The sequence below is a fragment of the Haliotis rubra genome, unplaced genomic scaffold (assembly GCF_003918875.1).
Source record: "Haliotis rubra isolate DU_JTF1 unplaced genomic scaffold, ASM391887v1 Scf31, whole genome shotgun sequence".
In the NCBI taxonomy this organism is placed as follows: Eukaryota; Metazoa; Mollusca; class Gastropoda; order Lepetellida; family Haliotidae; genus Haliotis; species Haliotis rubra.
In genome coordinates, this window is record NW_025766980.1 from 3497728 (window position 1) to 3625902 (window position 128175).

Below are 128175 nucleotides of genomic sequence, written 5' to 3' on the forward strand. Positions count from 1 at the left end.
TTGATTTTCATACTGTTAGAGAGAGAGTTAGGGTGAGGTCGTTTGACATAACTCTAGATGAGTGGCTTATGTACTGAGGTAATTTATGATTATAGTATATGTCTATCTGTCAGGACCAGCGGAATCAGGCTAAACTGGACAATGAACCTATGTTCTGCAACAATGTCGTGTGATAATGGGTATAGGTATTTCTTGTGCCTCCCGCTGTGATACAGCGGCGTCTGTGTGTGTCTGTGTGTGTGCGTGAAGGTAGATGTGTGGCTGCTTGCACTATTCAGGACTTATGCTCAGAGTCCCCTGAGACACCATTCTGCAGCTTTACGTGGATACCATACTCTGTCACATTATACTGACTTCGAGCAGACTTGTCCTCTTATATCCCTCTAATGCCAAGATCAAAGCAATGTAACAACAAATACCAACTTTTCTCTTTTCTGGTATTACACGGCAGAGGATCGAACAGCCGACCTGTCGCACTCCAGACAAACGTTCTAATCTAATCAGTCATTGAGGCGAATAAACCAGATCATGTAACGCATTTCAATCATTACAATATGGCTATTCCATTTTTGTGAGAAAGGAATTAGACGTTATGACATTCAGGACATTCAATTTGTTGGGCATGCATGTAGGTTAAGATTAAGTTATTTTCCATATTTTTGTTATGAAGATGGCAGCGTGGCAGTGACTTTCATTAGATAGAAAATGAACGTTTCTGTCAATGAAAATGGTTATCAATGAAGAACGATTCCGTCGATAATTCCGGAAAGCACATAGGGTATTGTGTCATTGCCTGCCTTGCTTAGCATGAAGTTCCCGAAATAGAGTATAATAGAACCGTTTAAAGGGGCTCTGAACCAGCGCGATTCATTTTCGTGAAAACAATCTAATTACATACTCTTGCTGCCAGGTGGTCAGTCCCTGCTCCTTCGACCGTGACAAACACGGGAGCGAGCAACTGTCCACCTTGGCATTCTTGTCATTCTGGCTTTGTTTACATGCATGTACATGTTAAACTTCAAAATGTTTTGACTTGTTTTCATAATAATCAAGATGGAGATATTAACGGGTAAGAAAGTTGACTACATTTTCACATTAAATCCAAGACGAAACTGTATTTCGTGTTTGTTTATCAATGTAAGGATACGCCATTAGGCTACCAATTGCGCTTGCGTCGATAGAGGTTGTTGGGTATGATGTCAAAAACTGTGTTGTCTCTTCCAGATGCGTTTATTTACAGGCTGTGACATAGAACTGGAATATTGATGAGTGAACAAACAAAAACAAACAAAACGAAAATGTTATAGAGATGAATAAAGAATGAATTTGTGCTACGAGAGAGCTGAGAAGTGGATGATGGTGGAACGGGCTGTGTTACATGCTCTGGGGTCTCTGACTCGCCTGCGATATAAATGATTTTCAAGCTGAACACATGGTATCAAATTAGAATAATCTGATTCCTATTAAAGAATGTTAAACCATTTTTTCAACTGAGCACGCGTCTTCTTGATCACGTGTAGTAGCAAAGAAAAGGTGTCTAAGTGTTATGTTATAACGATAAAAACTGCACATTTAGTCATTCTTCAGATGAGTGTTTCCTCAGAACAAATTCACAGACAAAACCCATGACTGTTGCAGGAGACGGAGGCAACACATGCTAAAAGAGGGTTGATGTAACATCTCAATTAACAATGTCTATAGCGAGTGTGACCACCATTGGCGTTGATACAGGCGAGGCACCGGACAACAACAGATGACTGAAAACCTGATAGAGGATGTTCTTCCAAATGCTTTGACCAAATGAGCTTGCGTTGCCGTCAGGTGTTTATTCTCAACCTCAAACTAATATATAATTATAATTATTTATGTCTGTAGCGCCTGTTTCCAGTCCTTGAAATTCTGCTCAAATGCGCTTTTGTGGAACAACAGCTCTGTCAAAGGGTATTTACTTGTATGCCAATCTGAAACAATCCGTATTCAAGCTAGACTTAAATTCAGATAGTTTCTGAATGCTTGTGATGTTGTCTGGAATTTCAAAGTAGAGGATCAGCTTTTGAGAAGATTCTGTAACCATAGGAGTTGGAGCGGGATTTTGGTACAGACAAGAGAATATATTTAATGATGGTTGCTGGATCATAAAGATCGAGCTGGAATATTATCGTTAATAAGATCATAGATCTACCATGGTGCCAGTGCATGCTTTGTCTTAAACATCAATGGATGATCGGTCCGTCACAAGTTATCAGTGTTGGACCTTGTCAATAAAGGCAAATTAGAGATCATGAACACTGATATGTCTTTCTTTTGCCTAATTCCTTTTTGCAGCATATCGCGGCATAGTGCTACCATCATTTACGATTACACATTCGTGTTTTTATAAACATCTGACAGCTAAACAATTATTTTGTGCTGTTACTTTTGTGCAAATTAATAAAAAACAACACCTGAAATGCAAACACCTAAATTGTGCACTGTGCATGAACATGCAAACTGTGCTTGACGAGACAAATGTGTAATTTTATTGAAAGAAATATATTCAGAAAATATCTTTTTTTACTGGACTTCGTACGTATGAATTTCGCAAGAAATTATGACAAAAGAACACTAAAAACCAAGTCAGTGTTAACGTTATTGTGTATTTGGCATGGAATCAGTAGGCAAAACAAGAGGTATCTGGGAAATATCCAACAAATAATAACAACGACTTCAAATGCAATAGAAATCGATTGGAATCGATTTGCAGGATTCTCTCTATGCATCGATTGGAATCTTTTGTTATATTTCAAACGCCCCAAGAGAAATAACAATATGGAATGAAAATCAATTTCAAAGAATGCAAATAGAGTTGCTATCAACAGCCACTTATTTGACAAGATACGACATACTCATCAAATGAATCCAAACTGAATCCATTAAGTGCCATTAAAACGAAATGTTAGTATTGAACTTGAAGGAAATTCAATGAATTACATTTGGCTATCTGGTCGGTTCAAATCCGGGCCTTCCTCAACAACGACATGGGGGCGGTAGGGTAGCCTGGTGGTTAAAGCCTCTGCTCGTCACACCGAAAGACCTGGTTCGATTCCTTACATTGGTGTTTTAAGTGTATGTGGGAACAGGTTGTGTGGTGTATCTTGCCATGATATTGGTTGAATGCAGTTACAAACATCGCGAAACCCAACAAACTCACTAATAAATGGACATTATGCCGTATTTCAAACCTGCTATTAGCGCGAATGACACAGCTGCGATCGATTGCCTCAACTTTTGCCAAATATAACCCTATGTACTTACGTCGGCGTTGCTCTCATAATATCAGCCACTGGTATTTTCAGAAGATTCAGATTATGTAAAATCCACAGACTCCTATGAGCCTGACAAAAGCAAACAACAAACGCGCCTCGTAAATGGTATTGTCTGGGCAGCGTAAAACAATATTCACTCGCAAACTCCTCTTCACCCCTTGCAGCACGATGTCCTCCTCTGAATCTCAGCCCCGTGCCCTTCAGCTCAATACAGACATCTGTCGTGAACGGCTCCGAGACAGCGAACGTGGTGTGCAACGACGGTTACAAGTTGACGAACGACCCTGGGCCAGTACTGTGTGATGATGAGGGTTTCTGGCCACCAATTACAGGCAACTGTGGAAAGACTCACTGGACTAATCAGGTAAACTTATATATGTCTAACTGTTTCTGTTTGGTTAGACGCATCAGTGAATTACTCAGAGAGTACCCTGCGTCGCTGCACGTAACGAAAATGTACCTACGTAACTCCATCCTTCTTGAATACATGGTCGTGTTGCGTTGTAGTCGATAAGTGTGGCAGTGTGTGCCGCTGTGTCAGGATTAAATCAATCCCCTGGTACAAAGCTTCTCGGACAGGAAATACTAAATTGTGGATCATAAACTTAAACATGTCTCGGCCAGTAAGAAAACTGCTTGTTGACATTACAATGCCACAAACAGCATTATGTACGGCGTAGTTTTCACAATATCTGTTAAAGTATTTTCCAAGTACCTACACTTTGTTTTAGCTATTCACGTTGAGAAGGTCAGAGGACCTATTCAATGGCAAGGCATCTTGCACTTTACATTGCAAGTTCGACCTAATTATTTAAAACAAATGCTGCCCTCAGCCAGATTGAGCGCTGTTAAGGTGTGTATGAAGGATTCACATTGTCCCATCATTCACGGTATATCAAATCAATAGCTAGGCATTATCCTTTTACATAGCCTGCTCTTCAAAGACACGAATTCTGCCCCTAGCTTATCATACTCATGTGTTATTAAACGGCGAGGCAAACGTAAATATACAATGGAAATTGAATTTGACCATTGATTGTTTGTTGTTGACCGCCGCACTCAGCAATATTCCAGCTACATGGCGGCGGTCTGTAAATAATCGAGTCTGGGCCAGACAATCCAGTGATCAACAATATGAACATCGATCTACGTAATTGGGATACGATGACATGTGTTAACCAAGTCAGCAAGCCTGACCACCCGATCCCGTTAGTCGCCTCTTACAACAAGCATGGGTTATGGAAGACCAATTCTAACCCGGATCTTCACGGGACGAATTTGACCACAAAATTACGAAAGGTTATCCAGATGTTGATATCTGACCTCTATCGAAATGTTTCCCCTACCTTATGCCGACTACGATTCCAACATTTCATGCAAAACAATCAAATTTCATTTGGCTTAAATTATTTAGGCATCATTTCCATAATAGTAAGAAAGCTCTGCTATAATCCATGGTATGTTTCCTTCTATATCAAAGCACGTATTTATGAATCATTATCATATGACACCAGGTGTTCGCGAAGAGGACAGCGGATTCTGTCCCACTGGTGGCAGAGTCACAAACACAGGCAAAGGCAGGTCATTCGTGAACCTGTAGATAAACGCCCTTTACACACTGCGGGTGTCAGTATTCGTTGTTTAATTAAACTTTCAGGTTCCACCGTTCACGGTCTCTATTCCCGGCAACATGTACGTTGGGGCCAGCATCTACTTCACCGCCCGTTTGACTGGATCCATGTAAGTATAACCATCCTCTAAAGCAATTAAAACTTAAGTTAATTCGTAACAGATCCAGGCATTGGCAAGGAACACACCTATGTGTTGTAACTGTTGTATCAGGAACACCACACACTACACTGACCTCTCCTGAAGTGCATTGATATACATTTGAGACCGTGAGCAATAATTCAGTATTACACCTGATTAAAAATCCATTTCAAAATACACTCTTCAAAAAGAAACGCATAGGCGTTTTCAGCAGTTCATTTCGATATGTTTTGACAGCAATCGCCATTAAGACAATTCCTACGTTTGAATCTCGTTAATCACGTCGTGGTTGTTGTGTATTGCGCGCAAACACATCCCAAAATGTGTTTGCAAACGTTTGTCATAACAAATGAAAACGATAGGTGAAAAGTGCATGCATAAAAACGTTTTCCACGTAAAGCACGTGCAATGTGTCGGAAACATGGGTAGAGACATCGATTATAAACGGCCAAACCAAATTCATCATTTCATTACGAAATTTAATGAACGAAGATAAAAAATGCCAGGACTGAATACTACTGACCGAAATATCGCTATTTGACGTTTGGAAGCAGTTTCATTCCCAGACACTTCAACGTCCACCACAGCACCATATCTCGATTATGGCATCGATATACCCGCTTCAATTCGACCCAAGATCGCCCCAGAAGTGGATGACCAAGAGTGACCACTCCTGAACCGATTCATCCTGGTGTTTCACCTACGTCACCGATTTGCTACAGCAAGTGACACTGCAGGACAGGTGCCTGGTCTTCGAAGAATTTCCGACCAAACCATCAGAAATCGTCTGAGAGAAGTGGGAATTTGAACAAAAGTTGGACCTGTCATGGCACGACTACACCGACAACGACGCATCCATGGACCCCGTGGAACTGGCGCCGCCTTTGGTTCTGCGATGAATCACGTTTCCTCGTACAACGACGGGATGGGTGACCACGTGTCTATCGAGGTCGACACGAACGTTTCATGCCGAACTGCGTTCGACAGGTGGACAGATTTGGTGGAAGGAGCGTCATGGTATAAGGAGTCATGTCCTACACCGGTAGATCAGAGCTCGTCCCACTTTTCTACCTCCAGAGGGAGCTGTTTCAACACGGCAACGCTCGACTCCACACAACTCTTGTAACAGAAGCTTGTCGCGCCAATACAAACGTCAATGTCCTTCTCTGGCCTTCCAAATAGTCTGATCTGAACCCGTTGGAGCATCTATGGGACGAACTGGATCGACGCGTCCGTAAACATCGCCATCGTTCTCAGACACTTGCACAACTTACCAACGCGTTGCAGGATGAATGCGCAGAATTCCCCAAGCAAAAAACCGACGACTCGTACAATCCCTTCCAAGGCGGTGTCGAGCAGTGAAGGCTGCAAGGGGTGGTGTCACCAGGTACTGACCCGAACGCCCCCCTTCTGTCCAAACATGTCAATTGAGTGAACTGAAATAATGCTGACAATGGCAACAGTTCATTTGTTCATCCATGTTTCAAACTTCCTTTATCTATGTACAAACTTAATCGACTTATGTACACTTAAATACGTTTACTATATACATTTCCTAATTTTTAGCCTGTGCGTTTATTTTTGTAAAAGGTTTAATACTGACAAACCCTCACGTGAAACCATCTGAACACATTGGCTTTACCTCTGACGCCAACGAGGGCTTACGTTCACGCAACAAAACACATGTTGAACTCTGTAAAAATCAAATTAAGATATATTTAAAAGAACTAAGAACCACCATGCCCGAGCTCCTGGGTTTCACGTCCAAGATCTGCATCTGTGAAGTCTTACTGACACATAAAGTGAGTGAGTGAGTTTAGTTTTACGCCGCTTTTAGCAATATTCCACAATATCACGGCGGGGTATACCAGAAATGGGCTTCACATATTGTACCCGTGTGGGGAATCGAACCCCGCGTCTTCGGCGTGACGAGCGAACGCTTTAACCACTAGGCTACCCCACCGCCCCTCACACATAAGTGTGGTGTTAAACGCAACCCACTCGTTCCCCCTTATTTATATCAACTGATAGCACACCACGAAAGTATGAATAAAGCATGGTTCTACTGTTATCGATGGAATCCTAAAAATGACATTGTCGCGTTGTTTTAACGCTTTTAGACACGTTTTAGATGGGGCGACAACGCGACATAATTTAACCTTGAAACCGTTTATCTTTGTCGCATTGTTGCCCTTTCATAGAATAAAATACAGAATACAAAATATTTCCCAAAAATTAAATTTTGACACTTTTCGCTTGTTTTGCGACAACGCGACAATGTTCCTTCCAGGATGTCATAGTCGTTTTGAGAAGAATGTGAAGTTTTATGCATGTGTTTCTTTTTGCAGTTACACTTTTAACATGTACTATAGTAATAATGACGTCGCACTTCAAATGAGGGCTCTCGCCAGTGGTACCGTAATGTGGTACAAGAGACAAGGTGGCGTCTGGGATCAGGTTGGAACTGATGCGACTCGTGACCCATTCACCCCAATCAACAACACGGCCAGCTGCCTGGTGGAGACGAGGGTGGACAAAATACAGGTAAAGACGAAGGTGTAGATCTTTAAACGCCTTAAACATTTTCTGTTCTGTTATTCCGAGACGAGGATTCCAATAAGCATACATAATAACATTAATAGCATTGGGAAATGTCGGAAATGAGAGTAATCAGCTTCTGAATCTCTATCACTATGGTGATGATGATACATGAGTTCACAAAAACAGTGAGAGTATCTAACTCCACCGGTACCACCCATCACAAACACATGCAAAGGCATGTCATATGTTCACCGGAAAAACACGTCCAAAACAAAGCAAAAAAAGGGAAACAATGAGACGTCAAATTTTGAAATATCCTCCATATGTCTACCATGAGCGTATTGATAACCTCACTGGCCCCTTGAAAGTTACAAAGAGGTGCACTATCACCGCTAGTTACGTAACTAGTACACAGCTCGTAATACTTGCCAACAAGTATAGAGGTAGGGACTATGTAATATCTTCGTTCTGTTTATGTCTAAATGCAGGTATCTGTGGATGGATCCGAGTACTTCAGCATGCTGTATTTCAGTAACGTGACGGAGATCGATAGCGTGTCATTTCTGACTAGCATCGATATCTTGGAGGTGGACATACGAGTGTGACTGGCTGACGGGCTGTTCGCGCGGACACATCCTTCTTGAAGAAACAACCCTAGGAGAGGAAAGGCGACACTCAAGACTTGACAAACTTTACCCTATTATATATATTTACATCTTGTACAAAGAAAAACATTTTGTTCGACTGCGTCATTTTAATTTATAGCCATATGAAAGTACAGGATTGGCACTTGACCAATGTCTCCACAAAGATCTCGTGTTTACTGTGTTTTGCGGCAAATAATTCACTACTTCTCACGTCTTTAGTTCTTTTCAACATTTACTCGTGCCACGATTCTCGATAAAGGACACAACGTTATTCAGTTTCTGTCGTTCTCGTGTATTTTGCCCCCAGCATTGTATCTAGTTAATAATATATTTACAACTGAACACATTTATCGCCTTAAAATAAAGAAATTTATCGAAAGAAAATTTAGTTTTAACCTTGAACACTTGGAGTGAGTGAGTGAGTTAAAATTTAAAGTCACATCAGCGGTATTTCAGCCATTTCGTGACTAAGAAAGTTGTAAATTTATAAATGAATAAAAACAAATTTAGATAATATATACTCATGCCAATAATGGTTGTCACCCCCTTCAATTTTTTAATTGGAGAGGGGGTATGGGGTGGGTGTGAGGTGTGTGTGGGGTTGGGGTGGGGAGGGGGTGACAACCATTATTGGCATGAGTATACTTACCTGTTTGCAAAGAACAGTAAAATAACTAGAATATCACAGTTATAAATGTAAAACTAGTATGAAAATCTAAATCATTAAGATGATTCTTCTTGCAATCAAACTTTGCGTTTAACAACATTCAATAAATGAAGTGGATAAAAAAAAAAAACGCCTTGAGTTATAAAGAAAGGCATAGTGTCATTATTATCGAATATCTATTATACTATCGCTTTATATTTAAAGATAGTGATAAAATGTACTTGTCACCAAGTTGAACATTAAACGTGAAGCCTACATCAACCACCACAACAAAACAAACTACATCATATTCTAAATGGCGTGCTACATCGCATATTGCGTCACATCTTCCATCAAGTCATGAATCACGTCCTTCTACACAACCTTCATCACGTCTGACATCACTTCCTGCATCTGATCCTTCATCACGTCCTGCATCACTGCCTTCATCCCGTCCTGCTACACGTCCTTCTTCTGGCCCTCCATCACGTATTGCTACACGTCCTTCAATCACCTGATCCTCCACCACGTATTGCTACACGTCCTTCATCACGTCCTCTATCACGTCTGACATCACTTCCTTCATCATGTTCTGTTACATGCCCTGCATCCCGTCCTGAATCACGTCTTTCATCTGGTCCTGCATCCCGTCCTGCTGTACGTCTTGAATCACGTCCTGCTACACATTCTCCATCACGTCTGACATCACTTCCTTCATCTGGTCCTTCATTACGTCTTTTAACATGTCCAGCACCATGTCCTTCGTCTGGCCCTGCATCACTTCGTTCATCACCTGGTACTGCTTTACGCCCTGCTACAGGTCCTAAATTACATCCTGCACCACGTCCTCCATCACTTCCAGCACCTCGTCCAGCTTCACGCCCACCATCACGTCAGGCATCACTTCCATCATCAGGTCCAACATCTCGTCCAGCATCACGTCCTCCATCACTTCCAGCATCACGTCCAACATCTCGTCCAGCATCACGTCTGACATCACTTCCATCATCACTTCCATCATCACGTCCTCCATCACGACAGGCATCACGTCCAGCATCACGTCCTGCATCACCTCCTTCATCACATCCCGCATCACGTCCTGCTACATACCTTGCGTCACGTCCTGCGTCACTTCCTGCATCAATTCTTGGCGCTGCACCGTTGCGACACGCATCAGATTACCTACGTATAGACCTATTCGGATTGATAATTGCAGCATCGAAGTTGTCCCAGAATACAAACATCCCAGCACCATCATTGATGAAAAGCTCAGTTTTACTGCGAACACCGACAGAATCTACACACAAACAAAACCAACAACAAAGACTTATTTCTACGGAAACTCAACTATTTTAATGGCAATTCTTTCACACTTGTTTTATATTACAAAACTTTTATTCAAGGCATTCTTTGTTTAGCATACAAAGCTGGTTTGGGTCCCTTTCACTACAAAAGAAAAACAAATTGTCCAAAATAATCAATCAAGCCAGCAAATTATCAGGAGTCTCTTTGGAAAATCTAACTCTTTTATGCACGCGGCATTTTGAAATACTAGCTTCCAAACTTGCTTCCGACTCAGAGCATTTTCTTCATAACGAATATAAACTTCTACCTTCCGGACGCCGCTTCCAAACTAGACTTTTCAGAACTAACAGGGCGTCAAAATCATTTATTCCAACCAGCATCGCTATTTTAAACCAGTAAATTTACATTAAACTTTTATCGGTTTTATTCTCATACGTCAACCTCACATTTTACGCCCCATTGACTTATTATCTTCTGTATTTCAAATTAGTACTTTCTGCATCGAGCATTTACCTCAATGTTATTTTATTCACTCTTCTTTTTATAAACTGTTTGAGTGCTAATGTTTGAATTATACATCCCTTCCCATAATATTCTTTTACCCAACTGTACATTTTTATACCAGTTATCATTGCTCTGATGCAGTTGAATGTGTTACTTGTTATGTGTGTCACGTCACAGTCCCCTTGTGTAAATTCTGTGTTGTTTTGGTGATTCTTATATTGTTACCTCTACTATTTATTGCTCTATGTATCACAGCAGCTGATGTACAACAAATTCCCTTTCGAGTGAGTAAAGTGTTATTATCAATCCTACAAAACGTTCAGACTCGCTCTCACATCATTTTTCGAAAATGATATTAAATTTTGTCTGAGATTGTTACAGAATCAGTTGTTAGAAATTTCAAATTCAAGAATATACGGTCTTTGTCTTTGGAAGAGTTTGTCCATTGTTTGGCCAAACGCTTCAAACAATTTTATCACCACATCACGATTCGTGAGAACTTGATCATAAACTCTCTCTGGAGGTTCACTCACGGACAACAGCTTTAATACACTGAAGACAACCTAAGATTGACATTAACATATTACATAAAGACGTATCAAAGAGTTATCAAAAGTAATCCAAGATAATGGTACTTCAGCCTAATCCACGTGCCCTATCTGAAAAATGAGGGGCGGCGAGGTAGCCTAGTGGTTAAGGCGTTCGCTCGTCACGCTAAAGACCCGGGTTCGATTCTCCACATGGGTACAATATGTGAAACCCATTTCTGGTGTCCCCCGCCATGATATTGCTGGAATATTGCTAAAAGCAGTGTAAAACCATACTCACTCACTCACTCACTGAAAAGCGACATCTACAATCTATGTAGATCATAGTTGACCATACGGAAAAGCCAACAGTGGAAACAACTACATGATAACCAGCGGCATAACTAAGGGAGATTGAGTGAATATTGCTTTAACGCCGCATCATCAAGTTTGGAGCTGTTCGCAACGTGTACATTTTTATACCAAGACACACAACAGACGTGACGTTGAAATTCACTATAATCCCACAAAGACATCTTATTCAAAAGTAAAACCCGACTGTTCAGATAGAAACGTTTAATTCGTTGAAGCGTTTTATAATACTATATTCGCTTTATAAAATCAAGATATGTGTTTAAAGGAAGAAAAACAAAATGGCCTTGGACCAACGTTGGCATACGTCACTGTATTTTTCTGTTGTTTTGTTGTTGTTGTATGTTTAGGGTTTTTTTGTTGGTTGTGTTTAACGCCGCAATCAGCAATATTCCAACTATATATGGCGGTACATACGTGGCTGAAATTGTGAGAAGGGTACTAACATGACTTACAAGGTGCCCGCGAGACAGCGGTGTGAAATGACGGGGACAGCACTCTGATCAAAGCCGTCAGAATGATCTGCCGTTGACAATCATAAAAGGGCGCGGTCGGACATTTCGCACGTTTATTCGCTTGACCCAGTCGCAATGTTCCTTCAAAACGAATGTTTGGAATCGTCTGTTGTATTAACTAATTATACTGGCTACATAAAGAAACACAGAAAATATAAATATAGGCACACAGCGTCTTTATACATAAATACAGGTGTGAACATAGCAAGTATTGGAGACATTCACGTGCCAGGCGACGTGACGTCATTGATGTGGCCTATGGACTTGCACTGTGTTACTGCACGTGTAGCCCGTGCAGCTGCACACAACATGTGAAACTCAGAAAGCTGTCGAAAACTTGATCTTTGGTCATTCAAACGTTCACAGATTCACATGCACACCATGCCAAGATTAACATCTGCTCAACGTCATGAAGCCATTGGAATAGTTCGAGCAGGAATGAGCCAACAACAGGTGGCAGCACATTTCCAATGCCATCGTAACACGATATCTGCATCGACCATGCGTTATCGAAACAGCAATGACGTCGCCGACCACCCACGTTCTAGGCGTCCCCGACGTAACGACGCCAAGACAGGACAGATGGATTCTGGTGACTCATCTCAGACACAGGTTCCAGACGGCAGTGACCACGTCCAAGGCCATTCCCCAGGCCTTCAATGCTCATTTGGTAGCCTCCATGCGTCGTCGATGCACTGCTGTGCTTCACGCACATGATGGTCATACCCGTTATTGACTTTGTGACTTCGTCTTGTGACCCCATACTCGAGTTTGAACTTCTGACGTCACCCTTACGGATATTGTTCATGTTCATTGACATTTTGTTGTGGTCCGATACTTCATCTTATAAAGTGTCTACATCATTTCGTCTTTTCTGTGTTGTATTCCAATTCTGAAGGAATTTTCTGTGTGAACAGTTTCTTTATGTGGCTAGTATAGTTTGGGAGTACGTGGTTCACGTATTCCTAGTTGAGATAATGAACAGAGCACGTTCAAACGTTTGCCTTCTTGTTGTTTATTGGCGATATTTATTGTCCGACCCGTTAATGAAGGTCACGCAAACAGCAGAATGTCGTATAGGGATTTGTTATGCGATATATGAATGTGTGTGTGTGTGTGTGTGAGAGAGAGAGAGAGAGAGAGAGAGAGAGAGAGAGAGAGAGAGAGAGAGAGAGAGAGAGAGAGAGAGAGAGAGAGAGAGAGAGAGAGAGAGATAATCAGGGTCTGATACAAGGACGCATACCATGTTTTGTGCTTCTTGTTACTGTTTATGAACCACAAAATGAATAAACTTAAGTTGGTTGCATTGTCATTGGGTGTTATCTCAAGAATGAGGCCAGTGATACCTATCGTCAATGAGTGACGGACGACAGGGCGAACATGGGAAGGATTAGCTTTGAGTTTTGGTAGGTGTCAAAAATGGACGTACGTAAGTCCGTCCGGGCAAGGTGTTTCCTCAGCGGACCGTAAAATATTTCTTCACCAAAGCTGGCACAGATATAAATTTGGTAATGACCTGGTTCCTTTTGATAGTTTGGGCTCTTTGAAATATAAATATTTCGAGTTTCCATGGCAACTATGACTTGGGCTGGAAACTGGAGCAGATCTTAAAAGCCATACAATATTTCATCACTTCTGAGTATATATGGTACATTATATACTTTCCAGGGTGTTTCAAGTCTTTATTAAACCTGGCCTCCGGGTACCACTAATATATTGATGAGTTCGGCATTCAACAAACAAACAACTTCCCATCGTGTACGCGAACTGTTGTATTGTGAATTGTCAAAACAGCTATGATGCTTGCATTTGTCAGAAGTAGGTGCGACACCTTTGAACAAATAACGACCACCTCCGTAGTGTAGAGGTTAGAGTGTCCGCCCGGAGAGCGGAAGGTCGTGGGTTCGATCCTCGGCCGCGTCATACCAAAAGACGTTAAAATATGGTACTTGTTGGTCCCTGCCTGGCGTTCGGCATTTAATGGGTACAACAAGGACTGGTCGGCTCGGAGTCAGTAAAATGTGTCTGAGTGAGGTGTTCGTGCTTAACTGCGGCATGGTATCTCAGTGAGGTAGCATTATAAAACCAGCTTAAGTCTGAGCTAGTACAAGCAGCCACACATACACACGCATGCACGTCGTCATATGGGCGAAACATTCTTATTCCGACGTTAAACCACATTTCATCTCCCTTTTAACAAATATTTAATGGATGTTTTACTTTCCCCACAGCTCCTTTGAGATGTTCTTTCTTTCACAAAAAATACCCCTGAGGTTTTCAAGTTAAAAAATAATCATGACATCATTTAAAGCTTTACTGACTATATTAAACGCAGTAACTGTTTCATACAAAATTTAATAAGAATAAAATTTAAATAATGTAGCTTTCTTTGCATATTTATGGAGACATCGCCTCGATTCTAACGTTGTGTAACGCCTGTAAAATATCAACAAGACATTAAAAAAATAGCTCACATCAAAGCCTTCACCGAGTACTCACCGCCAGCGAAGGTTTTCCGTCTTGAAATGTCGAACGCCTCACTGGTTGACACATAGCTGAGTAGATCTAGATCTTAACAAGGTTCTTTTTATGTAACGAGTAGATTATTTACTATTTGTTTTGATTAGACTACACCTGCTCACGACGGTTATCTCCCATTTGACAGACACCCATTTGACAGACACCCAATTGACAGACACTGAACTAGAAGGTTAATTAGGGTAACACCTACGGGTATAATGGAACGGTCCACTGTCTAGTGAGTATAACAGAGTGGTCCTGAAACAGGTTCGTTACTGAGAAGTTTGATTGTGGGTAAATAAAACTTTGTTGTGATTAGATGATAAATGATTTCTCTTCTCAGAATTGATTTTACTATCAATTACTATCGAATATAAAAATAGGTTTGTCACTGAGAGATTTGATTGTGTTTAATGATAGAAAAGACCCCTCCCAATAATAGCATGTGTACAACAGAAGTTAACCTAGAAAAAGTTTTGTTTGAGAGATATAGATATGTACATATTTGAAGACATTCTGATTTTCAGTAATTGAGACACCTGCATTGCCATGTAAGATTAATACCAATCAGTGTTCTAATTTTAAGAATACTTTCTAAAGATTGTAACAGTTTATGTCTTTGAGTAGTATACAATGGACATTCAAGGAAGTAATGAAAAACATTCTCACATCCATGGCCACATTGACATGATGCGTCATATTTTAAATATTTATTCTAAATAAATCGTAATTAAGTGCACTCGTCATATATCTTAATATTGTGTGCAAAACATATAACTATTTATTCCATATCAATAATATTTAGGTCTTTATTTGATTTATATGATACAACAGTGTCGCAATTTCTAATAGCTAAGCTAATGTTTTCAATATGATGATGCCGACTCCCGTTAGACTAGAAGGTTAAACCGAAATGTTTATGAAAATAAACTGTTTTTATATTGCAGCAATAAAAATTCAAATTACTGTCTTTTCGTCCATCTTTCAAAATAAATAATATAGCTTCAGTTTGTTCCTGTGTTTTTATTTGGACTATTCCATTATAATGTGTAGGTAACCGGTAGTAGATAATCTGTTCACTGAACCGTTAATGTTGTTGTTTTAAGGTGTCTGCGAACTGGCTGTCTGCGTAATGGGAGGACACCCTCACGACCTATCCAAGCTGCGCGAACCTATTCACTGCGCATGCGCTATGAGCGCAGCCCAGCTGTTGAAACCACTTTTTACCCCAAGCTGGGGTGAATTTAGTGAATCGTTTGAACTCCGATTTCGCGCGGTTTTTTTCATCGCGTTATTTTTCAACTTAATAAGTTGAATTTGCATTTTTTGATGATTTGTATCTGTAGGTCCATACCGAAAGTTATCAGAATCTGCAAAGTTGTGTTTTACGTTGCATGTGACCTTTAAGTAACGCTAAAACCATTTTCCGGACCTCAGTACCCTCTTACACGATCAACAGAGCAGTCCAGATGAAACCCGGTGAAACCAGATGGAACCTGAACAGTGTACCGCTCCAATCTGGTCTTCTGAACCTCAGATGCTGTCGATACGAAGCTCGGTGTGACTGACGGTGACTTGGAAGCACAATTAGCCGTATCACTGGGCTTTGAGGTTATATGATGATCTTCCTCACTGGTTGGTACAGTTCTGCATGTACCTGGTGCCAACCCAGGTAATGACTAAACTGTTAATGAGGCGGTTCGGTAAGGAACCTTTTGATGCACCTACAGAATGCGGTTGACGTGTTGACACGGCATTACACGGTGACGAAGTTGCCTGTTGAAAGTCATAGTTGTTGCCCTGCTGTGGATAATGTCTCCAAAGAGATAGTAGTGTGTTTCAATTACCATTAAAATACCTGACAACTTCAGCTAGCTCGATTGTGCACACTGAGGATAACGACCTTATAGTCGTCTCCATAAATCTGCATAGAAAGATGCATTACTTACATTCAAAATGCATTTATTGTTATTACACTTTGTGTGAAACTGTTACTGCAGTTAATATTATTAGTAAATCCTTAAAACGTCTCTTTAAAATGTTTCAGTTTGAGAACATCAGATTCTTTCTTGAAAGCAGGATCTTTTCAAAGCAGGTGCTTAGGGGAAAGTAAAACATCTTTAAATATTTGTGGTCATCCTATCTGTTTTGACAATTGACACAACAGTTCGCGTACATGAAGGGAAGTTGTCTGTTTGTGTAATGCCGTAGTCATCAATATATTAGTGGTACCCGAGGCCTGACTCAATAACAGCCTTGAAACACCGTGGAAATGAAAAGCTAATTACCAACTATAAAAACATGTCCTCACTGTTGTATCTGTTTCCGTTAGAAGGGCGGCATATTCCTTATAATATTCACTTGCTGAAATAATGTAAAAGAAAGACCTTGCTGTAACGGGAAATAATTAATGTATTTGCTGGTGTATGACAGCCGTTATGTTTAATCAATTGTAATCAGTCGATAGATACTCAGGTGGTTGTTATGCAAGCGATACTGGCACATACAACAGACACTAGTCACATGCAATGCTAGGCCTTTATGTGACATGACAACAAGTGCCAATATATTCACATTTTTCATGGATACTGAAATGCTGTACTATTGGTTGTAAAATGTCTACATTGTATACATCATGTTAGAAATATAATGTAGTCTGAAGCACTAAATATAACACCCCTTGGCGGCGTTCAAACTACAGCCTGTTAATGATTCATGGTTCTTCTGTACCATAGCCGTAATCGTAGGTTTCACTGACCTGTGAAAATCTAACACCTGCAACACTACTCATTTTGTCAGATTTGTAACTGTTTGTCATAGTTCCTTTCGTATCACGGCTTTGAGCCTGACGATGTCACAAGTTCATTTACTGAAACAAATTGAAACTTACTAATATTCCGATATTGCGAGTGAGTGAGGAAAAACGATTTAATGCCTAATAGAGAGTGGTTTCCAGACCTCTCATGGCTGCACTTGGACGACAGTAACACACATACAGTGCATATTGTGAGCAGCACTTGGGGCAACATGTTACACAGAGGAGGGCTGTATAGTGAAACCTTACTGACTGAGTTTGGTTTTACGCCGTTTTTAGCAATATTCCAGCAACATCACGGCGGGGGACACCAGAAATGGGCTTCACACATTGTACCCATGTGGGGATTCGAACCCGGGTCTTCGGCGTGACGAGCCAACGCTTTAACCACTAGGCCACCCCACCGCCCAGTGAAACCTTAATTTGGGGCAGTGCGTTACACACTCTACATTCTTCTTACACTGGCTATAATGACACATTACGGTTGGTGAAGATCCGGATTAGAATTGATCTTCAGGGTATCTTCCCATAAGACAGACCTCCCAAAAAACAGACCGCTTAAAACAATACATTTTATGGTTGGTTACACAAGGCTTAATTAAGCTGTACCCTTGATAATAATGGTATGTGCCCAGATAAAAAAGACAACATTAGGTATTAACTATAGTTTTATCAATTCATGTAACGAATTATGATTTTTAAATTAAGACATATTACATCAACATATATTTGCCAGATCACATTTACTTGTGAATATTATCAAAAACAATAATTTATATACATGTACCTATCAAACATATTAGACCAACCACCATATTATTTTACATCACATGTTTGTCAGTGCACAGATAACACTTATTAAAAGTCACTTCAACATCATCATTTTCTCCTTTCACCTTGTTCTTGGCATACAGGTAGCCATCTAGAAGGGTGATCGGAAAAAGTCATGGTAAAAATAACTATATATTATATTACATCTTGTTCTCCAGTTATATACATATTTTTATACTGAATTTTATAATGTAACTGACCTCGAACATGTAAACAAGCTTATTGAGGACCAGCTTGGTATCTTTATGAAATTGTTGATATTACTTTACGCTGATGATACTGTCATATTAGCTGAAACAAGTGATGGATTGCAACAATCGTTGACTGTGTTTGACCAGTATTGTAAAGAATGGAACCATAGTGTGAATTTAGACGTCTGTGATGAACTTCACTTTTTATTATACTGTCCAGCAGTAAATGCCCTCAGACATCAATTTCTTCCCCAATCACTACTAAACTCTAAAGTTGCCAAATTTATCAAAACTGGACTTTGTTCAGTGTATTAATATGTATCAATATGTATGAATATGTATCAATATGCTGTGTGTTCTCTGTGTCACTATGTGTGAGTTTTTAGAATAAAATTTCGGTTCTGTTCAGTTCAGTAAAATGATTAGTAATATGTTTTGAGAAGGTCACAGGAGATAGGAGTGTGGTGTTACTATACTCTGTAGTGACTCTGGGTCAGCTCATTATTCAAAAAGGGGTGGACAGCATGGCTCAGCTAATTAGTGTACTCATTGAGACTGTCCTATGGGTGGTCTGTCTTTTGGGAGGTCTGTCTTTTGGTAACCCATGCTTCGTAAGAGGCGAGTAACAGGGTCGGGTGGTCAACCAATGACTTGGTTGACACATGTCATCGTATGCCAATTGCGTAGATCGATGCACATACTGCTGATCACTGGATTGTGTGGTCCAGACAACAAACAAACCAACCAACCTCCACCACCGACAAAACATGATAGGACGTTTTCACCTGTTTAAAAACCATTGAGATATAAATAACTCATGGGTGATTTGTTGAATGCTCGACAAGTGTTTCAAGACATAATGATTATTCCTTAGTTACAAGTGCCTTTGACTAAATCTATTTTACCATAGTCGGTTTCAATTTTAGAATACTTTCCCCTGCGAATATTGATGCAGATGATGCGTACAAGACCTGTGGTAGTTCCTCAGCATTTAACTTACAAAACCTTACCTATTTCGTCCGCGGGCAAGACACAGACAATGCTGTTATGTAATGAGCTTGCATGCCCAGGTTATTTGTATCTGGGGACACATTATTATAGGCTATAGCAACATGATGACATACTGGCAGGGTTGACATGTTCTGACACCATGGTATGTTTTTGTTCATCGTTTGATGTATGATAGTATACACAATCAATATCAAGAGAAGCTTTTATAGATTAAGTCGAAAGAAACAATATTTTGTTTTCAAAGAAATATTTGTTTGAATATAAAAAAAATCAATAAATTTGTTTCTTAGCAGTAGTGTACTGTTTGACATTGTGAAATATTTCAGTTTTGTACAGTAAGGTGGCCGAGTTTAGCGCGGCCGTGGAGACTCAGATATATAGAAACCCTTGAAGATCCAGGTGAAAATTGGTCTTAGGTAAACTAGGACTGTTGTTTTTGTTTGGTCATTTGTCGTTTAAAGCTGCAATCAGCAATCGAGTCTGGAACAGACAATCCGGTGATAATCATCATGAGCATCGACGTACCTATGGTTGTTTTAAGAGGAAACGACTGGGTGATCAGGGCTAGCTGATACACGCCATGATATGCATGTCATGATACACTAATTGCATCGATCGATGCTAATTATGCCAACTACCGCATTACCTGCTCCATGATGTTTACAGACCGCCGTAATTGACCGACGATTTCTGCACGTGTCGTTAAACAACAAACAAACGAACGAACGAACGAACAAACAAACAAAACCATACAGATACGACTATGACGCGCATGTCAATGGCTTGTCAGTTGAGTAGGGAAGAATAATCAGCTCGTGTCATCAAAATGATCAGGGCGATGTCTAAGGGGCATAACCCATTTGTCGAATTGCGTCGCTCTAAACCGTACTACTCAATGTCAGATGTTATTTATGTAACGGTTGTCACACAATCCGGCAATCTTTCCGTACCATTGGTTTCGACTATCGTCATATAATAAGATCCGTCATAACTATAAGATAAACTGAGACCTGTATTTTTATTGTTTAATCTTTAAGTAGTAGAAACATTCAAAATCTGGATTCGTATCAGTCATATTTAACATCGAGTTCACTCATTTACTGCCCAGGGCCTAGATTTTCGAAGCTCTCTTAGAGCTAAGATAGTTGTAAGTTCATGTTAATGTATGGCACTTACGACTATCTTAGCACTAAGAGAGCTTCGAAAATCTAGGCCCTGGTTTATAATTCCAATCGGTGTTACCACTTTACTTTCTCTGTATTCATGTCAATCACGGTACTTTGCCCCTTCCTATTCATTGTTTATGTTAATGAAATAGCATATAAACTACTCTGTATAACAGACCTTTCGCTTATGGCACCTCATCTACAAAAAAACATCTTGCATAAAAAAACGATGAATGAAAACTCAACATTTTAAGCAGTTGGGCTAAGCAGTACTCGGTCAAATATAATCCTGAAATAACGGAGGCTGTGGTAATTAGCCTTAAAGAACACTGTAAACAAATCCAGCTTCATTTTTATGGTTGTAAGATAGAAGCTGAACATTTTCATGAACATTTGGGTTTAACCTTTTCTTCTAATGGGAATATTATCATACTGGCTATGGTTATCATAATACTGATAATCGAGTCAAGAAAACTTCCAATGTGCTTTGAGAAAATTAAAGTTCCTCTTGAAATATAATATGTACACTGTTTATGAGACCTCATTTTTAATACGTCCAAATTATTCTCATACTTTGGAACGGATAGGGAACAGCTGTCCGAACTACGGAGGAATCAAACTGTGTATATTTTACAAAATATAAAATGATATCGTTCCTTTGTTCTTAAGAGAATTTGTATCGTCCTCAGTAGGTCATAAACACAGTATAACGTAAGGAACTCGATAATCTTTCTCAACTATCTGACAGATTTTGACTGATTAATATTTACCTTCAACAGTTAAACTGTGGAACAATCTAACATTAGATGTCAGAAATTGTGTACCTGTTTTATTATTTACGGCTCAAACAAGATTTATTCAAGACTCTGTGACTCCTTTCGTTTCGTATGGTATTATACATTTACATGTCAACACTAAAAGCCTGAGATATTTGACCAGCAAACTAGACTGCCAGTTATACAGAATACATTTTTATCCAGTAAATAAGCTTTTTAAGTGTGGTTGTCAACTTGGGAATGCTGTGCGCTGTCTATTATGTTCTATTTGTAATCCGCATAGAGATGTTTGCTGGTTCAAAGAATATTGTTATAAAATAATATCATCGGACATAAATGTCATTTTACGTGGCATTGCTGCCTCACCCTCACATCCCCCCACCCACCCACCCCACTATGTATTCATATGTATATGCTTGGATATATTTTTATCAATCCATATTTGTCATTAATACAATATGTTTTAATTACTCACAAAATTCGTCACCAAAGGACGACTTACAATAACATTGGGTTCACAATTTCAGAAGTACGTCATACGTACATTTTCACAGAACTACGGTTCCACATTGAGTGAGTGAGTATGATTTTACGCCGTATTTATCAATATTCCAGCAATATCAATGCGGGGTACACCACAAATGGGCCCACGCTACGTTACGAGCCAAGGATTTAACCACGAGGCTACTCCACGGCCCCTTACATAAGTACAGTTACATCGCTCTCAAGCAGTCATGTAACAGACTGTTGATGTCACGCGTTCATCATGGTGCTCGTGGTGCTCGGGGCTATATCTGCATGTCGACCTCCAGGATCTCAAGGTTGTGCTGCAGGACGAATCTGTAGATGCGAGTCGGGTCATGGATGTATGGGAAGCTAAAGTACTCTGATCCATTCACTGAGAACTGGAACATAGAGAAAGATAACGGAAATCAAAGAACGGAAATAAAATGTGAAACCAATGTCAGTGTGGGCTTTTTCCTAACACCTCGCTTAAAATGTTTAATAATTTGAATTGTGCAATGACCTCAATACGACACGTTTCCTTACATTCAGGAGAACATGATTATCCAGAGCGTCGTATATGCATCCCATTGTGATCAATACCCTTCACTGATTCGACAACAAAACCCAACAATACCCTTCACGCAAGTCCCATTGAAATGATAGGATGCTTGAAATAGTTATCCAATCACGGTACGCGATATAAATTAGAAGAACCATGTGGAGGATGTTATGTGGCAGTGATAGTGATTGTGTAAGATTGTTTCAAATGTAACACATTGAGCATGTGATATTCAGTGAGAACTAGTGGTGTGTGCTATTTTCAGACAGAATTCTGGAATGTACTACAACCATATTGGCCTGTCCAGTTATGCACAGTAAATTGTAGAAACATCTTAAATCCTTTTTGATTGTGAGGAAGGGGGGGACTCGTGCCTACCATCGCATGTTACATCTCACGTTACTAGAAAGACCAGCATTGTGTGTGACAGTTATTATACCCTGGATACTCTGTTGGTTTATCATTGCAGTGAGGTAAATGTCAGCGTCTCTGTTGTTTTACCGCAGTCATTGTTTTTGTATTATGCCTTTGACTTTGAACTGCCACAAAGTTTAGTACTGCCATTGTAATATTGTAAGGCAATTCTTTAAATTTACATCACATTGCTTTGATGATTTTTTGTGTTTTTTTTACTTTTTCGCGGAAATATTCGCGGTTAACGACTGAATTTGTTTCAACTTGGGAATCAACAAGGAGAAGTAACGATGTGGCAAATATTCGACTCACGTTATCATGAACTATCTCAAGGCCAACTGACCGTCTGGTAGCACGAATAGTTTCCTCCTGTTATACAGCGTTTTATCTACAGATAGATTCCGATTCGTAGTAAAATTCTGTATTTTAAAGATTGGAAAAAGGCCTCGTTCTTTCAGTGTAGATATATGTTGAGTATTGATCAGTGTTCGTTAAGCAGACCTGTTTCGATTCATTGGTGAGTTCAAGCTCAAGCGCGTCGGCGTAAGTTTGTTACAGAGACGGAGATCGTGACTCGCGGGTTTTAAGGCTGTGTGTTTCAAGGACAAGTATATCGTACTGGAATTGAGGTATATTGTAACGTATAGACGGATATAAAGAACTATACTTTTGGTCCCGGCACTTACTCTTCATTTAAGCCGAAATGCGTATAATGATCAGCGGTTAGAACAGACTGAAATTAGTGGCCCCTATTAATTAGTTATAACCGTAGTTTATAGTGTGCGATGCCACTACATGACATTCCCACCTGTATCTTGTCCTCCTTTGTCTCGACCAGGCACGTGAATGTCGTGTTAAGAGGCCTGAAAGGGTCTCGAGTGTCGTCACTGTCGGTGCGGATCCATGTATCATTCTGCCTCTGCTTCCACGACACCAAACCCGAGTCCCGAGCATGCACGTGCATAACAATGTCTGAATCGTCAGAGAAGATGTTTAATGTGTACCTGGAAGACATGAAGGAAGATTTCTGTCGTATCCTTTGGAAAACAATCATATACTTACTTCTTGTTCTAACTTCCTTACCGTAGACCAAGGGTTTCTCGATAAAAGATGTTGATAACGTTCATAAAAAAGCGGCACAAAAATTAGTTTATAATCAGGAGAATCCAGTAACAAAAGCGTCTATTGTGTGAATGTGATTTTATATGCATGAGTTCATGAGTCGATATCCCATAGTGGTGATACCGAGTCTTCTCAAATAGGTAAACGTGCCCTGACAAAGTGATGGAACCAGTCACTATAACACTCAAGGGAAAGTCAATTGTTCAGTTGAAAACAACAGGGAACTGGGTTAAGAAAGAATATATTAGAAGCATGTAGTTCCATATGTAAACAAGTGGTGCAGTGTCGAACATTTTCGTGAGGTCACATAGATCTTAACGTATCTCTCACCTCCCAAGATGGATTCAAACTACAACAGTTGTATGCCAATACTAATCAAATTTGAAAAAGGCGAATCTACTCTAAAAAATAATTAAGTGACAAATAATCTAGAATGGAAAGTTACATGTGGTATAGGTGAAATGTAGATGAAAGAACAGAGCCGGGACAAGACATCAATGGCCACAATGGCAACCAATGATCATTTCCATCATTTAGAGCGTAGATGCAGATGATATCGTCACATCCGACTCAGGTGAAACTGCATCTCGGCGTATAACTGTATATAAATATTTGCAACACGTCAGTGTCACTACAACTTCAGATAAGAAAGTTGATTCACAAATATGTATCTGTCATGATAAATGTACCAAACTTCTCTCAGATTATCTGAGATTTCCTACTGTGACACTCTCAAATAGTTTTTGTTTCTGTCCACCGCGCACCGAGATATCTGGACTGACTGACTGAGTATGTTTTTACTCCGCTTTTAGCAATATTCCAGCAACATCACGGCGGGGGACACCAGAAATGGGCTTCACAGATTGTACCCATGTGGGGATTCGAACCCGGGTCTTCGGCGTGACGAGCCAACGCTTTAACCACTAGGCTACCCCACCGCCCCGAGATATCTGGAAGACAGACAGCTATAGTAGTTACATGTACACGTAGCTGGAATATGAATACGTTCTATACGATACGTTACATCCTGCATGTTTTTTTCGCAGGTTACTAGTACGTAGAAATCAACGTTTAACGGGGAGACACAAGTGACCTCAAACGTAACTGCTACGATTGCGTCTCTTGTTTTACTCCCGGTTGGTCGGGACTATGTGTCCCCAACCATGGGTTTAACCCTCTCACTTATGGTGTTTATCATCCCAATCATGGTGACACATACTCACATACCGTTCTAATCCAAACCTGCCCACTCTAATTATATCGTTCCAATCAGGCGCGCTCCCTGTTCAATCCCAGTATGGATCATCATAGACATGGATCATCGACAATGTCTTGTATACATTATATATTATGTACGAATGACGACATACTTAAATAACCCAACTGAAACAAGTTATTGATGTTCGATGCAGTTCGAATAGCCAATTAAATTTTGCATTCTTTGTATTTGAAGATAATCGAAATATTGTTATCAAATATTTACACATTGTTCTTGTATTTCAGACAATGTTGACATGAGTTACAGATCTGTTAAGTTACAGATCCATACAGAATCAATCACTGACAGCAGGATATTTGGCGTGATCGACCATGAAATATCAGGTTCATTCCGAATATATTTCCCATAAGAAACAGCATAATTCACTGCTGGAAATGTCAAAAAGAAGATTCGTTGAGTAAAGGCATATATTGGAATAGGTTTTTTTTATACTTTATACCTATTCCAATACTTTTTCTGCTTTTTATGGTCTTTGTTTCTATATGCTGCCCATTTTCTCATCCTTCAAAACCTCCCTTAACTGTAAATCAAAATGAATGTTGATATCTGTACACAGTTGACTGAACATGTGCATTTGACTGTGGGTACCGAAGTTTTGTTGTTGATAGTAAAACTGTCAGAATTTCCAGGTTTGAAAAATACATATAGATTGACTTCAGAACAGAAAGTACTAAGAAAGTTATTGTCTATCAACATTGAACTCAAACTGACTTGGCCGTCGGTGAATTAGTGTGAGTGGATGGGTTAGGTGCAACGCTGCTGTCACCAGTAATCGATATATATACCGACCCTAAGTGATGGAGGGCACACATGTTTATCACCTTTTGGTAAATCCACGAGCAAGGGTGCTTACAAACCTAGAAACATAATCGGGACGAATCGGGATTCGAACCCCAAATTAAAGTTTCTGGCGCGCTTACAGTACCAACTTCATCAAACCGAATTGCAGTACCATGGTCACCCATGCCCTCTAACCTTCAAAGTAAGTCACTTAAAACTGACCACTGAATGGGCTGTAATTTCCACATTACATTCGACTACCGTAAGGCTGCTCCAGTTGTCATGATTATTGTTTATTTTAAGGATTTGACATTGAGAGAGAATTTGACCTTAACGTTTAATAGCAGTATTCCCAGAACATTCTCAAGTGCAAACGTCTATAGTGAATATTATTTACCAAGGTGAGGAATGTCAACCACCAAATATTGCAACAAGGATATAACAAGGTAACATATGTTACATTTGACCACTTTCTAAAATGGCATTGTGTATTTCATGATATAACAAGGACCTAAACCTACTACTGATATCATAGGGTTTCTTACCAAGGTAACATATGTTACATTTGACCACTTTCTAAAATGGCATTGTGTATTTCATGATATAACAAGGACCTAAACCTTTCAGGTGAATTACAAACAAGTTCGGGTACACCTAATACCTAAACAAAAACTGATTCAATACCACGTTATATCTTATCTGGCACCATCACCTCAAATAAGCATATTTGTAAAGACGTGAGGTGAGGTGAAATGGGGTTTAACGTCGCACTTAAGAATACTTCGTTCATATGACAGCAACGTGCATGCGTGTGTATGTGTGGCTGCTTGTACTAGCCCAGACTTATGCTGGTTAAGCCGCAGCTAAGCATGAATACCCCACACAGACACATTATACAGACTCCGAGCCGGCCGGTCCTTGTTGTATCCATTATATTATATTAATGCCGAGTGCCAGGCAGGGACCAACAAGTTCCATATTAGAACGTCTTTTGGTATGACGCGGCCGGTGATCGAACCATGCAACCTTCCGCTCTCCGGGCGGACGCTCTAACCACTACACCACGGAGACGGTCCTTTGTGAAGAAGTACTTTGTATGTAATATGTAGTTCCCAGTGTGGGAGTATACAAAGAGCAATCATGTAGTGTTCAAAACATCTAAAAGCAACCTGAAGCAGAGAAAGCCATTGAGCATTAAGAGTATATAATGTCTTTCTGCTAGGAAGTACAAAGGCCTTCACTCTGTTCTGAAAACAGGAACTTCCTTTCCGGCTTCAAGGATTCACATTCAGATAGAATCTGTGCTTCCCACTAAAAGGAAAGTTTCGAGTTTGAAAAAGATCACATTTTCCTGACAAAACCACTGCTTCCGTGGGTTGCATTGTGTTCGATATGCATGTTACTGTGCTAATGTTCCTAAATGCGTCATTATGACGGTGTAATAGTTCATCGAGTCGTATCCACAGTACACTTGAACGTGTACACAACATGGAATAACGAACAACACAATGGATAACTATTGTAAACACATTAAGCACTAAAAGATGAAATATACGTTTCTTAGACAAATCAATGTCCAGTTTTTCATATCATTCCAGCTACCATGAATTATTTATCGCCTTCAACGGCATGACCAGACCGTGTAAATATAATAGGTCATGTTAGGCGTATACCACAAACAGAGTACCATCCTTTGGTCAATTATCGCCTTCAACGACATGACCAGACCGTATACATATAACAGGTCATGTTAGGCGTATACCACAAACAGACTACCATCCTTTGGCTATGTACGATGACATTATATAGGGACATTGTTTATTACATACACATTTATCTTCTGACAGCAGTAAAGCCGTGAAATATGGCGAGCTTAGGAAATACGGATTTACTTTTTCCAATGTTCGGCAATACTCGGGTCCTTCCGTCAGCATCTAAATTTTATCATGAATTTTTAAAATCAGCGCAAGCGTAGACGTTATTGACAGTGAATATTGGCCAAACCTTTCGAAGGTCAGTACTAAATAGAACTTGTTTTGAGTTAAAAATTATTCTGTTTTCTTTTTGTCAGAACGTGGCCGTTGATTGATGCAATCTCACTCAGAGGAATGTGATCTCACGTATACATGTGTGATACGTCCCGCGCGCGTTCAGAGTTAGATTAAAACACCCCATATCATAAAAAACTGGGTTCCACTGGAAATATTGCTTGTGTGGGATTATACGATATCTCCTAGGAGATATCGTTTTGACAGTAGATTTTGGAGGTCTATATCATGTGTCTTGTATTACCCTACCAATTTCTAAATGCCTATCAAACATCTGAGTCTAAACACTACCAACACGAAGTAAGAAACGAATTCCCATAGTTCGGCATTTCCAGCGGGTAACAGAGAAAATGTTACTCGCTTGTAAGCGGGGTACATTGCTTGGCTCATCCAATCAGAAAACGACATTTATGTGTGAGGTAAGATAAGTGCATTTGGACCTTATGTATTGAACTGGAAGACGCCTCGTTCAATACAACAAATGCAAAAGTATGAAATAATGTATATCCATTACCTGGCATACCACGAGAGTCCAAGTACCAATGTTTGTTTTTGGTTTTTTTATTGTTGTTTAACGCCGCACTCAGCAATATTCACGCTATACGTGGGCGGTTTGTAAATAATCGAGTATAGATCCGACAATCCAGTGATCAAATGTGTCACCAAAGTCAGCGAGTCTGACCATCAGATCCCGTTAGTCGCCTCCTACGACACGCATGGGTTGCTGAAGATCAATTCTAACCCGGGTCTTCTTGAGTCTCAAGTACCCATGGCCCCTTGTATGGTGATCTACGTCTGGATGCTGGTGGTTTGTTTGTTGTACTCTCAAGTTATGTCACAACTTTCTACTGCTCTAGTGCTAGTTTTAAATTCAAATTTGTAAAAATCTAGCCATTATACTCTCCATCAAGGGCAGAATTTAGAAATGGGATTAATCACAATATTGCCAAAAATAACTGCGCAAAGTTAAGCTTTTATCCCACTCACTGCTAAGTCGCAACATGCGATTTGTCTGTAACATTAAAATTACTCGCTAGATTATACATAGCTGTTTCAATAACATGGGTTGGGGAATGGTAACATTGTGCCGTAGGGTTACATGATGGAAGTCACAGCTTTCATCCTTTGTTTAATCTTTCAGTTATGTTTTTCAATAAGATATTCACTTTCATTTCGCACAGGGAAGCACCACATTATAACATTGGTACAGTTGGCTGTTTGCTCAACACGTGAAACAATAACTCTGGTTGCTATAGCACAAACAATTCACATGATGGCACATAAACTACATATTTTCTCAACAAATTGCCAAGGAATAAATAATGAAAAGAAAAGAATTGATGTTTTTGAAAAATTAAAGAAAAGAAATGGAAATTTTACTGTTTACAAGATACACACTTTACTAAGGATATAGAGCAGAAAGTTAAATTAGAATGGGGATCATCTGAAGTACGCTCATTTACAAGTCAGTCTAGAGGTGTAGCCATCCTATTTCAAGATAATTTTGAATTTGAAATACTACAAGAAATAAGAGATGAAAATAATGGAAACTATATAATACTTAAGGTTAAACTAGAAAAACGAACTGATAAGCATAACAAATATATACGGACCAAATACTGACACGCCAGATTTCTATCATAACATAAAACACATTGTAAAAAACTTGGAAACAGAAACAAATGTAATATGTCGTGATTTCAATCTGGTTCAAGATCAAACCCTAGACACCTTCAACTATCTGCACATAAATAATCCCAAATCAAAGGAAGCAGTACTTGAGATGGTTGATGAACTCAGTTTATATGATCCATGGCGAGCAAACAATGTAAATGTACGCAGGTACACTTGTAGAAAGCCTAAACCCCTAAAACAAGCACGGTTAGATTTTTTCCTCGTAAGTCAAAACATGGAAAAATCAATAACCTGCACTAAAATAGAACCTAGTTATCGATCTGATCACTCCATAATCTCTTTACATATTGAATTCACAAAAATAGAAAGGGGTAGAGGCTTCTGGAAATTTAATAATAGTTTATTACAAGATCCACATTATGTGAAAGAAATCAAAAGCATTATTCAAGAAACTGTTGATCAGTATCACAGTCGATCCACTGAAGGAAAGCGAGTATCAATGATAAACGAACAAATATTCTTTGAAGTTTTATTATGTAATATTCGAGGATATGCAATTAAATATTCATCTCCAAAAAAGAAAGAAATAATTAAAGCAGAAAAGGAAACCGATGAAGCAATTGAAAACCTTGATGTCAAATTAGATGCAGCCATGAACGAAGAATACAAAGATAAATTATTAAAAGAAATAAATGAACTCAAAAAAAAACAATTAGAACTTAACCGATACAAAACAGAAGGCATTATACTAAGATCGAAACCGAAATGGTATGAACAGGGAGAGAAACCGTCGAAATACTTCCTGTCACTTGAAAAACAAAACTTTCAAAATAAATCCGTTGCTAAATTAGAAACTGCATATGGAACTATATTTGAAGCTAAAGATATTATTAAACATACCAAAGATTACTTTCAGAATCTATATATTAGTAAAGAAATAAAAGATGTAGAACTTGAAGAACTTTTTAAAAATTGCACTATACCGAAAATAACAGAAGAAGAATCTCAATGCCTGGAAGGCGAACTACAATATGATGAAGGCCTTCAATCTCTTAAAAATACGAAAAACAATAAAAGTCCTGGACCATCTGGATTTACTGCAGAATTTTACAAATTCTTTTGGCATGATGTTAACAAATATTTGATTAACTCGTTGAATCACGCATTCAAAACAGGTGAACTTTCGGTAAGCCAAAAACAGGGCCTTAGAACATGTATTCCCAAAAAAGATAAACCTAAAGACCAAATTAAAAACTACAGACCTACATCACTCTTTAACATATCGTATAAACTAGCCTCGTCTGTAATTTCAGCGCGAATAAAACGTGTACTCCGGAAAATAATAAGCGACGATCGAAAAGGCTTTGTGAAAGGTAGATACATTGGCGAATGCACGAGACTGGTCAGTGACATTATGGAATATACAGACTATATGAATATACCAGGATTATTGATAATGATAGACTTTGAAAAAGCTTTCGATTCCGTGGAATGGTCTTTTATTGAGAAATGTCTTAACTTCTTTAATTTTGGACCATCAATCAAACACTGGATTAAAACATTTTACAATAACATAAATTCTAGCGTTTCAATAAATGGTTTTGCATCAGACTTCTTCCACATTACTAGAGGCTGTAGACAAGGTGATCCTCTATCGCCATATCTATTTCTCATAGTCGCAGAAATCCTTGCTCACATGTTATGTCAAAATGACAAAATAAAAGGGATAAAAATGTTTGACTTAGAATATTTGCTACCACAGTTTGCAGACGATAGAACTATAATCTTAGACGGGTCTGAACGTTCTTTTCAAACAACATTAGAAGAAAGTAAACATTGATAAAACTAAAGTAGTGTGGATAGGTTCTAAACAATTCTCAAGTACACAGTATTTCAGAGACTATAATCTGGACTGGACGCAAAGACCTTTCAAACTGCTAGGTATCATATTTCAACATAATAAGGCAGAAATGGTGGAAAGAAACTATAAAGATAAACTAAAGAAAATGGATAAATTAATGAAACTTTGGTCACTAAGAGATCTCACACCATTCGGCAGAATAACTATCCTGAAAAGCCTAATATTGCCCACACTCAATCATCTATTTTCCTCACTACCAAACCCCAAAATGAATACAATTCAAATGATCCAGAAAAAGATCTTCGCATTTATTTGGAGAGGCAAACCAGACAAAATAAAGAGATCTCTGATAATCAGAAACTATAAAGAAGGCGGCTTGAAAGTTCCAGATATACCAGAAACTATAAAATCTCAAAAAATATCATGGATAAGAAGGTTATTTACAACAAACTCTAAATTCAACAATATCTTAAATAACAGGGTGAAAAATACAAACCCAATAGAAATGGGCTCAAATTACCTGAAAACACACATCATCCCAAAACTTAAAAACTTTTTCTGGAAAGATGTTCTGGAAGCTTGGGCTGATTTACAAGAACGGTACCCTTACACGAAATCCGACTTTTGCAAACAGTATATTTGGGCAAATAACAATATAAAAATTGGAAACAAATCTATACTATATGAACACTACTTAAAAGCAAATGTAAAATTTATAAATGACATATTAAAAAATGCCGAATCCTTTCTGTCTTTCACTGAGTTTAAAGAGATGTATAGAGTAGAGACAAATTTCTTAGAATATGCGGGAATATTATCTTCAATAAAACAATATTCAAAGCAAGAAGCTATGATATTGACAAAGCAAAGACATTTACCCTTTATTCCCCCGAATGTAAAAATACTCTATGAAAATAAGAAAGGCTGCAATATTTTCTACACAACGCTACTAAACAAGGTTAAATCTATTCCAAGTTTAGGATATCAATGTAAATGGGAAAACGACCTTCATCACAATTTTCCACCTGTCTTATGGAATACCTATCATTTTATACCATTCAGAGCTTCTCATAACACTAAGGAAAGATGGTTTCAATATCGTATTGTCCACAGAATTCTCACTACCAATAAAGACCTATACAACTATAATATATTAGAATCACCACTATGTACGTTTTGCAAGGCTGAAAAAGAAACCATTGTTCATTTGATGTTTGAATGCAGATACGTAAATATTCTGTGGCAAGACCTTTTAAATTGGATTGAAGATAAAACAGACACTACTATAAACCTGGATCCGAAAACAGTCCTTTTGGGCTTTCATGAAAAACGTAACGATGTTCTGAACCTGATATTTATCATAACAAAGTAATATATATACAATGTATTCCAGAAAACTAGCAAATATACGTCCAACCCTTGAAAGTCTCAAAGCCAAATTAAACCACAGTTACAATCTCCATAAATATAATGCATACTCTGTAAAAATAGCAAGTTCACGACTCTCTGGTCATCATGCCACAACTTATTTACATAACCAATTCGATCTCACTTATGCTTGTTTTTCAATTGTGCTATGTATTTGAAATAGTGTTGTGTACGAAGGATAAAACTGTACAAGTGCGAAAAAGAAATTAAAGTGAAAAAAAAAAATGGCCTACTCGCTAGGCCAACGGAGTGCTTCAGTAGGTTATACTGGGCATGTCGAAATATCAAGAGTGAGTGAGTTTGGTTTACTGCCGCTTTTAGTAATATTCCAGCAATGTCACGGCGGGGACACCAATGAGCTTCACACATTGTACCCATGTGGGGAATCGGCGTGACGAGCAAACGCTTTAAACACCAGGCCACCCCACCGCCATCGCAATATCAAGAAAGACAGTTCTATAAAATTTCGCTATATATAAACGACACAAAATGGAAAATCGCTATATGTTGGTATCTAACCTATAAGCCAAGTCTCAAACCAAGTCACAGATGTTTCCATGTGGTTAAATCATCAGTTTGCCAAAATCAATCTCATCTGTGGACCAATATAACGTTAGAGACCCCTCAGATTGATAGTATAATACAAACTGCACATAAATCGAATAACATAATACACGCCCAACGCACAAATGAGTTCACTTGACAACTCTCAAGATGTTTAAGCTTCGTTCGATAGGTGAGAAAACGTAGAGTATTCGGGTCAACGGATCGAATGCTGTCAATCGCACAGTAAGTCATAAATCCAAAGTGACTACACTTAAACAATTTTGACATTTTTAGACTGCGCTTGACTGGAGATAACAATTGATTGGGGAGTATTTGTGACAAGGTCCAACTTACAATGTTCCCGTCATACGAGCCGTGTATCTGATGCTGGCACCAACGTACATGTTCCCAGGAATGTTCTCGCCGAATGCCACGGGCTGGAACCAAGACGGAAGTGAGGGTTACTGGTGCCATACAATGTGTGTCTCAAATTACACCTGTGGGGTCGATATGAATCCCTTATAACACGGCAATATTATGTCCTTTGGTTCATGACAGCAGTGAACCCTGAAATAACACTCCTCATTGATATTACACAAGTACGGGTCAAACAAGACCTCGTGTAGGCTGTGAAGTGGTAGCAGTTGTAATTCCCATGTTAACCAATGGCGTTGGAGAAATATACCGAAGAGCTTGAAAGACAGGTTTAACCGCACACAGTTCATAATGTTCAGCGATTGTAAAGTTCGTTCTGTACAACCCAGAATTATTTTGAGAACCTCTGCAATTATATGTATATTATACATACAAAATAGACATAAAAATAACATTTGTTTCACATTGTAATTTTGATATTGCATGTCTTTTGTATCGGTAAAAGACCTTCACTCAAATAACTTTTGATTTCGACAAGCATAAAAAGTCATAACACATGAAAGTGCTGAAAAAATTATGGTAGCAACGAGCCCACAGTAGAATCCAATTCATTTTAGCCTCCGCTAAAATATTGTTTTACTCCCGCAAGTTCCCGGTGTTAAACCTTTGAGCCATGCAACAAAGTTTAGGGCAGTGTGGAGTATAGTTCTATGACCGGCCAGCACTTGTAATTGAAAGCGAGTCTTTGTTTTCTGATGAATATTAAGTATTACCTATTACAATTCTCAGTCCAACTGCGTCTCTTCGACAATGGAAAAGATAGAAAGAGAGGGGGTGGGACAAACAATTCAATTCTTAAGTAACAACTCATTAGTTGTCAAGTCTACCAGTATGCAAAACGAAAATTGATAAACACGAGAACAAGTATATTTTTCCCTGCTAAAAAAAACAAACTTTTCTACGACAACATCACGACATACGCCACGCCTGGCCCTAATAGTTGTTGAAGAAAAGAGAAATCTGTGTTGGCCGGATTTACTTTGAAAGAACATGAAATCATGTTTTAGGGATATAAAGTCATAAAATGACTTCAAAAGGAACGTGTCATAGAAGTTTTTTCTGACTAACACAACTCACTGTTTTCCTGAGAGACGTGCTAACATACAGTACAGGTGTATTTAGGTGGTGTATTTAGTAAGTCAGTACTTACCGGGTTTTCCCAGTATATTTGATTACATGTGCCAGTAATAGTAGGCCAGAATCCGTCAGCATCACACAGCACTGTCCCAGGGTCGTCCGTCATCTTGTACCCGTCATTGCAGACCACGTTCAAAACTTCAGTGCCGTTCTCGGTTGACGTGGTGAGAGAGCTGGATGGCAAGGTGTTCAGTCTGAACGTCGAACAGGCCCTGGCTAGAACGAAATGAGACATCACAATATAGGATAATCTTCTTCAGAAGGGCACTCATTCAATCTGGTGTTCCAACTTAGATTATCTGCTAACCCTAGTTATTCAGTGTGTATACTTGTCACGATTAACAATTTCCAAAGTAAAACAGAGACCATTTTAGTTTCAGACAGGGCAATCGAGAACCGACTGATAATGGCTCTCCAAGTACATACATTGGACCCTAAAAACAAATGACCAACGGTCATGCCAACAATCGGATCTTGATGTTTAAAGACGAGGGCTGTTTTCCTAATATTTCATACATGTAACGGGTGAGACAGTGATGCCACAATATGGTTGATATGATGCATGCTGGGTTAAACAAATAAACACCTTCATAGACATGGGTTAAGACTCCATGTGGTTTGATAGATCACTGTGTACCAAAACAATAATGCTGGCCATCTTAGTTGAAGGACATTGGCTATCTTGTGTCACTGATACGAGGTCTTTTTGATACGTTTTGAACCCCATAATTCTGTAATTGTGAAACCGTTTGTGGTGGGATGTCGAAGAGCCATATCCAGAAAGAAGCCTTGAGCAGACTGAGCTAACTGTTTCGTTGTGCTGAGTCACAGTGGCCTGTAACCTTTCACAAATGGAAAAACGTAAGGACGAGGCAGTGATCATGTGCATGCAGAAATGGTCAATGATACGATTCTGTCAACGTGTATATGTGCAGGTATGAATTCTGTGGAATAACTCAATGATACACAAATATGAATTAAATGTGTAGATCACGTCAGAACAGATGAGGGAATGAAGCGACCATGAGTTTTTCTATAGCCGGATAGTACAATGGATTTAGAGACTTCTTGTTCTCTGATTACAGAAACAGTCTTACCGCTTATATTTATCCGAAATCCGTTCAAGATTCTTAGCAAACTCTTTGTATAATGTTGCCGAAAACTCAACTTTAATGATTATGAATTTTATATCAGACAGGGAAACGGTGGCTCCGTTGATGGTGGTACTGCGTCCGGAAGGTGTGTCCAAAACCTACACTCCATGATTCGCCTAGATTATGTTCCATAGTATGTCGGCTGTATAATTATCCGTAATCGTAAATTTCTTTGAATTTATAAGTGATGAATAAACAACGTTTTCATCATGTTTCTACTTCGACACAAGATCGACATATCAAAGATGGACACAAATTGTCTGGATGTGTATATATCGCATTGTGGCATTAGATAAGTTGGGAGACGTTGATTCGTGATGGTAACTGTTACAACAAAACACATATACTCACGTCTATAGTACTCAAATCCCACTGACGTAAGTAGAGAAGAATCCGTCGATCGGAACAAACTGGAATGGAGGCGACAGGTGCTGGAGCCCAGATTATAGAAAAATGACTGACATTCTGCGGTTCTATAGCAGTTAACTGCACAATCTGAACGGTTTTCGACGTTCATCCTTGTAGTTAATAAACCAGTGTTGCTTATAGAACCAGTCACTGCTTCATCTCTGAAAAATGTCACATTATCACACGCCAAATTATGTTTCAACATCAGAACGACGACACAGAAACAGACGTCCCAAATCATATCCGTATATAGCAACTTATGAGAAGGAATCTTGAGGTCTTCAACTTCAAGACGCTGTCTATTCTGGCAGCACCGTAGTACGGGTATTTCCCTGGAGACCAGAAGAAGCATTGATTTCAATTCTCACTAACAGAACGTTTAATAGTGGGCTGAAGATAAAATCAATTCTGCCCGAACTGAATAGAGTTTTGACAAATGTACTAAGGAGGCTGCCACGAACCCTAGTCTCAGACTCTTGTAAGATCAAGATCTATAATATATACCATTAAATCAATAAATCAGGCTGTTGTCGATGGTGATCTATCGTACTTTGATTAGGCAGAATCGTTGGGTTCCCACATTACTGGAGGAGACAATATTACAGATAGCATTAGAGCAGGGGATGTTGATTGTGTGGCTAAATGTTAAAACTTTCAGAAAATTTCCATGACATATATATGTTCTCGGTTACATACTTTGAGTTCGGTGTCCTTCTTCGGTTTTGAGGCGTTGGGGTAGCCCAGTGGGTAAAGCTTTTGCTCGTCACGCCGAAGACCTGGGTTCGATTCTCCTCATGTCTACAATTATGTGAAACCCATTTCTGGTGTTCCCGGCTGTGATGTTGCTGGAATATTGCCAAAAGCGGCGTAACACTAAACTCACCCACTCACCATCTTCGGCTTGTTATGGTCATTTATCAAACTATTACATTAACAATCCTGACAGGAACATTCCTGTGTGTTAATTTTGTTGTTTGTTTGTTGTTTAACGCAAAACTCAGTAATATTCAAGCTATATGTAAATAATCGTGTTTGGACCATACAATCCAGTGATCATTAGCATGAGTATCGATCTACGCAATCGGCATACGATGACATGTGTGAACCAAGTCAGGAAGCCTGGCCACCCGATTCCGTTAGTCGCCTTACTAACAGTGGTTACTGAACATTTATTCTAACTCGGTTTGATTAAAGAAATACATCATTGTTGAATATGATAGACATAATATATAGTATGACCAGAAATTATTGAGAATTTTAGGAATATGTTTAATTGGATTTCTGGTATAAACAACCTTGACCAGCTATCCAGTGCTTGGTTTCATTCAAGAGAGACAACTCCGTTAATCCTTTTTCATTAGTTTGTGAAGAGTTATCCCCCTTTGTTTACTTGCTAGCAGACGACCTTTTCAGTGATCCTCAGTATGGATGATTTAGAGAAGAGGAAGTTGATTTTAGAGTATTATAACAAGGGCATCAGATCAGCTAAAGTGATTCAAGTAGAACAGGCATCCCTTTGTCCACTGTTTATCGTGTTTTGAAAAATATTGCAAATGGATATGGCATTAAGCATCAGGGAGGCGCAGGTAAGCCCAGAAAATTGACTGTCGGTGACAGGAGGCGGCTTGGTATTCTGGTTTCTAAAAAACAAACGAAGGAGTTTAGAAAACTTAAGGCTGGATATGATTGAAAGAGGAGCTGTGGCTGTCTGTAAGGAGACAATTAGAACTGAGCTGCATGCAATGGGTTGGCAGAAAAGTCGAGGAATTCCATCACCGATCATGAAACCTGAACAAAAGGAGCGAAGGTTGAACTGGTGCTTACAGCATATAGATTTTAACTGGGACAATGTGATTTTGTCAGATGAAAGTTCTGTGTGGCTGTTTCCTAATACACTGAAATTCTGGACCAAACAAACTGAAAAACCTTTGTATCAGCGCCCAAAGTACAGTCCGAAATTTAACGTGTGGGGTGGCATATCTGTGTTAGGGGCAACGCCCCTCTGTGTATTTGAAGGGAATATGAACAGTGAGCGGTACACAGATATTCTCGAGGGACATTTACTTCCATCCGCTCACGTGTTCTATGGAAATTGTTGGATTTCCAGCAGGACAACGACCTAAAACATCGTTCAAAGCATTCACAGGCCTGGTTTCGGACCCAAAATATTACATTGTTAGATTGGCCAAGCTATAGCCCTGACCTAAATCCAATAGAAAATGTTTGGGGACTTATGAAGGAAAGTGTCAATAAGAAAAATCTGACAAATATTGCTGAAATGAAAGAAGAGGTGGTCCGATATTGATACAGCATTGACCACGACTTTCTAACTTCTTTGATCAGTAGTATGCCCCGCCGCATTGAAGCCTGCATTGCTGCCCATGGTGACTTGACAAAATATCAACTGTTCACCTGTCTTTGAATCTGGAGTTATGTTCTGCTAATATTCACATTTAATTCGTGTGTAATGAGTGAAAAAAATATAAAAATTACAATCTTTAAATTCTCAATAATTTCTGGTTGTACTGTATTATGGAGTTATCACAGATTCATGCACCTTATTCTCCAATTATCCATACTGTTTATATGAGGGAAGAAGAAACTTTATGTTGCCGTTGTGAATTGAGTGTTTTATACCAAGGAGTTTTATGGCACTTATATGCATCTGCAAATATTTCCGTCTTTTACATTAAGCTTATGCACTGAGACAAGGTTGTAAACTAAGCCTCTTATTGTTTTGTTTCTATTTTCTATATTTTTTATTGGTTTATTTTATGTTTCAAGATTTATATGTAAATTATTCAAAGAAATATGCGTCAAAAATACACAGAATGCAATTGTTCCCTATTGTTTTACATATGATTGTTTACTGCTTACTGACATTGTCATTCTAGCATCTAATATTGTAATGTGATTATGAACACAGCTATACATGCAGATAACAAGAATGGCTATTTTTTTACCTATTTGAGCTCTTAACGGAGGGCTGTGGCAATAATCATGTGTGTAATGGAAGAGTGTGATCTACAAAAATGTTTGCCATAAGAGAGAAAGTTACATTTATTGGCTTGTACAAAAAGTCCTAAATGTGAGCAAAAATATCATATATTGTTTACAAATGCTATCCTTACTGTTACTAAGTTTGCATTTTGCATAAAATAACACGTAAGTTTCAAACAAGCAATACCACACAGGTATTAGAGTACATTCAAGTATTTTCACAAAGTCGATAATATTACACAGGGCACAAATGTTGGAAATTGGATATATTGATTATCAGGAAATACACAGCTGTTTCGGGAACTAAAAATTATTAAACGCATCTCTGTTGATCTTTTAACAGAAGTGGAATTCTGTATAAACATGCCTTCCAACCAAAAGTGTACACAGAACATAAAACACAATTTTTTAAAATCGGAGAGTTATTTACTTTTTACTGTAAGTTGGTGACCGTATCGTTCAGCATTTGTTTTTATCAAAACGTCAACACTTAAAGAATAAGCGTCACGAAACATATTCCAGTGCGCATGAAATAGTAATGAAAATGACGGAAATTAGATTACTGAAAATTGATAAGACCAAGCCTTCGCGAAAAGTGTAAACAAGTTCTCATTCACCCGTAGCATCAACGTAAAAAGTAGGTCTCTTTAGCCAAACGCCCGTCCCAGATAAGCTTCGTCCAAATACGATGAATTTGATAAACTATGTTTTGTTTGTTATTTAACGTCGCTATCAGCAAGTTTCCATCTACAGCTTGCGGGCTGTAGATAATCGATTTGTGTATGTCCACTATATAACGAAACAGTAGAACATGAATAATATTTTATCTGAATTTGTCCATAGCATTATTATATACGAAACAATACATGCATCCTGTTTATTGTGTTTCCTCTTTTATCCAGCGAATTGCAGCAATGAAGCTCGCCTATATGCCATGTCACGTGACGCGAGCTGTAGGAACAAGCGCAAGTTGATTGTTATATTAAACACATTTAGCACTGCTGTATATGGGTCGGTTGACCAGAATATAAAGCACTACTTGTTTAGCAAGCGAAGTACAAATATACACTCAAGAATTTGTCATCCATAAAATGTGCCTACTTTCTGTAATTGCATCCGACGAATATATACGTCATTAGGAGGTTTTTTTAGTTGTTTTCAGGGTCACACGCCAGTGGCGTTGACGTTTATATTCGGTATGTCCGTAATCGTATCCAACTGACTCGTCATCCCAGGCAGGCTCGATCCTATTGGGCAGAATTATTTCTGTCAGATGATTACACCAATGCTGGGTTCGTCTTCTTTTCATTGATAGATCAAGATACTGCCAATACTTCATAGATCGTCGTAGAGTGTTGTAGAGCGGTGGAATAGCCTAGTGGGTAAAGCGTTCGCTCGTCACGCCGAATACCCGGGTTCGATTCCCCACATGGGTACAATGTGTGAAGCTCATTTCTGGTATCCCCCGCCATGATGTTGGAATATTGTTAAAAGCGGCATAAAGTCATACTCACTCACTCCAGAGTGTTGCGTAGAGCAGAGGATTAATATCAGGCTTATAACGTGACCGAACAGGACCGGAAGGGGCTCAATCATGATTTTGGGTTGGATCAGTAGAGCTGAGAGAACCGGTTTAAAGTTCCTAAAACTTGGCACGATAACTGGCATTACAGTCATGACATGTTGGACTGACTGACTGAGTTTAGTTTTACGCCGCTTTTAGCAATATTCCAGCAATATCACGGCGGGGGACACCAGAAATGGGCTTAACACATTGTGCCCATGTGGGGAATCGAACCCGGGCCTTCGGCGTGACGAGCCAACGCTTTAACCACTAGGCTACCCCACCGCCCTGACATGTTGGATGTGTACGTGAGACAGTATACTGGTACAATCGGACCTTACGTTATCCTCGTGGACGATTACACACAACCTCATCGTGTAAGGGTCGCTGATGTCTTCTGCAGCAGGAGACCATTGTACGCTTGGAGTGGCAGGCCATGTCACAAACACAACACATATGGAAACAGCTGCAGGGTCATGCTCGCAAGACGCGCTCTCCTGGAAAAAACTCTGCAGGAACTCGGCAATGCTGTTTCTAAGAGTTGAGCAGTGACTCTTCCCTACGTGTATATCGTGCATTCATGTTGTACTTGGGCCTGTGGCCTTTATACTGAATACATTATTCTTCTTCATCAAGATATTTATTGGGGGCTTTAAACGGCGGTGCCACATGCATCACATACCCGTGACCGAAAGTTGGGTGTTGTTTTGTCTTAAATTGACTTTGCTTCATCGGGTCATCTTCATTTTTGGTGAGATACACTTATTTCCACGGATATTTCCACGGTTATTGTCCACAAGTTGTTTGTTGGCATTGTGTGTAAAATGACAAAGACATGTTCATAAAACATGTCTTCACGCAATAGTATCTTTGGATGTGTATACAGATGCACACAATCAGCTTATAATCTTTTAAGTCAGTGACCCTAAGACAGCTGAATAATCAACAAATATGCATTGCTTATCTTTAGGCAGAGTGACGTTACGGCGTTCCGTTTTCTTATGCGGGCGGTGTGGTAGCTCGTCACGCTGAAGACCCGGGTTCGATTCCCAACATGGGTACAATGTGTGAAGCCCATTTCTGATGTCCCTCGCAGTGATATTGCTGGAATATTGCTAAAAGCGGCGTCATGTTAATTGTGTTGCGTCTATCGCTTGTTATGCAGATATTTATCCTAGGCATGGGATTGTGGGCTTTACCAAAGTGGTAAACGTGCCAGACCTGTATTGGATTTTCTCCGTCATAAAGAAGAGACGCCGGGATTACTAGATTCCTGTTCAAAAGAAAGAGTAAAACGATATCGATGTATTTAGTAGTCTTTGTACTTATCGACCGAGTACATTGGTCCCGGTTTTTTAACCTGGATACAGCATGTCAATAACACAGTATGTGCAAAACTTGAGGACAAATCATTCGTTTTTTCAGATTTTCGGAAACAGATTTGTTCAACCAGTTTCTTAATTCCAAACAACTAGTCACTCGACCCTATTACCACCAATAATTCACAAAAAAATAAAAAAAAAAAAAAAATAGAAACAACCAACAACTCCCCAAAACCCCAAATATTCACACTTCAGATTACGATTACATGTTATTTTACCAACGATATTTCATCTTGTGAAGAATTACTTTGTTTGAGAGAGTGGAATTATACAAAGATCAGTTGTAAAATGTTTCCTGTGCTTCTAAACATAAAGTAATGTTTTTTTAATGAATTAGAATTGCAATGGTTAGTTATGAGTGTTCAAACAACTAATCTATGCAATCTTTCACAAACACGTGAAGATCCGGGTTAGAATATTGATCTTCAGTAACCCATGCGTGTCGTAAGAGGCGACTAACGGGATCGGGTGGTCAGGCTCGTGACTTGGTTGCTCATGCTGTTGACCACTGAATTGTCTGGTCCAGACTGTTATTTACAGACCGCCGCCATATAGCTGGAATATTGCTGAGTGCAGCGTAAAATTAAACTCACTCACTCACTCACTCATAGATGTTCAACATACAAACTGCGAGTTCAGGCGCTTGAATATGTCAATATCTGATTCTGTAAATACATACACCATCACCTGTCATCTATAACTTGCTGAGCCGCCCCTTGAGAGTCACGCGGTCCGATCCACGACCATGTCATTCCTGGAGAATTTTAAAGATGGTACTTGTTATTACCCTGCCTTTCCGGCAAAAAGGGGATAACACAAGGAGAGGTTTGTATACTGTGAGTGAAATACTTAACTGAAACTGCACTGTGGTATCTGAGAAGACTTGCATTATAATATCAGTATGGACAAGTACACACACACGCACGCACGTACGTATGCATTATAAGTGCCAGAAATGCCATTTTACATGCGCTTCATTTCCCATCACGCCAACTGTATCAACAATTTGTCTTTATCGCGAGTTGCGATCACAGCGTTCGTATACGTGGGGTATTTGATATCAGGTTGCAGTGTATTGCGTTGTGTAACGGATGAAGGGAACATTCCTCAACTTATTACGTGCGCACAGTTTGGAAAGTGGCGTTGAGATCGGTTATCCATCATCCATGTTGCTTTCATTATGCATGACTATTGATGTTAACGTCAAATATGTACATTAATATTCCATCTATATTCGATAACAGAAATACATTTGCCCAGATCAATGTAAATGGCAAAATAAACAGAAAACCTGCCGAAATAACAACTACGCAGTTGATATTGATAACAGCGTATTCAATATTGATCTGTAAGGCATTAACCGACACAATCGGACACGTGGGTTCACAAATTAGGCCGTAAATACTTTTTTTTTTAAATGTGAAAACCTACATTTTAGTATGCAAGAAAATCATGCTGAGTGGGTACACAATCGTTTTCTGCCAATAAATCAATACCTTGTAGACGAAGATGAAATAAACGCACGCTTTGTGTGTAATATTCCAGTAAGAGGGCAGTAGTCAACAACGTCTTCCTAGCGTCTTTTTCAAGATGGCGGCACTTCCGGTCCCGCGATCCAAGGAGGAGGACGAATTTCTGTCAAAGTTGACATGTTGGCTCGCCCTGTGATTCAGAGTAAATCCTCGGACTTTGCTGATGCCCACACTGCCGTCAGATTGACGATGGCGTAGCTTGTAGCCATAGTTTTGGGGTCCTGCCGAGAAAAAAAGTCTGAATGCTGTTGCCCCCTCCCAGTTCATCAGTCAGCTCCCCCAAAGTATCCCCCAGTGGAGGATTGTAGCTTAGTGGCCGGTGAATGTAGATGATGCTGTCCGTATCAAAATAGAGTACACGCCGATCCAAGGGTTTCAAATAGGAATATAGTTTGAGACGGGCTTGTGCTGTCACCCAGGCTGCAATGACCACATTGTGTGCTGGAGGAGGGTCGTGAAATTCTGGCTGAGGTTCGTAAGTGACACAAATGAGGTCCTCGTTAACGATGTGCACATCCTTCACCTGACAACGTTCATCCAGGAGGAGGGCAAAGTACCTCTGAGGGGAACTGATGTATTCAGTCTTGTCAAACCCGACGCGTTGACCAAACCTGCCCCAGTGGTTGTTCAGGCAAGCTTTAGTTAGGGCACGTAGTCCTGTTTTTTTGCGAATGTGAGCAGGATCCAAGGTGACTCCCTCTTTTCGCCGAATGTTCCTGATGTAGGCGTCTGGGTCTGAACAGCCTTCTGGATATCCACTGGCCTCTTGCTTGATCTTGAAGAAGCTGTCTACATACTTGGCAAACAGCCCTCCCTCTTGAGTGTCAGGGTCGTAGGTGGTGAGCGTGTCAAAGTGCCAAGCCTCAAAGATGCGAAGCACTTGATAACCACACTCACGAACGACATACTGAAGCTCCTTGCTGACATACGTGCCAATCCATGCCCGGTCTTCATCCCCGTGAGGGCAGGAAGCACCCAGCTGTTCTTCAGCACAATAATGACACAGAGGAAATAGCAACTTGCCCTGGACGCAGTAAGGAAGAACAGGATGGTAGAGATCGGTGGGTGGTAATACTCGAACAAGTCAGACACTCGAGGATGATCTTTGATCTCGGGATGCCCCATGGGGTAAGTGCCACACTTGCACATGTACAGCGAACAAACATCCACATATTTGATTTCTTCATCTTCCTTGGCTTCGTAGTACAACTTGGTGGCGTTTGTGCGTCCTCCAAAGAAGGCATCTCTGGGATCCAAAGGTTCAGGCATGTAGGCATGAGGCCGTTGCAGTGTGGTCAGGAGCGGTCTCAGATCAGTGTTGTCTTTCTGTTGCTTCAAAAAATCACATTGGGCGATGTCGGGATGTTGGCGTAACACAGCCAGTCGGTACATTGTATGATGGTATCGTTCCCAAGGTGCTGCACCCATGGTACTGTGGGGTACACATCGCCCTGTCTGGTAACAGCGAGTACATCCGTGCCAGAAACAGCCCGAGTATTCGTACACAGTGCGTGTCTCAGCGTCGTAGCCGTCCACCGTGTAGCAACTACCATCAGCACAGTCGAAGCCTACTTATCCGCCATTCCGGGCATGTTGGATGTGGAGGCCAGGGGCGCTGGGGGCGATAACCTTGAGGCGGTATGACGGTGAAGGTGCAGGGTTCCAAAAACAGTTTTCGGAAGGTGAGCATGCAAGCCATTGGTAGAGTCACTGCTTGATAGAAAGGGTCCACGTTGTTTTGTTGGATGAACATGTTGCAGAATACAGCACAGCCTCGACGCAAAATGTCAACATCACTCTGACAGTAAGTCAACAATTCCTCATCCAGATCAAAGACAGCCCCCTCAGCCACCAGTGCGTTGTACCAGGCCAAGAAGCTTGCGTTCGGCAGGAAACATGCTGTCAGGATCGTAGGTAGAAACGGGAGGATAAGGCAGCCTCGACGCAAAATGTCAACATCACTCTGACAGTAAGTCAACAATTCCTCATCCAGATCAAAGACAGCCCCCTCAGCCACCAGTGCGTTGTACCAGGCCAAGAAGCTTGCGTTCGGCAGGAAACATGCTGTCAGGATCGTAGGTAGAAACGGGAGGATAAGGACCCACATAGCCTTGGAGAGCTTCGGTGTTGAAGAAGTGAGGGAAGTAACCTTTCTTGAGTCCCGTCAATGCAAACGTTTTGGAAACTGCTCCAGAGCCATCGTGAGGAAATTGAGTGAATCTGCCCCACGTTCATCTGCAAGACTCCCTCATAGTATGATCTGGGGTGCTTTCACCAGATGTTGATGGAAGTACTGTTTGAGCAAGTGCCCATCATAGCCACGGTAGTTATGTGCAATGACCAAAACGTCATCATCGTCAATGGTAGGGGAAATGTCATCGTCTTCTTTGTCTTGTTCTTCTTCCTCTTCTTGTTCTACATCATCTGGTTCTTGTGATGGTTTGGGTTGTTTGGAGGCATGGCCTGACGGTTGTTGTGAAATTGTTTGTGTATTTAGTCGTATGGTCATTGCAACTCTTCGGAAGTACTTGTCATTGGTCACATTCACTCGTTCCATGCAATATGGACAATTCAGTCCGAGTTAGATGTTCAGAGTGAGCAGACGTGTGAAGAAAACCTCCCAGCAATGCCATCTTGTGATGACTGTGGACTCCTGCTTCATTACGTGCATGATTTGCAAAACCACAGAAGAAACTGGTGTCCTGAAAAGTCTTCAGTGGGTCCACCTGGATTACCCCAAGTTAAAAGGAAGTGGGAGGATGACGACAACTTTTCTGCTACGAAGAGACCACGTCCTCTGTCAGACTATTGTGGTCAAGTGTTTAGCAATAACCACAACTTACAAAGACATATACATGATAAACAATGTCCTGAAATGGAAAATGATGATGATGATGCTGTATCGTTAAGCAATGGCACACAAAACAACAGGAAAAATAAGATGGCTGATCTTGCAGAGCAAGGTATAAGACAAATGTATTCACGTACACGTGAGCTGAATAAAGACTTTTTGGATGAGAAACGACAGCTGTACATGAAAAGAGGTTTACACGAAGACATGATTCAAGCCAAACTGAAAAAAATAATCTGGAGCACGTTTAAAGAGACGTGTGTCCGATTTATTACTTATCTGTATCACATGCAGTCGGGTCCAAAGTCACAAGGAATACTGAAAGGTGTAGGAGACACAAATAATCTGTATCATAACGTGTTTTCCAAACTGTACCAATATAAATCTTGGGTAGAAGACTTAATTGATGATGATGATGAAGACATGACATCTGATGTAGAGAGTGACAGGACAGGATGATGAGGAAGGGCAATAAGGCAATTAGCACAACATGTAAAGTAGACATTTGGGAGAGCTCCTATCCTAAAGCCTACTCATGTGAAACGGAGCTAATAAACAATGAAATCTGTATATCTCTCATTTCTTAATGTATTGTACCCGTGAAGGCCCGGGTTAGAATGAACCTTCAGTAACCCATGCTTGTCGTAAGAGGCGACTAACGGGATTGGGTGGTTAGGCTCGCTGGCATGGTTGACAAATTTCATCATCATATCCCAATTGGGAAGATCGATGCTCATGCTGTTGATCACTGGATTGTCTGGTCCAGACTCGATTATTTACAGACCATATAGCTGGGATATTACTGAGTGCAAGATAAAACTAAACTCACTCACTCACTTAATGCATTGCTGGTCAGGGCACCAGGTGAAGACAGGACAAAACCTGCATCGCCTGCGCCAGGCGCCTTTGACGAACCTGAGCCCGTAGGTAGGTCGCCACAAGGTGCCCAAGGCACGCTATCTCCTGAGCCTAAGCTAGGAACAAGCTGCCTGGGGGGAGACGCGATCCCCGAGCCTGAACTCAGGCCGCAGCCAACCCCCCAGATGCGTCCGATCCACCCCCGACGATCAGAGATTTCACAAATGACATCTGGTCCTGCAAAAAGATTGGATATGGCATCAAATGTTACGACAGGTGCTAAAGCAACAGTAGTTGCAGGGGTGACAGATACAGGGGTAGATTAAGTTGCTGTATCCACCCTTCGAGATTTAATGGCTTTGGGCGTAAACACGGCGCACGCTGCACAACCCATCTCTTCATGATTACCCTCCGTGAGACAAAGTAAACACACATCGTGAGTGTCTTTAACGGAGATAGACGAAGGCACAAAGCGCAGGTTTTAAACTGCAACAAGCGATAAAAACAGTGCAGTAACCTACCCGTATATACATATTATAAAAAACACGCATGGGCGATAACAACTAATGCTATATAACGAACACATATATGTGACAGATATTGTAAGCTTTAAGTTGATAATAAAAAGTATAACACACTGCAACAAAACTAACAAATACGACTGATAGCGTAAACATAGAAATTGCTAGCAGTGGAAACAAATGCCCTACATGTTATACTTACATACAAATAACACACTATAAGCACACTAAACATTGAAAACCGCAAGGGAAGACAATGAAAAAGTGATCCTAGCGAAGGTACCCGTCCGCCATCTTGACATGGACACAAATGTTCAGAACCAATCTCTAAATCGCCCATGCAGGGAAAAAAGAGAACCATACATACAGTAGCTGTTTCTGAAACACTCATTGTCGCAGGGGAATTTCAACTTCACTTGTCAATGTGGACCCATGTCTAGTTGGTGAAACGAAAGTGAGGCACGAGATTATAGTCTAGAGTTACCTGCTCTTGGCTGTACCTGTCTGTGGAGCCCTGTAGGGTGGTCTCACTACTACAAAATGTAGTTTTTGTTTTGTAAATATTTTATTCAAATATTGTTACAACTGTCGTATGGATTTTAAATGGACGTTTAAATGCTTATAAGTACCCCAAGGAGGAATATATGAAAAAGAATTTGCTTTCAGCCCCATCAGCAGTATTCAGCTATTCGTAGCTGGAAAATCAATTATTTCCTTCAATAGTCAAGCGTTCTGGTTTCAGTTGGTGGCCAGCAGCCTGTGACCGTGTGAGAAGTGACCAAATGGATCGGGATGTCAGGCTCAGTGACATGCACATCACAGGGTATCTCTCCACCAGACTCCATTACATACAGCATATTGCCCTTTGTGTCAATTGAACAAAAGTCTATCTCGACTTTTTTTCAGTTACGTCACCAACGCTTAATGTTGGAGAAAGCCTTACTTGATGACAGGTTTGTTGGAACCAGTGAGAACGAGTATGTTGCCTTCTGGTGATCTGCAGATTCAGGTGACTGTGCCACAGCATTCTCTAAAAAAAAGATCTCATGAAGACAGAAGCATAGTACCACATGACTAACAACATGACTATCTAAACCCTTCAACTGTCAACACAGATAACAGCAGGAATGTAATCTTCTCTCTTTCCTGTCTCCATCTGTCACTTGATTTAGCGTCTAGGCTGTTGATATTCTATACTTACCGTATTTGTTTTATTTTATTAAAAACACACACTCATTCTTTCAGGTTTGTTTTCATCATGTTTCAAGTTTTCCTTTGGGAAAATTTGTTTTTTGGTGGTGGTTTATCTCCACATCTTTTCATTTATTATGATTTTATGAACAGTGTTTTTCATTTTTCACATCTATGTACAGTACAATATTTTTTTCAACGTTGTATGCATATTCTTATTTTTTCTTTGACTGGCTTTGTTTCTTTTCTGCCATCAACGTTTTTTCATTCTCATTCTTTTCTTTCCAGTCTTGTCTCATACTCATTTTCTTCTTTTCAAATGCAAACAACGTTGAAGAAATTTCACAGAAGACATTTGTTTAAGTTTACAATGTAAACATCAATGTAAATGGTAAATTACAAAACAATGCACAATAGACCCAATGTCATACAAAATACTGCTCATATGAACAAAAATCAACAATTCAAATAGTACACACTTGCTTCCTCCACACACACACACTGATAACTCATTTACAGTTACACGGCTGTACACAAAAAGGCCAGTGGTATCAACAAGCAAAGCAACATTTTACTTAAATAAAAACATACAAAGTCATATTACCTAAATATGTCCCACTAAAATCAATTAAAGGAATTAAGACATCTGAGTAACACTTCCTGCATAAAATACTTCAGAAATCTGTAAAAGATACTTTTCGGATATTGTCTATCCATACTGTTTGTGATATTGTCTATCCATACAGTTTGTGAAAAGTACAAATGTGTTTTTGTGTTTTGATTTTTAAGAAGACAGTCATGGAAAAATGTTTGTTAATATCCAAACCATAAATTTTCACTTGTTGCACAGATAGCAGTGTTTGTGTGTATATTAAATGCCCCCTTAATATGAAAACTTTCCCCTCAATGCTAGCAGTTCAACTAAGTTTGACAAAATAAAAAGACTGTAGGGGTTCCTATGTGTCCTCAGTATCCCTCACATTACACAAACAACCCTTTTGAAAGGCACTTGGAAACATTTACAAAACAAAGCCAACAGTTTCTAAGCTACTGCATTCAACCTCAACTTTGGCCCACTAAGGTTTCAACAACCTTGATTTAACACATTCACTCCATTGTTTTTCTGCAGTGGGTGCTAACTTTACCTGCACTTAGTACAAATGACAATGTTTATTTCTGTTGTAATTCTAAACTTACAGAGAGCTGGTAAGAATGGGAATGCCAACTAACATATTTTGAAGGCTACCATCTGGCTACCTTTCATCATCACCTGACAACAAAGCTGTATTGACACTGATGTACGAGCTACAACGTACAGTAGTGAATGAAATATTAAAGAGCAATCTAAATGATGGGTTCTGCTGCATCCAACACATCCCTAGGCATTGCTCAGAGAAGATCCAACACCTTTTGACTGGGCTTACACAAGATCCTGCACATCCCTTCATTGGGCTTACACAAGATCCTGCACATCCCTTCATTGGGCTTACACAAGATCCTGCACATCCCTTCATTGGGCTTACACAAGATCCTGCACATCCCTTCATTGGGCTTACACAAGATCCTGCACATCCCTTCATTGGGCTTACACAAGATCCTGCACATCCCTTCATTGGGCTTACACAAGATCCTGCACATCCCTTCACTGGGCTTACACAAGATCCTGCACATCCCTTCATTGGGCTTACACAAGATCCTGCACATCCCTTCATTGGGCTTACACAAGATCCTGCACATCCCTTCATTGGGCTTACACAAGATCCTGCACATCCCTTCACTGGGCTTACACAAGATCCTGCACATCCCTTCACTGGGCTTACACAAGATTCTGCACATCCCTTCACTGGGCTTACACAAGATCCTGCACATCCCTTCATTGGGCTTACACAAGATCCTGCACATCCCATGTGTGGCTTCAACCTAGTTCATTCACGACCTGACTTACCCTGGCTAATAATCTATCATTTTTAGCCTATCTACTACCATATTGTTGAATGACATGTTAAACTTGAAATGTAAGATGCAGGGACATGACTTGGCTGTAGGTAGTCCTAAAGCGACTGAGACTAAATATGATAACATTTTGCCCATCCATTACTGGTTCCATTCCAAACACTGAAAGGCACCTTACAGTTCAAACCTTCCACACAAGGAGAAAAATGGGACTAAGGTTTACTTTTTCTCCCAAATACAGTCAGATATCTCAAACACATTCAAATAATTTTGACGTTCACACAAATGAATGAAGATGGTGAAAATGAAATTGACTAGTAAGCCTAGTAAGTACTGCTTCATGCAAGAGATACAAATGTAACCACATACATAGGACCTCTCAATAACAGGTTAAATAAATGCAAATGATATTATCATTCCTGTATGTTATTACTGTTCAGACAGTATGTATGCGAAGTTGTACAATGTGTGTACAACTTCCAAATGTGTTGTGTTGAGATGCTTACACATATACAGTCAAGACCTATCACATCAGAGGTTTTCTTGTCCTGTTTGGATAACACGTTTTCTGAATATCACATTACAGAACTGGAGTAGTGTCTCACTGTACAAATGTAGATGTTCGCAGCAGTGGTCGTAATGAAAGCTGGCTTTGTGAACTATGCACACTCGCCTATCAACAAACCTGCACTGTATGACAGAATGTTTATTTGAACATCTGTATGTCTGAATGCATGCGGTGGCAGACTCATCAACATGTAGATATGCCAAGACTTGGACAGATGCATGTATCTTTACATGAATGTAAGTGTGTGAATGGGTGTCAGTGCATGACTACTCATATCCTACTGAACTGTTCACAGCAACATTCACATTGTGACTGCATATACTGAACTGATCAAACACCACATTGTGTCTGCATATACTGAACTGTTCACAGCAACACCACATTGCAATATATACTGAACTGTTCACAGCATATATACTGAACCAGCAACATTCACATCTGCATATACTGAACTGTTCACAGCAACACCACATTGTGTCTGCATATACTGAACTGTTCACAGCTTGTGTCTGCATATACTGAACTGTTCACAGCAACAGTCACATTGTGACTGCATATACTGAACTGATCAACAATATTAATATGAGAACCCAGTGTTCCTGTCCTAAGTTGAGCAGTCCATATGTGTGCATGCATGGTGTAGGTGTCAAAGTGTGTATGCGTGTGGTGTAGGTGTCAAAGTGTGCATGCATGTGTGTGGTGTAGGTGTCAAAGTGTGCATGTGTGTGGTGTAGGTGTCAAAGTGTGCATGTGTGTGGTGTAGGTGTCAAAGTGTGCATGTGTGTGGTGTAGGTGTCAAAGTGTGCATGCATGTGGTGTAGGTGTCAAAGTGTGCATGTGTGTAGGTGTTCATGTGTAGGTGTCAAAGTGTGCATGCGTGTGGTGTAGGTGTCAAAGTGTGCATGTGTGTGGTGTAGGTGTTCATGTATGTATGTAGGTGTTCAAGTGTGCATGCATGTGGTGTATGTGTCCAAGTGTGCATGCATGTAGTCTAGTACAAAACAGGAAGATCAAGAAACTGAGTAATAACAATTCAGCTGCACTTCTTTCCCACTCTTGATTCCTCTCTGACTTTTTCATTTGGCCTTGACCTTGGTTGAAGACTACCTCCTCCATGAACGAGACTCCTCATCCTCCTCCTCTTCATCATCGGCCCCAAGCAGTCCTGCTTCATCCAGGTCTTCCTCAACCTGACTCTGGCAATAGCATACAGTGAATAAGTGTTTCAACAATATCACAATACATCTGCAAAATATGGGAGGCAAGCTTAAAGTGATGCAGTCCGTTGATGCTGCTTGAAACGTCATTAAAACCCATGATGAATCAGAATCAAGGTGAATATGGTTTCGTTCATCATGTTTCGCATTCCCCTAAAGGATACAGCCTAAGACACAGGGACACATACTATTACTGTCCATAACAGACGAGTTAAATAGTTTCTCTACACCTTGGGGACAGGCTGTGTTCCTAACTAACGTGCCAAGAGATTTCACAAGTGTAGTTCTGAAAGAACCGAAGCATTTGACAGTAAACCATCATCTATTTCCAACCATATTCATCAAGTGAGTGAGTGAGTGAGTTTAGTTTTACACCGCTTTTAGCAATATTCCAGCAATATCACAGCAGGGGACACCAGAAATGGCCTTCAGACATTGTGCCCATGTGGGGAATCGAATCCAGGTTTTCAGCATGACGAGCGAGCGCTTTAACCACTAGGCTACACTACAGCCCCATATTCAACAAGATACATTCCAGTGAGTGTTGGAGTCAAATAGAACAGATACTGCAGTCAAGCAAGCAATGCTAAATTTGAATACTCCAATAGCTACATAATCAATAAACAGTTCCTAATATCCTTATTCTACACATAAAACATGCATGTGAATACAATTACCTCATCTTCTTCATCTTCTTCCAAGGTACCAGAAAGACTGTCATCGCTGACTACACTCACAGTCCTCAGCAGCGGAGTGAACCACTGTATATTCAGAGGCTTCTGGTACTTGTTTCCTCGACCAATAGCCTGCAACACATTAACCATCAGACACTGCTTAGGCCTAAAAAAAATGTTGTGGTTCCGATTACCCGACCGACCCTTGAATTCTGGTGCCGACCCTATTTTTTTTTAAGCGGACTGATTAAAATAAGCTTTCTGATACCATTGGTTTTTTCCCAGCGCCGACCGATATCGGTCATTCTGATAGAGAAAATCAATATGATGTTGATGTCTGCAAGCCTGATTGAATAAACAATTACACATTGATACATGTGTTATTGGTTTTAAATTTTTGGGTCACATACAAGATGCCTGAAATGACTGGTGTCTGCATAATCACCCAATGTAGGCTGTCAACATACTTGAAAACATTTGGTGCAATGTTTTATGAGATATCGCCTTCAAAAAGCGGACCTTGAAGATAAGGTCAAGGTCACCCAAATAAACGGGTGTCTGTGTAATACCCCAATGTAAACTGTCACCAAATTTGAAGACATTGGGTACAACAGTCCATGAGATATCGCGTTAACATGAGTTAAAAGTGTGAAAAGTGTCGTGGTGACCTTGAAGATAAGGTCAAGGTCAACCAAAATCAACTGGTGTCTGCGTAATCCCCCAATGTAGGCTGTCACCAAATTTCAAGACATTGGGTATAACAGTTCATGAGATATCACGCTAACAAGAGTTTGAAAAGTGGTCAAGTGTCGTGGTGACCTTGAAAATAAGGTCAAGGTCACCCAAATCGTCTGGTGTCTTTGCGATCCCCTAATGTAGGCTGTCACCAAATTTCAAGACATTGGGTACAACAGTTCATGAGATATCGTGTTAACAAGAATCGGGACGTCCGTACGGACGCCGCTGAATACATAGTCCCCCGTTCCGCGTTGCGGCGGGGGACAAAAAAAAATAATTTAAATTTTTAAAAAAATTCCTACCTACCTACCTACCCTAGATTTTAAAGAGGGGTAATCGGAACCACAACATTTTTTTATATTTGGCCTTATAACAAAACTTCATTACCAGAATATATAAACATATGCTTAGACGGAAACATCTGCTCTCATTGCCATTTATTTTTCGTTGACAGAGCTCAATATCACAATGAAAAACTTCAATATATAAACGAAATAGGGGCTAAATGACTATGTGCTGCAACTTATTGTTTCTGAATATTACATAAAAAATTAATACGCACAAAAAGAAGGATATGCTAAGAACTGAGGGAGCAAGTTCTGTTTAATGCTGCTTTTAACAACACTCCAGTTACATCACGACATATCAGCCTACTGTGGGAGGAAAGTCTGAAGTGATGAAGGCCTCAATATGTGAAGTGGTTGAAATAACTTTAAAATTGCTAGTGTACTCCAGAAGAGTGGCACATGTAAAATCACTTGCCCTGATAATTTTCCCACTATACCGGCCGTTTTCTTGTTGATATTTTAAAATAAACAACATAAATAACATTGGAAAGTCAAGTGGACACCGGTACAGTGTGATATACAAATCTGCTTGCCCGACAGAAAAAAAAACTGGACTCGATCTTCGGGCAATGGGTTATTTCCACCCTGATGTGTACCACATATTTGAAGCCTACAACCATGGGTATGGTGCAGACAAACCGACAAACAAAATTGGGATGGACTGGAATTCGAACCTATGCTTGCCGATTTCAAAGGGAATCCACAGCCAATTGCATCCCTGGATTACTAAAAATATATTTGTTTAAATTTGGCAGTGACTTACTTTCTCTGCATCCTTCCTGGTAGAGAATGTAATTATTGCACTTGGAATGTCGTCATTGTACTCCACCTTCTCAGTCAGGCAGGTCTGCTGCAAACAACCAGGAATCACACATCAGTGCATTACCTACATCAGACTCAAACTCAATCTACATCCCTACCACCAATATACATAAAGTATGTCCTTTTTCACTTTGGGACACATTTTGGTCATTGCATGTTCAGATCAAACAGACTGGTGAGTGATTACCGTCAGACACAGCAGTATTCAAGCCAGATTACAGCAGTTTGTAAGCATCATAAATTCAGTCTAGGGCAGGCAAACTGGAGGTTGAAACATAACCAAAAATTCTCACTACTGTAGCATGATGCACCCAATCCTGCCAGGCCACAGAATGTAACCACTATATCGACATTTATGTCTGATTTAGGCACCCATCCATGACTTTCCTTTCATTTGTTCACAAGTAATACTGACTAATAACACCAAAGTACAATGTATATAGTTAGAGAGTCAGTATAGTTTTCCTCAGCTCCCACTATTGTTACAGCGATGCTAAGGTTGGGGAACTGCACCAATGTGGGGAAATGAAGTTTTCAGCAGGAGAAGTAAACATTTTATCCTCTAGGCTACAAGCTACACCACATCATTTGAGCAGTAAGTAGTCAGTCATGAAATCTAAATCCTACAACACAGGTATCAGTCTTACACTGAAGAACTGTTTGATCTCTTCCTTCTCCTCCAGATCAAATCCCTTGATCTGAAGCGTCCTTGGTCGTTTGTCTAATGACAGACTGCCAGCTGCAGCTCCTCTCCCTCTCCCACGACCCATCCATGACCCTCGACCACGACCAACTCCTCTCGTGGTCATGCCGCGGCCTCGACCCCTCCCCCTTCCCTTGCTGTCCAGGAGTCCCATGGCTGTTGCCTAGGAGACAAATAAAGAGTGAGTGAGTGGATACTGCTGAATGACAGGCAGCAATTTTGAATAAACGCCTGTAACTAACAGTCTCAAGACACTTGTTATTGACACGTTAACATTAAATATGTCGACATTTAATCGGTGAGCTTTCTGTTAAACTATACAAGTAAAGTATCACCATGAATAGAAAATTCTACAGAACTTTAGCATGTTTAGGATGTGATTGCTATTCCAGTGCTTCACAGTATGCATGGGCCGTCACTTACACACCGATCCATTGCTCTTAAAAATGTAAGTAATAATGTAAAGCACCTTTGAACAGCCAAGCTGACTAGCTTGGAGCAACATGACTCTATTTTATTATCATGGTTGTTGTTGCTGACATCTACCTACCTCCCGGGTGAGTTCCATCAACTTTTTCTTCAGCAGCGTCGTGTCCTCCCCATTCCCCGTCTTTGTCATTAGCTCCAGCTCTGTGTCCAGGATCTCCCGTCGAGCCTGTTGTAAAAAATGCTATGTAAGCAGAAACCTCTTAGTATCATTTGAATTGTTGCATAGAAAATCTTTGGCACTTGTTATTTCCATTTCATAACATTCACATGAGAGCTCCTGGGTCAGTTATCTGTTTCTGCTAGACCTTTGTTGTTAATATTTTTATATAAGCACATAAAAACCATCTCCTGTTCTTTGAAAATTTAAGGAGTCCTTGTGTTTACTTCTGTTATTAAAATTTCATCCCTATGAGAAAGGAAATCTGCAGTATGACTATTTTACAGACCACAGTCTATAGCATCCAGTTAGCTTGGTCTCTGATAACATGTTCATTGAATGCATGATATGACTGAGGGAGTGAGTTTAGTTTTCCGCCGCATTTAGCAAAGATTCCAGCAATATCATAGTGGGGGACACCACATATTGTACTCTTTGTGGAATCGAACCCGGGTTTTTGGCGTGACGAGTGTACACTTTAACCACTAGGCCACCCCACCGCTCCTGAGATGACTGATCAGTCTGTAATACCAATTAGTTCACAGTTTTGCTGTAGAGTTACATTGGCAGTATAATCTGAGGTACCTCTTCACCTAACCAGTCATGGAATGGGAACTGCAGTGTGATGCTGCAATCAACAACTATAAGATGAAGAAATGAGTTACCTGCTCGGGACTCTTCACCAGCGACATACCCCCCATCTTTGGCATCAACTCATGCTTCAGCTTGTCTATGCTGCTAGACACAGCTTTAAGAGTCTGAAACATCACCAAACTCAGCATCTTTAACCATCAAAAATACTGAGAAGAACACAAAGTTATCACGCTCTAATATTGATGACACCATGAGCAGAACATTTATACAGAAAATAATTTTAATTAATATGATTTATGACCTGATTATAATTTTGTCTACAGTAATGATTGCACTTCATTTGACTTCAGTCCACCTCAACTAACATCAATTACTGTTGAGGGAAAATACATTGAGAGGCACTCACAGTCATGATAGCACTTTTGTCTTCAGCACTCATTGATTTGTTTTTCTCCATCTTTTCAATCAATTTCTGAAAAACAAAACAAATACATGCTCAATAACTGCATGTGGCATTAGATATGGCAACATGTGGCACCTATGTACAAGTGTTTGCCACTAACATGGCAATGTCCCCTTCTGCAAACAAGGCCAAGGTCACCCTGAAATGACTGGTGTCTGCGTAATCACCAAATGTAGGCTGTCGACATAATCAAAGACATTGGGTGCAATGTTTTATGAGATTTTACGGTTACACAAGTTTGGAAAGTGGTGAAAGTGTCATGGAGACCAAGAAGAAAAGGTCAAGGTCACCCAATTCGACTGGTACAACAGTCCATGAGATATTGCATTAAAAAGAAGTGTGACGTACATATGGACAGACTTTATACAGTCCCCCTTCCGCAATGCAGCGGGGCACAATAAGCAGACAGCTACATTCAGTAGACTAATACAAACAGATTTTACTTCCAATATGGACAATGTTAAAAAATCCTAAATACAATTTGTAATATACAACTGGCCCCCTCCCCTGAATTTTATGTATACAAGTATAATTTTTAAACAGTTTCAAAGATGTTACTGTTGTCAAACTATTAGCAAAGATAAAGCAGAGCTACAGATAACTTTTTTGGGTCATTGAGTTATGTACTCGCTTGTGCTCATCTCAATTGGGTATCCTAATTTTCCTTTCAGTAACCAAATAAATTGTACCCACCTCACTCAAACTCAATTGGGTATTTTGTCATTTTCCATTAATTGTAAAAGTATAATGACGTTTAAATGTTATTTATATTGGATCTGTAATATGAGAAACTACAAGAAACACTGCAAGTTGCCTAGTTCATGTGTTGAAATAGAACCTCTCACTGTACTTCAGTTATTTTATCTATGCACCGAAACGCAAACAAAGATTTGACATTTTTGTGTGTACACATGTAAGATCAAATATATTGAGTACTTACAAAAATTCAAGCGTACTTGTACGCAACAGACTTGGTAAGAATTGAGTTTTCACATAAATGTTTGCGTAATTTAAGCAGATACGCTGCTTATCTGTACCTCTGATAAAGGTTACCTGTATGGAAATCATACACCTAGAAAGATCAAGCCATAATACATGAAAGGAAATTGTCTTAAGTTTCTATGAAGCATTGATTCCTTATATTAATGTCCTACTTTACCTTCTGTTGCTCTATCTGCTTCTTCAGCAATTCCTGCTTCTGCTGGTGAATCTCTAGCCGCTTCTTGGCAGCCTCCTGAGAGAAGAGAAGGAAACTGGAGTTAACATTTAACAGAATTGCTGGTTTATCATGGAGCTTGATATGCATGATGTGTGATGGAAGTGATGCAGCTGTGAGGCATTAACCATTTTGGAGAGAGCACACACATAACGCTGGTACTAGGGGTGAAACAGTATACCATGGTATTAGTAGAACCGCGGTATTTTGCCCTCGGTTCGGTATACCGTAATGCAATTCAAAAATTCGGTATTTTCGGTTTTCGTACCGAAATTTTATTAACCTTTTCAAACCTTTTTAAAATGTCTAGAACTTAAATTGTTTTGTCAAAATCTATGCATTTCTTTGCCAGATGTCAATTTTCTGCATTATGATCATATCTCGTATACCGAACCGAACCGAAACGAACCAAACTGAAGGCCTTGTACCACAATATCTACCGTGGTAAGAGCGTACTGTTTCACCCCTAGCTGGTACACCTAGAACCATAATCAGGGTGAACAATTGTGATCAAGGGTGAACAAGGGCAATCAAACTAAGGTCACATAAATATGGCACAGCCTTGGGCAGAATGTTCATAGAAGTTTCTGAGGCCAGAGCAAGGCATTAGTAATGTGTGACTCAGGAAACTGGGTTTCACTGAAATTAAAAACAATTCTTGCATTAAGACTGTATCTCTTTTTCTCACCTTCTTTAACCCTTCTGCCTTCTTGATGGCCTCGATTTTTGTGACAAAGTCAGCAGTATTGACAGCTGTTGGACTTGAGAGAGAGGCCTTGGTCTGCTTCATAGCTTCTGTGTTGAATACTGTCTTCTTCAGGTTGCCCACGGATGATGTGTACACAATACCCTGTGGGAACAAATTGTGTCTATTACCTCTTGCACAACGCCAGGTCACAGGTTCTAAATGTCTATGACAAAATCTATGAATTGCATCTGATTACAATACCTTGACACAGAGCTGTATCAAATCATGAGTATCAGTAATTTAGATTCAGCCTGCAAAAGATAGGTACAGATTTCTTCTGAACAAAATCAAGGAGTTTTCAAGTCTTTTTCAAAGCACTTTTAGTTAAACTCAGGGCAAACAATAAGACATGGTCATCAATATCCCCTGCTACAGTGTTCTGTTCCTATTTGGTTCCAGTTTTTAACTCCACTATGACATTCATGTCCTGTAAACACATATTACATTTGGTTTCCCTATCTGTAACGATTTCTGAGAAAATCTGTCCCCATTGGGGATACCATGTACTAAGTCAAGAAATGCATGACAAGGGCCATAACTCTGGAACAAATTCTAACACGGTTTCTTTTTCAAACTCCATCAAGGAATTTATGTCCTGAAAATATCTTTGAAATTTGGTTTCCCTATCTATAATGGTTTCTGAGAAAATCTGTCCCCATTGGGGATACTGTGCACTAAGTCAAGAAACGCATGACAAGGGCCATAACTCTGTAACAAGGTTTCCGTTCGAACTCCATCAAAGCATTCATGTCCTAAAACATCTCATCTTTGAAATTTGGTTTCCCTATCTATAACGTTTTTTGAGAAAATCTGTTCCCCATCATCTCGGATGGACAGATGGAGCTCAAACCAATATTCCCCTCCCACTTCGTGGTGGGGATAATAAATGACACCAACATCTGTGATGTTATAAAAGGGGAAGTAACCCATGCATACAAGGAAATGTGGCATGTAAAACCAGCACCAAAACTTACGACTACATATGCAACATAACTGCATTTTCACAAGCACATTTTCATTTTGTATACATCTAATGAAAAACTTACCAATGCATACTCATGTCGAAATATTTTAAGGTCTTTTCAAGTAATGTTACTTATTTTTAAGTTCTTTTCTTGGGAAATGCCAAATTTAATGCCCATTCAAGACAAGATCTAAAATTCAAGGCCTTTTCAATCGCTGTGCAGACCTTGTGGTAAGCATTTTTTATTTACTTTGACCAGTGCAAAACATTATGTGTATCAGTGTTCTGCTGAGAACATTACATCATTGGCATGAAAGTGTTTATAAATTCCACAAAAATATAGTGACATAAGGGAGACACACAAAGTTGGGCAAACTCCATCATGTTTAGGCTCAAACTATTGTAAATAGTACATAATAACAATAAGACATGACAAGGTGATTGGCAGGAAGGGAGATTCATGTGAGGAGATTTAACACGCAGATTAGACTGCATACTCCCCAGGGTGTTGAGGTAATAACTGGGATACATAGTCATAAAAAAAACCTACCTAAAAATGTGATACACTGAAATCTTACATGGTGTTGAAGCTCTTGTCATGTACATGACCTAATACTAATATCATATCCTATGCAAAATGCTTTTGGTTTTTTGCAGCACTCCATTCCAATAGCAATATTCCAGCTATATGTCTGTAAATAATCCAGTCTGGACCAGACAATCCAGTGATCAGCATCATGAACATCGATCTATGCAATTGGGATACGATGATGTGGCAACCAAGTCTACAGCCTGAACACCCGATCCATTAGCCTCCAATAAGCAAAAATGTCACTACCTTTTCTGTTGGTGACTCAGGAGTTTTTGTCCCTGAGTTGTTCAACTTGAGTTTATTGGCTGGTGGTACACCAAGACGAGCTCGAGCTGGGATGCGAAGCTGGTCAGGAGTTGGCAGAGATTCTTGGGTGGTTGAAAACTGGAGAGTAAGAGGAAGTTATTAACTGGGTTCATTCCTGACTGTGTTCCTTATCATTCCTCCATGTCTACATAAACATAAGATCTCCGTTACAGATGCCGTGACCTCAGTAATCATGTAATTTGGTCAAAGTGAAACAAACTGGACAAAACAATTCGGTTTGAAATAATAATGAAACAAGAATACCCTAATGATATTTACTATCAATTGATTAATGCTGTGCTCAGCAATATTCCTCCTTTTGGAGCAAGCATAGATTGATGGGGGGGCCCTCATTCATGATCATACACAGAATCTCCATTGCTTCAACTTTGTGATAACGCTAAACATATAGGGTTGGGATACTAGACATGTATGTGAAGTTAGTTTAAAGAAATGTTCAGGCTTTGTCAAGGTGGTCTGTAACTAATTGTTTCTAAGTCTGAGTCTTTCAACGTATGATCAATGATCCACTGAATCTGACCTACAATTGACACTATATTTTGAAATATCTACGCAATACACCACTGCAAACAAAACAAAACCTTTGACAATGACAAACATCAACTTTAACACTTCAATACTGGAGAAGGGAAGTCTGGCCTGTTACCGTAACAAGGACCTTCTGCTTGAGATTCTCCTGCTGCTGTTGCTCATGCTTCTGTTTATTCTGGGCCTTCAGCACCTCTGGGTCCGTCTCTATGGGTTTCTCCATCTCCTTCTTCTTGTGCCAGAACACCTTGATGAAGCGATTGTTGAACACCGGCTCGCTGCTCTTATAGGCTGCATGAGCCTCAGCGTTGTTGCTGAACGTCACTAGAGCTCCTTCAGGGTCTCCCTCAAAGCAAATCTGAAACCAGATCACCACTAATTCTCATACTGTAGCCTATCAGTGTATGAGATGCACCATGTTGTGAATTAGTGTTGGGAATTGGTTGAAATCTCACAATTGATGATTGGTTCAATACCAACGACCAATCATCGAAAAAAATTGGTTAGCGTTATTTTTTAGATTTTCCTATTCAGGTTGTAGTTGCAAATAAGTATAAAGAAAAAAACATTTGGTTCTCTGTTGTTGTTTTTGTTTTATTTAGAAACTGCACAAATTACATTTGCAAATTTCACATCCAGTGTAAAATGCTTCAGTTCCATTGTAACATAAACTTCTCAGATTCTTCAAGAAATATTCAGTCATGACTTTTCAGAAAGTGAAGGGAGTTTTCTAAGAATTAAACACGGACAACGTCCTAAATATGTTCCATCATCAAGTATTTCAAACTCTATTACAGCGGTTCCAAAATCGTTTGTGTTCGATTATGAGAACATGTGATCGATTGCTTGGTCGTTTGGCCACTACGACCAATCTTCGATTATTTCAATTAATCGGAACACCACTATTGTGAATGGACATTCAGGCCCTTTGTGGAACTGGTAGTACCAAAAAGGCATCTGAAGTAACGAGGCTATATAAGTATTCTACTTATATACACCATAGTGATGAGAAGAGCTGCATTGAGCAGAAGTGTCCAAAACAGCTGCCTGTTCACTATCCCTGGAAAAAAGGTTACATCAGTATTCTACGTAAATACACCATAGAGATGGGTGAGAGCGGGATTGAGAAGCAGTGTCCAAAACAGCTGCCTGTTCAGGGGCCTTCTACTTTCAATACTGCAAGTGACATTTATAAATCCACAACATTGTCTCTCTTGTTCAAAGTGAAAACTGTTTCATACACAGAGTAGACTTTGTTCAGACACTTACTTAAACATACAGTGATCCAGTTTTGTACTCCAACATGTTAAACAAATGTATTTGTAGAGCACAGTAAATAATGACACCTCAGAGAAATACTCTTTCATAATCTTCTCACAATACTGACCTGAACATTGACAAGAGTTCCAAACTTTCCAAAGTGCTCATTCAGTTTAGAAATGTTGTTGAATTCCTGTGGGACTTTACGTACTTCCAGTGTAGCATTTTCATTATTAAATTGTCGTCTAAAACCTGCAAGCAAAAGACAAAAGATGACATTTATTACATCAACTCATACATATTCTATTAACAAGGCAAATAATTAATCGCCAATCATTGTTGATCCGACTACACCTGAGATCATTCGCTTGTCAGTGAGTCCCCCTATCTCTACACGCTTTGACCCTTTCTCTGCCATGGTCCATGGTCCATTGCCGACAAGGTACGTACTTAAGTCCTGTTTGGTCAGTGTTAATGATAAGCTCATCAGGGATTTTCTTCTCTTTCATGTTGGTACCGATACGCCCAAGGAATTCTTCTTAAATGTCGGAGAAGTTTTCTGGTAGGGTGCGTGCACTTGTGGTTGCCTTCAGAAGGAAAATCCCATTCTGTTCAATAATGACAAAGCCCAGGCTTTAGTCAAGGTGATTGATCTGCCGTTGGTATCAAGAAGTCCTGGATTCACGTTGTTGATAATCCCAGTTGCTCCGGCAATGACGATTGTTGTGTTCACTACTGCACCGGCATCATGAAGAGCTCTGATGTAGGTCTGTATTTGTTCATCAAAGTCTTTAAGTAGCAATTGTCTACCTCGGTTTTCTTTTGGAAGCGTTGTTTCAATCTTCTTTAACTCATGATTACTGACCCCTGATTTGCGAGCCTTGACTAAACGTCTTTTGTATCTGTCTCTAATTGAGCCAGCGCTAGATTCACTAATGGGCTTTTGCAGCTCTTTGGTGAACTTTCTACACCATGTTCTAGAGCATAACGTGCAATCTTTGCTGATGTTTCGTCGTCATAAAAGTTGTAGGTGGATTCGCGTTTCCTTTTCTTGGGTGTGGACAGTGCAATAAGAACCTCTTTGTTGGCTGCAGCCACAATAGTTGCCGTCATTTTCATTGATGGGGCCTTGGTAGGGCTAGGAAGGAACATTTCGGGTTCATCAACAGACTTCTTTAACCACGCTATTAGACTCATTTTACTTCATCAAATGTAACGACATCGAATGAAACAAACTTTTATACATGTGATGACACGTTTGAGTCAAGTTACTTACATGTATAAACTATCGTAAACAAATACCAACCATTTGATCTTCTGCATGGTTTCAATTTCGCAAAAGAGGTCAACTTCTCAGCTTTCTAACAACAAAGATTCAGCAGAGACCCATGCATACATGCTTATAGCTAGTTGTTAAGAAAACAATATCGTCTGAGAAAAAATGGCCTTTGAACTCTGCCGACAGAGTATTTCATGGGTCATTTATCACAACAAAGGATCAAACGTTTGTTTTCATTACTATTATTGCTGGCATGGACTGGTATACCGGTAGCTATAACAGTCAGACGGCAGTTATCACTGGCTACTAGGAGTTTTGCTGATAGCTCAATGAGTATTGTCCCGGTAAGTGATGTTTCTGGCCACTTTCTTCTAACCTCGAAATTAAAATTATGTAAAATATTCATATATTTTAGGTCCCCAAACCTCGAAATTTAAATCACCTCGAAAACTCTGGGGGTCTCAAACCTCGAAATTTTAGTGCCTTGAAAATTTCACGGTATACGGTAAGTCATCTCTTGTGAGCACAAATAGGTCTAACAACTTTGGAACCAGTTAGCCCAGAATACTAACACACACTACATGTGACATACCTCCGAGTCTTCCATAGTCAAATGGTTTCTTTGCCGGAGACATGTATCCTCTGCCACGCCCCCTGCCACGCCCATAACCCTCCATCATTCCATGGGTGCGCTTCTGAGGAATCACCACCCTCGATGAGACTGTGGGATGTGGTGGTGAGTTGGACATTGAATCATTCTTTCCTGAGATATGAACACAAACCAGCGTCAAATATCTCCAAGCACTCTACTAATCTCTTTGCTGATGATGATGCAACTAAAATCTAAATCGGACTAACTTTCTTTCCATTAAAATACCTCAAGATTTAGATACATATGTGCCAAATAAATGAAAACATACATTAAACACGTGGACGATGAGGATCAGTATAATGTCCATATCTAAGTCTCATGTTATAATCTCAATCAGACTTAATCTAACATTCAACATTTTAAATTAAAATCCTATTGATAAATTCCATTGCAATGGTCTTGGAATGGGTCCCCAGTTTAGTCTTGGTATGGGTGCCTCTTCAGGGCCAGACATGTAAGTTTTACCTTCCAGATCCTCTGGTGGAGATTCAGGGAGGGTGGGGACCTGAACTAGATCCCTCTGTCTCTGTGCCTGGGGGTTGAAGAAAGCTGCTTGGGGGCGCTGACCACGCTGGTTTCCCCAGAAACCTGGGGGTGGACGAGATGTGAGAGCTGGAGCTTCTGGATTGTAACCCTCACCTACAACAGGTGAAAAACAGTAACTAACAGCAGATTTACTTTGACAACTGCACTTCTAACATGTCAGCAATAATAGAATTTGCAACAATATATATAGCTCTACATTAGTTATTGACAACAATAAAATATACAGTCATCCCTCGCCATAATGCGGCAAGAGTAATGAACTGAGGCAGAATAATCATGACACGAATTCATCCTCAATTAAAAATAATGAATGTTCTTCTAGGAATAGTGCATACTTTTGATCAGTTATCTAAACATATTGTAAATAAATGACATACCACCAGGCCCTGTCCTTGGTGGGTGGGCTGGTATGTGTCGTGACCCCATAGTTCCTGGGGTTGGGGGACCAGGAGGAGGAGGAGGCCCTTGGCCAGCGGGAGGTGGAAACTGAGGGCCTCCAGGTACACCTGGTGGTGGCGGGGGTGGTGGTCCTGGGGGTGGTCCAGGCGGCGGTCCACGTGGCGGTCCAGGTGGAGCCCCTCGACCACCAGGTCCTGGGGGAGGGGGACGTGGGCCAGAGTTAGGTCCGGAAGTTGGTGGTGGTCCTCCTGTCGCAACAATATACAATTGATGGAATTGGTGATGTTTTAGATCAAAACTGCATCGAACCACCATCATCAGTGTTAAACACCACAATCAGCCATATTCCAACTACTTGATGGCAGATAGTAAAATTCAAGTCTGGAAGAGACCGTACAATGTTTGACCCACACAGTCAGGGTACACTGACACACCATCAACCAAGTGTTTCAGTCTGATCACACAATTCAGTAAGCCATCACTTACAACCAAAACAGGCTGCTGGGAACTAATTCCATACAGGAAGCCTCATGGAGATCAACACAAGTGGACCCCCAGGTTAGAGTGAGTGATAGAGTTTAGTTTTACGCCGCACTCAGCAATATTCCAGCTATATGGCAGCAGTCTGCAAATAATCGAGTCTGGACCAGACAATCCAGTGATCAACAGCATGAGCATTGATCTACGCAATTGGGAACCGATGACATGTGTCAACCAAATCAGCGAGCCTGACCACCCGATCACGTTAGTCGCCTCTTACGATAAGCATGGGTTACTGAAGATCAATATTCTAACCCAGACCTTCACGGGTCTCCTCCAGGTTAGAAACAAACAACAGGGCCACAAGATCTTGTTAAGTATCTTATATGTGTTCCTATCAAATCTCACCAATATCGAAATATGATATAATGTAAAAAATATTATTGAGGTGAGATCAACATATAAACAGTTATTGACAATGTTAATTAGTATTTTGTTTCATGATGGACTACAATGACAAACCAGCAGTTAAGCCATACATCCTAACTACTGATACCTATTTAATCTCATTCTTTGGGCATGCTAGGACAAGCTAGCATGCCCAAAGAATCAGCTTAAATAGGTATCAGTAGTTGGGATGTATGGCTTAACTGCTGGTTTGTCATTGTAGTCCATCATGAAATCAGTCAGTCAGTCTTCCTACCAAGTGATGGTGGAGGAATGGACATGTTCGGTATAGCTATGTCCTCCACAACAACAGGGTCAAGGCCATGATCAAAAGGACAGAGGTCACCACGCATACAAAATCCCTTTTCTGAAACAAAATATACAGTGTGTTATGATCTGGTGAAAAAACCTGATACACATATATTTGAAAATATTGTTACAACTGTCGTAGGATTTTAAAATGGACATTTTAATGCTTATATTTACCCCCAAGGAGGACTTCTGAAAAAGAACAATCAATTGCACAAATGCAAGAAACAAAGACATCAATAATTTATAGTTGATTTTAGCCAGGAAAAATGTTTTGAGATATTTACATTTTGCACATGGCGATCTTAGCACTATGCTGATCGAAACTCCCATACTCTATCATAGACTTCAGATAGTTGTAGAGCTAAGATCGCACTGTGTGATCCTTGTCCTAAGCAAGATTAAGGAGACAGGCATAGGGAGTAACAAAGACCTAATCACCCCCCACCCACCCCAAAGAATCCTGTAGAGATGAAAGTCCTCATGTGCAATTGAAACTCCACAGAGTGACAAACTATTTTATAGCAGGTGACCTAACCTTCTACAAGAATAAAAACTGCAAAGATCATCAGCAACCTTACCATCATAGTCCCTGCATCTAGGCCGTGATCCAGGTGGGCCAGGTGGGCCAGGTGGCCCAGGTGGGCCGGGAGGAGGAGGAGTATCCCCTTGCTGCTGCTTGTCTGCATGGGCAATAGACGATGCTACACTCTGAATGGTTGGGATGGCACTTGCAGTGGAGTAGCGACCATTGTCAAGGGTGGGAGTTGATCCACGACTGTCAGGCTGGCGGCCTTAAAGGATAGTTCACCAGTGAAACGATGTATTTGATATTCCTTTTCCCCAAACCACCAAACCTGTCACTATATTGCCCATATGGATTGCCTGTATTTTATTAAATACACCAACCTGATAAACGTTGCTGAAATTCCCCTTAAATTCCCCAGCATACATGTTGCTACAATTCAAATAACAAAAAGCATGAAATCAATACCAACCATCCATGTATTAGAGAACCTGTAAGTAACAGAATAAAAATTCTATGCAAGAACATAACCCTACCCTTAGACCTTGACCTTGAACGGGATCGCGATCTATTTCTGCTCCAGGATCGCGACCTCGACCTAGGACTTCTCGACCTATCACGTGATCGTCCACGACCCCTCACAGGTGACCTTCTATCCCTTCTCCGAGGGCTAGGCGTTCTGCTCCGTCTTCTACCATAACGCCCTCTATCGGGTGAGTATCTAGACCGATCATACCGATGTCTCCGATCATCTCGACTGGACAAAGAAAAAGTGTTAATTTTAAGGCACTTCAATCTGTATACCAAGGCCTAAAACAATTTTTTTTTTTTTTAGGGGGAATGAATAAAATATGCTTTCAGATACATGTAATGTTTTAAGTAAAATTGATATTTTATACTTATCCTGACTCATGATCTTTTGCTTATTTCCCTTTCCCTTGCTAATGGTAGTGGAACATTTGAATCCCTTGTAGTTCCTGAAGCAAACGTAAAAATACACTCACCCACAAGTTACCTCCCTTCTTTCCCGCGCAAACAGTCATGTGACCAGCCTTACTTGTCACTCTCTCCTGATTTTTCTGCCCATGCACCTGGATCTACTGTGAAATCCGAAGTGTTTCCAGCGGGGAGGTTGGGAGGGCTTCTCCTCATGAGTTAGGATAAGTATAAAATATCCATTTTACTTAAAAAGTTACATATTTTTCCTTATCCTGACTCATGATCTTTTGCTTATAGAATCCTACGGATTGGTGGTGGGTCAAGGCACTTCCTGGATTCAACAGCTGTATCCCCCCCATGGGCGCTGCGTGACAGCATTTCCTAGATCATAATCTTCCAACTTCCATTATAACTCTGGGGGACCACCATCTTGTCTTACTTCTCTCTCAGACAAGTGAATCTTCTAGATTCATGTGGCTTAAGATATACTAGTATCTTCTTTTTACTAGTTATCTATAACAACCCATAGATTATGATAAGATCTTTATCATAAATGAGTTGCGACCCCTTTACGTACAGGTAAGATCTTTACCTGTAATCACTCATGCTAGCCTAGTCTAGACTGTGCGCATGGACTTTCAAGTTAGAACTTTTTCCATAGTAAAAGTTATCAACAAGTCAACGTGATAAAGGGTAAGATTTCAACTCGGCGTCTTTGAGGAACGGTTAGTTGTTGTGCTACAACAAGAGGCCCAAACTGGTGAATGCCGGAGAAGTCTTCGATGGCTATGTCTCGGAGGTAGTGGCTGGCAAACACCGTATCTGACTTCCTGAGGGAGCCCTCCATGATCGATTATATAGAGCAATTTCCATGCAGAGCCAGTGTTGACGCCAGTGCTCTGACTTCGTGTGGGTTGGAGGCTCTTGGAGGCTCTAATTCTGCTGCTTTGTAGGCTCTTAGTATAACGGCTCTCATCCAAAAAGATATTGTCATTCTTGAGACTTCCACTGCTGTCTCCGTCGACAAGGGGCTGAACAGGCTCTTGAATTTTCTTCTCTTGTTTTAGTCTTTTGAAGATATATCTTCAAGGCTCTGACAGGACACAAGGATAAGCCCTGGGTGTCCTCTGGTCCGAGGATCCTAGATAGCTCGAAGGTAGTCTGCTCTAGAAATTCGTAGGCATCGCTCATGAGATGACGTAGAATTACATTCAGATCCCAGGCTGGTGCTCTGAATTTCTTTTGCTGTTCCTCCAGTTTAAAAGATCGCAGCAGAGCTAGTAATTCTGGTACTTTCGTCAATTTGATGCCTGACTTCATAGTGATGACTGTACTAATAGCTGCCAGATATGAAGATAATGTCGAACCTTTCAGATGTCTTGTATATCTAAGGTGACATAGATATTCCGCCACTTGAGGATGAGACGGCTCATAGCTGTGAAGCCTTTCCGCCCTGCATATTGCTAAAAATTCTGCCATTTGTCCTCATACAAATTGCGAGTAGATCTGTGTAACGCTAGGGTTACTGCTTTCGCTGCTCTGGCAGAGTATCCTCTTTTCTTCAGACAGGTTTTGATACGGTCCACATGTGTAGCTGGAACAATGTTGGGTTCCTGTGGACTTGCTTGGTGTGCGGATGTCTGAGTAGGTTCGGCCATTCTTGAAGTTTGAGGGCTGGACTTCCAAGATCTTCTATTAGGTCTAGGAACCAGACTCTCACTGGCCAATAAGGCGCGACCAAAATCAGTTGTAGCTCTTGTGTCTGTTTGATCTTCAACAGTACTTTTGGTAGTAAGATCATAGGTGGATGACCTTATGATGACCCGGAACGCTTCTGGATGGAGCATCTATTCCATGGGTGATGGGTGCAGTGGTCGGGAAAGAACGTCTGCTAGTACGTTCTTGGCTCCCGGTATGTGACACGCCTTTATCCAGATGTTTGCCTTCTCTGTGATGTTGAACAACTGGAATGTGAGCTGCAATAGGCTTGGCGATCCTTGCCGATTTATGGAGAATGCCACTGTGGAGTTGTCCGTGTGGATCATCAGCATTCTGTTGCTCAGCGAACTCGACCATAGTTGTACGGCGTTGATCACAGCTTTCATTTCTAGCAGATTGATGTGAAGATGCTGTTCTGCATTTGATCACTTCCCTGATGCAACTTGGTTGTTGAGATGTGCACCCCATCCCTGTAGCGATGCATCTGTGTAGAGATGTGTGTCCCTCCGAAAGATATTCGACCTGTGAGTCCACCAAAGTAGGTACACTTTGAGATGATCTGGTAGCAATATAGGGTCGCTGATGTCCAGATGTTTTGCCAGGAATCGTTGCAATGGCCGTAGTTGTAACCTTCCTGTGCGAGTCAAGTCTTGTGCTGAGGTTAGTAGACTGAGTAGACATTGCCATGTTCGTAGTGTTAACGGTGAGATCAGGCCTACCAAAGAAAATCTTCCCACTGTGCAGAAAAACGCAGAAAAGCCCACATTAATCGTGGAAATAGCAACATAAACATAATACCTCGCTACTGAAACAATAAAAACGGCAACTTTAAATCGCTAACACTGCATCGTAAAACGAGGAGCCCGCAACTTCGATTTTGCGCATGCGCAGATGGAAGAGGAAGTCTTGACCGCATGTTGACATTTTCCAGCTTGGACAAAAGTTACATTCCTGTTTAAGTATTTCTGTTGTGTTATTTGGCATTTATCATCATGATACTTGTGTGCACACTTGTTTAGTTTACTTTCCATTCTTATGAAACGATTGGCAGCAATTATTTCGACATATTTAATACTTTTTCTACGCAAGCCGATTCACGGTTGCTCGGAAATTGGAAAGAAGCCCGGATCGTAATGCGCATGCGCAGTAGAGGTCAAAGTTCGTTGATATAAAAATGTTGCAGTTTCATAGTTTTTCGTTGCCGTTTTTACTGTTTCAGTAGCGAGGTAATGTGTTTATGTTGCTATTTCCACGATTTATGTGGGCTTTTCTTGCGTTTTTCTGCACAGTGGGAAAGTTTTCTTTGGTAGGCCTGGAGATGACTGCTTGAGGAATCATGGCTTGTATCTTGGCCCAACGATCTTTTGAGGTCACAATTCGATTCTGTGTTGTGATGAATCTTATCCCCAGGAATTGCAGATCTTGTTTTGGTTCCAACTCCGACTTCATCAGGTTCACTAGCCATCCTAGTTGCGTGAGCAACTTGATTGTGAACTTCAGCTGCTGTCTGAGTTGATTGGCACTTTGATGAACCTGTTTGCCATTATCCAGATAAAAGGCATTGTGTAGACCTCGATGATGTAGGTAGGCGACTATGGGCTTGGTTATTCGTGTGAATAACCACGGAGCTGACAATATTCCAAACGGTGGGACGTTCCATTGGAAGTGCTGACCCCTGAATAGGAATCATAGATATTTCCTTGATTCCGGATGTATAGGGATGTGTAGATATGCATCCTGTAGGTCTATGCTGGCCATAGTGTCTGCTGGACGAATTAGTAGTCTGAGTTGAGGTAGGTGGATCATTCTGAACCTTTCCGGTTTGAGTAGATAGTCTTGGTTGAATTTCCGCATGTTGTAAATCAACCTGAATATCTCTTTGGAATTCTTCTTGGGTACTAGGAAAATTGGGGAGTAGAAGCCTGGCGTGAGATGATCTTGATCTATTCATTCTACCGCATTCTTGGTTAGAAGTTAGTTGATGGCTTCTTGTAGTTTGTCTGCTTGCTCGTCTGAATACTTGAAGACCATCGGTCTGAGGGTTAACGGTGGTGTGGCCTTGAGCTGCACTCTGTACCCTTCTCAGAGTACCTGTGAGACGTAGTCGTCCTCCAGTATTCCCCAATTTTCCCAGTACCTTTGTAGACGTCCACCCACTGTCGATGGTTGTACAGGAACGGCTCGGGGTGGAAGCACCCAGTCGTTCCGAACCCCACTTTCAGCGTCTAGCCCCTCTAATACCTCTGGGAGTACGTCCTCTCCCTGAGTTTCCTCTGTAGTTTCCGGATGGGCGACGAAAAGATCTCTTCCCGCCTCTGAAGATGGAGAACTTCTTCCCCTTAGCCTTCTGGATACCAGAAAATTCCGATTTGCTGTTGTACTTCTGTGAAGTATGACGAATGACGTTAGCTAGAGTATCTATAGACTTGATCATCATGACTTTCCTTGAGTCGTGAGTAGCTTCCTTAGCTGCTTCCTCTAGCTCACCTCCGAAGATGATAGGCGCCGCCCAAGGAGCTCTAAATAGCGGTTTGGTAAATTTGTCACTCCAGGAACACGATGCCAGTAGACCCTGTCTCCGTAATAAGGTGAGACCCGTCGACGTTGAGGCCAGATGATCCGATATGAAGTATTGGTCCTTTTTCTGAGTGAGCAGACCAGATAATATCATTCTATCTTCTTCCGAACTGGGGTTCTGGAACTTGTTAATCATTGCCTCATGGATTGCTCTGGACCTTGCTAATCCGAAGAAGGATCTCCTTGTCGCTGTATCAAGTAGAGCCAACTTCTTATCCTCCACCTTGTTGACCTTGTTCCGAGAGTCCGGCGCTCTCATGAAGGGGTCCATGTGATGTAAGGGGAATTTCCTTGCATTAAATGCTGGCAGATGTTGATTCTGGAATCTAGAAGCTTTGTGAACAGATGTGCGTAGATTCAAAGGCACCTTGGATATAGGCTCCTTGGAGGGAGACTCTCTAAGTTCAATCTATTAGCTATCCAAGCTGTAACTTCCGTATCTGAGAAGACGTAGTCGGTATGTTCATCAGATAGTCCTTGTTCTGTAGAACTATGCCTTCGCGAATCCTCCGTGTGCGAACCTTCCTTTCGCGAAATGTTGTGACACATCCTTTCGTGAACGTATGTCTCATGATTCCTCCCTTCGCGAAACCTCTGCTCTTTATCCATCCCTTCGCGAACTAGTCTCTCGCGAACGTTCCCTTGGCGAACTTCCTTCTCGCGAACCCTGTCTTCGCGAACCTTCTCTTCGCGTATGAGAGCTGTGGGATGTAGATCTGGAACGGCTGGCTCTTGGGGATGGATTCCTAGACATTCTCGAACATTGAGGGTTCGCAGACGAAGTTGTCGAGTTAGTAGCCTATGCGGACCTTCCAACCTGTTCTATGATGACAGAGTCGTCCGATTGTGATGACCTTCGAACGTACTCCGTTCGCCAACGTAGATCTGAGAGGCGTATTGGGTTCGCGTAGGTCTGAGGGTTTGCGAACGTTGTCAGTTGATGAACGTTCCTGTCGCGCCTTCGCTTCCTCATCAAAACGTCATTCCATCATGGCCATCATTTGAGTAGTAAATTGCCTCATAAAGTCGCATCGATCGAAGATCTGCGTAGACTGGAACTGATTCGGCGTTGATGAAGCGTTCGCAAACGCTGATGTGTTGTGTGCTTCAACTTCACTGCGTTGAGAAGTTGGTGGTTGGTCGTCAAACAGCTGGCCCGCTGTTGTTGCAGGAGACGATCTAGTAGTCGTGGAGGTCGATTGTGTCGCCGATCTAATAGGTACTTCAGGCAGAAGTGACGGTGGTTCATCAAACACGTCTGCCTCCAGCGGTAGGATAATTTCCTCATTAACGACCTCTGATGAGTTGACTTGCTAGGTCGTGTAGATTTCGATGTAGACCTAGTAATGGATGCCCTTTTCTGCGTTGTGGATGAAGCAGTAGTCTTTTTCTTGCTCCGAGAGGGCGTCAACTCCGTCGTAGCAGACCTCTTTTTTGACCCTGTACCAAACGACTGCCCCAGCAACGTACTCAACATAGCCCCCAGAATTATTTATTTCTGCAGTAGCAAACAACCTACGGTTACCGGCTTGATCTCCAGCTTTTATCAACCGTGACTTGTGATGACTTCCTCACCCGATCCATGGCACGTCTATAGATATAAGACAAATATTGATTAAATTGCAAATTTGATAAATCACTGCAATATGTACAACGTAAGCTGGAAGAACATGGTTTAATGCACGATGGGCATTTGGGGTGAGGATCAGCCACAGATAACCGGTGCCTGCAAACAATGCAAGATTTCATGAAATGTAAACATGTTACATTACGATGAAAAAGTGTAACAAGTTAGAAGAATTTTATTCAACGAATGCATGATAGTTATAGCCAAATACCATACACAGCATAATTTTGATAAATAGGATCTAAATATAAAGGATATCTGCCGTATATGGGACTCCAGTGCTCGCCCAACCGAAAAGGGAGAGAGTGACAAGTAAGGCTGGTCACATGACTGTTTGCGCGGGAAATGAGGGAGGTAACTCGTGGGTGAGTGTATTTTTACATCGCTTCAGGAACTACAAGGGATTCAAGTGTTCCACTACCATTCGTAAGGGAAAGGGAGATAAGCAAAAGATCACGAGTCAGGATAAGGAAAAAATCATTGTTTTTCCCCGGCACCAACAGATATCGGTCATTCTGATAGAGAAAGTCGATATGATTTTTGAATTCCGACCTTCCTACCCATAATTTTAAAGAGGTGTAATCGGAACCACAATTTTTTCATTAGGCCCAATGGTCCTCTGAGCAATATCAAAGAGTTACTTTCTTGTGGACACTCAGCAATGCTTAGATGTCAATTAACATTAATATGTTCAAAATAGCATTATTTTACCCAAAACTTTCGTCCTAAATCTAAAGGTTTTCGTTTACAAGAATGGTATCCATTGCCGTAATATGATTGGCTGCCTTAGGTCACATGTCTGATTTTGACCAATCTTGACCCTTATAGCAGACTGTGGCGAAAAAGCGTCATTAGAAACCAATCTTTATCCAATAAAATCGCTTCTTATAACTGTGAAAATACTCTTGGCAAGGGGTACAGTGATGTTGTTGATGTTCAGAGCTTTCGAACGATACCCGACATCAAATGATTCGCCTCCCATGTTATTCATAAGAAGCTTCGAAAACGGAGGTATTTTCCGTTGTTCTGTCATGTTACTGAGCAGAAAGCCACTGATATCAGAAAATAGGCGACCATACATTTTATTTAAGAAATCTTTTTATAATAACGAAAAAGGCACGGGCATGTTATGCCATGTCACAAATGGAAAAAAATCGCCATAGTTTTTGCTTCTTTCGTGGTTTATCTAGACATTATAAATGTAAGCTTGCATTTTCATTACAAAAATAAATCTATTTAAGTTGTAGTTGTATTATTTGAATAACATTATAAAAATAAACTTCATATTTATCAACAATGGGATTAGACCTTTCAAATGGTGTATGAAATGTAGTAGCAATAACGTTTTACAAGCTTATAATTTCCTTCATAAACATAGGCTTCATCTGTGATCTTAGAGTCCCTGGGAACTCGGTGTCATGGCAGTAAATGCCTCTGGTTGACTGGTGTTGAAAGAGTTAATTAACTTGTTGTTTGTTGATTTATTTCAAATTCAGCAATATTCAATAATCGCAGCAACTTGTAAATAACTCAGTGCCATAGAAACCAGTGGTTGGGTTACAATGAAACCAATATCTGATCACCTGATTCATGTTTGATCAAAAACTGTCCTTAAATGTCCAAGCATTGATTCTGATAACACAAACAACAAAATTTCCCTTCAATTTCTCAAACGTTGCTATCTTAAATGTTCATCATTCTCCTGAAGTTTAGGATCTCGAATTACATTACTAGCATACCATTTAATATAAAATATCATACATGCTTTACTCAAAACAGAAACTATTTCATACATGTCTCTTCCTCGAGATCTGGGACTTGGCGATCTTGATCGTCTTCTCTTGGAACCATCCCGACTGCCATCATCAGATATCTGGACAAATATATTGCAACAAGTGCCGATTAATGATTAGGAAAATAGCAGGGTTCTGTGGCATAATACTATTTAACTGTGAATATATGAACATTTTTACATAATTAATGCAGTGATACTTATACAGAAAAATGAGTGAGTGAGCGAGTTTGGTTTTACACCAAAAATGGGCTTCACACATTGTACCCATGTGGGGTATTATGAATTGGGACATTTTCAATACGACTTGAGAATTGTAAATGACATTTTATGCCGACTGAGCAGGTCTAGAAAAACCACACGTGGCAAATAACCTGAAAATATTTACATAATCCACAGTACCTGTTTTTCTGGCCTGTCTTTCTTTTTGTCAGCTTCCGGTGGTTTGGCTGTTACGTTGTTGGTTGTCTGACTAGGGACTGGAGCCACAGGTGTGTTGTTGACAGCATCAGGCACTAGAGATGCTAGGTAGGATTTTGATTTCAATGCAGTGAATAGTGTTTCCACAAATGCCTTTGTCTCTGAAAAATGTCATTGACATTAAGATATAAAATTCAATCTATGGCACTAAACCACCATAAAAACCCTTGTATAAAATTCTGTGTGAAACAAGTATGATGTGTGTGATGGTATCGATCATACTGATATGGGATATCGAAATTCAAGATCTTTTTCAAGAATGTTAACACATGGTTTCAATGCTTTGTAAATTGTGTTTGTCAGTGAAATATAGGATACTATTAGGGCTTTGTAAAAAGATTGAGAATACACAATGCCATGTAGAAAGGGGTCAAATTTAACTGACTGACTGAGTTTGGCTTTACACCGCTTTTAGCAATATTCCAGCAACATCACTGCAGGGGACATCAGAAATGGGCTTCACACGTTGTACCCATGTGGGGATTCGAACCCGGGCCTTCGGCGTGACAAGCCAACGCTTTAACCACTAGACTACCCCACTGCCTTCAAATTTAACACGTTAAATTTGGGATTACACTTTCTCAGTAAAGTACAGATTCTAGTACCTCTGTTTGGTCGAATCCCACTGCCACAATCTCTATCATCTATATCGATAACCAGAGATACATACTATGCTATTTTATTACACTGTATAAACCCTCTCATCACACATTTTCCAGCAAGATTTGTTTCCAACGCCAACACAAATATGATAAGTTTGTCATGAATTCTTCATGGATTGGCACATACATCTATCACAGCAATACACCTCATTCTTGGTTCATGTGTGCATTATAATATTTTCTTTCTGCAGATAAATCACAACCGTGAATATTTAGACTTAAACTTCTGAAATTGAAGGTGGTATATTGTCATGATTGTAATTTGTAGGGCAGAAACATGTAGGTTAAGGCAGGGGTGGAAATAACCCATTGCCCGACGCCCCAGTCCAGTGTTTTTTTCTGTCGGGCAAGCAAATTTGCATATCACACTGTACCAGTGTCCATTTGCTTTCCACTGTTAATTATGTTTATTTAAAAAATCAACAAGAAAATCGGCCAGTATAGTGGAAAAATTATCAGGGCATGTGATTTTGCATGTGACACTGTACCGGAGTACACTAGCAATTTTAAAGTTATTTCCACCCCTGTTAAGGGCATTGTCAACTTGATGCTATTCATAGACAACAGGGAAATATTAGTCACTTTCACTACTCTTTGAAAAGTTTCAATTAGCATTTCATTTAAATTGAAATTTCTAAATTCCTGTCTCTTACTATCCAAATGTTTCTACACCAACCAGGGATTTTCTATGATTCAAAAGGGTCTCTGGCAGGCAGTATATGTAAAAAAGATTAAAATGGATTTTTCTTAATCAGTGTCAATATCATATTTTTATAAATTCTGATAAATAGGGAAAACTTTGCTTCTGACCTGGTGCTGAATATCTGTCTATTCAGGTCTAGGCATATCCATACCGATATAACTTGTAATGCAATGCATAGTATGAATGACATTACATGAGTGGTAAGTTGAAGACTTGTATCAATGGCCTCGAATAAGGTGGCAATACTGTATCGCTGAATCATTACACCATAATAAATACTTACATTATGAAAATCATTTTTATTTTAGAGCATTTTGCAACATGCTGTTTTACATTACCATGTACATTATACCTAACATACCAAACACATAACACAAGAAACATACTTGACTGCAAAAACACATCCAGCTGGTCCATACAGATATCCTTGAGTTCAATTTCAGACTTTTCTTTCTTGACCAAGGCTAATACATAGCGAGACAAAGTTGATGGGTCCGCATCACAGCTGTTGAAACAAATGGGCATGATCATGATGGACAGGCCCAGACATTTGCTAATGAGTAAAAATATTTTACTTAAGTCAAAAATAAAGATATATGCAATAACTGTGATGCATATCACTATTACAGACACCATAGCATCAGTTCAATACCCAATCACAAAGATTTGGTTGTACACTGTGTATACAGACGTGGGAAATTGACTGGAATGCATTCAATTCCCCTCACATACTTAAGAAATTAGGCTTATTAAACTGAAATTTGGTCATTATGGTCAACATATTGGTTGATTGTCACTCATAGTAATACACAAAACTAACCTTACAGGTTGTTCTAAAAGAAATGTTCCTGTTCATACATAATCATGAATTTATATTGTACTTGCAAACCAATTTAATATTGACCCATGTCATACAGTTCATATTTAGCATGATGATACTTCACAAGCTGTCCCAGTGACTGCTAGCTTCTAAAACCCAAATGGAATTTTCCCCAAATAATAAACTTGTTTCTGGCAAACACATTACTTTGAAATGCTAAAAAGACAACCTTTTGTGTTAACAGATTCATTTCTTTTACAAAACATTTTCAGTCACATTATTTAATGTACTTGATAGGTACTTGATTTATGGAGGTACAATTATGTCCACACTATTCTCAATAACGTTTCCTGTGTATGGGTTATTGAATAACCTTGTGATAATTTATTCAATAATGTAACTGTAGGAATATAACATGTAGTTGCAACCAGTGAATAATTATTCAGGTGTATGTTCATTTAACAGATAGTATGTCAAAGTAAAACTGAAAGTGATGGTTTACCATGCGAAAAAACACGCAAGGGCAAAAAAGTAATAATCACGAAAATGAGACTGAGCTATTTTCTTAGAAAACCTCAGGATGTCCGATGTGGCTCTCAAAAGTATAACCAACCATGGAGTGACAACATAAAGTCCTCAATTCAGTAATAAAACATTTCACAATCACATTATTTCGACTAAGACTCACATCGGATCCAGTGTTTTCGATAGCCACACTTTGAAAGCATCCAGATTTTCAATAATCATTGTGGTGGTCTCCTACGTTAACGCCTATTGTTGCACATGGAGACCTAACATATGGCGAATAAACAATCGACAAGTTCCTTGTCAGAGTACGTTTACAAGTTTCCTCATTCTCCACGTAACATCTTCCCGAACGTTACAACTGCTGAAGAAACTACCCGAATATGGCTGCTCACAAATCTCGTTTTTTATCACGTGACAAATAACTGTTTTCATCAATCCCTCGCCCCAAGGGTTAATTAGGTCTTATTATTATCCTTGTCGGCTACAAAGGCCTAACCGATATAGTCTAAACAATACAAAAAGATGGCACGTACAGTATTTGTCTATATAACGGCCCGTAAAATAAAGGCGGTAAACGAGATTTCGTGAGATCATAAAAGTGTCATGGCCGCAACCATGTGTGATTTGGATAAATCGTTTTCTTTCACATTATGAACTTTACAAGTGAGAACTGAAATGTCGAAGAAACAGAAAGGTCGGAAGACGGAATGGAACGAATGTGTGAAGTGTAAACTAATTGTCAGTGATCGTGATGTCAACATTCACAGAGAACAATGCGGTGACGAACGTTGTAATCACGGTTTTGTAAAGGACGGTATTTTGCATGGAGTTATCTCCCCCTCCTTGGCTTCAGCAGGTGGGCTTAGTAACCATATCATCATCGGTTGTAGGACCCTATTTCAATTGATTGGAAAATAAATTGTGGAATAATTACAGACACCATGTTGTATGGAAAACACTACAATATGTTAAGCTTGATGACAATGCTTCTTCTCATCCATATCAAGTTAATTGCTACCAACACCCTCTAACCTGGTAACAAACAGGGAACACAGAGCTCTAGATAAGCTTTTTGCAATCTGGGTATTTTACCCATGGCGTCTGTTATAAATGGGTACTACTGATCTTCAGTAGGTACTCAAATTTGGCGAAACCCATCCTTTTTAAAAGTGGGTATTTTCTATGTCAGTAATTTAAACAAATTTTTTTAAAAAGATAACTATAGGGCTCCAGTTGTTTGTACTTCAGACATTAACACATGTTAATGGCCCTTGTTTAAAGAGAAATACAAAATATATGAAGTTTTAAGTTACTTTATTATTTGACTTGTACAGTGACCATATTGAAATACAAACATGTCGGCATGAATGTCATTTTAAACTGGTTCTGTTAACTGCAGCATGGTCTAATTTTATCAGATTGTTTATGGAAAGATAACCACGGAAACTTAATTTTCCATGCATCCTGAGTTTTTTTCAAAAGTCTATTGCTGTCATGTTTCTTCGCCGGTGCATGAGTGACAGAGTTAGGTGTTAAGCAAATCTGTCAATATTCTGTCGATAACAATCTCTGATTCAAAACAATTTCTAATAAGTTCATCAATAATTTCTTTTGCAATGACAGAATTTTCAAAAGATCGATTTTGATCAGTGACAAATGTATATCTAGACTTTCTGACAAGACGAGCGATTTCATTAGATGATATTTTCAGAAGAACTAATCAAAATGAGTGTTACAAACATAACTAGCTGCATTAGTGCAATTGTTTCTCTCTGTAGTTCATAGGTGAGGAGAAACAGGGTTTAACGTCGTGCTGGAGAATATTTCGCTCATATGACGACGTGCATGCGTGTGTATGTGTGGCTGCTTGTACTAGCCCAGACTTAGGCTGATTTTATGGTGCTAGCTCACTGAGATACCATGCCGCAGTCAAGCATGAATACCCCACTCAGACACATTATACTGACCCAGAGCCGACCAGTCCTTGTTTTACCCATTAATGTCGAGTGCCAGGCAGGGACCAACAAGTACCATATTTTAATGTCTCTTGGTATGACGCAGCCGGTGATTGAACCTGTGACCTTTTACTCTCCGGGCGGACGCCTAACCACTACACCACGGAGGCGGTCCCTGTAGTTCATAAAGTATACAGTTTAATAGTGAAATTCATTCAATAATCTACACGATTCTCTCATAACATTTGACAGTTAGCTACTTACTGTTACGCATTGTTTTTACCGGTAAGTCATGGTAAGCAAGTCAACAACTAACCAAAACATTTCTGTAATTTCCTTTGCATATTTGGGACTTTACAGATATATTTTAGTGCATATTTTGGAAATTTCAATGCTTATTTTATGCAGATATTTTAGCCTATCTAGACTTCTGGAACAAATCAATATTAGTCTAATAATTAGAACACCCCATAGATAGCTTGATGAAGTAAGTTGAATGCATCCTCGATAGTCTCCAGGGTATACATTACGATAAATCTCCACTAGTACCCTGGATGCATCTATGGCTTGGCCCGATAATTTATTACCTCCCTTTGCTGGCTCCACATTCTCACAGTAGCCAATCGGCTAAGCCTCCCTTACAACCGAGCTTGCCAGTCTCAGCAAAGATAGCTGTCGCAGCCACGAAGGTTTGTTTGCAGTGCGACTCAGATTTGGGGGGGAAATCATACAGACAAATTGACAGGTCTGAAACCTTAAAAAATATATGCAAGAACTCTTTCTACCACTTTCAGAGTACCTCTGCAACAATTATGTTGCCAAGTTTAATCAGTTAGATAAAAGAAGTGAAAGTGAGTTGTGACTGGAATGCTCAACTTCCCAGCGTAGACACCTGATTGGATAAAAAGCCAGCCAAGGGAGGTAATAAAATCATTGGGCCAAGCCGTAGAGGCATCCAGGGTGTAGTGGATATTTATCAGAACGTATACCCTGGAGATTATTGAGGATGGTTGAATGAGACAGTTACAGTTTTCATGATGTTGTTCAGACAGCATAGCAGATAACCAATGACAGTTCGCTGAAGGGGTCATCGGCATAGGTACTACAGATATGTAGGTATGTATGCAGAAATGTACCCTTAACAAAGTGAGTATACAGAAACTCTATCCTGAACGGTGGACGAGTCCATGTTCCACAACCCCAAACTGAAACATATACATGTAGCTGTTACCGTTCAGCTGATTACCAGTTGTAAATTGTGCATTGTGAAATATTTGCTACTGTGGATGCTTGTTTCTTGCATAATGAAATCAAATGCATCTAATGCAACAATATGACAGTTTCGATCAAGAAACTGCGCAATGCAGAATGGATTCGCCCTTTGGTACGTTTCTGTGTTCATATTTTGACTAGGGTATATTTCTGTTTGCAGAAACATATCTGGGGTACACATCTGTAGTACCTGTCAGAGGTGGAAATAACCCATTGCCCGACGCCCGAGTCCAGTGTTTTTTTTCTGTCGGGCAAGCAAATTTGTATATCACACTGTACCGGTGTCCAGTTGATATTCCAATGTTAATTATGTTGTTTGTTTATAAAATCAACAAGAAAACGGCCGGTATAGTGGAAAAATTATCAGGGCAAGTGATTTTACATGTGCCACTGTACCGGAGTACACTAGCAATTTTAAAGTTATTTCCACCCCTGCCTGTGCTGACAATGACACTTTCAGCAACAGTTACTGACACTTCCAAAGGTTCAGTTGGAAAAATAATGCTTCTTTCTTAGCTGTGCTTTCGATTCCCCATGATTTGGTACAATGTGTGAAGCTCATTTCTGGTGTCCCCTGCCGTGATGTTGCTGCAATATTACTAAAAGCAGTGTAAAACCTCACTCACCCACTCACTTCCTAGGCTGAAATTGCTGTAGAAATGGTGCAGGTATCACTTCTCGTGTACTTTTCAATTACCAGATTTACATAGACTTTGGGGGCGTTGGGGTAGCCTAGTGGTTAAAGCGTTCACTTGTCACGCCAAAGACCCGGGTCCTATTCCCCACATGGGTACAATGTGTGAAGCCCATTTCTGGTGTCCCCTGCCGTGATGTTGCTGCAATATTACTAAAAGCAGTGTAAAACCTCACTCACTCACTACCTAGTCTGAAATTGCTGTAGAAATGGTGCAGGTATCACTTCTTGTGTACTTTTCAATTACCAGAATTACATAGACTTTGGGGGGTGGTGCAGTAGCCTAGTGGTTAAAGCGTTAGTCGTCACGCCGAAGACCTGGGTTCGATTCCCCACATGGGCACAATGTGTGAAGCCCATTTTTGGTGTCCCCCGCCGTGACATTGCTGGAGTATTGCTAAAAACGGCGTAAAACTAAACTCAGTCAGTCAGTCAGTCAGACATAGTCTTTGGGGGCGTTGGGGTAGCCTAGTGGTTAAAGCGTTCACTTGTCACGCCAAAGACCTGGGTTCTATTCCCCACATGGGTACAATGTGCGAAGCCCATTTCCGGTGTCTCCAGTTGTGATATTGCTGGAATATTTCTAAAAGCGCCTTAAAACCAAACTTACTCACTCACACATGGACTTTGTAAACATTAACTGTATGTCATATGCCATATTGCCTTTGGATTTTTTGGTAACAATAAGACAGGATACTATTATGGATGTGAACTTCTTTATCTTATTAAGATGCAGCATTTTGGTATAAAGTAAATATCTTATGATAAAACTTGGAATGTCTTACAGAGTATATTTGGACAATGTTTGAAATTTTAGATCACACAATTGTGGGCAGAAATGGAAGCATGGTGTGCAATGAACCAAGGGTTAACTTTGTGGCATTCAAAGCATGGGTAATGTTTCGCTTAAGGGACCGTTCATAATTTATTGATAGGAGGCCCTGGGGTGATAATGATTTTCATGGAGAAGCATGTACAATGTGAATGACCTCCCTAAAAATTTATGTCCAAAGTAAGTGAACCCTCCCGTGTGTCATGTACAAAATCAGTGAGAAATTTTGCATAAATATTTTGCATTTTCGAGCTAAGTAACCTTTAGATTTAACCCACTAACTTGATTATAGAGACCAAAATTGCAGCCTGAGGGTTCACATGTTAAATTTGTCATGGGTAAAGGGGCGGTGGGGTAGCCTAATGGTTAAAGTGTCTGCTCGTCACGCTGAAAACCCGGGTTCGAATCCCCACATGGGTACATTGTGTGAAGCCCATTTCTGGTGTCCCCCGCCATGATGTTGCTGGAATATTGCTAAAAGCCGGGGTCAGTCAGTCAGTATTCATAATGGTTATCTCAGTGAGCTGCACTCCAGCCTAAGTCTGGGCTAGTACATGCAGCCACAAACCACTGGGTTATTCTTAATTAAACCCAACCACCTATGAACTACAGAGAGAAACAATTGCATTAATGCAGCTAGTTATGTTTGTAACACCCATTTCTGAGTAGTTCTTCTGAAAATATCATCTAATGAAATTGCTGGTCAGATAGTTAGATATACATTGTTTATCAAGAGAGATGACATCACGGAAATGTGTGCATTTCGCTCTCTAAAACATCATCTCAAAGTAAGATTTCGGCAATTGTCACTGATCAAAATCGATCTTTTGAAAATTCTGTCATTGCAAAAGAAATTATTGATGAACTTAAGGCTTACTTGCTCTACTCAGAAAACACCACAATAAAGTCTTTGGTTTCAGCAGTTATGAGTTAATACAGTAAAAATGGAAGACTTCTCTGTTTTGTGTTGGTTTAATGCAGCTGTAAAATCAGCTGTTTCAATCAGCTGTTTGCTGGGATTTGATACCTCTGACTAACCAATGTGTATTTTCCAAATTCCTGTTTATGAATATGACTTACTAATGAGGATTATTAGCTGGAAACATACTAGAAGTGTCATGACTGTTGTTTTCAGCCCATGCTTTCTGTTTATCTTTTAGATCTGAAGGTGCCAAAGACACGTAAAGATGACATAATTGCTGTACATCCTAGCACTATGCTACTATGTGGCCTTGCTCTAGGAAAACCCTGTATTATCAACTCTAAAGTTGTCAAGACATGTTGGCCTTCAACTGTTGGGAGTTTAACTGGTGTCTACGTTGATGAGAAAACCTTGGCTGACATCGGCAGCAAGAAGGAGGATGTCGTCACAGTGGAGAGTTTTGGTGGAGTGGAAGCACTTGCTGAAGAAGTCATATTAGAATCCAAGTAAGCATGGGATGTAGTTACAAATAGACTGTACTGTTTCAGATATTATGATAACTAACAGGACTTAATGCCTCATCAGGAGTCTGGGTTAAAATGGTCCCCAGAGACTAGTGTTGTTCTGTGAGAGGTGACATTTAGGATCAGGTGATCAAGCTGGGTGAATTTCAGTTATCACAGTATTTTATGTTTTGCAGAAACGTTCTTATTTTAGTAGTTTCATTGACATCATTTTGATTTCATTCCTGTTTTCTTCCAGAGAATGGAGACCAGTATACTCTGATAAAAACTGTAAGAACAGCTTCAAACATAAACTATGTAAGTTACATCTTCATATTTTTCAAAATGACTTCCATAATGTTTTTGACATGTTACATTTTGCGATGGTAAATATTATGGAAATTTGATAGTGATTTTTCAGTACTGATACAGTGCTACTGTTCAATGAAGGCTTGAAATTTCAAGTGCATAGTTGAAAGGTATTGGAAAAAACATTTGGCTTGAGATTGTAGTTTACTGGGTTTTAAGTAAGTTTGGGGGTCAATTTTTTAGGGTCAATGCATTTGGGAACAAGTTAATGGGTGTCCTCCCAAAAGTTAGATGTCCCAAAAGTTAGACGTGTTAAAACAACAAAGGTTATGGTTGATTGCACTGAGGTTCACTACACTGTTACCTTCGTTAATTAATGGACTAGTCCAAATGTACTAATCCAAACATAAAGAGAAGAGATTATGACAATGACTTTATTTGACATAAAATAAAATAAGTTAATTCAACAAGATACTTTAAATGATCAATGGATGACTTTGTAATGACTTTATTTGGCATAAAAACAAAATATGTTAATTTAACAAGATAATTTAAATGGTCAATCAAATCATTCAAGATTTAAGATTTCACATCTTTCCCATCATTCACTATACAGGCAAGAATGTCAACCAAGTCTGAGCAAATGCCCAACTTCATCAAATAATCTATAATCATGTTATGATAAAATTGAACATTGTGAAAACACATTTTGAGAACCCAGTGATTGAGTAAGTCAGTCAACATTAGTACCGGTATTCTGATCAAAGTATTTCTGTACAAATGTGAAAACCATCTCGTTCTCGTTAGTGTATGGGACAGGTTCATTATATCAGTGGGTAAGACTAGGTTGTAATCACAGTCACGTCTGATTGATTTGTCTGACAAATGGGATGTATGCCTTTTGGGACGTCTAACTTTAGGAGTAAACCAGTTAATGTACTTATTCAAAGAGTGCAGCATGGGAACTCTCAGATGTATAACGAATGTAACTTCAGACTGAATATACCACAAGAGGGAGATAATTTTATTTCACATTTTCTTTGTTAACACAGAGGTAGAATGCAAAATGAAAGCATAAATATTGTGATAATTTATTTGCTTATGATTTCCTGAAAAAAATTGAAATGTAAGATTTAAAAAATTGTCAGTCATGTGTTTGAAACAACATTGTTATCGATATTGCAACATTTTATATTCTGCCAAATTTAGAGCAGGCTAATGTGGAAAGTAAGATAGTAAATTGACAAAGCCCTGATGGCAGGAGGATTGACCATTGAAATGGACATATGTCCAGCAATATTGGGGGACCACACAGATTTAGGCCACCTATGTATACCTATGTATATTAAAACTTCATATGCATTTTGTTTCAGTGAACAGATATTTGTGTGAAGGAAACGCAGTTACTTTATCATATTTTGGTCAGCAGTGTGAATTTCAAGTAAAATGCCTGAAGGCAATGGTGAAGCAACTCTGTCTTGTTGAAGTGATACCTGTCAATCAACCTGACTTGTCGTTATCTGACAGCATGGCCAGTCTCAACTTATCCGACATTTCATTCAATGAGTTGAAGGATGAATCCAGTCAGTCTGACTCTACCTGCTCCAGCATGAACCAATCAGTGTCAACACCCAAAACACCTGACAGTAAAACCAGTACAGTGGAAGTCACCAGTCCGCGAGCATTTCAAACTCCAGTCATCCATAGACACAGAAAATCAAGGAAATGTGAAAAGTTTTGTAAAGTTGTGTCGTCTACGAAGGTGACAGTGGTGGATGCTAATGTTAAAGAGGACGCTGATGTCGTACGCAATGCTGGAGTCATGTTGGATGACGTTGGAGGTTTGTCCGAGCAAGTGAAGCAGATAACAGAGATGGTGCAGATTCCCCTCACCAACCCGGAGCTGTTCAAGTCTTATGGTGAGAATATGGCCCTGTAGAAACTGAAATGAAACACTGATGATGATGATGATGATGATGATGATGATTATTATAGAAAGCATGATGGTGGTAGTGGTGATGGATGGATGGATGGATGGATGGATGGAGGTGACTGATGTAGTAGATGATGTGAATGTTGGTGATAGTGATGTCTGTCATGCTAATGATGGTGTTGCTATATTGAGTTGGTGTTGTTTTACACTGCTTCTTAGCAATATTCCAGCAATATCTCGGCGGGGGACACCAGAAATGGGCTTCACCCAATGTACCCATGTGGGGAATCAAACCCGGGTCTTCGGCGCAATGAGCGAATGCTTTATCCACTAGGCTACCCCACCGTCCCTGTCGCTATATCATAATGGTGGTGATGGTGACGCTTGTGGGAGAGGAGAATGGTAGTTTCAGGTTCATGGTTCTTTGGTGGATGGTGTTGATGATGCTGATAGTGATGTCTTTGATGAGGCTCTTGAAGCTGGGTTTAGTTTGGGAAAAGTAATGGATTACTAGTAGTTAATTCACTTTATTTCATATCTCTGTGCCATTGTACTCTGTTTAATGTATATCGCATGTTTCTCGTGTGGATTTGTTATTAGAATTTGACCCCATCAACCCATTCATGCCGTACAGAGCGACTTGGGTGGTCAGATACACTGACTTAACTGATTGTGTCTTTTTGTGTGCCAATTAGGGCTGCAACAATTCACCCAGACCTCGATTTGATTTGATTTTCGATATTGGACCCTCAATTCGATTCAATTTTCGATATTGAACCCTCGATTCAATCATTTTCGATTTGATTCTTCATACAAGTAAAAACATCAGATTTCATTTAACTCTCAGAGTTGGCTTTTTTATCGTGAAATCCATTGTCAACTTGGCAATGTCTACTAACAACAATTGTCATTTTATAATTAGCCTGGCGTCAACCAATCACGTTTCACCTTATTTCAGCGCTCCAAACTGCTTGAGTCGGAGTCAAAGTTACGTTCTGGCTGTGTGGAAATAATTTAAATAGGTATTCAAATATCGAATCGAAAAAGTGATAATGGTTATCGAAAATCGAAACTAAGGTGTTAGATTCAATTTTCAATGAATCGAACCGATAATAATAATAATGCTAATTTTTGCGCCTAGAATCCAACACGATGCTGCTCTCTGGAGTTACATGACTACCCTGATGGAATTGTACTTTCAAAGCCGCTACTAAGCGCTTCGTATAGGTCCGTTCATCCGCTTCTCAGGTACCCATTTTGAACAGCTGGGTGGACTGAGTGCAATGTGGACCAAGTGCCTTGCTCAGGGACACAACACAGTATGAGACCCAGGCCACAAATTTTGGTGTGTAGTAGATGATGTTAATGTTGGTGATAGTGATGTCTGTCATCATGCTAATGATGGTGTTGCTATATTGAGTTGGTGTTGTTTTACACTGCTTCTTAGCAATATTCCAGCAATATCTCGTCGGGGGACACCAGAAATGGGCTTCACCCAATGTACCCATGTGGGGAATCAAACCCGGGTCTTCGGCGCAATGAGCGAATGCTTTATCCACTAGGCTACCCCACCGTCCCTGTCGCTATATAATAATGGTGGTGATGGTGACGCTTGTGGGAGAGGAGAATGGTAGTTTCAGGTTCATGGTTCTTTGGTGGATGGTGTTGATGATGCTGATAGTGATGTCTTTGATGAGGCTCTTGAAGCTAGGTTTAGTTTGGGAAAAGTAATGGATTACTAGTAGTTAATTCACTTTATTTCGTATCTCTGTGCCATTGTAATCCGTTTAATGTATATCGCATGTTTATCGTGTGGATTTGTTATTAGAATTTGACCCCATCAACCCATTCATGCCGTACAGAGCGACTTGGGTGGTCAGATACACTGACTTAACTGATTGTGTCTTTTTGTGTGCCAATTAGGGCTGCAACGATTCACCCAGACCTCGATTTGATTCGATTTTCGATATTGGACGCTCAATTCGATTCGATTTTCGATATTGGACCCTCGATTCAATCATTTTCGATTTGATTCTTCATGCAAGTAAAAACATCAGATTTTATTTAACGTTCAGAGTTGGCTTTTTTATCATGAAATACATCGTCAACTTGGCGATGTCTACTAACAACAATTGTCATTTTATTATTAGCCTGGCGTCAATCAATCACGTTTCACCTTATTTCAGCGCTCCAAACTGCTTGAGTTGGAGTCAAAATTACGTTCTGGCTGTGTGGAAATAATTTGAATAGGTATTCAAATATCAAATCGAAAAAGTAATAATGGTTATCGAAAAATCGAAACTAAGGTGTTAGATTCAATTGTCAATAAATCAAACCGAATCGTTGCAGCCCTAGTGCCGATTAATAATAATAATAATGCTAATTTTTGCGCCTAGAATCCAACACGATGCTGCTCTCTGGAGTTACATAACTACCCTGATGGAATTGTACTTTCAAAGCCGCTACTAAGCGCTTCACGCGACCGTATAGGTCTGTACATCCGCTTCTCAGGTACCCATTTTGAACAGCTGGGTGGACTGAGTGCAACGTGGACAAAGTGCCTTTCCCAGGGACACAACACAGTATGAGACCCAGGTCACAAATTTTGGTGTCTCCACCTGGATTCCGAACCTGGGCCTTTGGCGTGAGAGGCCAGCATGCTAACCACTACACCACTGTGCTCCACAAATTACATGGATCTTTGCACACAATATCATTTGCTGGTGTGTTTGGTCAAGACTCACTTATTTACAGGTCACTTCCCATAGCTGGAATATCACAGAGAGTGGCCAGGCATGAGGCAACAAACACTATCCTGATATACTGATGCTTGTTCTCTTTCAGGCCTTGTCCCTCCCAGGGGAGTGTTGATCCATGGGCCGTCCGGCACAGGGAAGACCCTTCTAGCACGAGCTGTGGCCGCTAGTCTCAACATCAACGTCCTGCACGTGACAGGTCCGCAGATCTGGAGCAAGTATGTCATGATGATGATTGATTTAAGCAAGTCTTTTATGGCTTAAGATAAACATGTTTCTATGTCATGTTGCTTCACTCTACATTCTTCAATATTCCAGATAGATGATATAGTCTGTAAATAATCAAATCTTGACTGGGAAGTACAGTAATTGATATCATAATATTGGGATATGATGACAGGCTTTAACTGATCTAGCTAATGTGGCAGCTCAATCCTGTCGCTTATCATGACAAGGTATGGTTTGCTGAAGACTAATTATGATCTAGATCTTCACAGGGAAGATAAACTTATAGATGATGATTATTGATAGTAGCAAGTTGATGCTTCATCATAAGATCAACACTTCCTTCATGTGCATTCTTTCTTCTCAGATTCTTTGGAGAAACAGAAAGTAAGCTGAGGAATATTTTCAAGTCTGCCCAAGAAATGTAAGTAAAAATTGAAAATAGATATGTTTTGTAACCTATAACATATCTGTGCAGTTAACGCAAGGCAACGGCATACTGCTTTCTGATTTCTATTTTGAGGTGGGCTCTATCCTGGCACCTCAAGCTCACTGGATCACTTGTATGGTGCCTTAGACAGCTCGCCCACCATGCCCCCTTACATTGTGACAAATTACTTTTGTTGGGTGTAAATTCGTCAGGGGTTGTGCCTTTTATGTCCTGTGTCCGAGATATCTTTCAATAAATGCACATTACGTCAAAAATTGTCGTTTATTTGTTGATCAAAAGATGAAAGAGTAGGATGAGGGCCATTTCCAGCAAACTGTCAATTTGACGTCAGTCATTTATTTTAGGAGCATATAATCTGAAATATGTGTGTGCAAGTCCCGAAGAATATGCATGTTGTTCTCATTTAATTTTAATAACATTTTCTAAAAATTTTTCTTCTTCTTTAAACTGCACATCACATGAACAAAACACAACCCCTATTGTACCTGGTTCTTTATCAAAGTGGCCCATTATAAGATTACAGTGTTGTGAGTCCTTCATTCTGTCCCAGGGCTCCGAGCATCATTGTAATAGACGAACTCGATGCACTGTGCCCCAAGAGAGACAACTCTAACAGTGATCTTGAGAAGCGGGTGGTGGCCAGCCTGCTGACTCTCATGGATGGCATCGATGTATGTACTCGAATGTTGATACATGTTCACATACTGCACTGTTGGGATCAATGTTTACTCAAGTTGACCTATCTGTTTCTTGGACATTGTTTCAAATTATTTTTTATTACTAATCAACTGCTGTAAAAGAGATGCAGTAAAGCACTTTTGGAATGTGTATAGAAATAATCATTGATTCATAAGTGATGGCAAGGAGAAGAGGTTGCCAGAACCTGTTCCTGGTGTGTGATAGCCAACACGGAGGTTGTGTAGTTGCTATCCAGATTTATCTGAAATATTACTGGTAGCAGAATTGCATAATAATAATAATAATAATAATAAAAATAATAATAGTCCATTTGTAATGCGCATTTCTCCACGCATAATGCATGCTCGAAGCACCCAGAGTTGAAAGTACACAGCACAGGATTGAAATAAGTTAATTTGATACACTTCAGCATGTAGGGTAGGCTTTTTGAAACAGATAAGTTTTCAGATTTGATCTGAGTGACTTGATATATTTACAGTTCACTGTCATACATTGATTAAGAAATCAACATGAAGGTTTTGGAAAAGGACCTATTTGATTTGTTTGTTTCAGTGCAGTAGTGACAAGATGGTGGTTGTGCTTGGGGTGACCAGTAAACCGGACGCTTTGGATGCTGCGCTGAGACGTCCGGGTCGGTTTGACCGGGAGGTGGAGGTAGGGGTCCCCACTGCCAAACAGAGGCTGGAGGTAAGTACTGGGATGTCGGGGATCATACTTGTTTGGGGTTATTGGATTTCCTGGAAATATTATAAATAATGGCTCTATATTTAATAGTTGTTGAAAGGTTGTTTTTAGAATATTTGGTTTGATTAGACACCAAAGTGTCTTTTTGTGCTCTGTGTGTCTGTCAACATGTACATATTGTAATATTTTAAACCAGATTTAAGATAATCATCTATTTGACCCTTATGTCAGATACTTGAGAAGCTGTTGAAGAAGACCCCAAACACGCTGACCACTGAGGAGCTGGCAGATGTTGCTGATGCTGCTCATGGCTTTGTAGGGGCTGACCTGGCAGCAATTTGTAAAGAAGGTGGGTTTGTAGTTTTATTTGATCTGTTATATCGGTATTGTGCCTGCTGATCCATTGACTTCCCATGGACATCTGGGTTAGAACTGATCTTCAGCATGTTATGCTTGTCATAAGAAGCGACTAATGTAATCGAGTGGTCAGACGTGCCAACTTGGCTGGAGGATGTCATCTTATCCCACTTGCATAGATTGATGCTCATGGTGTCAATCACTGGATTGTCTTGTCCAGACCTGTTGTTTTACCGACTGCCATCATATTGTGAGAATATCCCTGAGTGCGACAGTAAGCAACAAGCAATAATAATCCATTGACTGCAGAGCTTGTTGGGCTTTGATGTCAAGGGAGATAACTCATGAACATTTCTCTCCCTCTACAGCTGGCCTGCATGCTGTGAAGAGGAAGATGGACACTGGGAATAAGCAGCTGTTGGTATGCAGGGAGGACGTGGTGTATGCCTTGTCAACTGTTCAGCCTAGTGCCATGAGGGAGGTGCAGCTGGAGGTGCCGAAGGTAATTAAGGGGCCAAGGGGAGTTTATTATTAGAGACAGTAGAGACAACTCGGTCCTTATTGGTAGTGAGACAAATGTGATGGAACGTGATGGTTGCTCATCAGCGGAGGGAGACTGGGTGGGAGTGACATGGAGTTAGGAGGTGATGTGATTTTGTGAGTTATGGGGTCACACTGGAATGACATTGAAAAATTATATGTTATATGTGGGATTTCACTTTCTCAGTAATTGGCATTGTGTTTTCACTTGGATGAAGATAGAATACAATTGGAAAAAAATATGTATGTATGTGTTAATTCTGTATTCTTGCAGGTTCTGTGGTCGGACATCGGTGGTCAGGCTGAGCTGAAACTAAAACTGAAACAGGCAATAGAGTGGCCCCTAAAACACCCTGAGTCTTTTAAGAGGCTCGGCATTAACCCTCCCAAAGGCCTGCTCATGTATGGACCTCCAGGATGCTCTAAGACTATGATAGCTAAAGCCCTGGCTACAGAGAGTGGCCTCAACTTTATAGCTGTCAAGGTAAATAACGAATAATGAGAGAAGATGAATAGCTAAGTGCAGTCAGAAGAATGTCAATGTGTACTCTTTTGAATTTGTGTATCCCCAAAGAAGAAGAATATATTTGATCCATCTTGAAACTCGGTAAACAAGGTTGATGATAAGCCACTGTGCTGTTCAGCACGTGATGATATCCTGTGTATATCTGGGGTTTGTAGTTGTTGAATTAGTTATATATCCTGTGTATATCCAGGGCCATGAATTGTTCAGCTAGTATATATCCTGTGTATATCCAAGGCCCTGAGTTGTTCAGCTAGTATATATCCTGTGTATATCCAGGGCCATGAGTTGTTCAGCTAGTATATATCCTGTGTATATCCAAGGCCCTAAGTTGTTCAGCTAGTATATATCCTGTGTATATCCAGGGCCATGAGTTGTTCAGCTAGTATATATCCAGTGTATATCCAGGGCCCTGAGTTGTTCAGCAAGTGATATATCCAGTGTATATCCAGGGCCCTGACTTGTTCAGCTAGTATATATACTGTGTATATCTGGGGCCCTGAGTTGTTCAGCTAGTATATATACTGTGTATATCTGGGGCCCTGACTTGTTCAGCTAGTATATATCCTGTGTATATCCAGGGCCATGAGTTGTTCAGCTAGTTGTATCCTGTGTATATATTCAGGGCCCTGAGTTGTTCAGCAAGTGATATATCCTGTGTCTATCCAGGGCCCTGAGTTGTTCAGCAAGTGGGTAGGGGAGTCTGAGCGTGCGGTGAGGGAAGTGTTCAGGAAGGCTCGTGCTGCTGCTCCGGCTGTGATCTTCTTTGATGAGATAGATGCCCTGGCTGTAGAGAGAGGGAGGTAGGTAGCCTCTGGACTCATGTCGACACATATACATGTCAGGGTGCCGTTGTACAAAGCGACCTGAGCGCTAAGGTGACCGTAACTCCCATACCTTAGCATAAACTTAAGGTAGCCTTAGCGCTAAGGTTGTTTTGTACAACGGCACCCTGGACAATCTGCATAACACCGAGGAAGGTGTTTTTTACACAGTTTTATAAAAGCTATCCATGAATGCCTTTTGTGGGAGTTGATAAGCTAACCTACACTAAGCTGACTCATCCTAACTACATTGAAATATGACTGAAGTTGCCACATGTGATAACTTGCTGTAGCATGGTAATTGCCGCTAGTTCGTATGGTTCAGACTTGGCTCATCTGGAGGCATGAATGTGGCAGACTTTACATCTGTCTGAGTCATGTTACGCCCACTGTTCTCAGTTCATCTTGAGACATTACTGTGGTATAAATCATGTTACACCTGTTCCCAGTTCTTCTGGAGGCAGTAACGTGGCAGACCGTGTACTTGCGCAGTTGCTGACGGAGATCGACGGAGTTGAGAAGCTACAGGATGTCACCATTGTTGCTGCCACCAACAGACCGGACATGATAGACCAGGTGGGAATGAATCTTACTTTCAATGTTTCTCTACATACAGAGGTCACTTGTGCTCGGTACTAGCCTCTGAGCAGGTCTCGATAAACCCTTGTAGAATTCATTGATAATACTTTTGAATCTTAAAGCCCGTGGAATAAGCTTGGACCTCCTGAGGCCATGAAATTTTGAAAAATGTCCAAATGGGTTTAAACCTCAATTCAGTCATCCAGTGCCAACACAATTAAAGCAGTGTACGGTGCAAGGTTGTATGACCTGTCTGGTGTAGTGTGTCATTCCCAGTGTACACTGATGCATGTGCTATGAGTCACTAGCATTTTTTCAGACTGACAGTCTTTTTGTAAAGAGACTCATGTAGGAGAAATATTTGTCTTCAAAATGTGATTTCCATCACTGTGCAATCAACTTTCTATCGCAGGCCCTACTGCGTCCTGGGAGAATTGATCGGATCCTATATGTTCCCTTGCCCTCACCAGACACACGGAAGGAAATATTTCAGCTGCATCTGAAGCGGATGCCTGTTGATGTTGATGTCAGTGTGGATGATCTGGTTGAGGAGACTGACAAATACTCAGGGGCTGAGGTGTGTATTGCTATAATCTGAGAATGTTCCTGTGTATGCATCACTGTTAGGTCGAGGGCTTCTTTGACCTTTGCTTGTGGTTTATTTCTTCCCAAATCCCTGTAGTCATAAAAAATCTCAATATAACATTTAGCATTTACTTTTAGCCTCCAAATACATTCGTCAGTAAACTGTGCTATGTTATGGAACATTACATGCTTTATATCAAAAGGACCTGTGAACATCTGGGTTAGAATTGGTCTTTAGCAACCCATGCTTGTTTTAAGAGGGGACTAACGGGACTGGGTGGCCAGACTGACGGACTGCTGTGATATTGCTGTAATATTGCTAAAAGCGGTGTAAAACTAAACTCACTCATACTTACGGACTTGGTTGACATGTCACACATGTTCTTGATCATTGGATTGTCGGGTCCAGACTTGACTGTTCAAATTTTCATGCTTAGAGTAGGGCTCATTTGACCTTTGTGAGTTCTGCGACTAAAACTCAGTATGTCACTATTACATGGCCTGTCTTGTTCAGGGCTTGGAGGAATGTAGTCAAGCACTGTAGTAAAGCTGTGTATTATTGCCAGTGGTAAAGTCATCATTTGAATACTGGTTACACAAGACTGTATGTATTTTTGCAGGTGTCAGCAGTATGTCACGAGGCAGCACTGTTTGCTCTACAGGAAGATATCCACATCTGTGTCGTCGCTCACAGACATTTCACGGAGGCTCTGACCACAGTGAAGCCTCGTATCAGTCACCAGAAACTTCTGTTTTATGAGACATACAGCAAACAGAGCGGCCTGCATGCTCTGTGACAGATTACAAATAACTGCAAGTGCTTCTCACATGGTGCCCCTGCTTGGAGACTGAAATGTTGGTGGTTCCAGGCTGACCATCAGCTATGAAACAACTTTAAAAGATGGTGCTTATTGGTTACTTTCTTGCTGTTTTGCATCAAAGGAACACGGACTGGTCAGCTCAAAGTCAGTGTGGGGTGCTATGTCCAAATGGGTATCACCTGTATTATGTTAAACTGTGGTAAGGTAGTTCAGTTGGCTGGCCCTACGGAACCAGTATTTCCCCAGACTGTACAAGCCATCACACAAGAACACACACACATGTGCAAGCTGTTACATGTAAGGGGCGGTGGGGTAGCCTAGTGGTTAAAGCGTTGTCTCGTCATGCTGAAGACCCGGGTTCGAATCCCCACATGGGTACAATGTGTGAAGCCCATTTCTGGTGTCCCCCATTGTGATGTTGCTGGAATATTGCTAAAAGCGGCGTAAAACCAAACTCAGTCAGTCAGTCAGTGTTACATGCAATAGTCTAGAATGGGTTTTAAAACTAATCTCACCTCACCAATTTGAAGGTGCACATGTAAATTATGTTTGTACGAACATTCTTCAGCTGTGTGCTTCTGATTCATCATCTGTACTGTGAAACACTGACCCACATTTCATACACAGATGTAATCATTGTCAGGAGCAAGTACAGTGTTTCAAAGTCTGTGACATTTTGAAATTTGCTAATAAATACATTTTCTACATGTTGAGTTGAAGTGTGACAATTGTAACCTGATGGTCTGTTCACAGGAATAGTTTATTTAGCTGAGTCAGGATATCATTAATGACAAGAGTAATCTGATAAGGGGCCAATGTGAGAGTGGAAGGTTGCTGGTTCGATCCCTGGCAGCGTCATACCAAAAGACGTTAAAATATGGTACTTGTTGGTCCCTGCCTTGTGCTCGGCATTAATGGGTACAACAAGGACTGGTCGGCTCGGAGTCAGTATAATGTGTCTGAGTGGGGGATTCATGCTTCACTGCGGCATGGTATCTCAGTTGGCTAGCACTATAAAACCAGCCTAAGTCTGGGCTAGTACAAGCAGCCGCATATACACATACACATGCAGGCACTTCGTCATATGAGCGAAATATTCTCCAGCATGACGTTAAACCCAATTTCACCTCATCTCAATTTCCACAAATGTATTTATCATATTTCCGATGTCCTTTGCTGGGATATTACTGAAATATGGCAAAAAGAGTCATATTAATGTAGCTACTCACTGTGATAAGATTACCTTGATCACAACTGCCTTGTATAAGAGTTCCTTATTTCCCCTGTCCTTGAATTTGCACCCAGATATCTATGCTGCACATGAGAGTCAACTCAGTAGATTGGATGGTCTGTGTAGATACCTTTTTTCATTGTGAGGTTATCTTGAATAGATGTCGATTTTGTTTCTACAACTGAAACAAGTCATTCAGAACAACATCAACATATCAACCATTGATGAATTTCTCTTATTCAGGAATTATCAGGTTGTTTATTTTTTTGTTTTAAAAAATGAATAAAAAAAAACACTGCATGTTGAGCAGGGTTTTTGGTGACAGAATGAATTGTGTGTATATCGTGATGGCATATATCACAAAGGTGACCATGTTACAAAATCCAAGAATTCCATGGAAATTATGACCCCTGTGTATGTCCAATGACGAGCTTGATTACAGATATATGTGCCAGGATACTGCACAAATAGAAATATGACATCTTTAGTAACAAGGTTAAGTTTCATAATACAGTGGCATGTCCACAATGGTACCTGAGGTGGCAAAGGTGGTCCAACCAATCAATAATCAGGCCTGTGAAGATCCGGGCAGAATTGGTCTCAAGCAACACATGTCAAGAAGAGGCGACCAACAGGATCGGGTGGTCAGATCCCTGACTTGGTTGACACGTGTCATATCCCTGTTGCATAGATGGTTAGTCACTGGATTCTTGAGTCCAGAATAGATTATTTACAGACCACCATCAAATGGCTAGAATGTCGCTGAGTGCAGTGTTAAACAACACACAACCAAAGACACAAGCACCCAGTATCAGCATTTAAATGGCTGCTTGTTCCTCGCAATGTCTTGGAATGTAGTATCATGATACGTATCATAACTTGACCTCAGTATCGAGATGCGTATCATATTGTGACCTCAGTATCAAAATACGTATCCTATTGTGACCTCAATAACGAGATACGTATCGTATGTTGAGGCAACTGTATCGAAATACATATCGTATGGTGACCATAGTATCTATACACGAAACGTGGTGACCTCAGTATCGCGTGAACCCAGTATAGAAATACGTATCGTAACCTCGGTATCGAGATATATATCGTATGGTGACGCAACTGTATCGAAATATGTATTGTATTGTGACCTCAGTATTGATAAATGTATCGTATTGTGACCTCAGTATCAATATACATATCATACTGTGACCTCAGTATGGAGATACGTATCCTATGGTGAGGCAGCTATAGAAATACATATCGTATCGTGACCTCAGTATCGATACACGTATTGTATTGTGACCTCTGTGTCCTCATATGGTGAGGCGACTGTATAGAAATACGTATTGTATCGTGACCTCACTATCGATATACATATTGTACTGTGACCTCAGTATGGAGATACGTATCCTATGGTGAGGCAATTGTATAGAAATAAGTATCATATTGAGACCACATTATCGATATACGTATCGTATCGTGACCTCAGTATCGATATACATATCATACTGTGACCTCAGTATGGAGATACGTATCCTATGGTGAGGCAACTGTATAGAAATACATATCGTATCGTGACCTCAGTATCGATATACGTATTGTATTGTGACCTCAGTGTCCAAATACGTATCCTATTGTGACTTTAGTATCGATATACCTATTGAACTGTGACCTCAGTATCGAGATACGTATCGTATGTTGAGGCAACTGTATCAAAATACTTATCGTATGGTGACCTTAGTATCTATACACGTATCGTATCCCAGTATAGAAATACGTATCGTAACCTCAGTATCGAGATACATATCGTATGGTGATGCAGCTGTATCGAAATATGTATTGTATAGTGACCTCAGTATCGATATATGTATTGTATTGTGACCTCAGTATCAATATACATATCATACTGTGACCTCAGTATTGAGATACGTATCCTATGGTGAGGCAACTGTATAGAAAAACATATCGTATCGTGACCTCAGTATCGATATATGTATCGTATTGTGAACTCAGTATCGATATACATATCGTACTGTGACCTCAGTATCAATATACGTATTGTATTGTGACCTCAGTATCCAAATACGTATCTTATTGTGACTTCAGTATCGATATACATATTGTACCGTGACGTCAGTATGGAGATACGTATCGTATGGTGAGGCGACTGTATAAAAATACGTATCGTATCGTGACCTCACTATCGATATACATATTGTACTGTGACCTCAGTATGGAGATACGTATCCTATTGTGAGGCAATTGTATAGAAATAAGTATCGTATTGTGACCACATTATCGATATGCGTATCGTATTGTGACCTCAGTATCGATATACATATTGTACTGTGACCTCAGTATGGAGATACGTATCCTATTGTGAGGCAATTGTATAGAAATAAGTATCGTATTGTGACCACATTATCGATATACGTATCGTATTGTGACCTCAGTATCGATATACATATCGTACTGTGACCTCAGTATGGAGACACATATCCTATGGTGAGGCAACTGTATAGAAATACGTATCGTATTGTGACCGCAGTATCGATATATGTATCGTATTGTGAACTCAGTATCAATATACATATTGTATTGTGACCTCAGTATCCAAATACGAATCCTATTGTGACTTCAGTATCGATATACATATTGTACTGTGACCTCAGTGTGGAGATACGTATCGTATGGTGAGGCAACTGTATAGAAATACATATCGTATCGTGACCTCAGTATCGATATACATATCATATCTTGACCACAGTATCGATATACATATCGTACTGTGACCTCAGTATGGAGATACGTATCCTATTGTGAGGCAATTGTATAGAAATAAGTATCGTATTGTGACCACATTATCGATATACGTATCGTATGGTGATGCAGCTGTATCGATATACGTATCGTATGGTGATGCAGCTGTATCGATATACGTATCGTATGGTGATGCAGCTGTATCGATATACGTATCGTATGGTGATGCAGCTGTATCGATATACGTATCCTATGGTGAGGCAACTGTATAGAAATACGTATCGTATCATGACCACAGTATCGAGATACGTATCGTACGGTGATGCAGCTGTATCGAGACATCCCGAAAAGCAAGTCAACTTGTGAGGAAGGACGTGGCGACCAGTGCAGTGAAGGTTCGTCCAAGACCAGGAAAACCGAGGAAGACCAATCATTGATATGATTCGTTCGGCAAAATACATTCCCATGCCCTTATTGCCCTATGCCGAAAAACTGGAGAGTGGATGGTTCTTGATCAACGCTCATGTGTATTTCGTGCTATTTGATGTCTGCAAGCTCAGATTACAATTCAGAGTCTTTATTCCAACTACACTACATAAGGATACAAATTTTGAGCGCACATACTATATAACAAGTTATATGATAACTGCAATGGAACTGAAATAAAATCATGATGAATGAACATTCCCCTTTAGAAATGTTGCAGGATTCTACAGTTTTTCTCAAGATTGGGGCAGATGATGTCATGGAGCGGCACGGTGGCAGCTGGACACATCCTTTTCACTGTTTATATTATTAATGGGAATCGGACTTTCCTTTACTGCAACTTTCTATACATGCATAAAACCTTTATCAAATCATACTCGGGTGGCGGTGTGGTATGCGTGTGTGTTAGCCTAATAGTTAAAGCGTTCGTTCGTCGCGAAGAAAAAACAGGTTTATGGAGTTTCATTCCACATAGTATGTGCATTGTGTGATGCCCATTTATAGTGTCCCCGTCGTGATATTGCTTGATTATTGCTAAAAGCGGCGTAAAACTAAACTCACTCACTCCACGCACGGGTACGCTGGATTGTGCTGCCCTCCGCCATGCCATCACTGAATGATTACTAAGAGCTGCGTAAAAACATACTAACTCTACTAAATTCTACATGTGTCCCTCCACACTCAATTCAACACCCGATTATAGGTTCGAATCCCAGATCATATGATCTTGTTTTGTAATCGCCACACACCAGTAACCTCCTAACACCTGCACCATAAATAAGGTTCTTCTCCACTTCCTCCCATGAGATGGTGTAACTGACGCTAGGTCGAGTTTCTTCTGTGTCAACTTCATGGAGTCTCATGTTTCTTCAGCGCTCCAGAGTGACTGAATTTTCGAGCACACTGAAAATATTGTGATCCGGTGTGACACCTGAAATGGGTCTGCAGATTTTCTTTCGCAGGAGACGCCTTCTGTCACGCCTGACAATCGAAAGGTTTCTGGGGCAGAGTGTACCTTCATATGTGTGTTGAAGGTGTGTTTCAGACGAAATATCTTGTCACACACGGGACAAGTTAAGGCCTTGACCATGTCGACGTCAATGTGCACGACCATGTGTATTTTTAAGTAGGCCGCTGTTGAGAAACACTTGCAGCAGTATCCACATACAAAAGCTTTGTCGTCAGCGTGAACATAAACATGGCGATTTAACTGAGCGGCGGAGGTGAAGGTCTTGTCACACTGGAGACATTCGTATGCATGTATCCCGGTATGAGACTCCAAATGTTCTGTCAGGCGGGAACACTGAGTATACGTCCGCTCACATAACCCACAACCAAACACAGAATCTCCCTTCTTGTATCCTATATGTGCACGAATGTGTTTGTACAGGTCCCCTGTGCTGTTAAACGTCTCCTCACAGATCCCACATCTGAAACATTCCTTTTCGTGTATCAACTTGTGTTTGCCCAGAACATCTTCATCAGCGAAACTCTTGTTGCAAAGCTCACACACAGGCAAAACCTCTTTATGGTGTGATGCTTTATGTTTATCACATGCAGCTTTAGATTCGAAAGTCTTTGAACAGTTATCACACTTGTAGGTCGTCAGTTCCGGGTGCATTTTCATGTGTTCCTTCAGGTTCCGGGAAACTGCGAATCTGTTCTCGCACACAGGGCACTGGTATGGCTTTCCATCTGTGTGGCGCTTTGAGTGTTTCTGAAGGTTGCTCTTTAGTTTATACGCCTGATCACATACATCACACTTGAATGGTCTGGCGTCATTGTGTCTGACCATGTGACTCTTCACACCCGACTTCTGGGAGAATCTTTTCGCACAAAGTTCACATCCATATGGCTTCTCCCCAGTGTGGACTCGCAAGTGAACTATCAATTCCGCGGGGTTACGAAATGATTTCTTACATACTTCGCAGTTGTAGACTTTGGGTTTAACCTCTCCTCTTTCCGACTTTGGTTCCATTTCCAGTTCCGTACGCCTGCATGGAAATATGGTATCTGTATATGTGGACGAGTGAAATCAAGCCGATTCTCACCATTGCATACATTTATATAAAATATACATACATATTATATCTTATTCATAAATAGGATTACTGACATAATAAATTCAATACAATGTTAGTCGTGTATTTGTCTTGATTGTTTTATAAGAAATATATGCATGAAAAACTGGTGTTTGTATGTCAGTGGTCATACTTATATTACGATCGTATAGTGTGAGCCCTCTTAATGACTAAGAAGTGGAGTCAGAGTGGTAAAACCGTTTATTGGTTCTCACTCTTTCTTCATATGATATATTTCTGTTTAAAGTGGCCATAAACCAAAACCAATACACATTTTGCTGATAAAATTCTTAGCCACGTTATTATTTCAAAATTACAGATTTCCAAACGAAACGATATTTATTCATCAGTATACTTTTTGCGTGAAATGAAATGGAATTTAGAAGCTGGTGTGATGAACAAAGGAGATACTTCCACAGATATACAACTTCTTTATTATAATATAAGAAACATAAGCATGAAATGAGGATCGTAAACGGTTGTTAGCCTTACAGAAGCGCCACTGAAGAGCGGGAGGCAAGCAGCGATATAACGAGACAGCGAGCGCGCTATACTGCGATAATTGCTCCCCGTCATCGCAGGCGGGCTGCGCCCGGTAAAACTGCATTCTTGACAACTGTTGCAAATCCATAAAACTATCTTCCTTGTTCATCATCGTTCCTAGAAGACACACTATCGTGAAAAATCTCAATCCAACTTACCGTCGAGGCTGCGAAAAAGACTGTTTTGTTTCTGATGACCCAAGTTGAGGACATTTGTTCTGATACGAAATAACCAGCATTTATAGCATTTGTTCAAGCGCGTAACACGACTGAGAGAGTAGCCAGCTTATAAATTGTTGTAGAAATAAGTCTGTATTCTTCACCAAAACAACGGCTCCAGCAACTTGTGAGTTACATTGGTTTTTGAGCTGTTTTGACGTCAGCTTGGAAGTACATCAGCGGCCTGTGCCTCGTGAATCACAACCATCCGCTCGGGCATTCACTGTGGCCTGGATCGAGAGTGCCCGCCTTGACAGGACCTATTGTATAGAGCACTGATCCAGAGCGATTAATGTTTCGCGCCAACAATCTAATCCCGTCCACAAGCTGCCAGGTACTGAGTTCCTGCTCCCCCGACCGTGACGGTCACGTGGACTAGGCAGCTGTCACGAAACACGAATCGCTCTAGACCAGTGCGCAATATTCCAACAAAACGTCATGAGTCTGTACATTATCGAGTCTGATCCAGACAAGCCAGTGATTAATATCATGAACACCGAGCTACGCATTTCTGACACCATGACATGCATTAATGAAGATAGTACGTCTTGACCACCCGATCCCATTGGGCCGTTAGTCGCCTCTAATGACCTGTGTTTATCTCTGAACACCAAGTCTAACCCGGACTCTTCAGAGGGACTGAAACTGATTTTCGCTTCTGTGGAATACACATACCAAGAACTGGTGGATCAGTACTTGTCGCAGTAATCATTTACGACCATATATTTAATTGATAAATGTGAGGGTGTCTCTGTTTTGGCCCGGTGAAGATCCGGGCTAGAATTGGTCTTTAGTAATTCATGCTTGTCGTAAGAGTTTTCTAAGGGGATCGGGTGGTCAGGCTCACTGACTTGGCTGACACATGTCATCGTATTCCAATTGCAAAAATCGATGTTCTTGCTGTTGATGACTGGATTGTCTGGTCCAGAATGTGCGTATAGGGCCAGTCTCTGATATATCTGACAATGGAATTATTCTACCGAATCTTCACGGACTTTTTAACCCAGGTCCATTTATTACTGCTTAAACTGGTGTTATCATGGATATTTGATAAAGAATCAGTCGCATGATATGTTTGGAATTGTAAAGTCGATTTCTTGTGATTGTGGAAAGAGTTTAAACGCGCTTATTAAACATGATATTATTCACACAAGTGAAACCGGAATTGTAATTTAATATAAATGATATCTATCTCTGTATATGAAACATTATATAATCGCATATGAAATGTACCACGTGCATTCCACTGCGAACATTTGAATGAGACTTATCTTGACTTGTGCTTTTTCGTGTCAGTTACATTTTATGACACGTTCTGGAACACCGAAGTTAGGAGTCGGTATGAGAGACACGCAATGTCATGTTCATGTTAATAGTATGTAGGTCTGTAGGGCAACCTAGTGGTTAAAGCGTTCGCCCTTACGCCGAGGATCCGGGTTCGATTCCAAACATTGGTACACCGTGTGAAGCCTATTTCCGGTCTCGCCCGTAGTGATATTGCTCGAATATTGCTAACAGCGGCTTAAAACTATACTCAGCCACACACTCACTAATACTGTCTGTCAATTACCCCTCACATAAGGTCATGATGTGTATTTCATTAAACCGTATTGTGATTCAGATATGAAAGTTTTCCTCATGTTATGTGGACACAGTTCACGTGTCATCTTACTAGCTGCTGGGGCGGTGGGGTAGCCTAGTGGTTAAAGCGTTGGCTTGTCACGCCGAAGACCCGGGTTCGAATCCCCACAGGGGTACAATGTGTGCAGCCCATTTCTGGTGTCCCCCGCCGTGATGTTGCTGGAATATTGCTAAAAGCGGCGTAAAACCAAATTCAGTCAGTCTTACTAGCTGCTTCCAGCTGACTGACTCTCACAGCGAGTAGTACACAGTGGAATCCAGCCCCCTTCCCCTTCTCTGACACAGCTATAGGTGAAGCAAGTAGAAATGGCAGTAATTGGGCAAACGTTTTTTTCCATCTTCCCCAAAGTAATAACAGGTGACCGAGTAACACTTGAAGACCACAAACGTACCGTATATTGTTATCGTTTCAAACACCAAGTCAGCCCAGTTCCATGTCTCAGCCTGGTGAAGACAGGACAGTGTGGTGTCATGTCAGACGTGTTGTTATCAGGGTGCACCCGATACGGCGTCTCGCCACTTGTTGATAATATGGGCATGCAATCAGATGGTGAAAGCCTAGATCCGTTTCAAATGGTTCTTAGATGTTCAGTTTAAGCAGAACCAGAATCAGAACAGTTACGTAAACCGTCTAAATAAATCGAACAACAAGCGTTCAAAATCGTTAAAAATTTAATGTTCTGGCATCATTAATCATGTACTATTCATGCAAATACCGTAACTAATTTAAATAGCAAGTGATAATACCTAGTCCGTGTCCTTTGTAAGCATTTCCAGAAGCCATGCATCTTCAGAATGAACAGACATAATAAATAGTTTACAATCATGCAGTGGTATCACTAGAGTATACAATCAATGTATCCGTCAGTAATTATTAACAGGTACATTTTAAACCCTGCCACACATTACTATTTTACAGAACATCAATGTTTCTAGGGACACAAGAACTGTTATCCTCAAAGCCGGACTTTCTTCCACTGTTATTTCCCAACTATTCCAGGGGTGGACTCGAGCTCCAGTTCACATAAGAAAAACTCGGTGTCGTGGCATTCATTGTCATCCCACGTGTACCCTCCTTTCTTGTACATGAGACAGTGCTGGTGACCGTTGTCATTATTGGGTTCTCCAGGTAGCCACCAGGTATTGGCGATCCGGGTATTTTGAAATCCCCACTGCCAGTCGTCCTGTACCAGGTATGTCAACCCACCGATCCAGATACCATCAGTTTTAATAGTAGAATCTTCTCGTTTGAGATAGCCTTCCACAAAGGAGTGTTCCGAGGCATCTTCCACGTAGGCCAGGTGGGAGCCTATAGCCTGACAGTACACGGCTGCCTCCGCCCACGATGCTTGCACACGGATGAGGCTGTAGCAGGAGTTGTCGTGGTGCAGGAAGCCGCTTGGACAGGACTGACACCAAACCACACCCGTGGCTGTAGCCAAGATGAGGGTCACAGTTACACCAAGCAGCTTGAACATGACTGTGTTTGGAACGATACTTCGAGAAGTTGTGTGTAACGTTGATTGGAACGTATTGGTGTTTGTCACTTCCCACGCCTTTATCTGGACAGGTTATCTCAGAGAAGACAGTACAGTAACAAAGTAGACAAAAACTCGTTGAACATTGCACCAACATGTCTGTTATCGAAAGGTGACCGAGTATATATATTCATGTCCTCTCCTGATTACAGGAGAGCAACATCACAACTAATTGTATAATATCAGAAATCCTTGTCATTTACGTTGTCCAGATATGATAGATCGTGATGCTCATTTTTGCATGCCCTTGTGAGTTATTTTTTTTCTCGCTGATTGGATAAAACAACATAACATCTAGATATATCATATAATTGGTGGGTGGTTGGGCAGGATAAAGCCAACGGATAAGTGCGGTATCCGTTGAGGTCATATACGGATACAGGTGTAAATATGAGAGGTCAGTTAGAAACTACTTTCAAAGTTTAGACATACACCCGTGCCAAACGAGGTCTGTGAACTGGGTTCCGGGCTTGTTTCAAAGGTGACCTGGTGAAGACAGGACAGTGTGGTGTCATGTCAGACGTGTTGTTATCAGGGTGCACCTGATACGGCGTCTCGCCACTTGTTGATAATATGGGCATGCAATCATATGGTGAAAGCCTAGATCCGTTTCAAATGGTTCTTAGATGGTCAGTTTAAGCAGAACCAGAATCAGAACAGTTAGGTAAACCGACTAAATAAATCGAACAACAAGCGTTCAAAATCGTTAAAAATTTAATGTTCTGGCATCATTAATCATGTACTATTCATGCAAATACCGTAGCTAATTTAAATAGCAAGTGATAATACCTAGTCCGTGTCCTTTGTAAGCATTTCCAGAAGCCATGCATCTTCAGAATGAACAGACATAATAAATATTTTACAATCATGCAGTGGCATCACTAGAGTATACAATCAATGTATCCGTCAGTAATTATTAACAGGTACATTTTAAACCCTGCCACACATTACTATTTTACAGAACATCAATGTTTCTAGGGACACAAGAACTGTTATCCTCAAAGCCGGACTTTCTTCTACTGTTATTTCCCAACTATTCCAGGGCTGGACTCGAGCTCCAGTTCACATAAGAAAAACTCGGTGTCCTGGCATTCATTGTCATCCCACGTGTACCCTCCTTTCTTGTACATGAGACAGTGCTGGTGACCGTTGTCATTATTGGGTTCTCCAGGTAGCCACCAGGTATTGGCGATCCGGGTATTTTGAAATCCCCACTGCCAGTCGTCCTGTACCAGGTATGTCAACCCACCGATCCAGATACCATCAGTTTTAATAGTAGAATCTTCTCGTTTGAGATAGCCTTCCACAAAGGAGTGTTCCGAGGCATCTTCCACGTAGGCCAGGTGGGAGCCTATAGCCTGACAGTACACGGCTGCCTCCGCCCACGATGCTTGCACACGGATGAGGCTGTAGCAGGAGTTGTCGTGGTGCAGGAAGCCGCTTGGACAGGACTGACACCAAACCACACCCGTGGCTGTAGCCAAGATGAGGGTCACAGTTACACCAAGCAGCTTGAACATGACTGTGTGTTTGGAACGATACTTCGAGAAGTTGTGTGTAACGTTGATTGGAACGTATTGGTGTTTGTCACTTCCCACGCCTTTATCTGGACAGGTTATCTCAGAGAAGACAGTACAGTAACAAAGTAGACAAAAACTCGTTGAACATTGCACCAGCATGTCTGTTATCGAAAGGTGACCGAGTATATATATTCATGTCCTCTCCTGATTACAGGAGAGCAACATCACAACTAATTGTATAATATCAGAAATCCTTGTCATCTGCGTTGTCCAGATATGATAGATCGTGATGCTCATTTTTGCATGCCCTCGTGAGTTATTTTTTTTCACCCTGAGTGGATAAAACAACATAACATTTAGATTTATCATATAATTGGTGGATGGTTGGGCAGGATAAAGCCAACGGATAAGTGCGGTATCCGTTGAGGTCATATACGGATACAGGTGTAAATATGAGAGGTCAGTTAGAAACTACTTTTAAAGTTTACACATACACCCGTGCCAAACGAAGTCTGTGAACTGGGTTCCGGGCTTGTTTCAAAGGTGACATGCGCTTCAATACGCCCGTCAAGATAATGGGTTTACCATAGATTCATCATGCTGTTGGGACTCCTGTACCCTGTGTGGACTAGAGTCAACTGCAACACGTCAAACATTGATGTGAGGAAAATTAGGGTGTTACGTCGCGTGCAAGATTATTTCAGGAGAGAATGTGCATAATCTCATGTACGTCTGCAGGTACTTCACCTGTTTTATAGACCACCGGGGTTTCTACAGTTTCGCATGAATAACCCCTCAGGCACCAACTAGTGCTGATGAGGTGAGGTGAGGTGAAATTGGGTTTAACGTCGTGCTTGAGAATATTTCGCTCATATGACGACGTGCATGCGTGTGTATGTGTATGTGCGGCTGCTTGTACTAGCCCAGACTTAGGCTGGTTTTATAGTGCTAGCCCACCGAGATACCATGCCGCTGTACCCCACTCAGACACATTATACTGACTCCGAGCCGACCAGTCCTTGTTGTAGCCATTAATGCCGAGCGCCAGGCAGGAACCAACAAGTACCATATTTTAACGTATTTTGGTATGACGCGGTCGGGGATCGAACCCGCGACCCTTCCGCTCTCCGGGCGGGCGCTCTAACCACTACACCACGGAGGTGGTGTTTGGATGAATCCTGACAGATCGTTACACAGTCTTATCAGAGAGTACAGCAGCATTTCCAACAAGGGGTTGTTGCAACCGAATACACAAAGACGGCAGCAAAGACGTCGGTTGACAACCGAAGAATTTTGCAGATCGCTTCAAACGAGGTAAACATAACGTCACATCACAAACGCCTTCGGTGCTAGCCAAAGTGTGATCAGAAGGACAAAATACTTCAATCTGAAACCAACAGGTAATCTTACATATTTCACAGAAACTATAATTAGTGTTTATGTCCCCTGTGATTAAGTGATTACAACATAAGTCCTCAAATGACTAGCGCAATTGATAGCTTAAAACGTAGGCCAAACGTAGAGGAAGCCCTTGCCCAAATAAGGGATGAGGAAATTCACTACCCAGACTATGACGCTGACAACGATGATATGGTTGGTTTAATGATTAATAGCTTGAATAGATTGTTAATTATGAGGCCAGTCTTTTCTTAATACTACTGGTTATGGCCCATCCATTTGGTTGGCCCAAATATATAGAAATACCAAAGTACAGAAAGCTTTACAGACAAATCAAGTACTGTCCATGAGGTATAACAAACGACCTTTTTCAGACAAACTTGTCTGACATTAAGTAATGTAGTAATTATCACATTTGTAGTGAATTGTATTGGTATATCAAATAATCATATAAGGAGTAATCTATGTGTAATCAAGCTATTACCACTCATTGAATGCTACAAATGTTTTATCAATTCAGCTGGAACAATGTTAATATAGCTGTGATATATTTAATTTAAATGTCCATGCCATAGACGATGAAGCAACTCGAGATGAAACATTAAAATTTTGTTAATATCTGAATGTTGTATGTTATTCAATGTAATTATCGTTGTGTTCATTGTAATGCCTGCATTCGGATTAGCTTAACTGGTCACGTGTTATTGCATTCATTTCCCAATGAATTGCTTTCCTCACTACGGACTACCGGGGAATTCAATTTACAGTCGAGCGAATTCTGTTTCTGCTTAACTGCACCATCAGGACAACAGGTATGCCGTCATTGATGTATACCCCGGATCGTCCAAACCATCCTCCGAGAATCAAGGCTGATTTGGAATGAAATAATTCCCACATGTCCTGGATACGTTCAAGGCCAGGAGGCTCGCTATCCTGGGTGATAAACACTTTCTGCCTTCGGGTCGCATTTTCTAACTCGTAATTACCCAGCTGTGTCTCATGTTCGGGGAACAAATGTTTGAACCGACGTGAAGAAGCACTTACTGTAATAATAGCTGTACTTAAGCAAGAAGGATTAGAAGGGTTTAAAACGTACTTCTACAATGTAACAATTCACGATTCAAATGTTGTAGGTTACGACGACGATGTACCATTAACTAAAAAGGAATGCAGAATTGGGAGTTTCCTGACTAAATTGTCAGAAAGTAACAAATAATTCCTCCAGAATTGATTTCAGATGTTAAATGGTGAGGTAGAGAGGTGCAAGGATTTTATGGAAAAGATTATCAAATCTTATTGTCAAATCAGTAGAACCTGTGCAATTAAATGCTTTTATCTTCCAAAGATTGTTTACATAACAAGAAGTTATCAGTTTTGTTATTCAAAGTGTTTCGTTTGAAATGTACTTGATGTACCATCATGTTAGATTGAAATTCGGACACTTTAGTTTGCCCATGTGAGATTTGTTCCATGAATGCTTCAGTGGACTATTCAGTCCAAGAGCCCGAGGGTGATTTTTGTACCGAGAGAGGCCAAAATGTTTGAACATGTATTCTGATGTAAAATTGCCTCACGAATCCAAAAATTTCAGTCTTACAAATCAAAGCTGTGGCTTTAGCCCACTAGGGGGCGTTGAAGCGATGACTCAGCATTTTCTTTAGGTATACTGCTGCATCCTTTTAAATGCCATTTCCCAACTACAAATACTCAGTATTTCACCCAAACTGGTTGCAATGTAAAGAAGAAAGATAAATGTGTAATTTCACAAAATAAAATGTTTAACAGTGTGGTATGTAGAGTAATGACATATTGTTTTTCTTCGTAGATTTACAATTTTTTGGTCATTTTCCCACCTGAAGTTCAGTGTAATGAAACTAAAGTATAATATAATACAGTATTTAAGGCTTTTAATTATGTAAAAATGTGTAAGGAATTCAAATATATCAACAAAATGCATATGTCACTCAGGGTAAGTGTTTTATCTAAGATAAAGAGTGTAAGGGTAATTCTATAAAATCACTCAAGGGGAGATAACTCTGTAAAATGTGGTTTTCAGAAAGAGATATAACTTGCTTTTTAGTCTATTTTCTTGCAGTTGGACATATATTTAAAGAGTAATTAATCACCAACATTTCTTCATGTTACAAAACAGCTCATCAGGCCAGTAAATCATGCATGCATGCACGCACAGACGTGCGCGCACACACATGTAATAGTTTTTAAATTATTAAAGGTCACATGCAACGTAAAACACAACTTTGCAGATTCTGATACCTTTCGGTATGGACTTACCAAAACAAAGCGTCAAAAATGCAAATTCAACTTATGAAGTTAAAAAATAACGCGAAGAAAAAAACCGCGAGAAATCAGTGTTCAAACGTTTCACTAATTTTCCCCCGACTTTTCTGGGGAAAACGGGTTTCAACAGCTGGGCTGCGCTCATAGCACGTGCGCAGTGAAATAGGTTCGCGCAGCTTGGAAGCGGGTTGTAGGGTGAATACTCGGTGAAGGCTTTGGTGTGAGCTATTTTTCTAATGTTTTGTTGATATCTCACAGGCGCGAGCTTTTTATATGATATGACAGTAAATTAACTGTTTATATTATTTCATTTGTCTATTTCACCACACGTTCATCTTACCGAGTCACTTTCTCAGTTCGATACTTAAAAGCAATGTCATTATTTAGCGTTGTACAGAATTTCTAACTGTGATATAGATATGTCGTTGTCACAGACAAAACTCAATGTCTTGTTTTATTGACACCTGTGTGTCTGCCTGCCTGTCTGACAATATTCAATACACAGCTGCTATCACTGACCACATGCAATTTGAACTTAACACCAATCAGGCTATACACCATAAACAAAATGCATTGATTTATGGCCCGAGTTCGGTCTCTGTCACATTATGTAATTACACAGACAGGCAGGTGTGATACTTGAACACATGACATGTTGGTGTCCTCCCATTACGCAGACAGCCAGTTCGCAGACACCTTAAAACAACAATATTTACGGTTCAGTGAACAGATTATCTACTACCTGATACCTACATATTATAATGGAATAGTCCAAATAAGAAACACAGGAACAAACTGAAGCTATATTATTTAATTTGAAAGATGGACGAAAAGATTTTTATTGCTGCAATATAAAAAGAGTTTATTTTTATAAACATTTCGGTTTATCCTTCTAGTCTAACGGGAATCGGCATCATCATATTGAAAACATAAGCTTAGCTATTAGAAATTGCGACACTGTTCTATCATATAAATGAAATAAAGACAAATGTGAACCTAAATATTATTCATATGGACTAAAGAAGTTATATGTTTTGCACACAATATTAATATATATATATATATATATATATATATGAGACGAGTGCACTTAATTACGATTTATTTAGAATTGATATTTAAAATATGACGCATCATGTCAATATGGCCATGGATGTGAGAATATTTTTCAATTACTTACTTGAATGTCCATTGTATACTACTCAAAGACATAAACTGTTACAATATTTAGAAAGAATTGTTAAAATTAGAACACTGATTGGTATTAATTGTATCTTACATGGCAATGCAGGTGTCTCATTTACTGCAAATCAGAATGTTTTCAAATATGTACATATCTATATCTCTCCAAACAAAACGTTTTCTCAGTTAACTTCTGTTGTACATATGCTATTATTGGGAGGGGTCTTTTCTATCAATAAACACAATCAAACCTCTCAGTGACAAACCTGTTTTTATATTCGATAGTAATTGATAGTAAAATTTTGAGAAGAGAAATCATTTATCATTTAATCACAACAAAGTTCTATTTACAATCAAACTTCTCAGTAACGAGCCTGTTTCAGACTCACCCTGCTCTACTCACTAGACAGTGGACTGTTCCATTATACCCGTAGGTGTTAACCTAATTAACCTTCTAGTTCAGTGTCTGTCAATTGGGTGTCTGTCAAATGGGTGTCTGTCAATTGGGAGATAACCGACATGTTATGATGTCTGTTGATTGCAAAATGTTATACACAAAAAATGAGCCTGTATTTACAAACCCAACATCTCTATATATACACACACAATGAGCCGTGAAGGCATCTGCAAGTGAACCAGTCGTTACACTTGAGTGCACACCCACCCGCTCTGACTGGGTTTGGTATCCCGGCTCCTTCGTTTCTTGGGAAGTAAACCGAAGTACACAATTTTGCACTTTTGATTTGCGATTGTACGCTTATAATTTTGTTTATACGTTTTTTCATTACCAGCAATGTATATTATATGTCATGAATAAGTGATAATTGTGTTTTAATTATGTTTGATTTTTTGGTTGCATGTGACCTTTAAACTAATTCTGACAACTCACATTGAGATTTTGCTATTTCTGACAAAATGCAAGGGATACCTCATCATGGATCATACTCATCGTCAGTAGGAGAGTCACTGTCATCTTCTCCAGCCTCAACCTCATCTGATTCTTCAGGGTCTGGAAATGTGCTACTCATTTGTTTTGTGACACATGTAGGTACCTGTAGTCCTTCGTACCATACAAGTTGAAAAGTTCCATCCTCCAACTTCCATCCATTTCCTTCTGGTTTGAACTTCAATGGATCACAGAGATGAGGTGAGGTGAGGTGAGGTGAAATTGGGTTTATCGTCGTGCTTGAGAATATTTCGCTCATATGACGACACAGAGATGAGCATTCTTCCACATACTTGAAACATTTTTTTTTAAAATATTTTTTATACTAACGATACTTGACAAGGAGGAAATACAGCAGCATCTGTTCCTTTGATTTTGTCTAAAGGACCACGGCCTGGTGCTGGAGTGTATCTTTGTTTGAACAAACCTATAGCGCACATTATCGACACTGGACAGGCTTGGTTTTGTATACAACGCACATACAAATTGTTCACATCCTGAAGCAACATGTGAAGGTACCTCCTGTGTTTCCTAGACATGTAAAGGCAGCCTGAAATGCAACAGAGGATTCCAGAAGTTGAAGTGGGTGCACTTTCCTTTCGAACGAAAGCTGAAGTATAGTCACATCCAGTAAATGCATGAAATGAAAGCAAGGAGTCAGACACTCCTTTCCCCAATGACCTTGAAATTGCATTAATGTTTATGTATCTCCTTGAATTGTTGCTGCTGTGACCTGTGTCCATCCAGATGTGAGCTCCATCAAGTCTTTGGATGTGATGAATCAAAAGTACAAGGATATCAGTGTCTGAGGCTCGCACTGATATGTGTGCTTTCTTCAAATCTTGGCAGATATTGTAGATATGAAAAATGATTCTTGTGTCTTCGCCTCTTCATGTGTACATCGAAGATGTGGAACAACAGTCCTCACCACAATTCCTGGTTAGCGGTAAACACATAACATGTATCTTCAAGAGAAAAAGTAGAGTGTTGTGGTGCCTAAATGTGACTATGTGTCACTCTCCATTCATCAGCCAAAAATCTCAAGAAGGATGACTTGAAACACGCAGAGTTCAATGCATTTTGTGAAGTTGGAAGGCTTGTTCTGACCTGGATCACTGACAACCGTGCCTTCTGCAGAAGCTCCACGTTTTCTTCGCTCAATGCCCTTTATTGATGGACTTGCATAAGTGTCACATACAAATTCTACTTGGGTTCCATATTTGCAGAGGATCTGTAGGATGAACTTGGCAATGTCTTCATATCTTGAAGGAAGGTTTGTAAGAGACTGGAGTAGGAACATTCCATCAATGACACACACGTGAATGTTATCTGGGAACTGAATGCCTGTTACCTTTTCTTCCAAACATCTCATCAGTTTTGACTTGTCAGTCTTGTTCATTGAACCATCCATTTGACCAAGTGAAAGTGGAAGAGGTGTAAGAGGGAACCTGAATACTTCAGCGAGATCAATTTCACTAGAAGAGGCAAGGTATAAAAGTCGACCAAACAAATCACGAGAACACTGAAGTTCTTTAAGTTTCTTGTCTTTGGTCTGATTGTTTGCCTTAAAAGCTCCAGCAGTGAAATTCTGCATCTTTCTTCTTGGGATTGGTTTTTCAAATCTGTCCTGGTCAGAAAAACAGCCATCTGAAAATTCATTGTACCATCTTTCACCTGTATGAATGCAGTTTACAAGTTCATCAGCAACATGTTCTGCTAGAGGTTTTCCCGTTGTTATATACTACATATGTGTGTTTGGATGAGCCATTGTGAAAGGGTTCAGGCAACTTTCAATTGCAGTAGCAAGACTTACAACATCTTCATGGTCCCATTTGATCCGTGCTGGTTTGCATTCCTTTGTGACATCTTCCTTGTCTATTAGATCTACAATCTGTAGAACCTCTCTTACCACTGCACTCCTCATTGCACGTGTTATCATCCATCGTCGTCTGGCGGATAGTGACTGAGTGAAGGATAAGATGCCTGTCTGTCTCGATGCAGCATCTGCATTCAGTCTGTTCCAGGGCCATATCCACTGGTACTCTTGCAAAAGGCTTGGTTGTTCTTTTGACTGAAAGTCCACCCTGTTCCAGGATTTGTCTTGCACCAGCGTGTGTATTGTCAATGTTCATGAGATTGAGATGATATTTTGTCATCCATCTTGCATAACTGTAACGGTTAACTGCAAAGTACAGTGGACACAATTTCCCAAAGCAGTAGGTGAACAGTGCAAGATCACTGGTTCTACAAGCTCTAGGTACAGATTGACCAGATCGATGTACATCATCCAGTATTGAGCTGTTTTGCCATGAGTTCCAGATCGTGTCTCATTCATGAAGTGGTCCTAGGCTCTGAGAAATGCAGTAATCTCCTCTGATTCCAAAACCTCGACCAGGGTCCTTTCCTATGCAGATCCATAAAGTCTCTTCAATTTTGTAATGAAGTTTTCAGGAACAGAGTGTTCAGACAAGAATTTCTTGAAGTGAAGTTTCCAAAATGCAACAGAGAGTTTGTGCATTTGTGAAGTTGGAAGGCCTGTTCTATATTTTGGATGGATCAGGTGGGCCCCATATACTGACAGAGACTGGTGTTCTTGCATGTGGATCCTTGAATGGTTTCTTAGGAGGTAAACACTACAATCGATGTAAACGATTGCATCCAATACTCTCTGTTGCATTTTGGAAACTTCACTTCAAGAAATTCTTGTCTGAACACTCTGTTCCTGAAAACTTCATTACAAAATTGAAGAGACTTTATGGATCTGCATAGGAAAGGACCCTGGTCGAGGTTTTGGAATCAGAGGAGATTACTGCATTTCTCAGAGCCTAGGACCACTTCATGAATGAGACACGATCTGGAACTCATGGCAAAACAGCTCAATACTGGATGATGTACATCGATCTGGTCAATCTGTACCTAGAGCTTGTAGAACCAGTGATCTTGCACTGTTCACCTACTGCTTTGGGAAATTGTGTCCACTGTACTTTGCAGTTAACCGTTACAGTTATGCAAGATGGATGACAAAATATCATCTCAATCTCATGAACATTGACAATACACACGCTGGTGCAAGACAAATCCTGGAACAGGGTGGACTTTCAGTCAAAAGAACAACCAAGCCTTTTGCAAAGAGTACCAGTGATATGGCCCTGAAACAGACTGAATGCAGATGCTGCATCGAGACAGACAGGCATCTTATCCTTCACTCAGTCACTATCCGCCAGACGACGATGGATGATAACACGTGCAATGAGGAGTGCAGTGGTAAGAGAGAGTTCTACAGATTGTAGATCTAATAGACAAGGAAGATGTCACAAAGGAATGCAAACCAGCACGGATCAAATGGGACCATGAAGATGTTGTAAGTCTTGCTACTGCAATTGAAAGTTGCCTGAACCCTTTCACAATGGCTCATCCAAACACACATATGTAGTATATAACAACGGGAAAACCTCTAGCAGAACATGTTGCTGATGAACTTGTAAACTGCATTCATACAGGTGAAAGATGGTACAATGAATTTTCAGATGGCTGTTTTTCTGACCAGGACAGATTTGAAAAACCAATCCCAAGAAGAAAGATGCAGAATTTCACTGCTGGAGCTTTTAAGGCAAACAATCAGACCAAAGACAAGAAACTTAAAGAACTTCAGTGTTCTCGTGATTTGTTTGGTCGACTTTTATACCTTGCCTCTTCTAGTGAAATTGATCTCGCTGAAGTATTCAGGTTCCTCTACACCTCTTCCACTTTCACTTGGTCAAATGGATGGTTCAATGAACAAGACTGACAAGTCAAAACTGATGAGATGTTTGGAAGAAAAGGTAACAGGCATTCAGTTCCCAGATAACATTCACGTGTGTGTCATTGATGGAATGTTCCTACTCCAGTCTCTTACAAACCTTCCTTCAAGATATGAAGACATTGCCAAGTTCATCCTACAGATCCTCTGCAAATATGGAACCCAAGTAGAATTTGTATGTGACACTTATGCAAGTCCATCAATAAAGGGCATTGAGCGAAGAAAACGTGGAGCTTCTGCAGAAGGCACGGTTGTCAGTGATCCAGGTCAGAACAGGCCTTCCAACTTCACAAATGCATTGAACTCTGCGTGTTTCAAGTCATCCTTCTTGAGATTTTTGGCTGATGAATGGAGAAGTGACACATAGTCACATTTTAGGCACCACAACACTCTACTTTTCTCTTGAAGATACATGTTATGTGTTTACCGCTAACCAGGGAATTGTGGTGAGGACTGTTGTTCCACATCTTCGATGTACACATGAAGAGGCAGACACAAGAATCATTTTTCATATCTACAATATCTGCCAAGATTTGAAGAAAGCACACATATCAGTGCGAGCCTCAGACACTGATATCCTTGTACTTTTGATTCATCACATCCAAAGACTTGATGGAGCTCACATCTGGATGGACACAGGTCACAGCAGCAACAATTCAAGGAGATACATAAACATTAATGCAATTTCCAAGGTCATTGGGAAAGGAGTGTCTGACTCCTTGCTTTCATTTCATGCATTTACTGGATGTGACTATACTTCAGCTTTCGTTCGAAAGGGGAAAGTGCACCCACTTCAACTTCTGGAATCCTCTGTTGCATTTCAGGCTGCCTTTACATGTCTAGGAAACACAGGAGGTACCTTCACATGTTGCTTCAGGATGTGAACAATTTGTATGTGCGTTGTATACAAAACCAAGCCTGTCCAGTGTCGATAATGTGCGCTATAGTTTGTTCAAACAAAGATACACTCCAGCACCAGGCCGTGGTCCTTTAGACAAAATCAAAGGAACAGATGCTGCTGTATTTCCTCCTTGTCAAGTATCGTTAGTATAAAAAATATTTTAAAAAAAAATGTTTCAAGTATGTGGAAGAATGCTCATCTCTGTGTCGTCATATGAGCGAAATATTCTCAAGCACGACGATAAACCCAATTTCACCTCACCTCACCTCATCTCTGTGATCCATTGAAGTTCAAACCAGAAGGAAATGGATGGAAGTTGGAGGATGGAACTTTTCAACTTGTATGGTACGAAGGACTACAGGTACCTACATGTGTCACAAAACAAATGAGTAGCACATTTCCAGACCCTGAAGAATCAGATGAGGTTGAGGCTGGAGAAGATGACAGTGACTCTGCTACTGACGATGAGTATGATCCATGATGAGGTATCCCTTGCATTTTGTCAGAAATAGCAAAGTCTCAATGTGAGTTGTCAGAATTAGCTTAATTTTTTAAAACTATTACATGTGTGTGCGCGCACGTGTGTGCGTGCATGCATGCATGATTTACTGGCCTGATGAGCTGTTTTGTAACATGAAGAAATGTTGGTGATTAATTACTCTTTAAATATATGTCCAACTACATGTATATAGAATAAAAAGCAAGTTATATCTCTTTCTGAAAACCACATTTTACAGAGTTATCTCCCCTTGAGTGATTTTATAGAATTACCCTTACACTCTTTATCTTAGATAAAACACTAACCCTGAGTGACATATGCATTTTGTTGATATATTTGAATTCCTTTACACATTTTTACATAATTAAAAGCCTTAAATACTGTATTATATTATACTTTAGTTTCATTACACTGAACTTCAGGTGGTAAAATGACAAAAAATTGTAAATCTACGAAGAAAAACAATATGTCATTACTCTACATACCACACTGTTAAACATTTTATTTTGTGAAATTACACATTTATCTTTCTTCTTTACATTGCAACCAGTTTGGGTGAAATACTGAGTATTTGTAGTTGGGAAATGGCATTTAAAAGGATGCAGCAGTATACCTGAAGAAAATGCTGAGTCATCGCTTCAACGCCCCCTAGTGGGCTAAAGCCACTGCTTTGATATGTAAGACTGAAATTTTTGGATTCGTGAGTCAATTTTACATCAGAATACATGTCAAACATTTTGGCCTCTCTCGGTACAAAAATCACCCCCGGGCTCTTGGACTAAACAGGAACTGTCAAATTCTTTAGACACGAACTAAAAAACACATTTTTACACATGTCCGAATTACATTGTAGAAGTGGGGCGGTGGGGTAGCCTAGTGGTTAAAGCGTTGGCTTGTCACGCCGAAGGCCCGGGTTCGATTCCCTACATGGATACAGTGTGTAAAGCCCATATTGACCACAGTATTTTCTATATTTCATAGTAGTAGAATATTACATGTCAAAATGAGACCAGCTCTAATATCGACAAGTGATTGCAGCATTTACTGATATCCTCGGTCGTAATCAGCTAAACAGTTAACCATCATTCAAAGAAATACTGTTATAAGATATCTTAATCCATGACGGTTTCAGACGTGATAACATTGTTGTAACGTGTTGTACATTGAGAAATCCAAAGACAGTGGAAGTGTCAGAATATCCTTCCATTGTTGTATCACTATTCACGATTACTGTACATGCTCCAACGCATCTTGCGGGTTTGTAATGTACCCTAGCGTACGATCCTAATAAGGCATGTTATACACGATATTAAGCTTGTCGTTCTGCGTCAGGCCCACCTCCGATGGAGACATCTCTTGCTATAGCTGTGTCTTCACTTTTGAAATGACCATCACAGTGTTTCTTCGGATTGTATTGTCTGTCTCCTCGTGGGAGCTGGTAGCCTTTAGCCTGACCGTACACTGCGTCTCTGACCACGTTATTTGGACACTGATCAAACTGTACCAGGAGTCGTTGTGATGCGGATAGGAGTTGGAAAATCACAGAAAACCACGGTCAGGTCTGCCACCAGCCGGGTCGTTATCGTTTCCATTGATATATTTACATCCGGTTAATCACGTGACAGGTTTCTGTCAATATTGCAGACAGATTACTGATTTACATGACCATTAGACCAACCAAAACCTTAAGATGTAAAGGTTGTTTGTACCCGGAAGATCGGATCATTAAAGTGCCCATGTCGACGTGTCAATGATACCTCAACTACGCGTTCAGTGTAAATGCCTTCACAAAGGCCACGTGCATTTCGTTCGTTAAAGACAGACCAAAACTGTTGGATTTGTGTTCACGAGAATACCAGAGACATCTAATGGTGGTCTCACTTGAATGCACTGTCGCTGAACAAAAACAAAAGAAAGTTCTTGTGCTATACCGAAACTCTAGACGTACAAGGAGTGTATATGCTTGCTTCATTGTGTCTGTTGTACAAGTATGAAAATTAAATGTGGATTATGGCATCTAAAACCCTTGTGTCTAAAAGTTTACAAAACCCTGATTTATCACAAGACTGGTGGGTCTTAATCTTCGTCTGTGTCTCAAATTGTTGGACTGTCTGCATGACCGCCGTAGTGTATCAAATTGTTGTAGTATCTGGTCATATTGTATATTACTAGTATTGGCATGCAACCTGCGATAGGATATATCATGATGCTAAAATTTTAGTCAAATGTTATTGCCAAAGTATTGTGCACTGAAGCTGCGATACGATACGAATCCCGATATAAGGGTGGCGATACGATACTATCACGATACTAAAATCCTTAATTCTAACACCAACTATAAAACACCTTAAGATCAAAGCAAAAAAAACATTTTAAAGTATTTCGTCAAAATCCGCCAGCGTTGTTCAATGTTCATTCGGAAACGAGATAATTAAGTTTACACACGGATTTGTTGAATGTTGATAACATGCGAGCGCTATGTCTGACACAGTTCTTGACGCAAGACATGGGCACAATGTGTGAAGCCCATTTCTGGTGTCCCCCGCCGTGATGTTGCTGGAATATTGCTAAAAGCGGCGTAAAACCAAACTCAGTCAGTCAGTCAGTCTTGGCGCAAGAATTTCCGAGAAAACGTTTACGTATAAAGGGAAAATGAGTAAGCATATATTTTAATCTTCAAACAAAAGTAAGTCTTTTTTCTTGACAGATATCGCTATTCGGCAATAAACAAGGGTAAACATTGATGTATCATGGCTCATTTGAAGTACCGTATCGGGATATACAAAAATGTAAAACTGTATATCGATTCACTGTATCGGCGGCCCATGGATCGATGCATCGATGCGTATCGATGAATCGACACACCACTACTATTGTAGTGTGTCAGTGTATTCTAGTGTCCGATAGTAAAACGTTGACCAAAATCACTGTGTAGTGTCGCATTGTTGATGTAAGTCAAGGTGTTGCTATGTCTCTGGTTGTCCCATTGTGCTGTTTTTATTGGCTCGGACGATGTACTAATGTCTGGTTTGCCAATTCACCTGAGGTGCAAGTCATCATGGGATGACATGAGGTAAACAGTTTGCCCTTTTTGCAACTTTTGAGATATTAAATCTGATATCAGAAGCAACAATGCATATATTAAGGGCTGTCGTGTTCATAGCGCCCGCAATTAAGTTAGGTGAGTGAGTAATTGAGTTTAGTTTTACGTCGCTTTTAGCAATATTTCAGCAATATAACGGCGGGGGGACACCAGAAAATGGGCTTCACACATTGTGCCCATGTGGGGAATCGAACCCCGGTCTTCGGCGTGAGAAGCGAGCGCCTTAACCACTAGGCTATCCCACCGCCCAAAGTTAGGTAGCATAACATGCTCAACAGCATGTATACAGCCAAGGACTTCTGTCACTACACCTGTTTGATTCTATGTTCACTCTGGCAATGAAATTTCAAGTGCTGAGATGTGTAAAGAGCCTGCGGTCAGAAAATGACGTTAAGAATGGTTTTGATGTGAATGCATTAAAGGTCACATGCAACGTAAAACACAACTTTGCAGATTCTGATACCTTTTGGTATGGACTTACCGAAGCAAAGCGTCAAAAAATGCAAATTCAACTTATAAAGTTGAAAAATAACGCGATGAAAAAAAACGCGCGAAATCGGAGTTCAAACGTTTCACTAATTTTCCCCCAGACTTTTCTGGGGAATACGGGTTTCAACAGCTGGGCTGCGCTCATAGCACGTGCGCAGTGAAATAGGTTCGCGCAACTTGGAATCGGGCTGTCTGGTGAATACTCGGTGAAGGCTTTGGTGTGAGCTATTTTCATAATGTTTTGTTGATATCTCACAGGCGCGAGCTTTTTATATGTTATGACAGTAAATAAACTGTTTATATAATTTCATTTGTCTATTTCACCACACGTTCTTCTTACCGAGTCACTTTCTCAGTTCGATACTTAAAAGCAATGTCATTATTTAGCGTTGACAGAATTTCTAACTGTGATATAGATATGTCGCTGTCACAGACAAAACTCAATGTCTTGTTTTATTGACACCTGTGTGTCTGCCTGCCTGTCTGCTAATGACAATATTCAATACACAACTGCGATCACTGACCACATGCAATTTGAACTTAACACCAATCAGGCTATACACCATAAACAAAACGCGTTGATTTATGGCCCGAGTTCGGTCTCTGTCACATTATGTAATTACACAGACAGGCAGGTGTGATACTTGAACACATGACATGTTATGATGTCTGTTGATTGCAAAATGTTATACACAAAAAATGAGCATGTATTTACAAAACCTAACATCTCTATATATACACACACAATGAGCCGTGAAGGCGGCATCTGCTACTGAACCAGCCGTTACACTTGAGTGCACACCCACCCGCTCTGACTGGGTTCGGTATCCCGGCTGCTTCGTTTCGAGGGAGGTAAACCCAAGTACAAAATATTGCACTTTTGATTTGCGATTATACGCTTATAATTTTGTTTATTTGTTTTTTCATAATCAGCAATGCATATTATATGTCATGAAGAAGTGATAATTGTGTTTTAATTATGTTTGATTTTTTTGGTTGCATGTGACCTTTAACTAACATGGACCATCCAAAATCAAGATTATAAAGGCCGTCTATAAGAAGAATGTTTGTCTTGCTACGATCTTAGTGCTATGGCCAGGTGAGGATATGTTACAATGTCGTGGCCATAATAGATGATACAATTTTGAAGCATTATGGATTTTTTGCAGCTATCTATATAACATTTATTTAATGGCTAGTCATACAACTGGCATTCCTGTCTTTAAAGCGAAATTAAACATGGCATACCTACCGACATCAGGCCACTCCAAGGAATTTTAAAGGGTAGATCCCGTATGCTTAAGGTGACATATGACCACAAGCGAGGCAGTGGAATAAGTAAATGACTTTGAAAAGAATGAAAAGACTTTACTTATTTTATTATTCCATTATTATTCATTCGTGATGTTAATACATTGAGTTATAGTTTTGAAAAGTGAACAGAATCATATATCAAGTTCATTTTGTGCACTGATATAAGCTGTGTCAACAGTCGACTCGCGGTACGTTGATACACATGAACAGCCAATTCACGAATTAACAGCACAGAAATTTCAGCAAATTGTTCTGAGAAAACAGTAAGGATCGTTTGAAGTATATTTTCATTCCTCTGTTTTTCTTGTTCCAGCAGCGATGTTATTTCCCCACTATCTCAGGGGACGATCCGAGATTCAACTCACACAGAAAAAATTCTCTGTTTTGACAGTCATTGTCGTCCCACCGGTAGGCCTCTTTCTTGTACAACATTAGACAGAGCTGGGTGACAGCCTTATTTGGGTCCCCAGGAGCCCACCAGGTATTGGCGATCCGGGTATTTTCAAATCCCCACTGCCACTCGCTGGGTACCAGGTATGTCAAACCACCGATCCAGACACCGTCAGTCGTTATAGTAGAGTTTTCTCGTATGAGATAACCTTCAAGGAATGTCTGTTCCGAAGCCGTCTTCACGCGAGCCAGGTGGGAGCCTATAGCCTGACAGTACACAGCCGCCTCTGCCCACGATGCTTTGACACGGATGAGACTGTAGCAGGAGTCGTCGTGGCGCAGGAAGCCGCTCGGACAGTCACTACAAACCACGTTCATAACTGCCAAGAGGACAGTGATACTTATTGATGAGTAAAACATGTTTTAAGAACATGTGCAAGATACTTCACTGAAAGGAGCAACCGTTCAATATGTTTGACTCTCTCGAATCGGCGTTATCTTTCATTTGACTTGCAACACAAAGCCTCTACCCGTTTCAAAGCTAAGGACTTCATAATTTATGGCGGGTGGGGTGATGACTTGCTGACTTGGTATTGATTTACCCCCGCCTTAACACTAATGTACAAAATAAGTTACCCCCCCCTGCATGGCATGTCATGTACTCTCCCCTCCCTCCCCACATTTCCCATGTTCCTCCTAAGAACAAAATGGGTGAACCCCTCCCTCCCCCCTTAAAATCATCATCACTCCCCCTAGCCATAAACTATGAACGGTCCCTTACATTGCTGACTTGGTATTGATTTACACCACCACGAAGAAAAACAGATGCCCCCTGTTTGCTGTGTCAGTCGGCATAACCTACTTATGGTCTAAACCATGTCCCTTTCCTTTACCCTTCTATGCAAACTTAAATGTCCCAGGTATAGTTCTGACGCAATGGTAGCAACAGTAAATATGTTACATGTTTTTTAAGTTTTCTTTCTGAATTTAATATTTAGGGTCACAATCCAAATGACATCATAGGGTATAAACAATATACTTGCATGTACATTGAACTGTTAGCGTTAACATGGCTTCCTGTAATACCACAGCTCTTAACAGTGGACGCACACATCTTCCTTACAAAGCGAATGGACACCACAGTAATTGTATCCAGCTTTCGCCCACAGTGTTCATGCTGCACACATCATATTAATTAATTATAATGTCATAATACATTATATATATCATAGTCTAGATACACACACACACACACACACACAAATTATTTTTTCCATAGCAGTGGATACTCGGTTTTATCATTTTGTACCTGTGTCAAATAGGAAAGTCCCTTCTTTTGTGCGCTGCTTTTATCTCTTTGATCATGAAAGATTACTCTTCTAATAACGTTTTTAATATATCCATGCGTGAGATGTCGTTAACGCATAATGTCTACGCCTAAAATGATCATATCTAATCTATTGAACAGAACAAATATTAATGACGCACAGAATGGGTTATTTCTGTGAAGATATCTCTGAGCGGTGATTAAGATTATGTTTCATGTGTTGCCGATAAAAGAAAATTTAATGTATCTTGTCTGTCATTAGGTGTCCGAAGCAAAACATTTAGTTTCAGAACACCCAGCTGTAAACAAGAATTTACTTTTTGTAAAATCCGAGCCACAATGATGCTCAAGTTTCGCTTTCCTAAAATGCCAACGACCACCAAGCAGTGCTCACCTTCAAATCTCTTTACATGGCGAGGTTATCATCACTGCCATTCTGTTTTACTTTGATGATCAACGCTTTGTTTGGATGTGTATTTATAATCCCACTTTTAGGACATTAATACTAGTATTGTAACAAAACCGTCTTCAGACTACACGTAACTTTGTTT

General features: G+C 40.3%; 8 protein-coding genes across 10 annotated transcripts; 1 reads left to right on the top strand and 7 right to left on the bottom strand.

The window, feature by feature from the left end:
* Positions 1 to 21990: 21990 nt before the first annotated feature.
* LOC124283122 lies at positions 21991 to 37092 on the bottom strand. Its single transcript, XM_046719151.1, has 5 exons — positions 36699 to 37092; positions 35207 to 35409; positions 33976 to 34058; positions 23731 to 23926; positions 21991 to 22347 (listed from the first exon to the last, which is right to left on the bottom strand). Exons 1-5 carry the CDS (start codon positions 36994 to 36996, stop codon positions 22231 to 22233), a joined length of 897 nt encoding a protein of 298 aa, XP_046575107.1. The 5' UTR covers positions 36997 to 37092; the 3' UTR covers positions 21991 to 22230.
* A 13951-nt stretch (positions 37093 to 51043) lies between these two features.
* LOC124283146 (keratin-associated protein 10-12-like) lies at positions 51044 to 51523 on the bottom strand. Its single transcript, XM_046719175.1, has one exon. The coding sequence runs from the start codon at positions 51521 to 51523 to the stop codon at positions 51044 to 51046; it is 480 nt and encodes a 159-aa protein (XP_046575131.1).
* A 1105-nt stretch (positions 51524 to 52628) lies between these two features.
* LOC124283124 (RNA-binding protein 26-like) lies at positions 52629 to 80904 on the bottom strand. 3 transcript variants are annotated; one of them, XM_046719153.1, is made up of 22 exons: positions 80660 to 80904; positions 79538 to 79656; positions 77709 to 77887; positions 77308 to 77387; positions 69189 to 69409; positions 68708 to 68920; positions 68074 to 68184; positions 66869 to 67138; positions 66411 to 66584; positions 65886 to 66056; positions 64142 to 64266; positions 62873 to 63112; positions 62146 to 62283; positions 60284 to 60445; positions 59539 to 59613; positions 58323 to 58388; positions 57988 to 58080; positions 57227 to 57346; positions 56621 to 56839; positions 55915 to 55998; positions 54070 to 54198; positions 52629 to 53371 (listed from the first exon to the last, which is right to left on the bottom strand). In XM_046719153.1, the coding sequence occupies exons 1-22, from the start codon at positions 80716 to 80718 to the stop codon at positions 53279 to 53281; spliced, it is 3141 nt and encodes a 1046-aa protein (XP_046575109.1). In that variant the 5' UTR covers positions 80719 to 80904; the 3' UTR covers positions 52629 to 53278. The 3 variants fall into 3 exon arrangements, with proteins under 3 accessions (XP_046575109.1, XP_046575108.1, XP_046575110.1); XM_046719152.1 differs by having other exon boundaries at positions 52630 to 53371; positions 55915 to 56001; XM_046719154.1 differs by having other exon boundaries at positions 52631 to 53371; positions 55915 to 56001; positions 57227 to 57331.
* Positions 80905 to 81096: 192 nt separating this feature from the next.
* On the top strand, positions 81097 to 98670 carry LOC124283125 (ATPase family protein 2 homolog). Its single transcript, XM_046719155.1, has 15 exons — positions 81097 to 81355; positions 86413 to 86680; positions 86937 to 86995; positions 88360 to 88905; positions 91764 to 91893; positions 92268 to 92324; positions 92902 to 93022; positions 93603 to 93737; positions 93966 to 94083; positions 94460 to 94593; positions 94906 to 95115; positions 95824 to 95957; positions 96428 to 96554; positions 96970 to 97134; positions 97763 to 98670. Exons 1-15 carry the CDS (start codon positions 81175 to 81177, stop codon positions 97937 to 97939), a joined length of 2562 nt encoding a protein of 853 aa, XP_046575111.1. The 5' UTR covers positions 81097 to 81174; the 3' UTR covers positions 97940 to 98670.
* Positions 98671 to 103226: 4556 nt separating this feature from the next.
* Positions 103227 to 105522, bottom strand: LOC124283152 (zinc finger protein 16-like). Its single transcript, XM_046719180.1, has 2 exons — positions 105220 to 105522; positions 103227 to 104431 (listed from the first exon to the last, which is right to left on the bottom strand). Exons 1-2 carry the CDS (start codon positions 105297 to 105299, stop codon positions 103297 to 103299), a joined length of 1215 nt encoding a protein of 404 aa, XP_046575136.1. The 5' UTR covers positions 105300 to 105522; the 3' UTR covers positions 103227 to 103296.
* A 2052-nt stretch (positions 105523 to 107574) lies between these two features.
* On the bottom strand, positions 107575 to 108494 carry LOC124283126 (perlucin-like). Its single transcript, XM_046719157.1, has one exon. The coding sequence runs from the start codon at positions 108396 to 108398 to the stop codon at positions 107901 to 107903; it is 498 nt and encodes a 165-aa protein (XP_046575113.1). The 5' UTR covers positions 108399 to 108494; the 3' UTR covers positions 107575 to 107900.
* A 660-nt stretch (positions 108495 to 109154) lies between these two features.
* On the bottom strand, positions 109155 to 110069 carry LOC124283154 (perlucin-like). Its single transcript, XM_046719181.1, has one exon. It carries the CDS (start codon positions 109976 to 109978, stop codon positions 109481 to 109483), a length of 498 nt encoding a protein of 165 aa, XP_046575137.1. The 5' UTR covers positions 109979 to 110069; the 3' UTR covers positions 109155 to 109480.
* A 16016-nt stretch (positions 110070 to 126085) lies between these two features.
* Positions 126086 to 126723, bottom strand: LOC124283156 (perlucin-like). Its single transcript, XM_046719183.1, has one exon. It carries the CDS (start codon positions 126715 to 126717, stop codon positions 126229 to 126231), a length of 489 nt encoding a protein of 162 aa, XP_046575139.1. The 5' UTR covers positions 126718 to 126723; the 3' UTR covers positions 126086 to 126228.
* Positions 126724 to 128175: the final 1452 nt, after the last annotated feature.

Bases quoted from the DNA above. Each gene is read 5' to 3' on its own strand.
- LOC124283122 (XM_046719151.1), bottom strand. From the start codon at position 36,996: ATGATTTGGGACGTCTGTTTCTGTGTCGTCGTTCTGATGTTGAAACAT. The intron at 34,059-35,206 runs GTAAGTACTGAC...TCTTGGTTCCAG, and splicing joins AAATATACTGGGAAAACCCG to CCCGTGGCATTCGGCGAGAA. The intron at 22,348-23,730 runs GTGGGAATGTCA...TCTATGTTCCAG, and splicing joins CAAAGGAGGACAAGATACAG to TTCTCAGTGAATGGATCAGA.
- LOC124283146 (XM_046719175.1), bottom strand. From the start codon at position 51,523: ATGTGCAGGATCTTGTGTAAGCCCAGTGAAGGGATGTGCAGAATCTTG.
- LOC124283124 (XM_046719152.1), bottom strand. From the start codon at position 80,718: ATGATTATTGAAAATCTGGATGCTTTCAAAGTGTGGCTATCGAAAACA. The intron at 64,267-65,885 runs GTATGTCACATG...TTTTGCTTGCAG, and splicing joins TGACTATGGAAGACTCGGAG to GTTTTAGACGACAATTTAAT. The intron at 53,372-54,069 runs GTAATTGTATTC...TGCTATTGCCAG, and splicing joins AAGAAGATGAAGAAGATGAG to AGTCAGGTTGAGGAAGACCT.
- LOC124283125 (XM_046719155.1), top strand. From the start codon at position 81,175: ATGTCGAAGAAACAGAAAGGTCGGAAGACGGAATGGAACGAATGTGTG. The intron at 81,356-86,412 runs GTGGGCTTAGTA...TTTATCTTTTAG, and splicing joins CCCCTCCTTGGCTTCAGCAG to ATCTGAAGGTGCCAAAGACA. The intron at 94,594-94,905 runs GTAATTAAGGGG...GTATTCTTGCAG, and splicing joins TGCAGCTGGAGGTGCCGAAG to GTTCTGTGGTCGGACATCGG.
- LOC124283152 (XM_046719180.1), bottom strand. From the start codon at position 105,299: ATGCTGGTTATTTCGTATCAGAACAAATGTCCTCAACTTGGGTCATCA. The intron at 104,432-105,219 runs GTAAGTTGGATT...ATTTCCATGCAG, and splicing joins TCTTTTTCGCAGCCTCGACG to GCGTACGGAACTGGAAATGG.
- LOC124283126 (XM_046719157.1), bottom strand. From the start codon at position 108,398: ATGTTCAAGCTGCTTGGTGTAACTGTGACCCTCATCTTGGCTACAGCC.
- LOC124283154 (XM_046719181.1), bottom strand. From the start codon at position 109,978: ATGTTCAAGCTGCTTGGTGTAACTGTGACCCTCATCTTGGCTACAGCC.
- LOC124283156 (XM_046719183.1), bottom strand. From the start codon at position 126,717: ATGTTTTACTCATCAATAAGTATCACTGTCCTCTTGGCAGTTATGAAC.